Genomic DNA, 131,154 nt, shown 5'->3' with positions numbered 1-131,154 from the left:
CTGTCCCCATAGCAAGCTGCTTGCTGTGGGGGCACTTGGCAGGAGGGAGGGGCCAGAAGCCGCGGCGAGGGAACCCGAGAAGAGGAGGATCTGGGCTGCTCTGTATAAAACCACTGCACAGAGCAGGTGAGTATGACATGTTATTTTTAAAAGAAAAAAAAAAAAACCAAAGACTTTAATGTCACTTTAACCACTTCCCAACAGGCCTATAGCAGAATGACGGCCGGGCGGTGGTTGCGTTATCCTGACTGGACGTCATATGACATCAGGCAGGATGAGTCGCGGGGGCGCGCAGTGTGGCGATCGATGGTGTGGTGTGTCACTCTGACACACTGCAACTCCAATCAGGGTAAAGAGACTCTGACGTAGGCTCTTTACCATGTGATCAGCTGTGACCAATCACAGCGTGTAACCAGGAAAGTGACTGTAAACGACTTTCCTCCGTTCACGCTGACAGAAGAGCCAATCAGCGGCTCTACTGTCAGAGGGGTGTCTGAGCTGATAATCAGCGCTTTGATTATAAGCTCAGCTCCCATCAGAGGTGTCACCACAGCTGCCAGTCAGTGCCCATGTCAGATGCCAATCAGTGCCCATCATGAGTGCCACCTATCAGTGCCCATCAAGTTTATATATTAGTGTCTCATCAGTGTCTGTCAGTGAAGGAGAAAACAAAATTATAACAACAAAGAAAAAATGTTTTTTCCCCAAAATTTTGGTCTTTTTTAGTTTGTTTAGCAAAAAAAAAAAACCCAGCGGTGATCAAAAGAAAGCTCTATTTGTGGGAATAAAATGATAAAAATTTAGTTTGGGTACAGTGTTGCATGACCACGTAATTGTCATTCAAAGTGCGACAGCGCTGAAAGCTTAAAATTGGTCTGGGCAGAAAGGGAGGGGTGGGGGGTGGGGGGGTTTAGTGCCCGGTATTGAATTGGTTAAGGAACCTTTAATATTGGCACATGTTTTGAACCTGCTGAGAAAAAAGAAGAGACCAAGCAGGGGAGAGATTTGTTCACTTTGGTTTTCTTTTCATTTTATCCTTTATTGCTTGTGAATTGTGTGCAACTCACGAAACCTCACTCTTCATGATCTGAAATGCAGTAAAATCATTCATTACTTTTATCACTCAATAAAATAAATCATCTGTATAATAGAAGAGCCCCCATTTCTGTGTGGAGGAGGGATAAAAACGAAAACTCAATTAAAACCTGTCTGTCTTTTCATTTATGATTTCATTCATAAAAAAGTCATTTCTAGCTCCCTGGAGCCCAGTCTGCAACTCACTGGTACTGGTTGTGCACCCCTAGGACCCCAGCAGTCCTTGGGGTCCAGTCTCTGACCATCTCCCATAGCGCATGGCGCAGTCTCTGACCATCTGCCGTAGCATGCCCGCCATCTCGGACCATCTTCCGTAACATGCCCGCAGTCTCTGACCATCTCCCGTAACATGCCCGCAGTCTCTGACCATCTCCCGAAGCATGCCCGCAGTCTCTGACCATCTCCCGTAACATGCCCGCAGTCTCTGACCATCTCCCGTAACATGCCCGCAGTCTCTGACCATCTCCCGTAGCATGCCCGCAGTCTCTGACCATCTCCCGTAGCATGCCCGCAGTCTCTGACCATCTCCCGTAACATGCCCGCAGTCTCTGACCATCTCCCGTAACATGCCCGCAGTCTCTGACCGTCTCCCGAAGCATGCCCGCAGTCTCTGACCATCTTCCGAAGCATGCCCGCAGTCTCTGACCATCTCCCGAAGCATGCCCGCAGTCTCTGACCATCTCCCGAAGCATGCCCGCAGTCTCTGACCATCTCCCGAAGCATGCCCGCAGTCTCTGACCATCTCCCGAAGCATGCCCGCAGTCTCTGACCATCTCCCGAAGCATGCCCGCAGTCTCTGACCATCTCCCGAAGCATGCCCGCAGTCTCTGACCATCTCCCGTAACATGCCCGCAGTCTCTGACCATCTCCCGTAACATGCCCGCAGTCTCTGACCATCTCACGAAGCATGCCCGCAGTCTCTGACCATCTCCCGAAGCATGCCTGCAGTCTCTGACCATCTCCCGAAGCATGCCCGCAGTCTCTGAGCAGTAACCAACGTATCGCCTGCATATCTCAAATCCTCCATGGTAAGTGAACATTTTCTGCCAGACAATCTGATCCCCTCAGCTTGATGTGATATCAATCTGACCATCTGTACATCTTCCAAACACTATGCATGGTGAAGGGCCACCTGACTATATAAAAATGTAATCGATTTTTAGGTAGGCCCCAACACTAAGTAAAGGTTGGTATGATGCTCACTCAAAGCATTTGTTACCCCAACACTTCATATTCCTGATATGTGCCTGCTGTACGAGAAAGTATCCTGTTCTCTCTGTATTGCTTCCTTTGTGTGAAATCCCTGGTGTTCCTGCCAGTCCCTCTGCTTTCCCATTAAAAACTGACCACAGGTAGGTAGGCCACAACACTTTTATTCCTATTACAAGGAATGTAAACATCTCTTGTAATAGAAAAAAGAATGGCAGGCCCTCTTTATGGAGAGATCTGGGGTCAAAAAGACCCCAAATCTCTCCTTTACCTTTAAAGGCAAACAATCAAAAAAATTCTGACAATTTGCTTCATATAATTAAAAAAAAAAAAAAAGTTTTCTTCCACCCGGGACCTGGTGGCCGAGTATCATTGGCATTGCTCTGTAGTGTTCCCCTTCACCCCCTGATATATAAAAGGTTGTCGTCAGGAGCCTAACGTAGGGGTTGAGGAGCTGGGCCAGCACAGAGAATAACATTAGATCCTAGGAGAGGCAAGGGATATGACGTGTAAGGGGGCCATGTTAGGGAACTGACTCTTCCTGGAGTAGTATGTGCAGCACAGCGGCTCAGTGGTTAGCACATCTGCCTTGCAGCACTGGGGTCCGTAGTTCACATCCCCGTTCCCCCCCCCCGCACTCCACAGACAGGCTTGTTGGTTAATTGTCCCCGGTATGAGATTCTACAGAGAGTGTACAAGATGGCGGCCTCCCCTCCAACCTGATGATCGCTCTGAGCCGCAAGCAGAGAAGATCTGTAGAGAGATCCATTCACACCAAGAAGAGTCACCCAGCAAGTTCAACGTCACATCACCTAAGAGGAGAAATGGCTTTATGGAAAGGAAAAACTGAAAATAAAACCTAAAAAATCCATGTGATCAGGTGGTGACAGGGTCTCTTTATGTTCTGTATACAGTGGGGGGGAAGGGTTAGAAGTTGTATGGGGGAGGTAATGCTATCTGGGGCCCCATTGAGATTTCCCCTCCCTTCTGTCCTTGGAGTTTTCCCTAATGTCAGAGCATGAGCGGGGGTCACTAGCACAGGAAGTGAGTGCAAACCTCCCCAATGGGGACACCTGACAGATGATCTGACTCCTCCACACTCCATACATTACAGTGGAGGAGAGGTTGGGGTCAGAGATCATACAATGGGAACTCTGTGATTCCTATCAGTCTGCAGGATTCTTCCTCCTGTGTGTAGAAGAAGCCGGTGTAAGCCCTGAACCTGGGAGAGGACCTGGGGACAACCTGTCCTCCATGGGGAACTAATAGTCCCAGCACACCCTGGCTGCTGCTTGTAGTCCCCCCATGGCCATAAAGCCTTCCTCAGTCCAGGGCAGGACAGTGTCCCCTCTCCCCATCCTCCACCGCCTCCTCTCACCTCCACACCACACAGACCGCATCTTTTCTCCTGTCTATAGGCAGGGGACATACTGGAATGACAGAATGGAATGCCCATAGACTTTAACAGGGAGATGGAATGCCCATAGAGAGTAATGGAACAAAGTGGAATGCCCATAGAGAATAATTGAAAAAAAAAAATTAAATTTGTGACAGACTCTTTAGACATATCAATTTTTTTGTTTAAAACCTACTTTTAAATATCAGTGGCCATATTTAATATTGAGATTAGGTGGGATTATTGTTTTTTTATGGCATGACAGAAGGGGATGCCCATAGAGTATAATGGGAAGTAAAATCTAAACAGATTTGCAGGCAAATCTGAGAGACATAGCAATTCCACCTTTCCCACAGCTGTTCCTCAAGTAGAATAGCAGATTGTAAGATTGAGATTATTTGGGATTACAGCTGTTTTCTATGGCATGACAAATAATAGAAAGGAATGTCCATAGAGTATAATGGGAAGCAAGATGTGACCTGGAGTCAGAACCATTGGTCATATCAGACCAATCTTTAGCAGGCATACTCTCTATGTTCAGTGGTGATGTCCAAATTTGACATTTAGCAGGATTATTATTGTTTTCTATGGAATGACAAACATATGACAGAATGGAATGCCCATAGAGTATAATGGGAAGTAAAATATAAACTCATTTGCAGGCAAATCTGAGAGACATAGCAATTTATCCTTTACCACAGCTGTTCCTCAAGTAGAGTAGCAGATTGTAAGATTGAGATTATTTGGGATTACAGCTGTTTTCTATGGAATGACAGATAAATAATAGAAAGGAATGCCCATAGAGTATAATGGGAAGCAAGATGTGACCTGGAGTCAGAACCATTGCTCATATCAGATCAATCTTTAGCAGACATACTCTCTATGTTCAGTGGTGATGTCCAAATTTCACATTAAGTGGGAATATTATTGTTTTCTATGGAATGACAAACATATGACAGAATGGAATGCCCATAGAGTATAATGGGAAGAAAAATATAAACTTGTTTGCAGGCAAATCTGAGAGACATAGCAATTTATCCTTTAATACAGCTGTTCTTCAAGTAGAGTATCAGATTATAAGATTGAGATTTTTTGGGATTACAGCTGTTTTCTATGGAACGACAGATAAATAATAGAAAGGAATGCCCATAGATTATAATGGGAAGCAAGATGTGATCTGGAGTCAGAACTATTGGTCATATCAGATCAATCTTTACCGGACATACTCTCTATGTTCAGCGGTGATGTCCAAATTTCACATTAAGTGGGAATATTATTGTTTTCTACGGAATTACAAACATATGACAGAATGGAATGCCCATAGAGTATAATGGGAAGCAAGATGTGACCTGGAGTCTGAACCATTGCTCATATTAGATCAATCTTTAGCAGACATGCTCTCTATGTTCAGTGGTGATGTCCAAATCTGACATTAAGCGGGATTATTATTGTTTTCTATGGAATGACAAACATATGACAGAATGGAATGCCCATAGAGTATAATGGGAAGAAAAATATAAACTTGTTTGCAGGCAAATCTGAGAGACATAGCAACTTCACCTTTCCCACAGGTGTTCCTCAAGTAGAGTAGCAGATTCTAAAATTGAGATTATTTGGGATTACAGTTGTTTTCTATGGAATGACAGATAAATGATAGAAAGGAATGGCCATAGACTATAATGGGAAGTAAGATGTGACCCGGAGTCACAACCATTCAACATATCAAATAAATCTTTAGCAGATATACTCTCCAAATTCAGTGGCAATATTTAAAATCAAGACAAATTGGGTTATAATTGTTTTCTAAGGAATGAAAGAAGGAAATGCCCATAAAGTATAATATATATCAACTCTTTTGCAGGCAAACCTGAAAGATATAGCTATTTAAAAGGGACATATATTCCATCTGAGACAACAGCCTCATTTAAAGGCTTTGCCTTTATTTAAGACAATTTTTTATACACGTGCTGCTTGATGAAGAACATGTTATGGTCGAAACTGTGCAGTTGCAGATCTCAGATTACCTGCAATGTATATGAATATTTCAATTAAAGAGAATATTGCAAAGATTGGGATTGCATCTTCAATTTTTTTGATGTGTTTTTTGCAAAATTGGGGAGGTCCCTATTGAATGCAATCTTAAAAGAAGTATTCTGGCTACACTGCATAAGTTTCACACCTTGATTTAACCCTTTAACAATCTCACTATTGCCAAATGATGGCTACAGCGTGGCTCGATAACTCAGGGAGGGCCTACTATGATGTCCTCCCAGAATCGCAGGCGCACACACAGGAGTATCCATGACCGGACCCGGCTCATCACGCCTGACAGCAGCCGTTTGTCACGTGATTGCTCCAACAAAAGACAGAGCAATCACTTGTAAACAAACTGGCGTCATGTCCGGTTTCTCTCTCCCCTCTCTGTACCGAGCGGCACAGTGTGAACGGAGAGGGGAGAGATCGGGTGCAGCAGTGCTGTGGGCTGGATCTTTAGTTCCTACAGCGCTGCTCTGTGCCCATTGCAGCATTCATCCACCCATCCATGCTCAGGCATCCCATCCACCCCCATCCATACTCAGCCATACCCAGCAATACCCAACCATACTCAGCCTTACTAAGCCATCCCATCCATATTCAGCCATACACAGCCCTAACCAGCCATACCCATTCATGCCCAGGCATCCACATTCATGGCTCAACCATGCTCAGTCATCCCTATCCACGGCTCATCCATCCCCATTCATGCTCATCCATGCCACATCAGTTCTTATCCATGCCACTACAGTGCCTCCCAAAAGTGTAATAGGTAGTCAAATTAGATTTGAAATGTATGCCCCTAGAACACCTGACAGTGCTCCCTGCATGTTGGGCCTCTGTATGTGGCCAGGCTGTGGAAAAGTCTCCCACATGTGGTATCGCCATACTCAGGAGGAGTAGGAGAATCTGTGGTGTTATTTTTGCTATGTACATGCTATGTGTTAGAAATATTGTATAAACGGACAACTTTGTTAAAATAAATTTAAAACATGCGTTTTCATGTTCTTTCCAAATTTAAAAAAAAAAATGACATGTTCAAAATTATGCCTCCTAGAACATACTTATTATGCCTCCTAGAACATACTTTGGGGTGTTTTCTTTCAAAATTGGGGTTATTTTTGGTGCATTTCCATTGTCCTGGTGCTCCAGGGCCTTTAAAAGTGCAAGAGGTAGTCAGGAAATTATGAGTAATTTATGCTCCTATAATGCCTAAAGGTGCTCCCTGCATGTTGGGCCTCTGTATGTGGTCACGCTGTGTAAAAGTCTCACACATGTGGTATCATCATACTCAGAAAGAGTAGCAGAATGTATTTTGGTGTGTGATTTGTGGTATGCATATGCTGTGTTTGATAAATAACATGCTAACAATGTAATTTTGTGAAAAAAGAACTGAAAAAAAAAAAAAAAAAACTTGATTTTACAAAGAATTTTGGGAAAAATTTACAACGTCTAAAAACTCACCATGCCTTTTACTAAATATCTTGGACTGTCTATTTTCCAAAAATGGGCCATTTGGGGGGTATTGGTACTGTCTTGGCTTGTTAGGTTCTCAAGAAATGAGTAAGGCCATCAGTACATTAGGTGTGATAAATTTTTAGAGATTGATACCATAGCTTGTGTACTCCATAACTTTCACACAGAACTAATTAAATACACCGATTAGGTTTATTTTTACCAAAGATATGCAGCAGTATAAATTTGTGCCAAAATTTATGAAGAAAAATTGCTATCAAAATTTTATAACAGAAACAAAAAAAATAACTTTTTTTAATGACGTGGGTGGTCCCCCTAAATTCCATACCAGACCCTTATCCGAGCACGCAACCTGGCAGGCCACAGGAAAAGAGGGGGGGACGAGAGAACGCCTCCCCCCCCTGAACCCTACCAGGCCACATGCCCTCAACATTGGGAGGGTGCTTTGGGGTATGGAATTTAGGGGGACCCCCCACGTCTTTTTTTTTTTTTTATTTTGGCTGGGGTTCCCCTTAATATCCATACCAGACCTGAAGGACCTGGTATGGAATTTAGGGGGACCCCCCACGTCATTTTTTTTTTTTTAATTTTGGTTCGGGGTTCCCCTGTGGGGAATTCCCATGCCGTTTTTATCAATGAACTTCTATGTGTATTGTCGGACCGGCAATGCATTAATAGCCGCGAGTAGTTTTAAATTACTTTTTTTCCTTTGAAATGTCATTTTGCTGTCAGACTGTTCTACACACGGGAAACATGCGCCCCTTTACAGGCATACTATAGACACCCCCAGGTACGAAATTTAAAGGGATATTACACTTTTATTGTTTCACTTTAAGCATTATTAAAATCACTGCTCCCAAAAAAAGTCAGTTTTTAAAACTTTTTTTTGCATTGATCCATGTCCCCAAACACTTTTTATGACAATACCATGCATATAAGCCTTTAAAATTAGCACTTTTGATTTCTCCCATAGACTTTTAAAGGGTGTTCCGTGGCATTCGAATTTGCCGCGAACACCCCAAATTGTTTGCTGTTCGGCGAACTTGCGAACAGCCGATGTTCGAGTCGAACATGAGAGTATGTCTGCTAAAGATTGATCTGATATGACCAATGGTTCTGACTCCATGTCACATCTTGCTTCCCATTATACTCTATGGGCATTCCTTTCTGTCATATGTTTGTCATTCCGTAGAAAACAGCGGTAATCCCAAATAATCTCAATCTTATAATCTGCTACTCTACTTGAAGAACAGCTGTGGTAAAGGATAAATTGCTATGTCTCTCAGATTTTCCTGCAAATGAGTTTAGATTTTACTTCCCATTATACTCCATGAGCATTCCCTTCTGTCATATGTTGGTCATTACATAGAAAACAATAATAATCCCGATTCATCTCAATTTTGAACATCATCACTGAACATAGAGAGTATGTCTGCTAAAGATTGATCTGATATGACCAATAGTTCTGACTCCAGGTCACATCTTGCTTCCCATTATAATCTATGGGCATTCCTTTCTATTATTTATCTGTCATTCCATAGAAAACAGCTGTAATCCCAAAAAATCTCAATCTTATAATCTGATACTCTACTTGAAGAACAGCTGTATTAAAGGATAAATTGCTATGTCTCTCAGATTTGCCTGCAAATGAGTTTAGATTTTACTTCCCATTATACTCTATGGGCATTCCTTTCTATTATTTATCTGTCATTCCATAGAAAACAGCTGTAATCCCAAATAATCTCAATCTTACAATCTGCTACTCTACTTGAAGAACAGCTGTGAGAAAGGTGGAATTGCTATGTCTCTCAGATTTGCCTGCAAATGAGTTTAGATTTTACTTCCCATTATACTCTATTCCCTTCTGTCATACACCTGTGTTATGCCATAAAAAACAACAATAATCCCACCTAATCTCAATATTAAACATGGCCACTGATGTTTAAAAGTAGGTTTTAAAAAAAGACATTGATGATATGTCTAAAGAGTCTGTCAGAAATATAATTCGTAAAAAACGTATTTCTCTGGACATTTCCCGGGAAACAATAAACTCGGGAAAAGAGTCCAAATCCCGGGAAACCTGGGAAAGTTGGTAAGTATGCTCTACAGATCACAAGCTCACCTGTAATAGATAAAACAACACCCTGCCTTATGTCACCATCGGTCACGTAGGAATAACTGAAATGTCGTTTGAATAAAAAAAAAAAGGTAAACCATGTTTTGTAAGGTAACAAGGCAAAGCACCGCCTCCACAATGGCCACCAGCCCCCAAGAAAATATGACTTGTTTTAGCATGCTGCTGGTGTGAAGGAGCCCTAAATGTAGTTCAGCCGCCCCCTCCCTCAGCCCCTTTTTATGGCAGATTGAAGGTGACAACCCTGGTGGAATGTGATGAAAACACATACAGGATCTTCTGAGGTAGAAATCTGAACTCCAGGTAGTTAAAGACACAGATTACTGCCCCTCTTTATTCTTTGTTTCCTCCTTTTATTTTAACCCAGTAACTCAGCTCACAGTTTTCAATTAACTACCACGGCGATGTGAGCGTCATGGTAGTTCTTTTATTTTCCCGGTCAGCATTTATCGGCTTCCTCATACGAGGTACAAGCAAGTCTATACACTGACAGGTCTGCAGGAGACCTGCATGGCATCAGCGACTTGCTGATCTCTGGCGCAGTGCTTTACAGGTCCCAGCAACATAAATTAATAAATGCACATTTTTTTATCTGCAAAAAATGTGCATTTATTATTTTTTGTGAAAAGGTTAACTTATCCTTTAAGAGTGGAACTAAAGGCAAAGATGCCTTAGTTCCATAAGTCTGGTACCTGCAAAGGTCTCGATGGCACCAGTATCTTCTCACTGACTTTTTTTGAGGGCCAGTCTTTTGCCGTCTTGATTGGCCAGTGCAGGAAGACGTCACTCCTGTGAATGCGCAGGAGTGCAGTCATCCCAGAACACAGACAGTGTGCCAAAATGTAGACTGAGCTGAGCATGTGCAGCTCGGTGTACATTCTACAGGGGATGGAGAACAGGCAGGTAAGTATTTTATTCCAGAAAACATTGCAGGGACGTATGTAGAGGGAGAGGCATTTCGACTTACCTGTAAATTCCATATATTGGAACACAGTAAAGGACAGACACAAAACTGAATCATTTACTAAACGCAAATAGAATGTGCCTTTTGCAAGTGCTGTTGCTCCACAATTTTGTAAATGAGATGATGCTTCACTGTGTAAAGAATACCAAAACGCATGCAAGGAAAATAAAGCATTTTTGCTTGCAAGTGATTGGATGATGGAAGACAGCAGAACTTCCCCTCATTTACTAAGCTCTAATAACAGCAACTGCACTTGCAAAGTGCACAGTCTATTTGCCTTTAGTAAATCAACCCCAAAGTATTTATAGACTCTGGGTTATAGGCGTCTACAGTCAGGTGATTGGACACTGGCAAAGCTATGCTGGGCATGTCCCCCCTGAGCACATTCCTATAATGCCACCCCACAATGAGTTTTTTTTTTTTTTTTAGAAAGTGATGCAGAGGAACCAAGAAATAGAAGAGAGGGTGGCCTGCATTCTGTTCTCTAATGCCCTGTACACACGATAGGATTTTCCGATGGAAAATGTGTGATAGGACCTTGTCGGAAATTCTGACCGTGTGTAGGCTCCATCACACATTTTCCATAGGAATTTCCGACACACAAAGTTTGAGAGCTTGCTATAAAACTTTCTGACAACAAAATCCATTGTCGGAAATTCCGATCGTGTGTACACAAATCCGACGCGTGCCACGCATGCACAGAATAAATTAAGAAACGAAAGTTATTGGCTACTGCCCCGTTTATAGTCCCGACGTACGTGTTTTACGTCACCGCGTTCAGAACGATCGGATTTTCCGACAACTTTGTGTGACCGTGTGTATGCAAGACAAGTTTGAGCCAACATCCGTCGGAAAAAATCCATGGATTTTGTTGTCGGAATGTCCGATCAATGTCCGACCGTGTGTACAGGGCATAAGATATGGAATTGACAGGTGAGTCAAAAGTCTTCTTATCTTAATCAGAGTACAGGACATAGGCCCAGTATCCATAGACCTTGGGATGTCACCAACCAATGAATAGAGGGGTTGGCAACAACAAAGCAAACAGAACTGTGCCCGCAGACCAAACAAAACCATTAAGAGTCAAGAGTGTAGCTGAAAAGAACCCTGAGGCCAAAGGCTGCATACACAGAGGCCTGGACTTCTACCTGGAATAACCAGGAGAAAGCATGGCCAGGAGATAAGGTGGCAGTCTTACAAAGTTGGCAACAGATGCTTGATGTCAGAAACTCCAAATGATCTGGTGGAGTGAACATATAGGGGTATTGGTTAGCAAGTTAGAAAGGCCAAAAACTGTCCCTTAAGACAGCGATCCCCAACCTTTTTGGCACCAGGGACCAGTTTCGTGGGCAGTCAACTTTTCCAAGGACCAAGGGTGAGGGTGCTGGAGGGGTTTAAAGCAGTCATATAACAGTGCCCCTTTACATTACAGTGCCCCTAGCAATCACAGCCCCCCCCCCACCACCACCACCACCTATCCTCACTCACTGCCTCAGTCAATGCCATTCCTCAGGCCATGCCCTCTGACTTGTTTCGCCCCACCCAAAGGGGCATAATCATAGGGGTCACCCCTGTAATTAAGCCCAGGTGGGTGGGGTGAAACATGTCAGAGGGTATGGCCTGAGGAGCGGCATTAACTGAGGCTTTCACATGTACACATCTATACTAGGATAAGGCGAGCAGTGGTTTTAAGTTTAAATGTTCTCTATATGAAATCATATAATAAATGTGGGTTTGGGCACTGTGGTTTTAGTTGCTGGCAGGATCACTAGATGGAAAAAAAGAGTTAAAAAAAAAGAAACCAGCCATCACATCTCAAGAGCAATAAGCTGCATTATATATTTTTTTGTTTTTATGGTTTAGATGTGCTTTTAAAGGATACGTTCACCTTTTGGGAACATGTTCCACCTACAGTACATCTATTGCCGGTGGGTGGCAGCTTCTGGCCAAGCAATGTACTGATATGTCGCTCAGCACATGTGCGATCCTGTGACTGCTGTGTCTACTGTGTCCACCTGATCACTGTGCTCAGTACTCGGCCGCTGTATCATGTGACCGCTATGACCAATCATAGTAATGACATGTAAGCAAAACTGTCATGAATGACTTTTATTCACCACAGCTTTCTTACAGTTGTGATTGGCCAACTGCTATCACGTGGTACCATATGATTAGCTGTAGCCAATCACATCATCACAATAGTAAGCAAGCTGTCACGAATGAAAGTTAAAACTATTGCTTATAACAGTGCTAATTTATTTATTTATTTAACATATTGTAAGTATCCCTGATCACCGCGACCCCAGTCATATGGTGCTGTACTGTGTGGGGGAAACAAATTATTATTATTATTTATTTTATTTTTTTAACTTAATTTTCCAAAAAATTGTGACAATAAATTACAACTTCAAAAAATTCACCATTCTTTATATCGGAAGGAAGACATCAAAGTTACTAGGTTAGGCAGTGATGGGGTGCTTTAGATAAATGATCGTCATCTCCAGAAGAAGTTATTGGTGGTATATTTTTACAGCTCAACATCTACTGGCCAGATCACCAGGTGAAAACAGATTGAGGGGGTGGGGGGACTAAAAAAGAGAACTAATGCAACCACCACATCTAATGATTGACAAGATGCAATATGTTACATTTTTGGTATTGGGTTTAATACCGCTTTTATATTCGCAGACTTTTTAAATAACCTCTAACTTCCTAACACCTCTACAGCTTCACAATCTATTGTGGCTTTAGACGCACACACGGTTTTCGATTCCATTGAATGGCCCTACTTTTATAGTGTTTTGCGCAAATTCAGCTTTGGAGATAACATTATAACATCGATCCGAGTTTTATACACCCCATTGGAAGCATTTCTAATCCCTTTTCTATTCAAAAGGATAACTATACAGAGATGCCCGCTATCTCCCATTCTCTTTGCCTTAGCGGTGGAACCATTGGCAAACACATACTCCGTGAATATCTGATCCTCTCCACCCCCCCACCCCACCCCCGGCTGGGAAAATTGGCTGCCATGAAACCGGTCCCTGGTGGCAAAAAGGTTGGGGACCGCAATATATTCTTGAGTCAGTCCCTCTATCTCTCCCCCCCCCCCCCCCCAAAAAAAAACATTATCGCAGATGTATCTGCTGCATAGATACTACTATATTCCACAGAAGTTATTTAGGTTAGGTACACACCCAGATGACACTTGTCCCTGATGTGGAGGCTCACTCGGCACCCTCATCCATATGATGTGGCGGTGTCCCAAACTGCATAAGTATTGGGAAGTGATTCTCCATTCTCTGAATTCTGTTTTTATGTTATCCAATGCAGTGTTTCTCAACTCCAGTCCTCAAGGTGCCCCAAGAGGTAATGTTTTCAGGATTTCTCTCAGATGAAACGGCTGTGGTAATTACTAAGGTAGTGAAACTGATCAAATCACCTGTTCAAAATAATGGGAAGCCTGAAAACATGACCTGTTGGGGCGCCTTGAGGAGTGGAGTTGAGAAACAATGATCTAATGCACTAGATGCATTGTTTTGCTTATTAGGTTATATGGATGAAGAGCTTATTCCACCTAATACACAGATCCCGTTGCTTTGTTGCCCCTTCCAAGCTAGAAAACTTACTGCGCAGAGATAGCGCCACTCTTGCCCACTCCAATTGGATCCAGACTAATACCATTTTGAAGGAAAAATGTATACTAAGTGAGGATGTCCAAAAAAATTTGATAGGCTCTGGGAGCCCTGGTTGGGCACTCTGGGTCTGGGATGCCGAACACTTGTAATGGACGGGTTACAAAGGTAATCTAGGCAATTCATATATTATATACTGCTATGGTACCAATGGTTGGAGTTTAAGGTCCATCCTTTCTGCTAGGACCAATTATTTAACAAACATTGGAAAATTTTGAGACATAATAGGGTTCTTGGCCCTATGTTATCTTCAGGAAAGCTAGTACCTTGAAAGATTTTGTTGCTCCTAATGTTGTTGAACCACCTTCAAAAGTAACTTTGGAGGTTGAAAACACTTTTTTTCGTTGAAGGTGCAATATGTGTAAGTATTGGGAAAAACAGCACCAGAACCAAGAGTTTAATTTCTTGCTCCACCAAATCTGTGGTCTATCTCCTGCAGCACCCGTGTGGTCTTCAGTACGTTGGGAGGAACACGCAGGCTCTGCAGGTTAGGATTAATGTACATTTTGCAAACATCACGAAGGCGTCATACTGTAGATAGTTTCATTCCCCACTGGAGGGGTTACCACTGTGTGAGGGGGATTTTGCATCTTGAAACCTGCTAGATTTATTTACTAAAAACATAGTCCTTATGGACTAAATATAGAGTGGGACCTCAACTGCATTATAAATAATAGCTGATTTATTTGGTTATGTAATCTTTCCTGTGTTATAAGGACGTCTCATTTGCCATCCCAATGATTTAACTTGTTTTTATAATAAAATAAAATGTATGTTTTTTTTTTTTGTTTTTTTTTTACATTTTGAGGAGCAATCTTATTTAAATCCACAAGATGGCGGTTGTAATATTTCCATTGCATTGTCTTTGCAGAGGAATTTTTAATTAGATTTACCATCCACTTATGAGTAGGGGAGTCTGTTTTTAGCTTTTGATTCTGCTTTTGCTCCAATGATGTTCATTGCCAATGAAACATGTTGAGTGGGGCTTAACTGGTGATATCATCACGCCCACCGACTGCCGGAAGCGTATCCACTTTGTGAGTACCTGTCAATTTTTGAATAAAGGCTTTGCATTTGGTGGTTTTTGGCTCCATGCACACTAGCGTTTTTTTGCTCCTAGAAGCTGTTATTAGCATTTTTTTCTGCTCCCAGAAGCTAAAATAGTGTTATCCTATGTTTCCATGCACACTACTTTTGGCTATTAGCGATTTTTGAGCTTCAGCGTCTAGGAGCAGAAAAAAGTTTTGAAATGCTAAAATATAATGTATGTGCAAGGATCAGATAACTGTCTGAAAGCTTTATCTCTATACATCTCAGTATCAGGGACAACAATTATGCAGCCCTTGTCTGAATTCCTAATAATTTATGAATCATAACATAAATTTAAAGACTAAGTTCACAATTTTTTTCTAAATGACAGCTTTCCTACGTACAATAAACCATTAATGTACCTCTGTTGCAGAAAAGAAAAAGCTTTCTCTATATTCTAGGACAGACTTACCTCAGCCTCCAGTTTGCTGTATGGAAAACTCCTCCAATACCTCTTGCTATCCGGGTTGGGAAAACCATTAGGCTCGGTTCACACTGGAACAGGAGGATATTTGAAGGAGGATATCGTTGTTATGGCAGCAGCTAGCTTCCATAACCCCGGTATCCCCCATCTTCAGCAGGTGGGCCCCTACAAGATAAAAGTGGTCCCTGCGGCGGATCCGCCAGGAGATCACCTTTATCGGCGGCGGGAGAGGGCCATCCGCCACTTATCGGAGCCGTCGGCAGCGGTGGAGGCGATCGCGTCCTGTCACTAGCTGGATATGGAGCCGAGTGAGGGGAAGATGGCCCCCACCCGTCTCCGTACAATTGCTGGGCGGAAGCGACATCAAAAAGTCACTTCCGCCCACAGCTCTTAAAGGGCCATTTTTTTTAAAATAATTTTTTCAAATTTTTTTTTTTTTTTATTGCATTTTAGTGTAAATATGAGATCTGAGGTCTTTTAGACCCCAGATCTCATATTTAAGAGGTCCTGTCATGCTATTTTCTATTAGAATGAATATTTATACATTCCTTGTAATAGGAATAAAAGTGACACATTTTTCTTTTTTTTTAAAAGTGTAAAAATAAAAAAATAAAAGGTAAAATAAACAAAAAATGTTTTAAAAGCGCCTCGTCCCGACAAGCTTGTGTGCAGAAGCAAATGCATATATGAGTAGTGCCCGCATATAAAAAAACGCACATGTGAGGTATCGCCACGATCAGCAGAGCGAGAGCGATAATTCTAGCCCTAGACCTCCTCTGTAACCTAAAACATGCAACCTGTAGAATTTTTTAAACGTCGCCTATGAAGATTTTGAAGGGTAAAAAAGTTTGTCGCCATTCCACGAGCGGGCGCAATTTTGAAGTGTGACATGTTGGGTATCAATTTACTCGGCATAACATTACATTTCACAATATAAAAAAAAAATTGGGCTAACTTTACTGTCGTCTTATTTTTTAATTCAAATAAGTGTATTTCTTCCAAAAAAAAGTGCGCTCGTAAGACCGCTGCGCAAATACAGTGTGACAGAAAGTATTGCAACGACCACCATTTTATTCTCTAGGGTGTTAGAAAAAAAATGTATAATGTTTGGGGGTTCTAAGTAATTTTCTAGCAAAAAAAAATAAAATTTTAACTTGTAAACAACAAATCTCAGAAAGAGGTTCGGTCCTTAAGTGGTTAAGGTCCACAGACCTCAAGTTTACACAAGCATGCCCTGAAATTGCCACAAAATCGCACAACTTTGAAGTGGCAGTAGTGTGAAAAGGGCCTATAGTGTAACCCCACTTTTGTTGAGGAAAAACATTCCCCTCTGGGTGATCTATGCACATTACAAGGATTATAACAACTTTTGTTGCAGATTCCTACCTTTTGTTATTCTGAAGACATCCCTGTGTGTGTGTCTGTACTGAGTGGATATAATGGGAGTGGTTTCATAATTATCCATCAGCTGTGGCAGCCACAGAGCACTAATGAGGAAATCTGCTGGGCCTGCATCCCTTTAGAGGTGTTCCTATTGAAAGTATCTCTCCAAAAATGAAATTTTGGCTGCAGGGGATGCCTGAAAAATGACATCTTAGTGCAGACTTCTGGTAAAATTGGTGAGCCAATCACACAAGCAGGAAATGATGTTTCTGGGATGTGGTCAGTACACATTCTGTGTACATAACTCCAGGTAGCAATATTGCAATGCAGTTTCAAAAAATTACAGTTGCTGCAGCTTGAAAAGGAAAGGTAATTTTTAATAACATTTAATTACAATATGACTTGTGTCACAATTATATGCGCTAAATTATTTTTTTCTTTATTTGCTATTTTTTTTTGCCCCAGGAAAGTGGAGTTACCCTTTAAAGGGATTGTACAGTGTATTGCCTCCTTTATACACCTAAAATGAACTAGTCCCCTGTATCACCCCATTGCTCAAGTATGTCACCGCTTTGCTTATATTACAGTTTAATAGACTGCAACTTTCAATGCCATTCATTTGAAGTTAAGCGATATTTTTCAGAGGGTGACATGCGGGTATGCCCCTACCACAATGTTTCATTTAAAGGGACATGGCTGATTTCACTACCACACCAGGATAGGAATCCAAGTGAATACATTTCAAACATAGCCCCAGTTTACACAGTAATAGTCAAATGTGTTACCTGTTCATGACGCTGGCATCGCCCATTGCATTGGGCATACTTCCAAAGGGGTCTTCAGGGACTGGGTTCTTTTTTGATGGACCTGGACCTGTATAGCGCACTGCAGCTAACTCAATGTGGTGTACACAGGATCCAGTGCCCGAAGTAACATTGCAGACTGTCCCCACAACTTGGGGTATGGGTACGGCACCCAAGGTTTTACAGAGGTTGCACCGATCCAGATAAACTTCTTCTGCAGACGGGTTGATTATTATTTTCTTAAAAAAATTCTTCAAAGTAGTGAAGCTGGTTTCCCTGGGAAGGGTTAGAGATCCATCACCTACAGATACTAGCAACAAAAAAAAAACTGAGGACGCACATGATGAGATGGGGTTATAGGGGAGTGTGTCCTCAGAAGTTTGCCAGTTTCCAGTTACCTGAACGTACAAAGCTATAACTCATAGGGTATGAATAAGTTGCCTGTGTCCTGTACTGTACAATTAAGATAATTTTGTTTGCTTTTAACATTCAATTTTGGGCTGAATGCACATTCCCAAACAAAAACTATATACACCAGGGGTAGGCAACCTGGGGCCCTCCAGCTGTTGCAGAACTACAAGTCCCATCATGCCTCTGGGAGTAATTGTAACTGCCAGCCTTGCAATGCTTCATGGGAAATGTAGTTTGACAACAGCTGGAGGGCCCCAGGTTGCCTACCCCTGATATACACTGTTAGAGATTTGTTCCGTTGAGCAAAAAATTTCCAACCCGCTCCTTCAAGTTTTCTTGTCACTATGGTTGAAAATGAACATCAATTTAATGGTCTGAAAATCAAATGAACATTCTTAAAATTAAAAATTTCAACTGAAATTCTGCTAATGTATAGCCAGCTTTACTGCAAGCTAAATTGAAACGTCAAACAATGTTATTATATTTCTTGGTTCCCTGTTCAGCTTAAATGGGCCTGCTTCCTATGTAATGGAGATGAAGAGAGGATGAAGGGTTTGGAGTCCAAATCAAGAAAGCCCCTTGATTATCTTTCTATGATGGCAGTGCTGCTCCTCCATAGATACAGTACATAATAGTGAGTGTTGTCACCCTAGGAGAGAAAGTGTTGCAGGCATAATCACAAGCTGAAAATAAAGGGTGAAAAAGGAAACAAATGCAACCATCACACCTAAAGACCAATAGGCTGCAATTTATTTACTTTTTGTTTTTCGATTTAGAAGTACAGCGCATCCGGAAAGTATTCACAGCGCTTCACTTTTTGTTATGTTACAGCCTTATTCCAAAATGGATTAAATTAATTACTTTCCTTAAAATTTTAAAAACAATTCCCCATAATTACAATGTGAAAGAAATTTGTTCGAAATCTTTGCAAATAAAAATATATATATATCCCATGTACATAAGTATTCACACCCTTTGCTCAATACTTTGTTGAAGCACCTTTGGCACCAATTACAGCCTCGAGTCATTTTGAGTATGATGCTACAAGCTTGGCACACCATACGTTTTTTTTCTTTTTAATAAATTTGCAAAGATTTCAAACAAACAAACTTCTTTCACGTTGTCATTATGGGGTATTGTTTGTAGATTTTTGAGGAAAATAATAAAATTTAATACATTTTGGAATAAGACTAACATAACAAAATGTGGGAAAAGTGAAGCGCTGTGAATACTTTCCGGATGCACCGTAGGTAAAAAAAAAAAAAAAGAAAAAAGGAAAAAAAAAAAAAAACCATTACAAGGAAAGTTATTTATACTTAATGCAAAGTATCCCTTTGTAGGCTGTCTTAGTGGAAATCTACTGCCCCTTCCCATATTAACAGTCCTGGACCTGTGACAGGCTTTCATTTAAAGTGCTGACTATTCTTGCCCTTTCCACCCCCCTCCTACACTGTACCATAGCTTCCTATGAATAAAAAGTGATCTATGAATAGAGAATGGATTGATGCATGAAAGATCTGCTTCCGAAAATGGTAAGCATAATCGGCATTCTTGAGGAGTACTGGAAGATTATGGTGCAGGCTATGGGAGGGAGGCAGAGGTCTTTGGATTTCCAAAATGATAGTTGGCTCCTGCACAAGGGACACTTTGCATTGTGTGTAGGTAACATCCCTTGTGCTTTTTTTTCCATTTTTACCTAAACTTTTAAATCAAAAAACAAAATTAAATATATTGCAGCTTTAGGCAATTTGGCTTTCTCTGCAGTGTTGAACCTTCCTACTGGAGCATCGTCCTATCTAAATTCAATTGAACAACATCCCAGCAGTGGAACGCATCAATCAACAAATAGAAACCCGAAGTCTTGACTCAGCAAAAGAGGTAGCCGTGTACATTCTAGCAATAGATAATTGGATTTAATCTGCTGGCAAAACCTGGACCTGGGGTAATGGTCCCTCGCCTGCTTCACAGGATCGAGATTGAGGGCATTCCAGTGATCCTCATTACTTTGGTCTAGCCCAGACAAATGTGGTAAGATTATCTCAATGGGCTCTGCTGGATTGTCAGGATCTTCTCTCTCATAGCCTGGTTTGCAACCCTGCTTCATGGTCACGGACTTTAACAGCATGGCTGTTGGCCTCTTATTCTTTCAAGACCTTTGTACATGGAGGTCTCCCATGTAGCTTCACCTACTGAAATCAAAGCGTCAGAATGACATTCAGGGAGCTAGCACTTAAAAAAAAAAAAAAAAAGTACAGTAACTAACGTAATTAGAAAGGTTTAGAGAGATTTAACGTGCATGCTCACAGGGTGACACTGTGGACACACAGGTACTAATGTGCCAACGTCCCGATATAGATTGAAAAAAGCTAATAGAAAAAACTATTTGCAGAGATGGACTTTATAGGCGCACACATATAGGATAAAAATTGGATTTTTAATTGGATAAGGTTAAGATCGTATTTTACAAAACATAAAACAAAAACACATCATAATGATATATGATGTCAGGGACTAAAATAACACCTCCAAACATTATATTCTAATCCAGTAGGATGAAATTAGAAATAACCAATAGGAGCATCCAAAAGGAATAAGGTGCATGGAGTGGCTGAGTCGCAATATGGGGTCACAAGACAGTTGTTCGCACTACGTTGCGAGAATTTTTCAAAGTAATATATTTTATATAGGGTCATGTATGAATGAGACAAATAGAGAACCCCCAATATTAAGATCATAAACTTCAATAGCTGAACAGGCCTCACACTAACAGTAGTTATTAACCATAGTGACCAGGATTTGTAGTTGAAAACGCAATAGTGATAGGGGGTAAACTATCACAGCAGTCTAAACTGGCAATAAGAGCTATAAGCTCATCCAGTAAGACAGGCTGTCCAAAGGTTGAAGGAGGATCTAAAACCCAAAGGGGCACTGCCTTTAGTAACCAGTATATAATAAAGTGTAGAGGAGGACAGAGCCATACGTAGAGTCCCGTAAGGAGAGGAGAGCCTGAGCACCTTATTCCTTTTGGATGCTGCTATTGGTTATTTCTAATTTCATCCTACTGGATTAGAATATAATATTTGGAGGTGTTATTTGAGTCCCTGGGGTCATATATCATTATGATGTGTTTTTGTTTTATGTTTTGTAAAATATGATTTTAACCTTATCCAATTAAAAATCCAATTGTTATCCTATATGTGTGTGCCTATAAAGTCCATCTCTGCAAATATTTTTTTTTATTAGTTTTTTTTTTCCAACTAATGTAATGAGTACATTAATACAGTAATGAATGGCAACCTCCATTAATCTATCATGCTGTGTCCCTTTAATGTTGGCTGGTGGCTGATGCTTTTAAACATAACCCCAACAAGATGGAAAGAGGCAAGAATCCCCAGATCCATGAAGTAGTTAAGTACAACAATAATACAATTATTTCCAGTATAATTAAGATAAGATGATCTGACAAACTTCCCAGTTCAATGGTATTCTCAATTTTATTACAAATGAAGAAACCAATTATGAAATAATTAAAATTTGCAGCTCAGAATTTTTTTCATAATAAAAAAAAAAAAATCTCTTTACACTTCATGGGACAAAGAATTTAGATAAAATGGCCTTTTTGTTGGTACCAAAAAATAAGACAAGACTTCAGATTTAAAAGTTCTTTTGGCACCTACATCAGACCCAAATAATAAAAGACTTGTAAAAAAATTACATTCTTTTTTTTTTTTCTTTTAATCCTCTTTTGGTAACTAAAATATATACATTTATAGAGAGCTCAAAGCAGCCTGTTTATGAACAGAGAAAATAAGGAACTTAATTTCAATAAAAAAGCTCTCTTTTGTTTAATATTTTCCCATAATAGAACATAAAGGTCCCCTCAAAATGGGGCAATGAAATAAAAGAAATTAGCATCACTCATAGGAATGATTTCAGTAAAACTAAAGCCGATGTATTTACAAATAATACAAATTAAAAGTTCTCACTCCCCATGAGGCTGGTAGTAACCTCGGGTCTAGTCAGGCGAAGATATTATTTAACAAAATCCAAAATATCGAGGGGGAAAAATGCCTTCATGTCACTTCTTTTGCTGGATGTAGTTGGAGTTTAGGTGCGGGTGCCCCTGTGATAAGACTGAGAACTGCGGTCCATTCTGGATCAACGAGGCACCTGAAAAATAAAAACAAAAAGATGTGGTCAAGACTTTCCTTTCCTGAATTGCCCCCCCCCACCCCAGAGGTTGGAGGAATGATCACTGTTGCTATTTTGTCTATAACGGGGTAGGCAACCTTCATCTTTTGTAAAACTACAAATTCCATGAGGCACTGAAAGAATCTGACAGCCACAGGCATGACGGAATTACCAATTTTGCACCAGCTAGAGTGCTGATGTTGCCTACCCCTGGCCTACACCAACTCTAGGTTTTCTTTTTGGATAGCATGTGGAAAGGTTAGAGCCTCTTTCTGACTTTTATTGCTATATGTTTTCCCATTTGGCCCTCGCTTTCTGTGTCTGACATGTGGTAAGAGGGACAAAAACCAGGAACAGACATCATTGGTGCAGACGCATGAGGGTCGCTGAGATTTCAGTGCCAGTTTACATGAGATGTGGGTCAGGCGGGTGCTAAGACTTACATGAACACCGCTTACTTCAAGGACAAGTGAGACAAATGAAAGCCTACATGATGCACTTAACATGCTCCTAGTTGCTCTATGCAAGAGGTGTCAGGAAACAAGCACCTTCTTCAATGTCTGGCTTATCACTTACAGCAGGGATCCAAACTACGGCCCTCCAGCTGTTGCAGAACTATACACCTCATGAGGCATTGTAAAACTCTCACATTCACGGACATGACTAGGTATGATGGGAATTGTAGTTCCTGAACAACTAGAGGGCCAAAGTTTGGAGACCGCTGACTTAAAGCATTGATCAGTTTACAGAGCTCAATAGCTCAACCTGAAAATGAAACGTCTCTTCTGCCTACCTGCTTGCTCTAAGGGCTGCATAGGAAATTTCAATCAGAGACAAAGGGGTTTATTTACTAAAGCTGGAGAGTGCAAAATCAGGCTCACTTCTGCATAGAAACCAATCAGCTTCCAGGTTTTATTGCCAAAGGTTATTATAGCTGAGGTTAGAAGCTGATTGGTTTCAATGCAGAAGTGAGTCTGATTTTGCACTATCCAGCTTTAGTAAATAAACACCAAAGAGACTGACAGCAAACTGCTTGTGCCCCGCTTGTGGTAGGTCGGCTCGTACAGGCACTGTAATGTACCTGTACGCTGTGGCTTTCTTCTGGATCTGCGCACGAATCCGGAAGCTTGAGGTGCCATTCGCTGCAGCACAAGCCAATCGGTTTATGGCTGGGACCCCCTGATCAGCTGAGCGAATGAAAAAAAAGAGCCCTGTGTTGGTAAACAACACAGGGCTCTCTACAGGCAGCGACAATGTACCGGTTTGTTTTCCCTGCAAAGCATGGATTAAAAATCGGCATATTGCTTAGTAAAATCAGCACATTACATATAGTGAACATTGTTAGGCACACATTTTACCCCTTGATCGCCCTAGATGTTAACCCCTTCAGAGCCAGTGTCATTAGTACAGTGTCAGTGTATATTATTTGCACTCATCACTGTATTAGTGTCCCTGGTGAGGTCAGTGAGAGTTTGATCCATCCCCCAGCATCAGTTAGTGCCAGATTGGCCACAGCACTATCATAGTCCCACTATAATCACTGTCATTACTAGCATAAAAAATAAAAAAATCCAGTATCTATAGCATAGTTTGTAGACGCTATAATGTTTGCACAAACCAATATATATACACCGATTGGGATTTTGTTTTTAACCAAAGATGTAGCAGAATACATTTTGGCCTAAATTTATTAATCTTATTTTTTTATTGGATATGTTTTATAGCAGACCCAGTGGTGATCAAAACACCACCAAAAGAAAGCTCTATTTGTTTATAAAAATATTATATAAATTTAGTTGGGGTACACCATTGCAAGACTGCACAATTACCAGTTAAAGTAGTGCAGAGCTGAATAGCAAAAAATGGCCTGGTCATGAAAGGGGTAAAACCTTCCAGAGCTGAAGTGGTTACAAAAAAAGAAAATGTTTGTGTAAGGTTCAGAATTAGCATTACCTGGAGGAAAATAGTTCTTGGAATGAAAGCCAGCAGGTGCCTGCTGCAAGAAGTTCTGGGGTAAGCTGTAAGACCATGGTCCAGGAATCAGAGGGTAGCGAGAGGGATTGCCACGGTCCCAGTGATGAGGTTTACCAAACTGGCCTTGAAATCCCTGCTCTATTGAGGAGAAATATCAGAAGATTAGAAATGATAATATACAGTACAAGGCCCCAATGGCTTGCAGGGTAGCTTGTGCAAAGACTCCAACTGCAGTTTGCTGATCAGTGCACTGATCCATGCTTTATCACCTGAGCTGAGGAGGATTGTTGGATTTAGTGAATGAGAGCACTGAGGAGGATTGCTTGAGCCCTGGGAGAGTCTAGCTGGCCCAATGGAGTATGACTTATTTAGCTTAGGGTGCAAACTTTGTGATGAGTGTCAATCCATAATGTGAGCGAGTGCCCAAAATGGGATTTCTCACTAAATTTAATCACAATTTTGTGGATTGTATCACAATTTCACTTAGGGGCTTTTATATAAAAGCTTGCTACGCAGCGATTTTGGATTATAAACCGATAATGAAAAATGTGTGCCGCTCAGGCTACCAGGGAAAGCAATCCTGTGTCCACCACTGTGAGTGCAGGCCAGGGAAGCAGCACATCTCAGGTCTAAACAACTGTTGAGCAAAGGATGGATCCCATGAAGCCGCACATCAATGCAGACCCACTAGTATTGGAATGAATGGCAGTCTCAGCCTGTCTCCCAGGCCATGCCACAGCGTGTTTCATTGCATTGATGTGCGGCTTCATGGGATTTTGGATTATAATTATACACATGCATGTACGTTGCACAGTTTTGATTTACGTTCATTTGGTTTGATTTGTTTTTTGGTACATGAATCAGCGCAGCATATTTCTATACACAATAAAGCCCAATTGAAGTTTGACACCTTTTATTTTCTTTATAGTCCTGCAATGCTGTATGCAATAACTTAACGTGTTACTAAACCCAGGACTCTGCATTTACTATATCTGGTCTCCCACTGTACACAGAACATGGAAATGCAATTATTATATTATAGTAAATATAAACTGCTAAATACCTTTTTTATCAGCAGTACATAGCAGTCTTATGACTTCTATTAGTTCCTGCTTATAGCTCGTAGGAGGTGCAAAGAGTTGTCCTATCTGGATTCAGGACCCCTGGCCCTCTGTCTGGACAGTGCTGATTGACCCTGTACTGATCACATGCACTCTCCAAAAAAAAAAAAAAACTCTCTAGCAATACACACCAAACTGAGCATGTGCAGCCTGACTTCGGACTTGTTCTAGGGTCAGTGGAAGAAGAGGAGGATCTGTGCATACCAGATCAAACAGATTTATGGAGGAAGCTAAAACTTCGAGTTGCCAAGGGACAGCCAAGAAACCTTAAGGATTTAGAGAATTTCTGTAAAGAAGAGTGGACCAAAATCCCTCCTGAGATGTGTGCAAACCTGGTAACCAACTACAAGAAACGTCTCACCTCTGTGCAGTGGTGTATTTTGGTTTTGTGCTGACCTAGGCAAGACTAAAAAGACACATACACGTATTATGATGTATATATATATATATATATATATATATATATATATATATATATATATATATTTATATATTATCTTAAGACCCTAATAGTCAGTCTCTCTATGTGTCATTTTATCTTCAGTCCCTCCTGAGCCGCCATCAGTCAGTCCCTCCATCCTCTATGTGTCCTCAAATGCCCTCAATCCTCTATGTGCCTACCATCACCCCTACCGGATTCCCTGCAATAGGAGAGGTAGGGTGATATCTGTGCACCGAGGGGGGCGATCACCGGCTCCCAGGGTTGCCCGTGTCCGCCCTCCGTTCCATAGGCAGAGATCCATGCATCCTCAGTCTTCCCCCTTCTGAGTCCGACGTCACGGATCCTCCAGCCTGTGCCGCCCTCCTGGAAAATGACGCCCAAGGCAAATGCCTTGTTTGCCTCGCGGCAGATACGCCCCTGCCTCAGTACTTGAAGGGGGAAACCCTTGTTGGCAAGCACAAAGTCATGTTTTGCTTGGGATCAAATACTTATTTTACTCACTGAACTGCAACTCAATTTATAAAATTTGTATCATGTGTTTTCTGGATTTTTAGTTGATATTCTGTTTCTATCATTTAAAATACACTTAAGATAAAACATTATAGACCCTTCATTACTTTATAAGTGGGCAAAACTTATATAATCTGCAAGGGATCAAATAAATATTTTTCCCACTGTATTTATTAATGCTAGCAGCATGAGGATTACAAATAATCAATGTTGAGTTGGAGAGTGAAGTTCCACTTTAAAACATCATTATGCAACTACTATAACCAGAAAAATGGAGGACTGACAAAAACTAAGATTGTTAGTACAATGTATATGACCTACCAACTATTTATATGACTTCAACTGGGCTTTGTGTTTTAAAAATACACCAAAACACTTTCATCCACAGGACATGGATCTGGACCCTATATATGACTGTGGGTACTAAGATTCTGACTATAATAACAATGCTCTCAGTCATGAGACATGCTCATCTTTTGTATAATGATGATTTACCTGTTCCGCCCACGTTTCCATTGCTGACCAATGAAGTGGGATTTTGGGAATTGTGCCGGTGTCCATCGTGAATAGAGGTCGGAACACCCACAGACCTGGCAGCAGGCTGAGCAAAGATGATGCTGGGATCATTCAGACTAACAGCACTCTGACTGGAGGTTGAGGTGTTGCTATTGCCAGATCGTGTTGGAAAGGGGACACCACTAGAGTGAGGAGGGTTCCCAGAAGTGCGGATGATCTGACCATGGATGGGCCAGTTGTTGTTGTGAATAGGAATCTGAGGAGGTAAAGGGAGAAGCCCGAGACTGTGCAGAGGAGAGAAGTGAGTAGGAGGAGAGTGTGGAAAGTTAAACATTGGCCGTTGAACCTGATGAGCATTTGATGCTTGAGACGCTTGCTGTTGTAGTTTTGTCTGCTGGGGCTGAGACTGGTTTATGGAGTTCTGTTGAAATGGTTGAGGAGAATAAGATGAATGATGGGATTCCGACTGCAAAAAGGAAGACACAACACAAAATTAGAAATACAATTTTCATCCCAGAGGTGACCTGAAGACAGTTAAAATGGACCTAGTCTCACATACATATCGGTGTGATGCTGCAGCTGTCCCCATTCAGCTCTAAGCCAGAGAACTAAGTGATCACATGACCACTGATCGCTCAGTTCTTGATTCTCCTCATAGCCGAGAGCGGTGACAGTCAGCGCTTTCCGCTCTGCACCCCCAGCACTCACCGGAGCGCCAGGTATTAGATAAGGCAGGCGCGGCTGGGTTTGGCTCTCAGCCATGGACTGAGCCAGAGCCAGCTGTCAATCAGGCAGCTGGGTGGAGCCTGACAATATGGTTGGGATCCTTCCAGAGCCATGCCTGATTCTGGGTCACAGGAGAACAAAAGTGCACTCCTAAAAGAAAACTAAGTTCAGATGCCCTTATGATTAAAGTATAACTAAAGGCAAAACTTTTTTTTGGTTGTGGATAGAGTGGAGAGGGATTCGAACACATGTCAGTTTTCATTGTTGTCTGTGGCCCCTGTTAAGGAGGTTCATCCTCTCTATTTGTCCTACTTACCATTATCATTGAAAGTGAAAGTAAAATAAAGAACCCTAATTTGGGGTTGTCCCCAGAAAAGTAATACAGTAGAGGAGAAATCTTCCAAAAGTGACAATAGTTCTGGTGACTTGGGGGTCCCCAAGGATTTCACTTAAGCAGGGATTTCCTCTCACTTCCTGTTTGGCTATGGGACAAGAAGTAAAGGGAAATCTCTGCAATGGGGCACAGATGGCAAAAATATACTATCAGGGGTTATAACCCTCCTTTACTCTATCTAAAATTAAAAACATTTTTGCCTATAGTTCTACTTTAAGAGCTACAGCACTGGTTTATAATGGAATACAGAATACTTTATTAATCTGGGAAATTGTTACCTAGTTCTACTTTAAATAATAACTGGCTTAGTCCTAAAGAGAAAAGCAGATTAAAGCATCATCCAAGGTCGGCATTTCCCAGTGTCTGCGCAGCTCCAAACTGTATTCCCAAGGTCATGACACAGATCAGCCTCTGCTGCAGACTTGCTACAAAGTTAAAAAGATGCAGTCTGAATGCTGGGGGGGTGAGAAAACAGTAAAGTAAATATTTCCTTCTGCCAGCCGCAGACTGATGTCATCATTTCAACCTAGGCAAAGCAACTCTTTGAAGCACAAGGAACACACAGCAGCTTGACTTAGCATCAAAGTTTAGGGTTAACCGCCCACCCTTCTTTGCCCCTCCAGACAGGTACTACATAATAGCAGAAAATTCCTAGCTAACCTAACAGCCATGCCACTTATTCTCCAAAATAGACTTTTACACTCACCGATTCTGAAGCTTGCCTTGTGCGCGTTGGACGCTCCAGCTGTTGTAAAGGGGCCATTACTTGCGGAGACATGATGCGGCTTAGGATCTGAGAAGCTAAAAAAAAAAAAGACAAAAACAGCTGAATCAACAAAATTGGCACTATATTAAAAGCCAATTCTACCCGAATATCTTTAGCCTTTGCAGAAGTGTTAGAAAGTTGAAGTGCATGCAGGCTTTGCATACCCCTAGGAGATGCCAGTGGTAAGATACCCCAAACCAGAATTGACTTTTTTCACCCAACTGTAATGGCCATACCAAAGTCAATGTTCTCCAGCTTCCTCAATTGACTCTCCATAATGTGGAGCGGATAAATGGGGAGTCCAATCGTGAACAGGTGACAATATTATGGCATTACCGGGGGCTCAGAGACACAAACTGCTGTGGAAAAATATTGACAGTATTTTCCAGTACTATGTGCTGACTTTTGGAATGTCTCCAGTTCCCAACCACCCCTGTAGCATGTCTGCACTCTGTGACCATGTCCTGTAAATGAAAATAGGGGTCCCTTTCTTGAGGCAAATGGGGAGTAATCCGGTGTATAATGGTAAAATATGAAAGATGGTGTTTTACACCAAGTACATAGATGCCTAACACGCTTTAAAATTGTGCATGGTCGTGGATTGGCGACAAACTAAGGTACTTAAAAATCTCCATAGGAGATGTTTTCAAATTTTTTACAGATTACCTGTTTAGAGTTACATAGGAGGTCTAGTGCTAGAATTATTGCTCACATTCTAACATGCGTGGCGATACCTCACATGTGGTGCTAGCACAGTTTATGTATGCGTTTGTTTCTGTGTGTGAGCACGGATAAATGAGGGTGCTTTAAACTTTTTTTTTTCTGTCCCTTTAATATTTTTTTTATCACTTTTATTGCTATTACAAGATAGGATATAAACATCCCTTGTAATAGAAAGAAGGATGACAGGTCCTCTTTACAGAGAGCTCTTGGCTGAAAAAAGACCCCAAATTTGTCCTTTACAAGCAAAAGATAAAAAAAAATTAAATATATAGTTTACTTCCGCCCTAGACGGGAGTGATGTCATGGCGGTGCTTCGGTCCTCCAAGGCCATAGAGGCAATCGGAGATATCTGGTCTCTGTGACCAGTCGGCCACACTGATCGCTCCCTGGGTGCTCCGGTAAAAACGGTGAACCACGGTTGGAAAAAAAGCCTGAGAAAACAGCCTGTTTTCATGAGAAAGCCAGCCGCCGACTGAAAGAAAAAATATCAGTCTTATGGCTGACAGCTTCACCCATAACCCCGGTAAACCACTTGCAAACCGCAACGTATATAATCGTATTGCGGTCAGCAAGGGCCAATTCACACTATGTGCGGTGACAGACGTATTACTGCACGGTAAACAATTGTTTCCTATGTGTCCCATTAACACTTATGCCTAATGCATTTTAATGCGGCACACTGGCCTAAATTGCATTGCAATGTCAGGCAGCAAATTACACTGACGGGCATCGCAGTGATAGAGGTGTAGGTTTTGTACACTTCAAATAAAGCTTGTACAAATAAAAAAGGGCTGGTGCTGTGCGCTGAATCATGAACCACACTGCCCCCTAGCCAGCTGGCAACGTAGAGCGGCTGGAGTGTTGAGTTGTTCCAGGTGCTCTGTGATCATGTGTGAATTGGCCCTAAAAACACATTGACCCAGACCCTATCAAGTCTTGATTTAGCCATTTCATCTTTATTTATTCTCCATTCGGAAGGAGTTTTACTGTCACTGTAATAGCCAATCACAGCAATCATGTGATCTTAAAGCGGACCTTCAGTCATTTTTTCAACTTTCCACCTATTAAATCTTCTGCCCTTGTTGTTTTAACTTTTGATAGTAAAACATTTTTTTTCTGCCAGTTAATACCTTATGCCAGTGTTTCTCAACTCCAGTCCTCAAGGCGCCCCAACAGGTCATGTTTTCAGGATTTCCCTCAGATGAAACGGCTGTGGTAATTACTAAGGCAGTGAAACTGATCAAATCACCTGTGCAAAATAATGGAAAGCCTGAAAACATGACCTGTTGGGGCGCCTTGAGGACTGGAGTTGAGAAACACTGCCTTATGCAGCCGACTTAATGTTTCATGTCTGGTAAAAAGCCTAGGTTTATGACATCATGCACAGCTCTCACTCTCACAAGAGTTTGCCAGGAAGGGAGGGGGGGATGAGTCATAAGAGGTCCAATAAGAGCTGCAGGGCTGGAGGTGTGCCTCTGTCTGTGTAATCCCAGGAAGTGAACAGGCAGCAGCTTCAGCTGCCCACAGTTAAAATGGCTGCAGCCAGACTCAGTGGAGGGAGATTTCTGCAGCATATTTGGCAAGTACAGAATCATAGTACATATAAAATAATATGTGAAGTGGTTAAAGGAAAGCTTCAGAATGGCAAAGATGTTTTTTATTACAAATTATGTGAGCAGACTGCAGTTCCTCTTTAAGTCAGTCCTCCCAGCAACCATTTATCAGTGCAAAACCAAGAGTCGGCAGTGACAACTCGGTCTTCACACTGACTGCACTCCCAGCACAAATGTCAGAATAAGGCCAACCTCTGTGATGCTGCATATATGTGCGATACAAGCATCAATGCATTTTTATATATCCGATTCTTATGAACGGAGAAATTATTACATTCTCATGATATTCAATACAGTACTCATTAGTTATGTTAGAAATGTAACTTATAAACGGTTTGTTGTTAAAGCAGAACTCCAGGCAAACCGCTTTATATAGAGGTGAAATCACTCTGCTCTCTCCTTCGCAATACTTCACAAGTATTAGGTTTTTAGAAAATTACTTAGAATGCTGTTCTTCTGTCTGGCAGTGTTGTTTTCAGGACAGTCCCTGCGTACATGTCCGACATCGCCACATGTGAAGCACCTCTTCTCTCTCAGTTCCCTCTCCTCCTCCTTAATGTCCTTGTCATCATCCTTCTCATTTTCTTTCTTTTTTATCCTAAGAACAGAATACAGAAACTTACCATGCATAAATAAAAAAAAGCATTTGTATTGCACATTGTGGGGAAGGTCATGCGACCCTATGAGCAAACTCACAGGTACGGTCCCCAATCAAATAAGTACAGAGAAATGAGCTTAGTGACCTAAAAAGCATATTGCATTTAGCGTAGAAGCTTGGAAATTCTCAGTGTCACTTACAATACAGTTATTGTTATTCCAAGTCTACACTTGCCTTTTTACTACCCCTAAACTGCTCCATCTTAGGGTGCAAAGGCAGCAGCTGGGAGTATACACAAACCACAAAGCATCACGGCCACGTTAAGAAATAGACCCCCTGTCACACTCAGGAGCCACAACTGCCTACTGAACGCAACCCATTCAAGTGAATGGGGCCACGCTGCAACCGTGTGCTTTGTAGAGTGGCATTTAGGGAGTTAAACCACCTCACCATCTGTCAAACACCTCTGAAAAGCTATCCAAACTTGGATCTTTTTTCAGAGGAGCAGCATTCCGTGCAGCTGGTGTAAGCAAGCCTCTACTGACAGCTCCCTGTGGCAAGCAAGGGCAGCGAGATATGGGTAGCAGTCTATGCAGGCACTCACCAAAGTGATGGATGGGGCATCCTTACAGCCGCCTAGAGTACAGAAGTGGCAGTATTCTGGCAGGTCCACATGGAAAGGCCCACAATGCCCTGCCAAGATACCGCCACTTCTCCAATGTTGGGTGGCTGTAGGGACATGGCATCCACAACTCTACTGATTGCCTGTACAGACTGCTAACTTTTCTACCCCACAGCCTCTGCTGGTCACAGGGACCTGTTAGTAACCATCTTTCTGCAAGAAGCTCCTCCACACATTTTTCAATACCTGCATTGTAAGCGATCCTGAGACTTTCTGTGCTTACATGCTATATGCAATACCCTTTTTTCAGGTCGCTGTACTGTTACATATTTCTCTGAAACTTACGATGAATACAAACTCACGTAACATTGTTCCCCACTTGTGAAAGTGGCCCACTTATACAAACCAATGTTTATACAAACCATAAGGAACACAGGATTGTTGCCAAGAGCAACCACTCACAGTTGGATCCGATTGATTCCCATGTTGTACACAAACAGATATCGCGCTGGCAGATCAAAAAATAGCAACTCACAAAAAACTTTCAGACAAACGGTATACAAATATAAACAGCTAGATTACCGTGCTAAAGAGAACCAGTGATGAGCAAAAGAAGTGTATCTTAAAACATAAATGTGAAAATTAAAAAGAAAAAAGTAATAGTCCCAAATAAGTCCAAACCAGTGAGAGTTAAGATGGGAAGAGATCTTTCCAATCCGAAGTTCTCAACACCCAAGTGTACATCCACCTAAGACAAATAGGACTCTTACCAGAACATGTGGTCCCTTTGTATAGAAAGAGTCATGAAGGCTTTATGAATTAATATTCCATTTGTAGAAGGACCAGCATCGCCACCAAAATTCCACATATAATCACCAGGATCTTCCATCTAGTATCATGAGATGTTCCACCGGAATATACAAAAGAACCACCGGGGAGACCCACATAGTGTAAAACTGTACAGGTAGTTTATTGATAAATATACAAGCCATTCACTATTAAAAACAACAAGCGCTTAAACAATAATGTAGCAATCCCAGATTCCGATCAGACAGCTTCCTGAGTACAACGAGCCTTGTGACATCTCAAGTGTAAGCTCCACCCTACACATTTTGTCACATCTGACGTCATCGGGGGTAAGCTTATTGTTTAAGTACTATATTAAATGGTAACGCTATTTTAGACACTCAGGATGCCAATCCTATGCAAGTTGATACAGAGCCCACACTTAAATACAGTATTCAATCATTTAAAAATCATTTAAAAAAATCTTTATACCTCCTTCGCTTAGGACAGTCCTTCATGTAATGTCCAATCTTTCCACACACTCGACAGCATCTGTCATTGGGAGCCAGCTCCCCATCTGTTAGGACTTTGGAATCAAAGAAATATTCCTGTGGGCAAAATCATTTATTGAGTATTAAAAAAAAAAAAGTACCACAATATTTGTATAGTCAGAGAGTACCAACTTTGGTCTGAAAAAGAACAGGAAACAGTATAGTAGATAAAAAGCTGCACAGAATTAGTATTTTTACAAAAATTATGAAGATTCTAGTGTCCTTGTCCCAGCATTGTCTTGCTGGTATTTTTCTGATGACAACATCACAGGGCACAAATAGGATGGACCCACAGGCAGAAAGGTGGTTGGAGAGATGTTCAGCAGAGAAGCAGAAGGAAAGCTCAGGCAGAGGGGGTGCCTGGCACGGCAGGGAGAACCTGCATGCAGTGCCCCAGATCCCATTTCTGACCCCCATCTATTGCCAGCAGAAATGACATGATGACATTACCCAACTAGCCCTGCAGAGGCAGTCGGGAGGAGAGTGGAAATGGGGACAATGCATGACAGAGGACACTTTTTTTTTTAATTAATGCTATGCAGCACTGTGGCACCAGGGGATAAAATGAAGACTCGTGGGACAAATATGAGGATATTTAAATGGGTAACTAGAATTGCATTGTCCCTAAAGTTCAGATTTAACCACTTGTCTCAAATTGACATACCTGTACGTCCTTGAGTTTCAGCTGCAGTCATGACCCCAGTATCAATCTTTATTCAGTGGGCTCCTCCCGCCACCTTCTCAGGCACTCCCATCCCAGTTTGTTTACCATAGAGATGACCGAGGACCGGAACTTCCCTGATCATCTCTATGGTCTAAGAAACTGGAAGCAACAAGTATTTTGTCACTTCCAGTTTCGGTCTAATGTAAACAGGCCACTGCCGGCCTGTGAAAGCATTTGATCAAACCAATCTTGGGTTGATCAGTTGCTTTTAAGGGCAGAAGAGATCTGGGGTCTAACAGACCCCAGATGTGTCAGTAAAGAGGGCCTGTCACTGCCCATGCTATCACAAGGGATGTTGTTCATCCCTTGTGATAGCAATAAAAGTCATACAAAAAATAAAGAGAGTGTAAAAATAAAAGATTTAAAATAAAAAATAAAATAAGCCCCTGTCCCTCTGTGCTAGCGCGTAAAGGCGAATGCATACATAGGTTGTGCACACTTATCTAAACGGTGCAAACACATGTGTGGTAACACCACAAACCTTATAGCGAGAGCACAAACGTTCTAGTTCCAGACCTCCTGTACAACTCTAAACTTGTAACCTGTAAAGGCTTTTAAAGCGCCGCCTACGGAGAATTTTAGGTATTTTAATTTGTCGCCATTCTACAAGCGTGTGCAGTTTTAAAGTGTGACATGTTAGGTATCTATTTACTCAGAATAACTTTATCTTTTATATTTTACCAAACATCCGGGTATTATATTGCGTTTTTGTGCATTAAAATTCATTAAATGTGTATTTTTTCCCAAAAAATTGCGTTTGTAAAACCGCTGTGCAAATACTGTGCAACATAAAAAATTGCTACACCCACTATTTTATTCTCCGGAGCCTCTGCTTAAAAAATATATATAATGTTTGGGGCTTCTAAGTAGTTTTCTAGCCAAAAAAAGCTGATATTTACATTTATGTAAGTAGTGTCAGAATAGGCTTGGGAAGCAAGTGGTTAAAGCAGCTACAACTATTCACAATGACTCAAGGCAATAAACCACTCTTTTGCAGTGATCTGACATGCATCACTTACATGATTAAAACATTTCGGACATAAAGAATAAAATTAAATTAATCCATACCGCTTCAAGCCCAGGCAATGGGTAGAATGGGGTCCCAAACAGCTTCCTTCCATTAATAAATGCCTTCATTATAAAATTAGTCACTAAGAAAAAGAAAGGGATTAAAAAAAAAAAACTTGTATAACAGGGAGTTTTCATGCACAAGTCAATCATCTCATACAAACAAAGGAGAAAAGGGATTTTACAGCAATTACAAAAGTCCTATTTTCCATATAATTCATTGAGGGACACAGGAATGTCTGAACATTCAGGATGTCTAAAAAGTCCAGCTGAGGGGTGGGCAACACACTAACAGACACTAGTGACCCCAAAAAGAAGAACAAAGAACTACATGCAGTTCAAGTGGCTGCCTGTAAAACTTTACAAAAACTGACAGAGAAGGCTGAAATGTCTACCTTGTAGAATTTAGAGAATATATAGACAGAAGAACAGGTGGCACCCTTACAAATCTGCAACAAATTCTGATGTTGAAAGTCCAGGAAGTGCTAAAAGCAATAGTGGCGTGAGCGAACACTATGCTTAAAGTTTTACTAAACCCACAACAGTAAAATCAGTCTGTATATGCAGTAAAGCATTCTCGCTACTCTCACTGTGGAATCTAAAGGGTTAATTCTCTGCATTTCGTATAAACACTGTTTGATCCTGTTTTCTATGATCCTTCCCTTCTTCCACAGTCCCCAATCTATCTGCTGATAGAACAGAGCCTTGGGGACACTCTGCACATGCTTAGTTTGGTGTGTATTGCAATAGAGTTTTTTTTCTTGGGAGAGTACATGTGATCAGCACAGGGCCAATCAGCACTGTCCAGACAGAGGGTCAGGGGTCTTGCAGCCTCATAAGACAATCAGGCGAAAATGAAAACTCCTCCTAAAGCTTTAACCAGTGCTCTGCTGGACACTGATAGAAGTCACAAGACTGCTCTAACTGCTGAAGAGAAAAGGTATTTAACAGTTTATATTTACTAAAATAAACTGTGTACTGTGGAAGACCAGATATTGTGAATGCAGGGACCTTGGTTTAGTAACGCTTTAAGACAATAAAGGTTGAACAATTGTCTGACAAATCCATCTAAAAAAATAAGAATCCAGGGCACCCCTCCTGAGCCTGTTTTGACAAAGAGAGAGTGTCATGATTGAGGAAAGAGGTTACTAGAAGAAAAGTTCAGGTTAGAAACTGAAGAAAAGACATCCATCTCCCAAGGACACTATAAAAAAACAGAAGCATGCTGGTGATGGTAGGGGTTATGGGCTGGTCTATAGTTTTTAGTTTACCAATATTCAGTCCTCACATTGGTGGCAGCATAACTTGAATGTTAAAATATACTGTGTCCCCCAATGGACAAGAGGGAAAAATGTGTGATCATAAAGGGAGCAAATAATACATGTGGATAAAAATATTGCATGCATAAAGCTTTTGTGGTGTAGTGGATAGCACTCTCGCCTTGCAGTAAAAAGGGTCGCTGGTTCGAATGCCATCCATGACACTACCTGCCTGGAGGTTGCATGTTCTCCCTGTGCCTGCGTGGGTTTCCTCCGGGTACTCCGGTTTCCTCCCACACTCCAAAGACATGCTGGTAGGTTAATTGGCTTCTGTCTAAAATTGGCCCTAGCATGTGAATGTGAGTTAGGGACCTTGGATTGTGGGCTCCTTGAGGGTAGGGATCGATGTGATTGTGCGATGTATGTGTGCTGCATAAATTGATGTCGCTATATGGGTAACTTAAATAAATAATAATATAATAGATGCGCATCTTAATGAGACGCAATGTACAGGGATAGGGACAATTGTAGACATGCACACTCACTCAGGTTGAACTGGTGTCTTTATTTAACCTTACTATGTAACCCGTAACGGTCAAGCAACAATTATTAAATAAGAGCAGAAAACCACAGCAGGAATTTATACAGATGACAACATACATACTTTTTCTAGATACTCCAGCTCCAAGATTATGGTTGAGGTCAAAGGGATCTGGAAGAGTAAGAAAGGCAGAGAAGTTATTCTGGTGCTCAGGATATGCTATAATCAGTTCCCTATTATAGCACACATGTCACTAATGAATACAGGTAAGCACAGTTACACGCACCTTCTATAGCGATGCATTTTGACGTCCACTGCTTTTCAAATGTGGTTAGCAACTTTTTCTGCCTGATACTGATAACATATTCCTTAAAATCAAATTCTTCTGTGTAGAACCTAAGAAATCCGAGCCAAAGTTCTCCCATGGACTCCATATTCTTTCCCAAGTATGGAAACCGGATTCTCTGTAAGACAACATACTCCAATATAAAAGTAGAATTACAAATAAAACTATTATTTTAAGCCTTAATAGAATCAAAACGGATCAGAACCTGTCAGATTACGATAAGGAAGGACCCAGCAATTTCCTGTCTGACTGTGTCCCAATTAGAGAGAATTCCATTCACAACAATGGGCACATAGTAACAGAAACCTCACAAATGGTGTAAAGAAGCCTCTCTCAACAAGAGTTCCTCCAAAGGTTGTTATGGGGGTTCCTTGAGCAATCAGAAATGTTTTCCTCCCAGATAAGTAACCTCCGATACCAATGACCTTTTTTTTGCCATGTGTAACAGGGAGATTCTTCCCATCGGCCACAAGTGTAATGAGCTTTCTTTCCAGTGACCATGAAAGTAACGTATACTGAGATGTAGATATAGTAATTTTTACTAGGGGTTTCCTGAGACTGAAAGGTTATTTCAAGGGTTCCTTTGTGTTAAAAAGTTTAAGGAAGGCTGGTCCAAAGTTTCTTCCAAAATATGCTGCTGTGCCCCTCACTGGAGTGATCTAAATACATTCATAAAATATGCCTGTGTACGGTCTCATTTATCCAAGTCATAGCATAACTAGATTTGTTCTGTAATGTTGAAGACATGTTGTAACGTTTCCAAGCAATTTCTCCAGTTCTAATAAATGTCAGATACGTCCGTATTTATATCTGCACAGGTAGCACAGACACTTCAATCAAATCACCATGAAATAGATAATGAATGTCCAAGAAAAAGGATGAGAGGTGTGAAAAATGTAACCACCCTGTTCTAGTTACATAGTCCAATCTCTGGTGTCAGGAAGTCTGCAAAGGTGTTAAAAGGGGAGTCCAGCCTGGGCTCATTTGTCTGGGCTTCTCCTATGGGTCACAGGAGTGCAATTCGTTTTGCACTCCTGTGACCCATTTGCAGCAGAGAGCGGTCTGAAGTCCGCTCTCTGCTGACATCACTGGAATCAGTCCAGGCAGCGTGTCATCCCAACTCTAGGAGTCTGGATCCGCAAGGTGCCTGGACTGATGGCCGTCTCAGCCTCTCAGCGAGCCGCTGAGACAGCCGCTACCCACCCCTCCACAGCTTAGCGCTCCAATGAGTGTGGAAGATCAGAGCAGGAGAGCTGCTTATTGACAGGCAGCATCTCTCCACTTGGGAGGTGAGAGGATCGGTTTTTAATCGCTCAGTTCTCAGTTCAGAGACGCCGGGGGGACAGATGCAGCATCGGACCGATGCTGCATCCACCTAGATAAGTATGAATGGCCAATAAAAAAAAAAAACACAACACATACCTCTCTTTCAATTATTCAATTTATAAGGCTAAAGATGTGAATGGTGAAATCATCTGACAATATATGTGGAAGACAGATGGAGAGATTCAAAACCATCTGTCTTTTACATACAATGCCATTTTAGCATTCCATTAATAAAAATAAGATAACTGCTGATGGGTCACTACAGCTTTTTAGTGAAATCCGCACCTATGCTGAAAAGCCTAGCAAGATCTGGCTGCTCAATATATTTAACAGAACAACTCTATTGCGCTATAAATTAACTAGACAATTTAGATAATATCTAAAACTTCACTTAATTCTTTATTTAAATGCAGTACTCACCAGTTCCTCTATGTTATCAAAGAAGAAAGCGTTCCAGCCATCCACCATCCTCCGAGGAATAACTTGCCCATCATAAATCTACATATTAAAGAAACAGAACTGTTCAGGGCAAGCTTTCCATGAGGACTGCATGTGGTATAACCAATAAAATATTTATTCTGAGTGATGAATTTGAGGAATTGCTGACCCATGGAATATTGTTTAGGGCCCCTATGCTTTTGCTTCAGGATCAGTGTACCGTTGGCACCATTTAGAACCTTTTTATTTTTTTTATTTAATTTCACTGTCCTCCAGCCTAGTTTAGTTTGAGAGCTTTCGGAATGTTCCTCAACTAGAACATGTAGACTGAGCTAGAGGATGATGGAAACCATCAGCAGGGACCTCTGATGGAAAAACGTAGAGAATATGGACATGGATGTGAATCAATTTACCCTCCCAAGCTCATACTTAAAGTAATCCTGTAACAAAACCATAATGCTGAATATAGTTAGCAGGCAAACTCAAATGCCACATTGTCAGATGCCATATTTACAAATCTTGGTGATAGCTCCATCTCACAACACAGTGCTTCTCTTTGCAGCAATCTTTACCAATCCTGAGCATAGTAACCTGATGGCATAGGGCAGTGTTTCTCAATTCCAGTCCACAAGGCGCACCAACAGGTCATGTTTTCAGGATTTCCCTCAGAAGAAATGGCTGTGATAATTACTAAGGCAGTGAAACTGATCAAATCACCAGTGCAAAATAATGGATAGCCTGAAAACATGACCTGTTGGTGCGCTTTGAGGACTGGAGTTGAGAAACACTGGCATAGGGTCTTTAAGGGGCTAAAACTGTACATCAGGAAGGTGCCTATGCAGTTAAGATTAAAGTGAAAGAATTATCTCCATTAAGAGTATTGCATTATCTAAAGAAACAAAAAGAAAAAGAAATTGCCGACATCTGATATTTATTATACTTCTCTTTTAGACTGCATTCACACCTCAGATTTGCCACGATTCTGCCCACGATTGCAAAGCGGCGAGGTGTGAATGACAGAATGCACATTTGAGATGCCATTTATTTGGCACCTAAAATCGCAGTGCGGTTCTGGCGCGACGGTCACGCAATAAATCACGCTGCAATTGCGGCAACCTGCATTGCAGGAAGCATGTTGCCCAAAAGTAGCTCCAGATTTATCCCCCGACAATCATGGCAGAACCGCACCGCAATTTTAGGTGCCATTCAAATGAATGGCATCTCAAATGTGCATTCTGCGATTTGTCATTCACACCTCACCGCTTTGAAATCACGGGCAGATTCTACAGTCTAATGCCCTGTACACACGGTCGGACATTCCGACAACAAAATCCTAGGATTTTTTCCGACGGATGTTGGCTCAAACTTGTCTTGCATACACACGGTCACACAAAGTTGTCGTAAAATCCGATCATTCTGAACGCGGTGACGTAAAACATGTACGTCAGGACTATAAACGGGGCAGTAGCCAATAGCTTTCATCTCTTTATTTATTCTGAGCATGCGTGGCACTTTGTGCATCGGATTTGTGTACACACGATCAGAAATTCCGACGATGGATTTTGTTGTCGGAAAATTTTATAGCCTGCTCTCAAACTTTGTGTGTCGGAAAATCCGATGGAAAATGTGTGATGGAGCCCACACACGGTCGGAATTTCCGTCAACAAGGTCCTATCACACATTTTCCGTCGGAAAATCCAACCGTGTGTACGGGGCATTAGAGGTAGCAGGCATTCTACTGTGAATTATTTACAGAGAATGTATATCTTTACTACCCCAATTAGCTGGATATGGAGTCCTACCAGCATGCATTTGTATCTGTAACCCCAACGGTTGGGGCAACTGTAAGGGGGGTGGAAGGATTCTTTTTGGGGGAAAACTTGATGACATGTGAACCATGTCAGAACATTGATAAAAATGTACCCGATTAAAAAAATTTTTATCTCTTTGTTGTCCTACCTCTTGTAGCACCGGTATGACAGGAGGGTTTCTCTGTTGTAAGAAATACAAAACCATCAGGATGTAGGCGTATGAAGACAGACTTCCTCTCGACGCATCACCAATATCACAGCGCTGATAAAATAAACACAATGATTAATAATATCATCTATATCTATCAGAATCCGTTCCTATTATAGTGGAAAATATACACGCTACCCATTTTTGTATGTGGCTGATCTAAGCAAGTTAGGCTGTAAAGAGTTTGGTGTCACAGTACTGAAAATTAGGTAGGCCTGTCACAGCCTAACGTTTTGGTAGTATAATCAAGCAGTATGGGTTCATTAGGACTATTGTGGTACTGGGTTCAAAAGGAAGCGGTGCATTTGTTAAATAGTTTTCTTACAAGCTTTTTTCCTTCATGTGAAGCAGCACCTATGATTTTATTATGACAGATATTGTATAATTGTAAGATACTTTTTATTGTGATCACCAAGCAATAGATGACTGCTGCAGAAGGGTACTGGATCATCTAATCCATAAGTTTTTTTAACAGAAACAGGAGTTACTTGGCTCCATAACTTGCTGGCTCCTAGGAGTCTGGTGGGTAACTAAATCCTTTCACTAAAACGTTAGTCTTTTTTATTTAGATAAACACACAAAAAGCTTGACGTAAATAATCACCCTATGTTATTTTTTTCATATGTTTTAAATGCATAATTTGTAATGATACACGTATATGAGGTTCTTTTTCCTACTTTTCCACAATATACATTCTACCACTTAGTGTAACCAATTTACAAATCCCTATATTTATTACAGTAACAAAAACATAGAAATGCATGCAAAACAGGAATGTGAAAGTCACTGCGAAAATAAGTTTTAAGGCAAAGTCTGCAATAAAAGAGTAAATATTTCCTCACTAGAAAAAAAAAAAAAAAAAAATCACTAAAACTATAATTTTAACGTGACAACATTAAAGATGACGTCTAATGCCCTGTACACATGATCGGACATTCCGCCAACAAAACCGCAGATTTTTGTTCGAAGGATGTTGGCTCAAACTTGTCTTGCATACACACAGTCACATAAATGTTGGCCAACAATTACGAACGTGGGAACGTTGTTACGTACGAGACATACGACGAGCCGAGATAAAGGAAGTTCAATAGCCAGTGCGGCTCCTTCTGCTTGATTCCGAGCATGCGTGGACTTTTGTGCGCCGGACTTGTATACACATGAAATTCCGACAAAGTTTTGTTGGCATAAAATTTGAGAACTTGCTAGCCAACATTTGTTGGCGGAAAGTCCGACAACAAATGTTCGATGGAGCATACACAGGGTCGGACTTTCAGCCAACAAGCTCATATCCAACATTTGTTGTCGGAAAATCCAATCGTGTGTATGGGGCAAGAGTTGGCCGACATGTTGGAAACAATGCACTATCTATCACAGCAGTTTTAAAAGGAAAACTGTCACTTTATAGATTGATCCCTTTAATTGTGATCCCTGCCACAGGTGGATAACAGTATATGGGGAGTAAATTTCCTAACTGAGCAAAGTGACAGATTCTCAGCAGAATGTTGGGAGACATTTGTCGGTTCAAAAAAAAAAAAAAAAACGCCCGACATTCTGCCTGTGTGTATGTCAGTCTGTCTGACAGAAGCCGGACGTTTGGTCGGCTTCTCTCAGACGTGCATGCTGTAAAACCAGCAGCCGACCGACTCCCGATCAGCGTGATCAGCCAATGGCGAAAAACACTGATCGGAGTGTTCTGGTGGGGGGCCGTTCTCCTGTCAGAACACAACTGTTCAGCGGGGGAGATCGCTGAACTAACCTCATATGGTTAGTACAGTGGCTCCGACCGCAGCTGACAGTTTATTTTCGCTTAACCTGCGGGATTGAACAAAAAAAAAAACAACTTAGTGTGTACCCAGCTTAAGTACCTCGGTAGAATGATGATAATGGTTTATCTACTCTGCCTCTACTAGCTAATGTATAGATCTCTGTATTTAAAGTGATACTAAAGTCTCATTTTTTTTTAGCTAAACAATACCTCCTCTGTGCAGTGATTTTGCACAGAGCAGCCCAGATCCTCCCCTTTTCGGTGCTCCTGGCCCCTCCCTCCTGTTGAGTGCCCCCACAGCAAGCAGCTTGCTATGGGGTCACCCGAGCCGAGTTGCTGCTCTGTGTGTCCAGTCAGACACGGAGCCGCGGTCCAGCCCCAGTCCCTCTCTCCCTCCTCATTGACTGACTGACTTTGATTGACAGCAGCGGGAGCCAATGGTGCCGCACTGCTGTCTCAGCCAATGAGGATGGGAGACCCGGGCAGCCGAGACACTCCTGCAACATCGCTGGACCTAGGTAAGTATTAAAGTGGCTGAGGGAGGCTGCTGCACACAGGTTTTTTTATCTTAAATGTATAGAATGCATTAATATAAAAAACCCTCTGCTTTTACAATCACTTTAACCACTTGCTTAATGGGCACTTAAACCCCCTTCCTGCCCAGACCAATTTTCAGCTTTCAGCGTTGTCACACTTTGAAAGACAATTGCGCGGTCATGCAACACTGTACCCAAATTACATTTTTATAATTTTTTTTCACACAGAGTTTTCTTTTGGTGGTATTTAATTGCTGCTGGGTTTTTTATTCTTTGCTAAATAAAACAAAAAAGTTTTGAAATTTTTGAAAAAAAAGCAAAACTGTTTCATAGTCTGTTATAAAATTTTGAAAACAGGTAATTTTTCTCCTTCACTGATGTGCGCTGATGAGGCTTCACTGATGGGCACTGATAAGGTGGCATTAATGGGCACTGATGAGGCGGCACTGGTGGTTGGCACTGATAAGAGGCACTGATAATCACTGAAGGGTGGCACTGATGGGTACTGGTAGGTGACACTGATAGGCAGCACTGATCTGTGGCACAGATGGGCATTGATGGGTGGCACTGTGGGCACCGGTAAGTGGCACTGGTGGGTATTGATAGGTGGCACAGTGGGTACTGGCAGCTGACACTGATGAGCACAGAAAATGCAGCCGCGGCTTTCTGTGTGAGGGACCGATGTCCCTCTGACAGAAGCTGGTGATCTGCTTTTTTTTCCCTCACGCTGACAGTGTGAGGAAAAAGAAAAAATTACCGAGCTTGTGTTTACATCATGTGATCAGCCGTCATTGGCTGACAGCTGATCACGTGGTAAGGGGCCAGAATCGACCCCTTAGTTGGATCTGTGATCAGCCGAGTCTCATAGACACGGTGATCACAGAGCACGCCGCCCGTGACCCGCAAGGACGCAAAGAGAGTGCTTGCTTGGGAGGACGTCCATGGACGCCCTCCCGGCAATTAAGGCCCGTGCTGTAGCCGTCTTTCGGCTATAGCACAGGCGGCAAGTAGTTGATGCAATAACATAAATATGGAGAGTAACCTTATAAAAAGTTACATGAAAAACTTTTTTTAGGTAAACAATGTAAAGGCAATTCAAAAAAAGTGCTCCCTAAATATGTGCTATAATTTCCCTTATATAGTGTGTGCAGATAATGTGTTTTCGTATGCAATTAAAAGTAGTTGTCATTGCCATATGTATCAAAAAGAATATGTTACTATGACAAAATACAGATTAATTTTATATTTGTGGAAAATGCATAACATTTCATAAACTAGAGCTTTTCAGTTTGTTGATAAAGCATATGAATTACCTTGGCAAAGAACTTTACAGCATATCCCAGGTATTTTACCCGAGGGTCGATGGCCGCGTATGTTGCCAGCATCCTGGTGTTGTGCTGAGCCTAAACAGAACAGACAATTAGTTTCAGCATAGAAACAGCAGCTTCACTTTTAAACTAACCTCTCATAAGAGATTTATGGGGGGTGTTATGGCTGACCTCCTTAGTTGCCTGGTTATTATGCTGACCTGCTAGCTTAAGCACTTTAGGAGTCGCTGACCCTGACAATTCTAAAGATCAGGGACAATGAGAAAAAAGTCCCGATCTGCATGCTTTTATTGGGTTGGTGACTCAGTGTATGAATGTTATTACAGCCAGGCAACTAGCTTTTTCAGTCAGCAATGATAAGCAGACTAAGCAGACTAATCGGATTCATTCATGTTTCTTTCATGTTTCCTTTACTTCTATTATAGTGCATAGAAAGTAATTTTTTTGGACAGAGATGGGGCAGTTAGGCAGGCCATTCACTGTGTAAATTTCTTTCCTGCAACCACGGGTTACAGGAAAGAAATTTGCAAGATTCCCCCCATCATAAGGCAGTGTTGACAGGGGAATCAGCAATTGTTTTCTCCTGGTGGGGGGCGTGGGAAGCCACCCCCACCAGGAGAAGACAGATTATATTGCAAGAGAATCCAGCAGGCTGTTTGTAGCCAAGTGGATCTATCAATCAACTTGGTACATTGAACCTGTAAATTTTCTGTCCCCTCAAACTTACTCAACATACAGCTGGCAACAAAAGTTTACACCCCTAAGTGAAAACGTTCAAATTGGGCCCAAAGTGTCAATATTTTGTGTGGCCACCATTATTTTCCAGCACTGCCTTAATTAGCCCTCTTGGGCATGGAGTTCACCAGAGCTTCACAGGTTGCCACTGGAGTCCTCTTCCACTCCTCCATGATGACATCACAGAGCTGGTGGATGTTAGAGATCTTGCGCTCCTCCACCTTCCGTTTGAGGATGCCCCACAGATGCTCAATAGGGTTTAGGTCTGGAGACATGCTTGGCCAGTCTATCACCTTTACCCTTTTTGAGCAAGGCAGTGGTCATCTTGGAGGTGTGTTTGGGGTTATGTTGGAATACTGTCCTGCGGCCCAGTCTCTGAAGGGAGGGGATCATGCTCTGCTTCAGTATGTAACAGTACATGTTGGCATTCATGGTTTCCTCAATGAACTGTAAAGCCCCGTACACACGATCAGACAACAAAACCATGGAATTTTGTTCGAAGGGTGTTCCAACTTGTCTTGCACACACACAGTCACACAAATGGTGGCCAACAATTACGAATGTAGTGACCTACAAGACGTACGGCGAGCCGTTAAAAAGGAAGTTCAATAGTCATGTGATATCTATTACAAACGGTAGTTTTACAAGACCGAGCGCTTCCGGCTCGTCCTTGATTCCGAGCATGTGTGTTTGTACTTTTGACTTTTGTCCGACGGACCTGATCGTGTACACACAATCGGAAAGTCCGACAACACACATTTTTATGCTAGCCAACATTTGTTGGCGGAAAGTCTGACAACAATTGTCTGATGGAGCATACACGCGTCGGACTTTCCACCAACAAGCTCACATCCAACATTTCCCGTCGGAAAATCTTATCATGTGTACGTGGCATTACTCCCCAGTGCCGGCAGCACTCATGCAGCCCCAGACCATGACACTCCCACCACCATGCTTGACTGTAGGCAAGACACACTTGTCATTCTACTCCTCACCTGGTTGCCACCACACACGCTTGACACCATCTAAACCAAATAAGTTTATTTTGGTCTCATCAGACCACAGGACTTGGTTTCAGTAATCCATGTCCTTAGTCTGCTTATCTTCAGCAAACTGTTTGCGGGCTTTCTTGTGCATCATCTTTAGAAGAGGCTTTCTTCTGGGACAACAGCCACGCAGACCAATTTGATGCACTGTGCGGCGTATGGTCTGAGCACTGACAGGCTGACCCCCTCACCCCTTCAACCTCTGCAGCAATGCTGGCAGCATTCATACGTCTATTTCCCAAAGACAACCTCTGGATATGACGCTGAGCACGTGCACTCAACTTCTTTGGTCAACCACGGCGAGGCCTGTTCTGAATGGAACCTGTCCTGTTAAACCGCTGTATGGTTTTGGCCACCGTGCTGCAGCTCAGTTTCAGGGTCTTGGCAATCTTCTTATAGCCTAGGCCATCTTTATGTAGAGCAACAATTCTTTTTTTCAGATCCTCAGAGAGCTCTTTGTCATGAGGTGCCATGTTGAACTTTCAGTGACCAGTATGAGAGAGTGAGAGTGATAACACCAAATTTAACACACCTGCTCCCCATTCACACCCGAGACCTTGTAACACTAACAAGTCACATGACACCAGGGAGGGAAAATGACTAATTGGGCCCAATTTGGACATTTTCACTTAGGGGTGTACTTTTGTTGCCAGCAGTTTAGACATTAATGGCTGTGTGAGTTATTTTGAGGGGACAGCAAATTTACACTGTTATACAAGCTGTACACTCACTACTTTATATTGTAGCAAAGTGTCTATATATATATATATATACACACACATATACACACACACACACACACCACAACAGCCATTCAGAATCCGAGACATGAAGTGTTCTCACTTACCAGAGTATTGTACAGGCTTATGTCTCCCTCTACACAGCACTCTCGGTGCTCAAACTTCACAATGGGGACCTTGGCTGTTGTTATTGGCAAAATGTTCCTTAAGCCTGAACAAACATTAATTAGATGCTATTAATATTCTGACAGAGTAAGAAAAAAGTTATAAAAAAAGAAAAAAAAAAAAAAAAAAAACTTCTCATACATTACCTGGATGTCTTTTAAGAACTTTTGCCAAGCCTTCAATTATTTCCTTACAGTTTAGTTTCTAAAAGAAAAAAAAAATAACCTTTTTCTAAGGAAAATTTGTAATATCACAAATCATACGTTATGTCATACAAAGGCAAAGAAATAGACTAAAGCAAATAAGCAGCTTTTAAATTTAACCATTTTTTTTCCCCCGTACACTTTCATTGCTGTCACAAGGAATGTAAACATCCCTGTGATAGCAATAGGCAGTGACAGGTACCCTTTATGGCGAGATCTGGGGTCTATAAGATCAGTGTTTTTGAACGTTTCTGATTTTCTAGAAATGGCGCCGTTGACATCGGGGTAAACCGAAAGTGAGGTCATGTCATCGCTTCCAGGTTACCATAGCAAAGAGCCGGTCAAAGTTGATTTAATGGCTGATGTACCAGGTTATATGCTCATCTTGTTCACACAGCAAGCATCTAACACAGGAAGCCTGCATCCAAGTCTGGCATCACCACTCAAGATGTCCGTGCCCAATATAGACCCTGTAGATGGAAAGGTAAACTAACTCTATATTGTCCCCACCTCCTTGATTCCCACTGCACTTACCTCCATGGATGATTAGGTTTTACTGCCAAAACAGCAAGTGCAGTGGTCTAGGGATTTGAAAGCTGTGATCTTCTCCTTCTTTCCTTAGGAATGCTGGGATGGATCAGAGTGATTCTGATTGGTCAAAGTGGTTACTTGCCAGTGCTGACCAATTAGAATTGCTCTGCTCCATCCCAGCATCCCTAAGGAAAGAAGGGCAGAAGACCACAGCTTTCAAATCCCCGGACTGCTGCACGGGTAATGAAAGCTAATCATCCATAGAGGTAAATAGGACAAACTGCAATAACTATAGATATTTTAAGCAGAACACATGTAAAAACTTACCTCGGCATTCTCGTGGCCTTCAAGGGTCATGCAGATGTCAAGGTCACTGTCACGAAATCCAAATCCATTCTTAGAGGAGCCAAATAAGCACAGCCTGGCATTACCTATTGGGAACATTCAACTGACAAGTCAGTTTACTTCTTTTACAATATCTGCTGCTGTCTATAATGGTGCAATACTTTTACCTTTCTGTAGCCCTGAGATTATTCTGGGTACTGGTCCCAACAAGGACAGAGCTGCAAGCAGAGCAAGTACCTACCCGGATCAGTGGCTTTACCTTTACGCAGACCCCACCCAACACTGCAGCTTTGTCCCTGCACCAATACCCAGAGGAAGACAGTGTTACAGGAAGGTGGAAAATGCACTATTAATTTTAATAAGTTCAATTTAGACAACAGAAGAAATGTATATAATTATACTTAATATGAGGGTTTAGAACTGTTTAAAAAGCACATACAGATCTTGATATAGAGATGCAATATAATAAAATAATTTAATGGCAGGTTATTGACAAAGCTGAATAATGTTTAAAATTATGGCACAAAAATCTACCCTCATTACTTTCAAAGTTTTTGGTGTGTTTTTTGTTTGGTTTAACATTTAACAACCAGTGTCCTACAGAAAGCAAACAAACCATCAAGTATGAAACCACATCAAAAATACGTTGCAAAAACACACCAAAAAACACATGAAGCAGCACATGCACAGGTGTGAACCTAGCCTTAAAGTGGATGTAAACCCCATTTTTTTTTTTAATTAAGGCTTGCACCTAGTACAGTATAGGATTTCATGTCATCTGTGCCCAGTCTTGCCACAAAGAGTTAATCCAGTTCTGAGCAATCCTCTTATCTTTTTTCAGTGAGATAAAAATGGACAGAGGACAGACAGAGAGATAGGAGTCTGTTTCTCCCCCTTGCTGTGAGTGACAGGTGATTTACACATCTCATGCAGGAGCCTGAGAGAGGCATTCTGTGTACTTCAGATCCCCTTCCTCCTTTCTTCTCCAGCTCTCCCAGGATTGGCTGCTCCACACCTCAGCATGAATGGGCATGCTGAAGTTATGTGGTGACATTTCTGGGTTTTGACTGGATGCCAGTGATCATAGCAGAAGTTCAGTGTAAGGAAAACATAGGAGAAAATGCATGTTGACAAGGGGAGTGTCTACTGACATCACAACTCCACCAACCGAGCTCCGGACAATAGACCCACCCACAGAATCTGCAGTTTTTCAGGTCTCATAACAGACAGAGGGGAGACATTTGACAGGTAAAGATACATGCAGGAGGCATGTATATCCTAATAGATAACCACTATGGCAGTAGTTTAGAAAGGATGAGAGTGGGTTTACATCCACTTTAAGCTCTACAAGTCTGGTTTCCGGCTCCTCTCTACTATGTTTTCTGGGATGTAGAGCCTTAGCAGATGTCCCTTGGTGAGCTGTTACTGCAGAGAAGTGAACAACCTCATTTCTACTGTCATAGGACTCACTAATGTCTGCAACCCTGTAATCTGTCTTTTTGTGGTGTTATAAGGTGTACTTTTGTTTAAATATGCCAAGATCCTGTTACAGATCTTGTACTTTTACACTAAAAAGCTAAATTCTGCTTATTTCACTTTCCTACAGTGGCGGAATGGACCTGTCTGATTAACTCTGTCCTCACTCTTCATTAACCCATTTATGAGTTGAAAAGCAAGCTATTAATATCTGGACCCTTTTGCCAACTGGCCTAAATTGATTAATGATAGTCTTCGTTTGTACAAGATTAAGCCCTGTACACACAGGCCAAATGTCAAAAGACATTGGCCAGTTCAAAAAAAAAAAAAAAAAAAAAGAACGTCCGACATTCGGCCCATGTGTATGCCACCCTGTCCGACAGAAGGCTGGCTTCTGTCGGGCAAGCATACTGGAAAACCAACAGCCGACCGACTTCAATGATGGAGAGCGTCGATTGAGGTGTTCTGGCGGGGAGCACAGCAGGGGAGATCGCTATACTAACTTTGCATAGTTAGTACAGCGGCTCCGTCTGGAGCTGAGTTTTTTTTTTTTGTTCAACCCAGCTTGAACTCAGAAAGAAGCCTGCTTTCTTTGATAAAATTTGGGGTAAATGGGTGTCTAGCCCAATTACACTGGCATTTCTTTATCCAGGATATTAGTATTCGCTTTGTGAGGTTTTATTCTGCACTGTAGCACTATTTCTTCCCTGTTTTGCAGCATCTTGTGTTGTTTTCTTTTTAGCTTTATTGATATTGATGTGTGGTTTTGTACAATTTTCTTTTTTTTTTTTACAAACTCAATAAAAACATATCTTAACCACTTCAGCCCCGGAAGAATTTACCCCCTTCCTAACCAGAGCACTTTTTGCGATTCGGCATGGCGTCGCTTTAACTGACAATTGCACGGTCGTGCGACCTTGTACCCAAACAAAATTGATGTCCTTTTTTTCCCACAAATAGAGCTTTCTTTTGGTGGTATTTGATCGCCTCTGCAGTTTTTATTTTTTGCACTATAAACAAAAACAGATCGTCAATTTTGAAAAAAACGCATTATTTTTTACTTTTTTCTATAATAAATATCCCCCAAAAATATATAAAAAAACTATTTTTTCTTTCAGTTTAGGCCGATATGTATTCTTCTACATATTTTTGGTAAAAAAAAAAAAAAAAAATCACAATAAGCGTATATTAATTGGTTTGTGCAAAAGTTATAGCGTCTACAAAATAGGGGCTATAATTATAGCATTTTTATTTATTTATTTTTCTAGTAATGGTGGCGAGTACAGAATCACAGTATATATAAAATAATATGCAAAGTTGTTGGAGGGAAGCTTCAGAATGACAAAGATGTTTTTATTACAAATTATGTGAGCAGACTGCAGTTCCTTTTTAATTTTTGACTAAATTTCTACTTTAATCTTAAGACAAAAACACTACTGTTATATCAGGCCCTTTTTAGGCCAGGCCATGATCACATTAAAGGTTGCAGAGAAATCGTGTCATCTCCTACATATTGTTATTGGAGGTTTCTGACTTCCAGAAAGCTGGATTTATCACAATTATATTGGGGCAGCACAATTTTATCACTAAGCTTCTTAATGGCAGCAACAGTTGGGTGGAATGGAGTTCGGACACGGAAATCTGACACCTTAACCCAGCCATGTTTAGAGCGGTCAGCCTTAAAATGTTGCAGTCCAAGGGAATGAACAACAAGGCCTTTTTATATCCTATGCTTTCCTATTCATAGTCTGCGCCCGAGTTCTACCATGCACAAATGGGATGGTCGGGATGGGCTCAGGCATGTTCGGATCGTAGTCCCAACCCACCTGAGCAATCCCACCAGAAAGCCCTCATTGCACACCGTCAATCATAGGCAGTGAGATATTTCCTGGCCCATATCGGCACATACACACGCAGCCTATGATTGGCGGTGTCCAGTGACAGCTTCCTGGCGGGATTGCTCAGGTGGGTTGGGACTACGATCCAAACATGCCTGAGCCCATCCCTAATCAAAACCATACTCACCATTGAATTCTTTGCGGATGAACCTTTCCAGGTAAATAAGGATCTGCTCCCGATTATGCTGCTCAACAGGACTCGGAGACAGTTCATCTACAAGAAATAATAGAGCAGAGGCAAAAATTCAACACTGCAACTTAAGCATCTTTCGCTTGCGTTCCAAATTAAGTTACAACTTGTACCCTATTTTAAAATGGAGAACTTTTACCAAAGAGAAGATACTCCAAGATGCCTGCCCATGCTTTGATTTCACTGTGTTGTGCATTACTTTAATTAACTTCCCCGCTAAGCCTGCTAGCCAATACTTCACTGTCCAATCACAGTTCCCCTACTGGCCACTGAGGCAGTTTCACTTGACGGTGGGATGGCAATTAGCAAAGATCGAGCTAGCCATACAGGTTTTGTTTTCTCTTATTCAGTTTGTGGGTTAAATTAGAGAAAATGAGTTAATTCCCCCATCCACACTATACAGCATGGATGGAGAAATCTCCAATACTGGCTGTTGTATTGAGGCACCTGTAGCACCGACAGGGCCACTAATGACTTGAATTAAATGTTTGGATGTGAGGTCAGCAGCCCCAGCATACTCAGAGCTGTCACTCAAGTCACATTCTATATTATCCCCCTTTACTCCCCCTAGCAGCTACATTACCCTCTTCTACTGACAGTAAAAAAAAAAAAAAATTGCATTTTTCTGCTTTAAAATTTAGTACAGGTTAACTGAATGCTACCAAACTACAACAGCACTTTATGTCTAGAAAATGTTTTACCTATACAAGTTGTTATAAATATTTCCGGTAGCATGATTTACTCTGGGTGCCATATAGGTATAGGTTACAGAACGCTGGACTGCTATGACCATCATCTTCGAAATTCAGCACCTACATTCAGTATATTGTGCAATCTATCTTAGGGCAGAGACTGGCATGACATATCGGAATAATCACCCTATTCTAGGGACACTTGAATTAACATTTCTATAATATTCTGTCATCTCTACCTTATGGTTGAACTAGAGCCCAGTAAGGCTGTAACAAACAGCACCCTACCATAGCACCTCTTGCAGACTCTGTCCAGTATGTCCCGGAATATGGGGTTCATAGGGGGAAGGGGCTTCAGATCGATCTTTTTGAAATCTTCAGGACAGTCATCCTTGGAGTGTCCATCACGTTTGCAGATGCTGCAGACTATGGTGGGAGGCTATGAAGATAGAAAGGCCTTGTTTAAAAATTATCTGTAACATTTGCAATATCTTATCAGTCAGGCTAATTTAATTTCTTTATTTTAGGCCTCATGCACACGAGACGCTGGTGCAAACTCTGCTGAACACGTTTTTAAAAGCTGAAACTGGCATTTAGAAACGCCCGTTTTGCCGCGTTTAGCTGCGTTTTACCGCGTTTGTGTCTAGAAGCGTCTGCAGAGCAGAGAATGACATTTTCCGACCTGACTTTGCACACCAAATTTGGGGTTCCTAGCACCAAGTGGCCCCAAGATATGGGGCCCCAAATTCAGGTCGGAAAATGTCATTCTCTGCTGCAGAAAAGTGCTTGACATTTTCCGACCCGAATTTGGGGCCCCATATCTCGGAACCCTAAATTTGGTGTGCAAACACAGTGGACCTAGCACTACAACATATCCATATTTGGAGTTCCTAGCACCACGTGGCCCTGAAGTCGGGTCGCAAAATGTCAAGCACTTTTCTGCAGCAGAGAATGACATTTTGTGACCCGATTTTGGGGCCCTATATCTCAGGGCCACTTGGTGCTAGGAACCCCAAATTTGGATATGTTATTGCGCTAGGTCCACTGTGTTTGCACATCAAATTTGGGGTTCCTAGCACTAAGTGGCCCCAAGATATGGGTTGCAAAGTCGGGTTGCAAAATGTTCCTTTAAAAACACTTAACGCAAACGCGGCTAAACGCGGGTACCGGCGTTTAGCCGCGTTTGGCGTCTGAAACGTGGAAAACGTTTGCGTCTGAACCCATTTTTTTGCTTCTGGAAAAACGAGGTTAAACGCAACTGCCTAAAAACACCAAAAAACGAGACTGTGTACATGGACACATAGGATAACATTGAATGGGTTCAGGGGCAGTTGAAAAAAGTGTCCAACTGCCCCTGAACGCGCGTTTAACAGCGTCTCGTGTGCATGAGGCCTTAGAACCACATTAGTAGACTTATATCTCTTTTACCAAAGCCACCTTCTTACTGCTACAAAAACTTTAAAGCTGAACTCCAAGGAAAGGATATAAATATTCCCCTGAGTGGGGGTCCCCCCCCCTGTACTGTGGTAAATGCTTGTTTTTGCCTAGGGTACCAGTTCAGAGCACATTTACTGATCTTATCCCTCGTTCTCCCAGGCTACTCATTCTTTACAACTGCTCCCAAACAACTTCTCTCTGGTGCACTGGCTGGTGATTTGTAGCGATTGCATTATCATATACATTGCAGGACCACCAGTCCAGCACTGGAAATAAAGATGCCGAGGTCCCGACCACAAGCCTGAGTGTCAGAGAGAGAAGATATATGCCGGTTGTCAGGAGAGTAAAGGATGAGATAAGTGCGTTTTACTGGTAATGGTAAAGAAAGTGTTTGACCCTTCCAGTGCAAGAGGAGCCCCACTGCAAGGGTAGTTCTTTCATTTTTTTCATTCACAACTAGGCTTTTAAAACTGAATTTCTAGAATTTTAAAACAGACTCTTTATATATTATAACTGTGAAAGCTAAAATATTTTAGAATATAAAACACCCCCCTCTTCTCATCCCCGTAATGTAAGGGGAGCTACCCTCTAAGGTCCAAGTCACAGGGGAGGGACTCAGGCAGAGCTGACACCACTTTTTGAAATTTCAGTGCAGCAGAGGCAGTGTTGTCAGCTGTGTACAGGAAGTTAGTAGCTCACTTGATTTCTGTCAGGAAATGGGTAATTTTCTGCTGATTTGTACCAAATATAGGCTCTATTTTTGCTCAGACATGCACTTGAGTACAGTATTCGATAAAGCTTCTCACCAAATTCTGCCTCAGATGAGGTCTTCTGCAGTCCATGGTGGGACTGCTAAATTAACAAAAGGAATTTTACATGCATCTGTGCTGCACTGCAGTGTTTTGGGTTTGATGTCCCAGCAGTTAGATTTTACAAACAGAGACCTTGATTCCTGTACATGTAGGGAAGATTAAAGGAGAAATATGACCAAAAGTTATTTTTGTTGGACTTCTCCTGTAGGTCACAGGAATGCAGTTCATTCTGCACTCCTGTGATCCATTTTCAGCTGACAGCGGGATAAACTTAGCTGACGGGTGACGCCACTTAGCCGGTCCGGATGCCCGGACCGGCAACCTAGCTCAGCCTCTCAGCGATCCATTCAGAGCCTGAGCCAGCCGCTTCCACCCCTCCACAGCCCAGCGCTCCAGTGCTGGAAGGGCAGGGCAGAGAGTGGTGGCCAACAGTCACCGCTCTCTGCTCAGAGCAGAGCGCAGAACTGAGCGATCAGCAATGTTTAATTGGTCAGTTCTCACTACACTGCCGACGGGGGACAGATGTAGCAGCGGCGCTTTGCCGGCGGTTCAGGGGTGCTGCCCATTGATTTCAATGGGCAGGGGCGCTTTGGGACCGCTCCTACAGCGCTGCAAAGAAGCTGCTTGCAGGACTTTTTGTGACGCCCTTCCAGCACAGTGCCCCGGTGTGAAAACACTCAGGCTTTCACTAGGATTGCAGCTGGGGCTTTTTTCAGGTGCTATTTTTAGCGCTAAAGCACCTGAAAAATGCCTCCAGTGTGAAAGGGGTCTAAGTGATCATCCAGTTTTATACAACAGTACCCCAGGAGCCCCTTAACCAAAGGTGCTCTGATATGTTAATCTCAGCATAGCAGTAGGGCCAACCATCACATTGAAAGGGCAATATGAAGTCACAGATGGTGGTGGTGGGGGGGGACGCTAGATGAAGTTAAGAATTGCAACTGATAACCCCAGGTTTCGATGCTCCTGGGGTATACTACAACAAAGCTGGTGTACTTGATTTGTCTGCGTTTGCACCTGCAATTTTTTAAAGGTGGTGACGGTGTCGCTTTAATGCAACATGCGTCAAACACACTGCAATGGACCCAACTGCTGTGAATGGGCTCTTAGCCTGGAGAAAAGGGACCAAAACAGACAAACAGCATTTGGTTAGTGCAATGCTACATACAATAATGAGTCAATTAACTCTATCAGCTGCTGTGATTAAACAACTTGTCCATAATGGTTAGCTTGTGAAAAGTAGCACCCTTTTACTCTTACCTTCCCAGAAGTCAATATAAGCTTATCAAAAACATAATACAGCTCATCCTCACTAAGGCTTCCTTCATTCTTCATGTCATGGTGCGAGGTAGCAGAGGTGCAGCTGTCAGAGCAGGATTTGTCCAGAGAACAGACTGCTTCTGACGCACAAGTTACTTCAGTAGTATCATGTAAATCCTCAATAGTTGTAGAATTTTGTCCATTACAGTTTTTGCTCCCTTTAACCTCCAAGAGTGCAGATGTCTGATCTGTCTCTGAAAAAGGAAGTATATCTAGTTCACAAGAATCTGGAGAAGAGGTAGAATGAACTGCCTCTTCGCCATCTATACACAGTCTTTGTATGGCCTCAGCGACCTTGTCTAATTCGCACCCCTCTGTCTCTGACCCTCCAATGCAGCTTTCTGCTGCCTCTTCATCCTGGTCTATGCCCATTTCCCCTTCGGGGAGGTTGCCGTTAGCAACTTGATCTCCGGGTGTAGATATCTCCTGGCTGGTGTTCTTTTCATCATCCACTTTGGACTTGTTCTCTTTGCTTTGTGGACAGGCAAAATATCTGTAAGCTCCTCGGAACCTCTCTAGAATATACTCGTACACCATCTGGCTGTTAAGGCTCCTTGCAACATTCCTCTTCAGTGCAAAAGGATCTGGGAAAAAAAAAAAAAATTAAAGGGTCAGCCCACCCAACGTGATTCAGTTATAGGAGGAGACCGCTGGACTCTGACACCTGTTGGTTTACTATATCTCTCTGTCCTATGTACAGGATATACTGTTAAATAAAGAAAGCTGCGCTATTTTTCTAAAAGGACCAAGCTGCAACTCAAGGCGTTGTACGACGCCAAACAGAAATAGAAAAAAGATGAAGCTGCGCTAAGAATTCATGGTAAAGAACAAACCAATGAAATTGGGCCAATGCGTTTACCAATAGCAAACGGTAAAAGCAGGATATACTGTGTATGAAGAGAAAATATAATTTCCTGTACCATATAAGAAAATACACTAAAATGTTCTATCATGGCAAGTTACTTTAGTCCTGGCATGTTTAAAGTTAACCTGCCTATTTTTAAATAAAATGTGTGACCTACCAGGAGCCAAGAACAAGGTGATCTGTACTTATAGTATATAAAACAAAAAAAAAAAGTGCATATCCAGGGAGCATTAAGGCTGTACAATTAACCCAGACTCCTAAAGTAAATCCAGATAAACCCTGCTACCTGAAGGTAAGGCCCATCTACCCTCCAAAATTCAACTATTTAATGAAAACATCTGGTGACCAATACGGACAATTCCACTGAATTAAAGGGACGGCTTACCCTTGTGGGCAGGGTCTATCCCCAAAAATGGGGAAATTGGCCTCTCTAGTAATAAAGTGGCAAACAGGTAGCTTTAAGCTAATTTGCAAAGATGATAAAGCCCATTTAGACTATGCTGATGGCAAAGGTTTCCCTTAGTAAATTCCCCTTGATTATAACTAACTTTTTTAAATTGTGTACATGCAGAACCTTGAAAACAAGATTCAGGGTTCAATAGTCAGAATCCATCTCTTGATTAGTTTTCCAACTTGCTAGATCAGTTTCTTGTCAGTTAAGACAGGCATTTGGAAAGTAGTGTAATGGTGAAGGGTTCTGCCAATTCAATTGGAAAATTAGCAATGTACCAAAGAATGATTTACTCCTGTTTCCAAAGATATATTCATTACAGTAACAGAATAGCTGCACTATTTAAATCTTACCTTCGATGGCTAGTCGTCTCTTTGGCCAATTCTTGGTCTCTCTACTTAGAAGACCTTGTACTCGCACACTAATCACATACTCTTCAATTGCAAACTCCAGCGTGTAAAATCTCAGCAATTCCAGCCATAGCTGCCCAAGGGATACATCATGGGGCTGCTCAAGCACCAAGCGGCACTGTAAACAGAAGATCAGGTTGCTGTAAGGTTATATGAACAGAATCTTTAATACCTTAAAAAGTTAAACTAATCATTTACTAGGAGCTCCAAGACGCTATATTATTCATATAGTGACATCCAATTAAATTCCAAGCACGGCATATTTTTTCCATAATTACATTGGTCCAGCCTGGACGTAAATATGTAAATACATCGTACCTGACCAATGACCCTGGAAGCTGAAAATCCCTGAAGTAAATACTGCTACTCTAGAGATCGCAACTTGTTTCCAGTTTACGTGCTGAGTAGCTGGCCTGATGTATCGTGAATACAGGAGGTCAGCCGTTCAGCACAGGCTCCATTCAGAGAATGGTTTGCATTTTCTGAATGAATGCAATGTGTTCTCTGATTGGATGAGGTGGAAAGTGTGACATCACCGCCTCACCGCTCCACCTCGTCCAATCAGAGAATGCTTTGCGTTCATTTTAAAAAAAGTCTTCTTGAACACAAACTTAAACTTAAAACCACAATGTCCTACCACCTAGGGTACTATGGTAAAATGGAGATCTCAATTCCTGTGCAAAGGGGTAAAGCCCACAAAGAGAGAAACAATTCCTTTCTGCTTAGTGTTTTCTTTATCTTAGGCACAATGCTTGAACAGTATGCTGTGTCCATCGGCGTGGTATGGGAAATGCCTTCTTTAAAGCCAAAGTAAAGACCCATAAATAGATATGCACTATATTCATAGCTTTATCTCCCTTCTCCAGTTACACCAGGGTATTTAATCTTGACTTTGCAGTCTAATAAGCACGAGAAAAGCCCTGATGTGGTCAGCAATTCACACAGACCTGATCACACATGCCTCCTCCCTTTCTCTACAATACCAGTCTGTGTAAAGACAGTTTAATGCGTGCTGCTGTTACTCAGCTCTGCCAGCATAGGCCACTTCCGTTTAAGGGCAGGAAGCAGCAGTTTCCCGAAGAAGAAAGGTTATTTTAAAACATTTCCAAACAAAAATCAGTCAGAAATCATAAAAATGCAGGGCTATGTGTCTACAAAAAGATACAAATATGTGAGATGTCAATTAGGTTACAACTGTTTATGGCACAGAATTTTAAACAAAAGTTATTTTGGTCCCAATCAGCATAGCCCAAGCCTAAATTGCTTTTTTTGGATGTTTTTTATAGACTTCTATTAAACAGTGTAGAGCAGATGGAGGGAAAGTACTGAAGGAGGTGGAGGACAAGTTCTAAAGAGGACACAAATCTGATGTACTGGGGGTATGATTTGCAAAGCAGGTATCCCAGATGTCATGTTAACCCAACAGACACACTTACATAGGATAACATAATTTACAATAGCATCCTTACGTAAATTCTCTTTTCCTAGAAGTCAAGGGACTCACCTTTCCCATCTTCCCTTTGTTTTTCCTGCTCTCTGCTTCTGATGCAGCTGCTCTCCTGTGGTTTTGCTCAGTTCTACCCCTCCCATCCATTCCTGAAGAGTTCTTGTTATCATTGCTGGCTGGCCGGTATTCCCATTCCACATATACGTCTTCAGAAATGCCCTTTAGATGGTAATCGTCCAACCTCTTAGATTCAAAGCCTTGTATCTATTGCCCAAGAGGGTATTAAATAAAATAAAAAAAAAAAATATTATACAGCTGTGCAAATGACACATTAAACAGCACAGAATTAAAGCTAAAGCACAAAATAATTTTCTAGAGCCATTTATAAATAGAACCCATTAACCATTTTGATTTGCTTTGTGGCACTGGGAGCTAAACTACAATGTAATCCAGTTGATCTACTAAAGCAGACACTCAAAATATTTAAAAAAAAAAATAATTTTAATGAACAGGTTCATCAATATAGGTTATACAGAGGCAGGGTTGTTGTTAAAAATCATGGGGCCCCAATACAGCCTACCTGACAGCCCCCGGATGAAAGTGACTGAGGACATAGATCTATCAGTCCCTTTCTCTACACAGATGAATGAATAGGAAGCGCTCTGAGGCTTCCTGCTCATTCACAAACTGAAGTATAGTGTGCAGAGTTTACTATGCTGCAGTTATGAATGGACACAGGAGTGATTGGTACCGATCGCTCACTGTGTTCATTTGGGAAAAGAAGGTGCCAGTAAAGGACCCTGCCGGCGAGAGAAGAATACTGGCAGCGCTGCAGGGGAAAAGGGGTACACAGGGGGGCCCAGACAGCAGATGGAAGGGGCGCATGTGCTAGAACCAATCCCCTTTGCAGTGCAGCCGGAGAGAGGGAGAGGAGGAGAAGCTGGCAGGGCTGCAATGGGAGACAGAAGAGGATCGGTGTCTGCAATAAGACAGTAAAGTGGCCCTCCCGCTCAGTAGGCGCCTGGGCCCCCTTTTGAATTGATGGGGCATGGGTCCAGTACAGGAGGGCTGGCTGTACTGCCTTATCAGCAGCCCTGTACAGAGGCAAGAGAGACATTGGAATGAAACAAATACATACATGCATTGATAAGTAAAGAATGCATTATTTTTTTTTTTTATACAGAAATATTACGAATTGTACATTGAAACAAATACCTTTCAATAAAAGCAAGATACTTCAGCTATTTTGTTTCAGTCATTATTGTTCAGGGAGGGCATAACATGCATACAAGTGCTATTTTGTAGACGGTATCAAGGACAGAAACATCATGAAAAAGTCTGATGTTCATAGAAATGAATACTACTGACCCACTCTCCCAGGATTTTATCAAACTTAGCAGACACCCCCAGGCATAAGTTATCCTGTAAAGGGGCAACTTTAACTGGTCATTTCCAGGCTTAATTGCCTATGGAGTCAGTGGATGTCCAATTTAACAATATAATTTCCCTTGCTTATAAGGGGAGTAAATGTAGAAAAAAAAAATTGTTGGAAGTGCTAAAATCCAGGTCACAAAAGATACCAAAAAGGCACCATTCTAGACCTATATGTTGGGTTGCTACAATTCTGTGAATTAAATTCAGTGATATGTGACCAGAAGGGTCTGATTTTGTCATGGCATATACCAAAAGTAAAAAATCTCCATCCGTTTTTTGGCATTTACGACAGAAAGACTCAGAATAAATTTAATGTGGTTGTCCTGCTTAGGTTTGCCATTGCATTACAACGGCTGACCTATGAAGCACAACTGTACCTACACATGCTTAAAGTGGTTGGAAAGGCAGAAGGTTTTCTATCCAAATGCATTCTACGCGTTAAGATAAAAAACCTTCTGTGTGCAGCACCCCCTCTCAGCCCCCCTAATACTTACCTGAGCCCCATCTCGTTACAGCAACGTCCACAAGTGCCTCGGCCGTACGGGACTCTGCCTCCTGATTGGCTGAGACACAACAGTGGCGCCACTGGCTCCCACTGTTGTCAATCAAACTTAGTCAGTGAGGAGAGAGAGGGGATGGAGCTGAACCGCGGCTCCATGTCTGAATGGATACATGGAGCTCAGCTCGGGTGCCCCCATAGCAAGCTGCCTGCTTTGCGGGCACTTAACAGGAGGGAGGGGACAGGAGCTCCAGCCAGGGACCCAAGAAGAGGAGGATTGGGGCTGCTCTGTGCAAAACCACTACACAGAGCAGGTAAATAGAACATGTTTGTTATTTTAATAGAAAAAAACCCCCAAGACTTTACAATCACTTTAAGACTTAAAGAAACCGATACTCATAAATACTGTTTTTAAATTGAAAGGTTTCTTAATTGTTATTGATTTTTCATTAGGTGGTCAGTTTAGATGTAAACAGAACCAGATCAGAGTTTCTTGGACTTTATATTGAGTATCCTATTAGCTTCTTACTATTATGACTTGAATTTCTGGGCTCAAAAAACATATTTGAATCACTATCCTGACAATGTCCTTATAGCACATGCCACATACTGCTGAAAAGTAACATACAGAAGCCCCCCACCCCCCAGTCCCACATCCTACCTTTAGCATGCCTGAAGAGCCTAAGCAAAAACTGACTTTTTGTACATTGGTATTTGCATAGGACTAGGCAACTCCCCTTACCTACAGTGCTTGGTTGGGCCTGGTGATAGGATGTGCAAGCACTAAGTGTTGGATTGGACAGGGCATTCACAAAATTTGCTGCAGCAATCCATAGGGGAGGCAGACACAGTAATGACAAGAAGTGGACCTAGAGAGTGTCTGCTATACAGATGTGGGCTTACATTGCCTTTTTTCAGCATTTAATAGGTGTAGTTTAAAGAAGAGCTCCAGCCCAAAATATTACATTGTTCTGGTAGCAAATTCACAAAGACTAAACCCCGTGCATTTCTATTTGCATGCAGTCTCGCCATCTGTTGACTACAGCAGTAAAGGGCTGCAAGAGACGAAAGGGAAACCCCAAAAGGAAATTTGCAGAGGCTGTAACTATATTAATATTAGTCTGTAGGGGCTGATGCTCAACATTCAATACAAGTATTGCAGGTTTAACAGCAGATGTACTAAACAAAATATAAAAGTACTGTGTACATCATTTATAAAAATATCAAAAGGAAGAGACAACAAGGAAAGATCCATTCTGACAGTGGCTTACCCAGGATCCCAGATATGCTGGAAGGATTGGTGGCTGTCTTTTTTGGAGGAAAAATACCACCATTAAGGCAAAAGAGTAAGAAGGGACCCCCCCTTCTGCTTGGCAGTCTATGTGACACAGCTGGAAAAGATAAACAAGATAAGCATTATTTAATTAGTTATTACCTCTAGCCCAGTCAGTCCCTTGTGTTGACCTTAAAGGCTAAAGCCGCGTACACACGACCGGACTTTTCGGCATCAAAGGTCAGACGGAATGAATCTGTCGGACAATTCGATCCTGTGTGGGCTTCATCGGACCTTTTCTATCGAAAAATCTGACGGACCTTAGAAATAGAACAAGTTTCAAATCTTTCCGAAGTACTCAATTCATTTCGAACAAACCGTTCGTCTGTATGCTAGTCCGACGGACCAAAAACAATGCAAGGGCAGCTATAGGATACTGGCTATTGAACTTCCTTTTCTAGTCCGGTCGTACGTCATCATGTTAGAAACGATCGGACTTTGGTGTGATCGTGTGTAGGCAAGTCCGTTTCGTTGGAACTCCGTCAGAACGTCCTTCGGAGTTCAGTCCCACGAGAAGTCCGCTCGTGTGTACATGGCATAAGGGTATTTAGGGTGTAATGCCGCATACATACGAGCAGACTTTACGGCAGACTTGGTCCGGCGGACTTTGACGGACGTTCCAACGGACTTTCTGAATGAACGGACTTGCCTACACACGATCAAACAAAGCCCAACGGATTCGTACGTGATGACGTACGACCGGACTAAAACAAGTAAGTTCATAACCAGTAGCCAATAGCTGCCCTAGCGTCGGTTTTTGTATGTCGGACTAGCATACAGACGAGCGGACTTTTCGACCGGACTCAAGTCCGTCGGAAAGATTTGAAATATGTTTCATTTCTAGGTCCGTCCAACTTTTGGGGAAAAAAAAGTCCGCTGGAGCCCACACACGGTCAAATTACTCGACGGACTCCGGTCCGCCGGACAAAGTCTGCCTGTAAAGTCCGCTCGTGTGTACGCGGCATTACATGTTACTATGGATCAATCCCAGCGCCCCCTAATCTTGCCCTTGTGACAGTGGGTGAAATACCCTTAGCCCAAACAGCTGTGTTATTCACAGGAATCTGTGAATAAATGAACTACAAGTCCCGTCTTCCACTGCGGCAGAAGACTTGAAGTTTTTCAGTGAACTTCCAGGGAGCTGATTAACACCTTTGTAATTCACTTGACAGTTTCTGTAGCTGGATAGCTGTGTGCCCGTACGGAGATACAGGTAGAGAGCTCTCAGCAGTGTCTGTAGAAGCTTGATCCACTGATCGCAATCGAAATGCTCCGCAGGCTCAAGTGTAAAAAAAAAAAAATAATAGCACATTTTTTGCCTGGAAAAGGTGAACTTATCCTTTAAAGGGAATCTATAGCATATTCAATGCATTTTAAAAACGGGTAATCAAGCAATCAGCTAGCTCTAAAGAACATTATCACAGTGTGTTAATGCTTTGAGAGGAAACAGGGTTCAGTGTCAGCATGCACCAACACTGCAGCCCGCAATTATTTTGGCAAAAGAATGGTGTGAAGCAGATACTATTTAGCTTACTGAAATCTTTGTACACAGGGCACACCATAAAGGAACAAGGTGATCAAATCCATTAAGATGGTCCTAATATTAAACTCGATGCAAAAGTTGTTCATTGCAAAAGCCAAGTGGACACTCTGTGCATGGGTGAAAAGATATTTAACCTCCACAAATGGAAAGGCTACAGTAAGGGCTCTCAACTTCCTGGCAAAAGAAAGCAAATGGCCAGGGAGGGGGATGTCTGAAAAGCTTGCAGAGTTTGTCAGGTATAAGTGCCGGTTCACACTGCTGCGCTGCGAATTTGTTCCGTTTTTTTGTCCTGTGTGAGGTGCGATTTTACTGCGAATTTACCACGATTTTTACACGATTTTATCGCGAATTTCAGGAGTTGGTCATAGCTGCAATTGATGTTCTAGCCAATGGAATCATAATGGAAAAAGAAAAAAGGTGTTAACTTCCTGTGTATTTCCTGGTTTTTGTGGAGAGTAGTGTGGTGGAATTCGCACATATCTGAACCAACAATGCGATTCCAGAACGATTTACATTGATGTCTATGGAGGCTAAATTCGCAACGGAGTAAACTCGCACAAGACCCTTTTTTTTAATCGCATCGCATTCGTAGGGGAATCGCAACGCATGTATGTGAACGACGGTCATTGAAAACAATGACTTTATGGATGACATACGAAATTAGAATGTTTTTGACGCATCACATTCGTTATGAAGTTGCATCAGTGTGAACCAGTACTAAAACTTGCCCAAAGAGGTCAATGGGACTGCAGTGCAATTGCTGTGGCACAGTGATCCCATTAAAAAAAAAAAACAGGCATTTAGGAGGTGGCAGGATTGCCTCCTGAAAGCCTGCAAGCCGCCCTTCTGCCACGCATCTAAACTTATCCTAAGAGCGGTCAAAATGTGCAATGATCTTTCAAAGGGACTGTCCGTAGTCAGCACTGTAGATGGCTTTAAAATAAAGCTGGATGTAATTTCTAAATGCAAAAAATATATATAGCTATTAATGTATAGTATATAAATAATACCAGTAGATTATTGATTCAGGCAGTATTGCATTTGAGGGTCAGGAAGGATTTTGTTTCCCATTTAAATCAAATTGGATCATGGTTTATAAGTATCTAATGCCTAATGGATCAGGCTCTGTGGATGTTGGGTTTTTACTGTATTTATTTTTTTCTTTTGTTTGAACTCGGTAGACTATAGTTCAAATTATTTGGGAAAAACAGTTTATTCATCATATAATAGCAAATACGACCCAAACAATGTTTACTTACCCTGGCCCAATAGCGGAACGCCATAACCAAGGTAATGAGAGTGGGCTCTAATCTGCCAACAGCTGCCAGTAATTCAGTGGTAAGGCACGCTGTGTCATTTCCAGCACTCACTTTGCATGTCAACCCGCTAGAAAAAAATGAACAATAGTTTATAAAAACACACAGCAGATAACATTCAGCAATATTAAAGCTAAACATGAGGTACACAAACATGAATTACATATATATATATATATATATATATATATATATATATATATATATATATATATATATATATATATGGGCTGTTTTACCTGCTAAAGGGTTTGTACAGTGCCTTGAAAAAGTATTCATACCCCTTGACACTTTCCACATTATGTAATTTTACAACCAAAAACGTAAATGTATTTTATTGGTATTCTATGTGATAGACCAACACAAAGTGGCACATAATTGTGAAGTGGAAGGAAAATGATAAATGGTTCTCAATTTTTTTTACAAATAAATATGTGAAAAGTGTGGCATGCATTTGTATTCAGCCCCCTTTACTCTGATACCCCTAACTAAAATCTAGTGGAACCAATTGCCCTCAGAAGTCACCTAATTAGTAAATAGAGTCCACCTGTGTGTCATTTAATCTCAGTATAAATACAGCTGTTCTGTGAAGCCCTCAGAGGTTTGTTAGAGAACCTTAGTGAACAAACAGCATCATGAAGGCCAAGGAACACACCAGACAGGTCAGGGATAAAGTTGTGGAGAAGTTTAAAGCAGGGTTAGGTTATAATAAAAAAAATATCCCAAGCTTTGAACATCTCACGGAGCACTGTTCAGCCCATTATCCGAAAATGGAAAGAGTATGGCACAACTGCAAACCAACCAAGACATGGCTGTCCACCTAAACTGACAGGCCGGGCAAGGAGAGCATTAATCAGAGAAGCAGCCAAGAGGTCCATGGTAACTCTGGAGGAGCTACAGAGATCCACAGCTCAGGTGTGAGAATCTGTCCACAGGACAACTATTAGTTGTGCACTCCACAAATGTGACCTTTATGGAATAGTGACAAGAAGAAAGTCATTGTTGAAAGAAAAACATAAGAAGTCCCGTTTGCAGTTTGCAAGAAGCCATGTGGGGGACACAGCAAACATGTGGAAGAAGGTGCTCTGCTCAGATGAGACCAAAAATGAACTTTTTGGTCTAAAAGCAAAATGCTATGTGTGGCTGAAAACTAACACTGCACATCACCCTGACCACACCATCCCCACCGTGAAACATGGTGGTGGTAGCATCATGTTGTGGGGATGCTTTTCTTCAGCAGGGACAGGGAAGCTGGTCAGAGTTGATGGAAAGAGGATGGAGCCAAATACAGGTCAATCTTAGAAGAAAACCCGTTACAGTCTGCAAAAGACTTGAGACTGGGGCGGAGGTTCACCTTCCAGCAGGACAACAACCCTAAACATACAGAAAAGCTACAATGGAATGGTTTAGATTAAAGCATATCCATGTGTTAGAATGGTCCAGTCAAATTCCAGACCTAAATCCAATTGAGAATTTGTGGCAAGACTTGAAAATCGCTGTTCACAGACGCTCTCCATCCAATCTGACAGAGCTTGAGCTATTTTGTGCTGCTACATAGCCCTGCCTGTCCGGAAAGGGGGCCTGATCTGCAGTTTCACTTTTACATGTAGGTCGCCTCCCCAAACAAAAACACCCTGTGAGTGGACAGTGAAAGGAGAAGCAATACACTGATGAGCTCATCTTTCTGTCACTCTGCTCTCTTCTCCTATTAGTATCCCCCTTTTATTGCAGCAAAAAACATATTGGCTCCTGTGTTACTACTTTTCCCCCCTGATCTGAGCTCTCCTGTACAGATTGTACAATACATTGCAAGAGGTTGATGCCACACAAATTCAGGTACTTCCAAAATGGCACTTGAAAAGTCCATTTAAAGATGCAATAATGATAGCAGAGCTGTATTCATTTGACTTTCCTATATTCACACTCAACAGCCCTGTTCCCTGTCACCTCACTTCGTCATTGGAGCCAGAGCGTTCTTCCCTGTATGACTTTCTGTCTATGGTGAACGGTGAGCCTTCCGAGGGTTATTAACCCCTCCTCTTCAGGAACAATTGGTTGTACCGTGTCTAAAAACCTTTCTTTTAAATTCCATTCATTTTAGTGTATAGTTTTAATAATTTTTTCTATATACACTACTGTTTACACTTTTACTTATAGCCCTATGGACATTGTTGGGCTCTAACCTATGTGAAATAAAGTGTGTTTTTAAAATTTAATCCAAGGTGTACATAAATTTATATGTGAATACACATATGGACATATCTTTTGACTTTTTTCCCCATAGAGCACTGCTTGTGTTTTCGTGTCTTTCCTATATGCATGTCCAGTTTTACTTAATCTCTTCACTTTAATTTCTCTAATCCATTTGAAAATCTGAAAATGGGTCGATTACCTTTTTGTACATTTAGTTAGGGCTGAGGAAATTAACGATTAATTCCTTGATTAATCGTTAATTTTTTTGATTGATCAAAATTTTTTTGGTCGGTAGGCTGCCTGCCCTGGGGCTGCTTTGGGCCAAGCTGTGGCTGCAGCGCAGCGCTCCGCTCTCTCCTCCTCCACTATATGTCATACACAGTCTGCGGGCATCTCCCGCTGTGCGTCTCCGAGCTGAGTGTGAAAACTTTGGCCGCGCTGTGAGAAAAGTCCCGCCCTCCTCCTAGATCAGCTCGTGTGATAGACGCAGTGTTCTGTCTATCACACGAGCTGATCTAGGAGGAGGACGGGACTTTTCTCACAGTGCGGCCAAAGTTTTCACACTCAGCTCCAAGACACACAGCGGGAGATGCCCGCAGACTGTGTAATCCAGGCACTGACTACAGTGAGGCCGCGATTATGGGCACGGTGAGACTGCATTATGGGCACAGCGGGGCTGCCATTATAGGCACAGCGAGACTGCCATTATGGGCACGGTGAGACAGCATTATGGGCACGGTGTGGCTGCAATTATAGGCACGGCGAGGCTGCGATTATGGGCACGGTGAGGCTGCGATTATGGGCACGGCGAGGCCGCGATTATGGGCAACGTAAGTCTGAGATTACGGGCACGGTGAGACTGCATTATGGGCATGGTAAGGCTGCGATTATGGGCACGGTGAGACTGCATTATGGGCACGGTAAGGCTGCGATTATGGGCAGGGTGAGACTGCATTATGGGCACGGTAAGGCTGCGATTATGGACACAGTGAGCCTGCGATTATGGGCACAGTAAGGCTGAGATTATGACATGTGACATCCTAGCCATGCCCCGCTATGTCATAACAACGGTGCTAAATCAGCTAAAAGTAGTTGGATCTGTACGTGCGTTATAATTAATCGAAATTAGTCGATTAATCGATTTTAAAAAAATTGATTAATCGAACACGAAAATTTTAATCAGTAACAGCCCTACATTTAGTATAATATTTAGTCCATAATGATAAAGCATTTTAAGCCTTAGGACATTCTTAACTCGTATGTAAAAAAACTAGTTATATTACTAAACACATTTTTACTGGGTATCTATATATTGTTTATTAGAGGAGTTCCATTGGGGAGATCTCCCTTCACTTCCTGTTCCAAAGACTCTACAGTGGCTAAAAAAAAGTTTCCACTAAAACTAATACTTACCAAACCTATATGTTTCTTCAGATCTTGGAGAGTCTATTTGGTACATAGTATTTTAAACACCTGGAGAAAGGCTATCTAGCAGCTACATACATCTAAGGAAAATCCTGGGAGACATATACTAAAATGGAGGAGTCTGGCTGACTGATGCACAAGGAACTAGGAAGTGCTGTGGAGAAAATAGGACATGGAAAACGCCGTACGCCGGGACTGCAGACCGGAATACAGGTGACCATTTCACCCCTTCACACCAGCACAGCTTAATGCGGTTTTTAAATATATTTAATGTGAGTGTAACGTGATGAGTTTTTAGTTGCCATTAAATCTTTTTAAACAGAATTACACTATTGCACGCCTCTATTATTCCCTGTATGAATATGAGGTGATCTTTGCAATTACCAGACGGAATTGTGGCTTTATTGATCAGCGTTCATACCAGAAGGTGGAAAGAATATGGGATCTGTGCTTACCATTAACCAGCCACTATATGGATGATGATCATCTAAGCTGTTACCATTTAGTACAGGCTTGTTTTTAAAGCCCTTAAGGTGAGGGCACACCTGAAGGGGGAAAGTGCACATTGCATGAAGACACCATTTGTTGCACTTTTTTCTTGCTTCTCAATATTGAGGACTGTGTATATACACACTGAGGACTTGCACTTTATTCATCTACTATTGAGCACTTGCACTATAAAAGGGGATATTTTACTTAATAGCTTATTATCTTTTTATTTATTATCATTTTTAGAGGTTTAGTATATTGCATAATTTTTAGCGCCGCACATTGGGTATATATGTTCAAATATTAAAAACTATGCACTAAAAAGTACGTATATACCTTTAGCCTAGGTTCATATATGTGCCATGTGGGAACCAGCACGATTACATTGCCGTTTCTGGCATCGCATCTCTCTCGCAGGCAGTTCACACTGCCCTCTGCGAACCGATGCAGTTGTCAATACAATGGTAATGACATCCCCAGATCGGTTCACAGATTGCAGTGCGAACTGTAAACTTGCACATGAATCAGATAGCATGGATAAGAACACCCATGCAATCCGATTCTAGTGCGGGGAAAAAAAAGTACCTGCACTATTTTCGTGCGAATCCAATGAATCCAGCCATACAGCTTTCAGGCCACTTCCCTGTGTGTATAATTTATATATATATATACATATATATACACATACACACACAGTCTCTTATCCTTTTATACATATATCTTTTATTAGGGCTGTTTTGGCTAACATTGATCCACATGTCTTAGGTTACATTTAAGGAGCTAAAGCCCCTGTGTCCGCCCCACAGACATTTGATGCCACTAATGTTCCGCCACGTGCTGCTGTAAGTGCTATAGGGCCATGTTGATTAAGTATTGAACTTACAAAACATTTGCGAACACATTGTGAAAATAATGATGTTTATACTCATTTGTATTCATGTTATACTATGCAGAATATGATAGTCAACCTATGGGTCTTGAAGAAGCTATGCAATTCAGCAAAACGTGTTGACCCATGGAGGATTGAGCTACCTGTACACCTCAAGCTTATATAATGTAAGTATATTAGAAGTTGTTAGAAGGTTATTGTATCATATCACAGTACAATCTTTTGATGTTTTTATACTATTGTGTATTTTTTTTACATTTCTTTTGAATTTTAAAACTGTTGAAAATAAAATTATATTTTTTTATCCTAATAGTTTCTGTATCATGTCATGCCATTAAAGTCCAGTACTAGCAGGGTAGAGCCCTGCAACCCCCTTTCTTTTTTCTAAAAGTTTCTACAAAATTTTCCTCTTAAGCCATTGTACACACAGACTGAAAATCGTCTGAAATCAGTCTGTTCACCAGGAACTGGAAGACTTTCAGCCCATGTGTACAGCTTTCAGTTCGACAGAAGCTGGTCTCACGACTGGCTTCTGCCAATGGGGCATGCTGGATTAGCCAGCATTGGAGCCATATCCAATCAGCTCATGCAGCCAATGACTGCGAGCACTGTTCAGTGTGTTCTGGTGGGGGGGGGGGGGGGGGGCAGAATATAATAGCACAGGGGGGAGATCGCCACACTAACATCGATCTCTCTGGGGGGTTTTTCGTTCAGCCTGCCGGGTTTAAATTAAAAAAAATAAAAAAATTCCCTTCCTTCCTTAGTGACAACTGTAAATTGTTGGCTTTATCATCACTTACACTGATAATAGTCACCATGTCAAAAGTGATTCTCCCCAGCAGAGACACAAACAGAAATGAAAACCTTCCTCCCCAAGCTATAGTATTCTTGAATCACTGATCCAAAAAACATATGCAGATCAGCACAGCCTTTACTTGCTATACCAGGTAAGAAAATCAAAGTACTGAAGCCAGAGACAGCCACATGGCAAACATATTAAGAAAGGGAGGCCAGCAATGGCAGCCCTCTTGTTCCTTTTAGTATAGATTTCTATACAACAAAATACTCTCTGTTATTATAAAAGAATTGATAAAGGTATCTTACCTATTTTCATCCTTGCAAAATACAACAGGAATCTTTGCATGGAAATCAGACTCAACATCAATATATCGAGCTGGAGAACAGGAAGGAGGATGAAGGGGGGAGAAGAAAGAGAATTAGCCATCAAAACCGATTAAAATCTCTTAGTGCTTCCTAGTGTAAAGTGAACCAGTACTTTGCCTAGACTGGGAAAAGTAACAGAAAGGCTGCAAAGCAGGTACCTCTACATGCCATACTTACCTTTAGCACACTCCCTGCTGCGAGTTTCCATCAAAATTCCTACACAACAAGTATTAAAGAAGAAGTATAAGAAAGAAAAAAAATACACATACATAGTGTATTCATCTCTATGGCTGCAACATCGCTGTGATGCTGCAGCTGTCCCCGCCGGCTCTAAGACAGAGAACTGATCGATCACGAGACCGCTCAACACTCAGCTCTCAGTATTCCCTGAGCTGGGAAAAGTGATTGTCAGTCATCGCTCTTCACTCTGCCCCTCCAGCGGTCACTGAAGGCTGAGCCAGCTGGCGATAAGGCATCTTAGTGGATCCCGACAATAAAGTCAGGATCCTTCCAGAGCCTACAGTCAGGATCCTTCCAGATCCTGCAATGGCTCCATGATGTCAGCCGATGTCCGTGATGCGCTCTGAGCACTGAATTGTGGGCACTGAATTGTGGGAGGCATATTATATGTGTCCAATACTGAAGAGGCTTCCTGGGACTACTGCAGAGGTTCAAAGCAGCAGGAAGTGTGGTAAAGGTAAAGGAAGGCACTTCATTGTTTCTGGTGTGCAGTGTACCTCTTACTTAATATGGCCAAAGTGCAGAAGTACTTTGAGATACTTTAAAATATCAACTCATGCCAATGTTTATCTTCTTTCTTAGGTATGTTCATTTAAGTTTCATTTTTTTTAGCTAATCCTTCCACTAGCTACAGCAAGATGATTTTCTTTAACTAGAATCAGTTTGCTTATATGTGTTTGCAATTAGCCAATAAACCGTAATTAGTAGCACATACAGAATTTGGTAAAATGCAAACAATTAACAAAACAATGTAATAAAAAAAAAAATAATAATAAGTGTTTAGAACAAAATAAATGATAACGACTTACAGCTGTTCTTCAGAATCTCAAGAGCCTGGATTAAAACATCTGGCTGGTTCATCTAAAACAGATACAAGAATATTATACAATGTTCTGGAATGACATACAAAGTATATCATATTTAAAATAGTTACAAAAATGGTGGTTTTACCATTGCTCATGTCTATTACAGATATTCTCCATAATGGGGACACAGTACAGATGTATGAACAACAGATATTCCTGGCAGAAAATAAAACGTGAGAATGGGCTGTATAACAAGTGCTATACTTTTCTGCCAGGAATATCTGATGTTCATACATCAGTACTGTATTTGTACATTTGCATATACACACACAAAATTCTAGCTTTTTTCAATCAGAAAAAGGTGACGTATGAGTGTATTTGCGTGAACATTCTGAACAGCAATGCAGATTTTTAACAATTTTTTTTCACTGCTCTATATGAAGCAAGTTTACACACCGTTTACAGGCCCAATAAAAACAATGAGCTGCATTAAGAAAATGCATGAATGCCTATAAACGTGGCATTTTTAGGTGTCCCATGTACTAGAGGTGTAAAAAAAACCTTGAAAGAGGCTTTTCCCTACCAGATTCAAACCTGACAAAAGAAAAGTTGCCAGTGAGATAACAGGCTGCCTCCCTTGAATCATTGGTCTGTTCCACACAGTTAATGCTTCATATGTGTATGTGTGACAGGTACACTTTAAAATAATCTTATATGATTCAGAAGATTGTCTTTCGCTATACATACCTTTGGAGGAAACTTTATGTCTATATTAATGTCACTTGCTTTAAATGCAAATCTGGTCAGTGATGATCCATACATTCTCAGGGAACATTCTAAAAGTAGAACATAAAATTTGATTTTTCATTACTTTAGAAGCGGATAACAAGAAGGTAACATGTATGTGAAATGTTCATAAAATGTAACCACTTTAAAGTGAACTTCTGCTTTGTCCATGAAGGGAAAGGTGTCACTTTATTGCCCCCTCCCCAGCAACACATACCTGCCATCTATTCGATTAGGTTCCACGCCGTTCAGAAACTGGGAACATGGGGAAGTCCTGTGTAACCTAATATTGTTGGGAGTGTTGGACCCGGGCTGTGGATTCCTGTTCTGACAGCACTGATTGGCCCAGGTCTATCACATGGAACATGCTCCTCCATACCTGGAAGTACAGGTTACTTCCTACAGCTCCCCACACTGAACTGTGCAGCAGGACAGGAAAAGTTTCACTCACTGCCTGTCATGGGGGGGGGGCTCTTATTGCGATCTTACTAAGGGTGGCTAGGGTATTGAAAGGTTAGCGGTTCTAACCCTTCAACACCCTAGCCAAAATTCAAAAATTTTGAGATGAGTGGCAGTGCTGGTGGGGGGTGGGATCAGTGGCAGTGCTGGGGGGAGTTCTGATCAGCCAACTTAGGTGCTCTTGATCAAGGTCATCTGCTGATCTGAGAACTGTAGTGGGGACTTTTATTAGCAACTATAATCACAGGTAGTGTTACTCACTGTGTCTCCAGCTTCACTGTGTCTCATAGCAGTGACACCTATGCCGAAGTTAGGAGATAGGATCTCCTCCAGCTACTCCCATTTCACATTCTTCATCAGTCAGCTGACCTCTAGTCTCCATGCTGTGAACTGAATGGGCGGCTGCAAAGAGGCTGAGTGAGCGGCCACAAAAAGGCTGGGAGAGCAGCGTGGACTTCAGGAACAACCCAGAATTCGGTGACCCCTGGCAAATTGTCATTCAACCCCCGAGGTGGTCCCGACCCCCAGGTTGAGAACCACTGGTCTATGGAAAACTCTGACAATTTTTGCAGCCTATGCTGTGGATGTTCAATAAAAAGTCATAGCTTAGAGACAGCCATCACAGAGGTGAAGGCTATAATAAGATCTAAGTGAACTTTTGCATATCCTGGTCTACAGAGTATAGAATCCACCACATACAAATACGTCATACTTGGCAATCTCCAACCAACTCTGGCTGAAACAGAAGGACCTATGAGAGTACATTTACCTATTTGACAGTCAGTTTCTGTTACTTATATTGTACTAAAATTACTTGATTACAAAATACAGTATACAGCTTAGGGCCTTAACAAAAGCAATGTCTACAGCAGGCTTTGTAAAGCATATTTCATATTCCAATCTCAGAATGCTTTAACACTACTGAATCCTGCTATTTGTTTAAAATGAGACACTCGGCACTCCCATTAAAATTTGTGTTTAACATCCTCAAACTGGAACCAAATATTCTTTCAAGGCATCAACAAAGCTGCTTGAAGCCTGGTGAATTCTTTGCAAATGCTTTGCATATTACCATTAAACCCTATACTCTTAGGCAGGCCATACATGGGGTCGAATTTCGAAAGAATTTTCTTTCGAAAATCCTATCTAAGAATTTTCGCTTGAATTTCGCACCATTAGCGGGCTGCAGCAACAGCCGATTTTCTGTGCGGCCATCGAATTTGAGTAATCGGGCATGTTGGAAATTTTTTGAAAAACGAATGATTTTCTAATCAATAATGTGATAATCGTGCGAGAAATGTCATCGAAATAGAAATGCACATGTGCAAGAAACGAAAATTCCTGAAAAGAAGATTCCCAGCCATTCTTTTCTGTAGCAACAGGAGGTGAAATTGAAGGCTTGGTTGGTCGAATTTCAACACCAATGGTGGCACCATCAGATCACAAAAACGCACAAAATTTCTGATTTTCAAAAAAAAATTCTTTCGAAATTCTACCATGTATGGCCAGCCTTAAGCCTAGTACGCACCACTAGGTCAGAGCCGCTGTACTAACAATCTGATCTCGCCTGCTGTTCTATTGAACTCCCCCCCACCAGAACACTCCGGTCTATGCTCTCAGACATTGGTCGAGATCGCTGATTGGGAACCGGCCGGCTGCTGGTTTTCCAGCTTCCCCATCCGGCTTCTGTCTGACCGGCTGCCATACATTCAGCCCATGTGTACTAGGCTTTGTACTTGTAGCCTGTATGAACAAGACCTTAATCCTGAGCTAGGAGTGACTATTCTGAATTCTGCCATGCATTGATCAAGAAATCTACATTGTATACATTGTGTATAAAGCCTCCTCAAAACCCACTGGGGTGGAGATGTGATCTGTCAATATATTCTGCAATGCCAGCTTTGTTTTGTAATCAGCCCTGCAAACAGGTTTTAGCCCCTCAATCTGATCTTTTGTCTGGGAATCTTCTATACCCTGGAATAGATTTCCATGAAAATAAGATTCATTTAAATGTAAAAGCTAGTCAAATCCAAATTAAAATGTATATACATATATCAGGAAGGACTAGAAGGTTTGTGTGAAAAGAATACCTAAATTAAATAAACATGTCTTCATGTTAAATCAGATTACAAACTGAGTAGCTGTTACTGCTACTGAACTACAGAAACGACAGCAATGTTTTACCTACTCAAGAAATGAACCAGACATTTCAAATGTGATAATGGTCAACTTATCCAACCTATTAAAAGGAGAAGTACAGCCAAAGATTGTTTAATAAAAAGGGAGGGTTTAACTGGGGCTAGTAATAAAGCAGCCCATAGATGGATCAGTTTTGTTGTTTAACCAGTGAGCTGAATGAAAAAAAGTGACATGATTCCACTATCGACACATTCAATGTGGATGGGGGGAATCCTCCCCGCTGGGCTATTGTATTCTGAAAGCAAGGAGGCTTCCCCACCGTCTGTCAGAATACAATGATCAGTAATGCCGGCTATAGCTAAACGAGCAGGGAAAATCTGATGGGGTTGATCAGCACACTTTATCCTAGATTTGTATTGTTTAATCCTTCCCCAGATAGTTACTCCCCCCACATCAGAACTTTTATTAAAAACCAAGCAGAACAACACATAATTCTTATGCCCCGTGCACACAAGCGGATTTTCCGTCGGGAAAAAAACATGGATGGTTTTTCTGACGGAATTGCGCTCAAGCTTGCCTTGCATACACACGGTCACACAAAAGTTCTCTGAACTTTCGACCGTCAAGAACACGGTGACGTACAACACTACGCCGAGCCGAGAAAATGAAGTTCAATGCTTCAGAGGATGCGCCTAATTGTTTTTGAGCATGTGTAGGAATTTTGCGCATCAGAATTTGTAGACAATCGCATTTTAGGATAGGAACTTTTCCCAACTGAAAAATAGAGAACATGCCCTCAATATTTTGCTGGCTGGAATTTTGCCAGCAAAAGACCGATGGAGCATAGACACGGTCGCATTTTCTGACAAAAAGCTCTCATCAGGGTTTTGCTAGCAGAATTTACGTTCGTTTGTACGTGGCATTACTGTATGTATAGGTAAATAAATGCCTGTGCCTAAGGCCACTCACCACTCTTGATAGCACCAGCTGTCAGCACTGCTGTCTAAACCTGCCTAAAGCCAGCCATAGATGGAGCGATTTTCTTTCCTGCAACCCACTGATTCCCCCATCATTAACACAGATGGGGGGAATCCCTCCCACTGAGCCAATGTATTCTCCCGGCTGGAGGGGCCATCCCTGCCAGGAGAACACAGTGATCACTGCTATTGGCTGCTGGCAATAATTGCATTTAGAATCCAACAGGCTGGTTGTACCCAAGTTTAATGATCAGTCAGCTTGGGCACATTCAGCCTGCCCATACATGGGTTAAATCTCGGCTGGTCCCTGCTGAACCAGCCAAGATTTGAGCAGTCTATGGCTGGCTTTAGGCCCAAAAAAAGCCTCAGTATATCCTTTCTGCACCTTCCCTACATAGTAAAGGTGGACATCCTGTAACTCAAAACAGACAACAGACAACAATAATTCAAAAATACTTGCAATGGCACCATTTCCACAATCCCCATAACATTTTAACAAGAAACCTACCAGGCAGTTTAATCTGGATAATTTTCTCCATCTCGCTCACAATTTCCTGCCTGCACAGAAAGTCCTCCTGAGATATCCCATGTTCCTTTGCTACATTTGCCAAAGTGACTCCCAAGGCAGCTATCTGGGCCGCTGAAGGAGGCGGAAGAGCTCGCAGTTCATTCTCTTCCTGCTTTTCCTAAACAGCAAAACATATAAAAAAAAAAGTAATTATCACACAATAAAATAACTGACACACACATTGGAGATCAAAATTCATATAGTGCATAAACTATGGGTAACAAGAAGAACCAACTCTATTCTAAAAAACGTACAATTCTAGAACAACTGCTACTGGTAAACTCTAGAGCAAAGTTTTACAATATTTTGCAGGAAATAAACTTGCAAAGAGAATATCAACCCTTCTAAAGCGAAGCTCACATTGTAAAAAAACATAAAAGCTAATACATTAAAGTACAGGAAGTCCCCAAGTTACGAACATCCGAATTGCGAACGACTCCTGCGAGCACATTCGACGGACCCTTTGCGACGGCGGGCACATTCGACGAAACATCGGAAAATTACTTATCTGCCGTTCTGCCAATGCTGTTCCGACTTACGAACATATTCGACTTAAGAACAAACCTACAGTGCCCGTTCGTAACTCGGGGACTGCCTGTATATGCTTAGACAGGACGTTTTTTCCTTTAATTTTTTTTTTTTTTGGATTTGGAAAGGTTAAGTTTATTTTTTTCTGTCTGGGTGCTGTTAAGATTTGTTCTTGCTTCCTGTGCTGGAGATTCACAAGTAAAGCTGGCCATAGATAGATTGAAATTTAGCAAGCTCATCAGGGACCAGTAAAATTTCGATCCATCTATTGCCATGGCCACTCCCGTTCGAGAGGAGTGGATTTAATGATCCACTCCTCTCAAACCGAACAGTTGGTATATTTTCAACCCCAGTGGGTTGAATGAAAAAAAAAAAAAAACTGAAGAGTTCGTGAGGAGCTTGCTGTACTAACTATCTGATGTTAGTACATCAATCTCCCCACTGAGCTATTGTGTTCTGACAGGGGGACTGTCGTACGCCCATCAGATGCTCGTTTTCCAGCATGCCCATTCGACAGAAGCTGGCTTCTGTTGGACAGGCTGGTTCACACACAGGCCGAATGTCAGCCGGATTCTGTTGGTCATTACCAGCTGATATTCTGCCAGTGTCTACCAGGCTCAAGTTCATGCGCATGTGCACACATGGACACTCCCTGTGTACATTGAGAAGCTAAATTTACAGACAATCCTACCATTAGTATGTAAATGTAGAGTACAATTGCCTTTGTTGCCCAACAAAACACTTATCTTTTAGCAAACATAACACAGAAGACACTGCAAAGGTTGCAAAAACACAAAACATTTACCATGTGGTAATGCAATCACAGAACTAGAAATTGTAAATAATTAGTTAAAAAGATGTTTAGCAACTAAAAAAAAAAAAAAAAAACAAAACAAAAAAAAAAAAAACATACCCATAGTACAGAAACATAATAAAGATAAAAATCTGGATTGTATAAGCATCCATGCAGGCTGACCATTCATTCAGTCATTTAATACAATATGAGGTTATTTTTTAAAAATAACATCAACTGTAATATTTATCGTTCCAAAAATGTTTGCTGTTTGTTGCTACTATATTCAATTTCATGCTCAACGGACAGCCATTTTTCATCACTGTGAATGACTTCTGAAGCTAAAATGCTGGATTTTTCATTATTCAGTTTGCATCCACTCATGAACATCTGTATAAGTGTAATAGACCTACATCTTCTATGAAAGCATTAGTCCACCTGAGAAAATATAGAATATATATATATATATATATATATATATATATATATATATATATATATATATATATATATACATATACATATACATATACACACACACACATACATACACACACACACACACACATACATACATATATACACACACACACATATATACACACACACATACACACATACATACATACATACATATATACACACACACGCGACTACCTTAACTAACACAAACATCATAGGATTAGATGAAAACTGTTCATAGTAGAGATGGAATAATGATGGCCATAGACATGATGCGGACTTTATCCAAATAATTCAAGGGCCTCCGTGTTTCTGATGGACCAAAGACTGCAACATATAACCTGGGCAAACAAACTAAAACAAGACAGGCCTCAACCATTCCTGAACAGCTTTAGCGTTTTAAAAGGATAAACTTGATTTGATTGTAGCCGTATTAGTGCAATTGTGACAGAGAAAATTGAGTACTGTCTGTGATAAATTCTTCTTAAAAATTTGTGTATCAGTACTGCTGGGACCTTGAAGAAGGGGACATACCCCGAAAGCTTGTCCTGAAAAATTGTATGTTAGTGCAAATAAAAAAAGTATCACAGACAGTACTCAATTTTCAAAGAATAAACTAAAATTTAAGCAGAAAACACATAAAACACATAATGGCAAATGATCAGCATATATAGTCCCAGGAGGAAAAAAATATTACTTGCACCGCGAGCATAATCTTTTTCTCATCACACATTCTTCGGATCGGTTTTAAATGAAGGTTCATTCTTTCAGGTCTATGACCACCATTGGAGTAAATTCTAGAAACCACACCAGATCAATGGCTACTTACCAATTCCTTCACGACGAACAGCTGTTGTGCAGTATAATAGACACCAGTGACACACATACTGAAGCTCACTTAACACAAACAGGCTGCAAATCTACGTCTCGCAGATACAGACAGAAAAGCACCGGAGCTAACTTTACCAGGATATTCTTTTTGTGGCGTTTCTCCTTAATGTGCTTGTGAGCCCCCTGTACGTTCTCGATGTGTACGGAGCACAGCTTGCATAGATACTGGCAGTTGGAGAAGTCTGGAGATCTCTGAAAAGAAGTGTGAGAGGGTGGGGGCTGGTGAACATCCTGCACAATTACAATCACAAAAGATGCATTTCACATTAATTGTCTTACAGACGGGGTGATCAGTCTGTGGTCTGCACCTCCCACCTGCCCTTCGTGTGTGTCATCAGTCTAACGGTTGGAGATCACATGACCAGAGAATATGAAAAACGACTACTCAGGTAATATACAGAAGATGCTACTACAGTAAAACCTTGGATTGTGAGCATAATTTGTTCCAGAAGCATGCTTGTAATCCAAAGCACTTGTATATCAAAGCAAACTTCCCCATAAGAAATAATGGAAACTCAAATGAGTCGTTCCACAACCATTTATTCATAAGTCCTTCAGTTTATAGTCCATAAAAAAAGATTATAGCAATGTGATAGGTTGTGTAATAAAGTCTGGCTTAGATGAACACACTCTCTGCCTGCATTCACTTTCTTTTTTTCTTCCTTGAGCCCGGGTTCACACCTATGCGAATTAGAGGTGCGTTTCCGCACCTCTAATTCGCATAGCAGGAGAATGTGACTGGCTCCCTATGGAGCTGCGGTGCGCACTGCACAAAAACGCTGTGCGTCTTTGGCTGCGTTTCAGGGACGCACAGCGCTCCTGTGCGATCCGCAGCCCGTTGTGGTGTGAACCCGGGCTCATTTTCAGTTGATGATCCTGCCACTTCCTATTCTAGGGGAAAAACTACTGTGTCTATGGAGGAGCAGCGTTGTCACCCTAGAACATTAAGTGTGTTTAATGTAAGCCTCAAAGTGTATCAAAACCCAAGAACAAAAATGTAATACATTGCAGTGTGTTGGGGCTAAAGAAACCTCACCAGTTCCCAATAACATGCTCTAAAGTCCACAGAAGTGAACTGGGTAAGGTGGACAAGTGCAAAAGGCATAGAGGACAATTTACAAGCTCACTGGATTACTGACAAGATCAACAGATATTTCTGAACTTTAAAGGATCACTAAAGATACATTTTTTTTTTTTTTTAAATAACAAACATGTTATACTTACCTCCACTGTGCAGCTCATTTTGCATAAAGTGGCCCCGAACCTGGTCTTCTGGGTTCCCTCGGTGGCTGTCTCGGCTCCACCCCCCCCCCCCCCCCACAAAGACTCAACACTTTCATGCGAAAGTGTTGAGCGCTTGCGGGCGCGCTCCCGTGATACAGCCGGCGGCCATAGCCGCTCACTGTATCACTCAGCCCCGCCCCCTGGCGCACTGCGTCATTGAAAGTGATTGACAGCAGCGCGAGCCAATGGCCAGGCTGAGTGACGAAGAGTATGTCGGGGGCAAGCGCGGGACTTTCGAGGGGTCAGGTAAGTAAAAAACGGGGGGCTGGGGGGGCCGGTATTGTCAGATGTTTTTTCACCTTAATGCATAGAAAAAAACTTTTACCTTTACAACCCCTTCAAAGAGGGACTGCAGTCTGCGCACATAATTTGTACTAAAAACTTCTTCGCCATTCTGAAGCTTCCCTCCAACCGCTTTGCATATTATTTTATATATACTGCTATTCTGTACTTGCCAAATATGATGCAAAAATCTCCCTCCACTTAGTCTTGGCTGCAACCATTTTAACTGTGGGCAGCTGAAGCTGCTGCCTGTTCACTACCTGGATTTACACAGACACACAGAGGCACACTGCAGCACTCATTGGCCCTCTTATGACTCACCCCCCCACTCCCTTCCTGGTAAACTCTCAAGAGCGTGTGAGAGAGAGAGCTGTGCGTGATGTCATAAGCCTAGGCTTTTTTTCACCAGACAAGAAACAGGAAGTGGGCTGTATAAGGTATTTACTAGCAGAAAAAAAAAAAATTTACTATCCAAAGTTAAAACAAGAACAGAAGATTTAATAGATGAAAAGATGAAAAAATGACTTAAGTTCAACTTTAAGCATGTTTAAAGTGACAAAACATATGTATGTATTGAATATAATTTTGTGCCCAAACTGTCCATCCCAGTGCATGAAAAGCACATCCATCCCAGCGTGGTCAGTTGACTTCTTTGCATTGTACTTGGGAGCATAGCCTGCCTGTATGCCAATGGTCAGACTTCTACTGGCATGCTCTATGCACAGTTCTTCACTGGGAAGATCAGAGTACTGCGTTTTCTCTGCCTCCTGCTGTCATGCCACCCTGGAATCTCTACTCCTCCTCTTTTAAGCTTAGTACACATGATGAGATTATCAGACGAATAATCATCCGTTTTTGTTTTTTTTTGCATGCTAGTTTCCATATCGAAAATGAATAGGTTACTAAAGTACGAAAATTCTCGCCCGACAGGTTAAAAATTTGTAAGTGATGCATTGTAATTTATTTGTATTGTATTTTTGGGCGTAAGCTGTGCTGATTAAACGAAAATCCTACAGTCTGGTATGGTGCAAGAAAAATGTTCGTGTTTGTCCCTTTGGAAACTATAACGAAAGCTGTGTATGAACGATCAGATTATTGTACAATCGATACGAAAGCGGCATTTTTTGTACGATATTCGGATTGTGTGTATGGGTCTTAAAGCTGGTCATAAATAGATCGAAATTTGGCTGGTTCATCAGGATCCACCAGTGGGCAGGCTGGTTTTACAGAGATCGATCTCTCGATCAACTTCTGTACAACCAGCCTGTTGGAAAAATTGTGCTCGATCAGCGGCGCAGGCTATCACCAGGGGTGCCTATGAGTGTATTTTGACGGCGGGGGAAGCCTCCCCTCTGTCAGAATACAACAGCTCCATGGGAGGGATTCCTCCATCCATCTCAAATGTGTGGATGGGGGGAAATCAATTCATTTTCTTTTGTTCAATCCGCTGCTTGAATGAAATAAAATTAATCGTGTATGGCCTGCCTGAGGCTGGCCATAGAGATTTGAACCATGTATGAGCAGGCTGTACCAATGTGATCGATTAGGCGGGCAGAGACACGCAGCAGCGGCTGTTTTTTATCTTGATGTTCGTTTTTATCTGAATGTTTGTTTTCTTGTACCTTGATGCAAGTGCATCTTATTAAATCTTTTTTAAAAGTACTGTACGGTCTTCACTATATGCTGCCCTCTATTCCTTGGTGAGGTTATCCTCATGATTGGGAGAGACCCTTTTGATTGCTGGATGTCCTGGCCATTTGGGAGTATGTGAGCGGTGTCAGATGCAAGTTCTGCCATGTGATTGAGCCATATCATATAATGATATGAAGACCAGAGAGTGGAGCCTGGATCATTGCAGAGAGATTAATACATGCCTGCTTTTTACTGATTTCTGGTAAGGAGATTGGATTGACACATGGTGGGGTGTGCCCTCTCTTTACATACTGAAGATGGTGAAGGAATTCCATCTTTTCCTCTTCTGATAGACTGTTTACAAATTTGGATCAGCGCCGCATGTGGACTTTTATTTATGATTATTTGCTCATCGACAAATTGTACTGGCTGCTTATTTATAGGATGATGATCACTGCACAGTAGCACTGATACCTACCTGTCTTTATTAGGTACAACCAGCCTGCTGGATCTTTAATGTGTATCGCTAGCAGCTGCTTTAGCCCTCTGTTGGCTGAAAACGATTCAAAAGGAGCGCAAAACGAACTGCACTCCTGTAATCCATAGGAGAAGTAGCCAAAAAAGCTTTGTCTATACTTCTCCTTTAATTTTATGACTTTTTATGACTAAAGTTCCACTTTAATCAGAAGTAGCAGTGAAGCAAAACCTTTGTTTAGCACTGCAAATATAGGAGTTAAAGGTTATGTATAAACTGAGCAAATATGATTGTCTACATATAAATATACAATTATAGAAAAAGGCTTTTCAAATATTACCAAAATTGATGAGTGTTTGTAGTATGCTGATTAATTTAGCGTGCATTTAAGAAAAGCATTTTAAAAAGTTAGACGTTCCCTTAGGGCAAGTACAGCCATGGGGGGGGGGCTCATAAGTAGCAGCTTCAATCCACATCCCATGTCATATTACAATGAGTAGGTGGAGTTATTTAAACACCTTGTTTCCAACACTAAAAGACATTTGAAAAAGGTGTACAATCTTGTACTGATTGAGATGCAAAATCAATCCGATTACTACTACTAGGACTATTATGATAATTAGGTACTATTTGAGTTGAAACAAGTAGTCTATACTAGTGGTTCTCCACCCTGTCCTCAAGTAACCCCCCCCCCCCAATTTGGCCATGTTTTGGGAATTTCTCTTTAGATAAAATAGCTGTCCAAAATACCAAGCCATTGACTCTGAATTAAAGCACCTGTGCAAGATAAAAGGAAAACCTGCAAACATGGCCTGTTGGGGGTACTTGAGGACAGGGTTGAGAACCACTGGTCTATATGAACAGCTAAAAAAAGAACTTCAGAAAGGCCTATGCCTGAAAGTTTATGCCTAAACTCTCCCCTTAAATTTTTTTATGTAAATCCTAATGACTAAAATCTCATTTAAAAACATTCACTTTTTAAGCATATCTAAACAACAAAAAATGTAATATACCACAGCTTACCAGTCCTTATTCAATGTACAAGGGAAGATGACCACAATCCAGGTTGCAAAAGATGAAAACTTTATTCCATAAAATTCATAGTAGATATAAAAAAAAAAACATTCATGATACACTCCCGATACAGATGAACCGCAGCATGGTTGACACGTCTCACGAAAAAAAATTAGCTTAAATCGTAACCTTCAGGTTAATCAGGTTATGATTAAGCAAATTTTTTTGTGAAACGTGCCAACCATGTTGCGGTTCATCTGTATTGTGAGTGTATCATGAATATGTTTTTTTTATTCATCTACTATGAATTTTATGGAATAAAGTTTTCATCTTTTGCAATCTGGAGAGCGATCATCTTCTCCTTGTAAATTGGATTACTCGCCCAGACCACGGACTGGACCGCCACCCAGTCATTAGAAGAAACATTTCACCCGGAGAGGTGTGACCTCCTCTGCTTTTGTATGCTTCAACTCCGTTACCAGTCCTTACATTTGAAAGGTGCATTTGTTTTCTTTTATCAGGCGTCCTTCCCCTCTATTTTCCCTGGAAATCCTGTAAAGAGCACACTTCATGTTCTTGGGTGGCTACGCTTACTCACACCACTGTATCTATGGAGAGAGCCATGGTTGTCACCCAGGATTGGATTTCAAACACATCTTCCTCCCTTCATCTCTATTAAATAAATTGTAGTTTACATAATGAAGATAACGTGTTTTATGCTTCCAGTTCGGTTCACAGGAAGTGACAAGAACACTGCACTTCTGGCAATATCAACAAATGTTCCCTTTACTAGCTGAAAATGTAGCCGACACTTCTAAGGACTTGTAAGCTGCGTATTACAATCTTATTCCGGGGTTTAGATATCAAATTGAATTTCAATTTTTTTGTATTTTTAAATCTGCAGCTTTCATCTAAATTATACCTAGTGATCCTACCACGACGGTTGTTCTGCAGGTACTTCCTGTTATAGGGTGACAATGTTCTATGTCCGTCTACCAGTTGTGCCTTTATATTGTCTACCTGTCACACGGGCTTGCAATGGAGACTACAGGTGGCCATTTCAACATACAATATATAATGCTGACAATTTACACAGTGCTTTACATAAATTGTAGACACGTGCACTGCCGAAAAATTATTTTGTTTCATTTTTTTTTTTCCCCTGAAATATGAAATTCATAAAATTAAAAAATAAGAAAGAAAAATCCGAAAATTCGAAAGAACTAAAATTCTAAATAATAACTAACTAATAATAACTAAACTATTAAACTATAGGTATTGGAATTTCCTTTCAAATTTGGCTGTTAATGAACGTAACGAATACAAATTTATCTTAACCACTTACGGACCGCCTGCCATTGTTATACGTCGGTACTTTGAAGAAGAATAACGTTGTTGTGGCAGCAGCTAGCTACCATAACCCCGGTATCCTCTTCTTCAGCGGGCGGTCTGCTTTCAAATAAAAGTGGTCTCTGCTGCGGATTCGCCACAAGATCACTTTTATTGGTGGCGGGAGAGGGCCCCCCCCTCCCGCCGCACTCAGGTACCCTCCGCTGCTTACCGGAGCCGTTGGTAGCGGCGGAGGCGAGCGGGTCCTCTCCCTGGCTTGGTATGGAGACGAGTGAGGGGAAGATGGCCCCCGCCATCTTCCCCTAACTTTAATCAGAAGTAGTAGTGAAGCAAAACCTTTGTTTAGCACTGCAAATATAGGAGTTAAAGGTTATGTATAAACTGAGCAAATATGACTGTCTACATATAAATATACAATTATAGAAAAAGGCTTTTCAAATATTACCAAAATTGATGAGTGTTTGTAGTATGCTGATCAATTTAGCGTGCATTTAAGAAAAGCATTTTAAAAAGTTAGACGTTCCCTTAGGGCAAGTACAGCCTTGTGGGATTAGGCATGGGGGGGGGCTCATAATTAGCAGCTTCAATCCACATCCCATGTCATAATACAATGAGTAGGTGGAGTTATTTACACACCTTGTTTCCAACACTAAAAGACATTTGAAAAAGGTGTACAATCTTGTACTGATTGAGATGCAAAATCAATCCGATTACTACTACTAGGACTATTATGATAACTAGGTACTATTTGAGTTGAAACAAGTAGTCTATACTAGTGGTTCTCCACCCTGTCCTCAAGTAACCCCCCCCCCCCCCCCCCAATTTGGCCATGTTTTGGTAATTTCTCTTTAGATAAAATAGCTGTCCAAAATACCAAGCCATTGACTCTGAATTAAAGCAAAGCACCTGTGCAAGATAAAAGGAAAACCTGCAAACATGGCCTGTTGGGGGTACGTGAGGACAGGGTTGAGAATCACTGGTCTATATGCACAGCTAAAAAAAGAACTTCAGAAAGGCCTATGCCTGAAAGTTCATGCCCAAACTCTCCCCTTAAATTAATATGTAAATCCTAATGACTAAAATCTCATTTAAAAACATTAACTTTTTAAGCATATCTAAAAAACAAAAAATGTAATATACCGCAGCTTACCAGTCCTTATCCAATTTACAAGGGAAGATGATCGCTCTCCAGATTGCAAAAGATGAAAACTTTATTCCATAAAATTCATAGTAGATATAAAAAAAAAAACATATTCATGATACACTCCCGATACAGATGAACCACAGCATGGTTGACAGGTTTCACAAAACAAATTTGCTTAAATCGTAACCATCAGGTTATGATTAAGCACATTTTTTCGTGAAACGTGCCAACCATGTTGCGGTTCATCTGTATTGTGAGTGTATCATGAATATGTTTTTTTATTCATCTACTATGAATTTTATGGAATAAAGTTTTCATCTTTTGCAATCTGGAGTGCGATCATCTTCCCTTGTAAATTGGATTACTCGCCCAGACCACGGACTGGACCGCCACCCAGTCATTAGAAGAAACATTTCACCCGGAGAGTTGTGACCTCCTCTGCTTTTGTATGCTTCAACTCCGTTACCAGTCCTTACATTTGAAAGGTGCATTTGTTTTCTTTTTATCAGGCGTCCTTCCCCTCTATTTTCCCTGGAAATCCTGTAAAGAGCACACTTCATGTTCTTGGGTGGCTACGCTTGCTCACACCACTACTACTGTATCTATGGAGAGAGCCATGGTTGTCACCCAGGATTGAATTTTAAACACATCTTCCTCCCTTTATCTCTAATAAATAAATTGTAGTTTACATAATGAAGATAACGTGTTTTATGCTTCCAGTTCGGTTCACAGGAAGTGACAAGAACACTGCACTTCTGGCAATATCAACAAATGTTCCCTTTATTAGCTGAAAATGTAGCCGACACTTCTAAGGACTTGTAAGCTGCGTATTATATCTTATCCGGGGTTTAGATATCAAATTGAATTTCAAATTTTTTGTATTTTTAAATCTGCAGCTTTCATCTAAATTATACCTAGTGATCCTGCCATGACGGTTGTTCTGCAGGTACTTCCTGTTATAGGGTGACAATGTTCTATGTCCGTCTACCAGTTGTGCCTTTATATTGTCTACCTGTCACATGGGCACGCAATGGAGACTACAGGTGGCCATTTCAACATACAGTATATAATGCTGACAATTTACACAGTGCTTTACATATATTGTAGACATGTGCACTGCCGAAAAATTATTTTGTTTCATTCTTTTTTTTTTTTTCCCCGGAAATACAAACGTCGTAAAATTAGAAAATAAGAAAGGAAAATTTGAAAGAACTAAAATTCTAAATAATAACTATTAAATTATAGGTATTGGAATTTCCCTTCAAATTTGGCTGTTAATGAACGTAACGAATACAAATTTATCTTAACCACTTACGGACCGCCCGCCATCGTTATACGTCGGTACTTTGAAGAGGAATATCGTTGTGGCAGCAGCTAGCTACCATAACCCCGGTATCCTCTTCTTCAGCGGGCGGTCTGCTTTCAAATAAAAGTGGTCTCTGCTGTGGATTCGCCACAAGATCACTTTTATCGGTGGCGGGAGAGGCCCCCCCCCCCCCCGACGCACTCCGGTGCCCTCCGCTGCTTACCGGAGCCGTTGGTAGCGGCGGAGGCGATCGGGTCCTCTCCCTGGCTTGGTATGGAGACGAGTGAGGGGAAGATGGCCCCCACCCGTCTGCGGAAGCGACATCAAAACGTCACTTCCGCCCATAGCTCTTAAAGAGACATTTTTTATTTATTTTTTTTTTTTTAAATGACATTAACTTTTTTTTTTGGGTAATTATGAGATATTTTAGTGTAAATATGAGATATGAGGTCTTTTTGACCATAGATCTCATATTTAAGAGGTCCTGTCATGCTTTTTTTCTATTACAAGGGATGTTTATATTCCTTGTAATAGGAATAAAAGTAACACCATTTATTTATTTTTTTAAAAGAATAGTGGAAAAATAAAAGGTAAATTAAATAAAAAAATTTTTTTTTTTTTTTTAAACTCGCCCTGTCCCGCTGAGCTCATGTGCAGAAGCGAACGCATACGTGAGTTGCGCCCGCATATGAAAACAGTGTTCAAACCACACATGTGAGGTTTCGCCACGATCTTTAGAATGAGAGCAATAATTCTAGCCCTAGACCTCCTCTGTAATTCAAAACCTGCAACCTGTAGAATTTTTTAAATGTCGCCTATGGTGATTTTTAAGGGTAAAATTTGTTGCTATTCCACAAGCGGGGGAAATTTTGAAGCATGACACGTTGGGTATCAATTTACTCGGCGTAACATTATCTTTTACAATATATAAAAAAACTGGCTAACTTTACTGTTGTCTTATTTTTTAATTCAAAAGAGTGTATTTTTTCCAAAAAAGTGCGCTTGTAAGACCACTGCGCAAATACAGTTTGACAAAGTATTGCAACGACCGCCATTTTATTCTCTAGGGAGTTAGAAAAAAATATACATAAATGTTTGGGGGTTCCAAGTAATTTTCTAGCAAAATAAACTTTTTAACTTGTAAACACCAAATCTCAGAAAGAGGCTTGGTCCTTAAGTGGTTAAGTTACGAACTATCCGAAATAAAGAATGCCGCATCTAAACGAATGGAATGGAACGAAATTATAAATAATAATACCTTTTTATTATTATTTATTATTATTATTAATTTGTTACGTTCCATTTATTTAGATACAGCATTCGTTATTACGGATAATTCGTAACTTTGGATAAATTCGTATTCATTACGTTCACTAACAGCCAAATTTGAAAGGAAATTTCAATACCTACAATTTAATAGTTAGTAATAGTTAAGTTATTATTAGTTAGTTATTATTTCAGATTTTCAAATTTTTGGGTTTTTGAATTTTGGGATTTTCGTTCTTATTTTTGGATTTCCGAATGTATGAATTTTCGAATATTTGGAAAAATTCTGAAAATTTGAAAATTCAGATATTTCCGAATTAACAAATTTGTCTAAATTTGGTAAAAAACTAATTTGGAACTAAACGAATTGCACGTGTCTAATATATTGCACATTCACAGTCGGTGAATCATCAGTCCCTACCTCACACACATACATATACTAGGAACAATTAAGACACGAGCCAACCAGCATGTCTTTGGCGTGTGGGAAGAGTACCCAGAGCAAACCCTCACGTACAGGAAGAACATGAATACCCCATGTAGGTCGTGTCATGGATGGGATATGAACTGATGACCTGGATACTACAAGGCAGAAATGCTAAGCACAAGGCCAATAAGCATTTTTGCTCTTTGGGTTTAGATACACCATAAATGTAAGGGTTAAGCTGGCAATACATGGCTTGAATTTTGGATGATTCCTGCTGAATTTGCCAAAACTTTGAACCATGGGTGGTCCTGATGGCCAAACAGTGACTGCATCCTACCAGACGTAGTCACTATTGGGGTATTCAAGCAGCTGCAGGTGTTGCAGCTGCTTAAATACAATTGCCAAAAGTGAGGATTCTTCTATGTATGTTGTTTAGTGTGGATGGTGATATCCATTACATATCTCTCGTTCAGCCCTTGGTCTACACTTTCGGCAGGAAACATTCGCTGCGTTGTATATAAGCACACAGTGACCAAGGAACACAATATACCTTCTCTAGGCGATGAATATAGTCCCTCTCCAACCTCTCCTCTGCTTGTTTCAGGCCCAGTTCTTGGTCCGCTAACATGGACTCATCTGTGGGTACTGCGTCTTCTTGAACAGGCTCTGCATTGGGACTATTCTCTGCAGCTTTACCTGAACAAAGGGAAAAAAAAAACACAACAGAAGAGCATATTATAGAAGACAATCAAATACATGACGGGGGCTTTAGAGATGGATCTCAAAACTAACAGCCACCCACATAGATGGCACCACATACATCAATAAATAAGAATCTTTTATATCTTTCATAACTTCTATTTAGTACACAAAAACGTTTTATCATACACTATATTACCAAAAGTATTGGGACACCTGCCTTTGCACTCACGTGAAATTTATTGGGATCCCAGTCTGTGTCTGTAGGGTTCAATATTGAGTTGGCCCACCCTTTGCAGCTATAACAGCTTCAACTCTTCTGGGAAGGCTGTCCACAAGGTTTAGGAGTGTGTCTATGGGAATGTTTGACCATTCTTCCAGAAGCGCATTTGTGAGGTCAGGTCACTGATGTTGGAAGAGAAGGCCTGGCTGGCCGGGACTGCGGAGGATGGAGGTGGATCAAGAGCAACCGTGATAAAGGAGACCCCACTTTAAGGGGTAGGCACATGAGATCTAATATTAGGTCAAAAAAGGTGAGAGCATATGGAAGCTGGTGATGGGATAAACGCACGTGGTGATATGAATCTAAGTGAAGGAATATAAACGCACCAAGGATTGACATTCTTTTGGCATCTTTATTATTGTATAAATATAAGAACAATAACATAGAATTGCTATCATATGGCTATATTTGGGACTTTATTTGTTTATTTTTTTATTTCATTTATATTTGTGTGGTATATGCTGCATTATTATAGGACTATTAGAAAATTGCACATTATTCTTGTACTGCGCGACACTGTTAGGGGGTTTAATTATATATTCAGTACACTTGGGAACACAAGTAGTATCAGCAACAGTAGGGACACTAGTCTGTTTTTGTTACAAATAATCACAGATTGTAGAATTGATTCACTATATACATTGTTTTAAGCCCACAGGGGTCTCCAAACTATGGCCCTCCAGTTGTTCAGGAACTACAATTCCCATCATGCCTAGTCATGTCTGTGAATGTCAGTTTTTTTTACAATGCCTCATGAGACATGTAGTTCCGCAACAGCTGGAGGGCCGTAGTTTGGAGATCCCTGTGGGGATTCATTATTTATCACTAATCTCACTTTTAATAAATAACACTACACTTTCTGTTAGAGCCCTTTCACATTGAGCCGTGGGACGCATTAGAGATAAAGCGCCGCTAGTTTTATTGTTGTTTTAGAGGTGCTTTTCAGCCACTAGCAGGGCGCTTTGCAGGCACTTTGGCAGCAGTGCCTATTCATTTCAATGGGCAGGGGCGGTGGAGGAGCGGTGTATACGCCGCTCCTCCACTGCTCCAAAGATGCTGCTTGCAGGACTTTTTCTAACGTTCTGCAAACGCACCACCCCAGTGTGAAAGCACACAGACTTTCACAAAGGGGCTGCAGGGGAGGCGTTTTTCTGGCGCTATTTGTAGCCCTTTAGTGCCTGAAAAACGCCCCAGTGTGAAAGGGGTCTTAGACTAACATACAGTAGTAGCACCACACTCTCGCTTTAAGTATCTGTGCTAAAGTCTTGTGTTTTTATATTTTAATGGGTGTGTAGATTTCACTTTTAATTAAAAGGAGCAGAGGTGTCATACTTTGAATTATGAACCAAGATGCAATAGAATTGTGACAACAAACTTCTGCTGTGTACTCACATGGAGGTGGAGATGATGTCAGAGGAGAGGTCTCTTGATCTGAAATTGGCTCCGTTTGATGATCTGAAGGTACAATGTCTTCCTTGGTCTCCAGACAGCTTTCTAGGGAAACCTGCTTTTGAGAAATTAGATTCTGACTTTCAGGGGCTTCTCCAGCCTCTTTGGATTGTGGGCCACCTTGCTCTGACCCAGTGGTTCTTGGCTGACTGAAGTTCCCAGCTTGTGGCGAAGAGGACCTTTTAGATCTTGCATTACACGAGTTCTGATGGCCTTGCCCTTCATTTGTCGAGCCACTAGTGCAATTAACAGAGTTTTCTTTGCAGACCCTGGAGTCTGCGGCAGTCACGTCACATGATTCTGTCAGTTTCCCCTTCTTAACAATGATTGGAGAGCTGAGGTCCCCATCCCGACCCAGCTTACCATTCCCTCTATGTTTGTGCTTTTGGTTGTTTACTACTCGCGTGCCTCTGCCATCCCCACGGCCAGCACGTGCCAGTGGCTTCCTAGACTCATGGTTGGCTGGTTTGGTGACATCATCCATCATTCCAAGATTATCTTCAGACCATTGAAGAAGAGTTCCTCAAGTCACAGCAGCAGCTTCGAATACCTGCTGGACACAGCGTACCAGCCGACCTGTCTGTGAATGATAATTAACGTTTAAATTATTACACGATTCATCTCAAGTTCTTTTTATATTAACATTCAGTTTTAAACAAAATTTAACCATTTTTAATCTAATTTAACCATAGCACGTTACATAGCACTTTAAAAACAACTGAAGGAAAACTATAATTCCATATGGTTATTGATTATGTTACACCACTTCTCCATTGGTTGATGATAGACAGCCTCTCTTTATAGGAATGAATGGGATTTTTTAAGGAATGCACATAAAAAGCAGTCTGGTCAAGAGAGTTTGCAGCAGTGGTTGTGCAACTCCTTGTTATTTGCAGATAGTGGATCTAGGAAAAGCATGCAGAGGTCAATATAAGACTTTGTAAGGCCCCTTTCACACGGTCACCTCCGTTTGGCGGACGCCGCTTGCTCAGCGGGGGTTCGCTCGCTGATCCCCACTGAGCTGGCGGATGACAGATCCGTCTCCGCTCACTGTGCAGAATGGACACGGACAAAGTCCTGCTTCTCCTCTATGAGGAAATTGGGTGAAAACGAACCACCAGTCCATTTTCATTTGGTCGGGTCCACCAGACGGATGGAAAATGGGACCACCATCCGTCTGGATTTTGCAGCCAGGATTGGATCCGATAGCAGCGGATGTCAGCGGACATGTCACCGCTAATATCCGCCGATCCATAAGGGAGTGCGCAAGGTCCGATCAGGTCCATCTGAAAAACTGACAGGCGGACCTGATCGGAAAAGCCCGTGTGAAAGGGGCCAAAAGGGGGAAGGGGTGTAAGGTAAAAGGATAAGAAATCTAGTTTTGGATAGAGGGGTGAGTGATTAAAATGTCAAGACTTTATTGCTCACTGTAATCCACTGCAATGAAGACCCCTGATCTGTCGACAACCATCCAAAAGGGGAATTCCCCTCAAAGTGTAACTAGAGGCAAAACTAAGGCTGGCCAGACATGGAGCAAATTTGTTTCTTGTAACCACGAGGTACAGGAAAGAAATTACTAAAAAAAAAGTTTGTAATGAAACTGCGCCACCTATGTGCAAAATGATAAAGTGATTAACCACTGCCTTCAATTTTTTAGCTTGCTGCCAAAAACCAATCTTAAACGTCATACACTGAGGCGCTGGCTACATATTATGTTAAACGAAAAAAGAAAATAAAAACTGCGCTAAGGTCGATAAAAAACAATTGAACACATATACCCAATCCCAAAGATTACCAGTGGAATGATATGTGAAAAATTAGTACAGCAGCAATTCTCCTGCACAACACAGTAATCAAAAAATGGAAAAACATAGAATCGCGCTAAACATATGAAAATAATTTGCACAGAGTAAGTGTACTCTCATACACCAACCCGATAACTAAATGGTCATGTGTCCACATATGAGCACCATAAAGATAGTGAAAGAAAAACCTAAATGTCAAATTGACATGGTACCTGAAGAAAAAAAAAAAAAAAAATTATATTATATTATATTATATTATATATATATATATATATATATATATATATATATATGTGTATATATATATATATGTGTATATATATATATATTTTTTTTTTTTTATTTATTATATATATAGCCCAAAAGTAATTGCGTAACAAAGACAATGGGCCAAATAAATTAGTGTCCAAAAAGCCTATACAGCAGTTATATGAAGAACTAGTGCAAAAGTCCACCACCAATAAGTAGAGGGTTACTGCTTACCAGAAGCCCATGATCCCCCGCTATAGAGGATCAAGAGAAGCCTGTATAGAGAAAAACCCTGCAGGGCATATCAGATACATCTAATATCCTCGACAGGTTAGTGATGATGATTCGGTCTCCAGAGACACCGAACGGAACTCATGACACCTCAAATCTCCGAATTTCATTCCCAACTCATGGGTGGACGTGCATAGCCTTCTCCTCATGTGTTCAGACTAGTCAAATTATTTTCATATGTTTAGCGCGATTCTACATATTATGTTACCTAGAGTGTGAAAAAAATCATATTTTATATGTGTGTTTCCAATATGTGATTTTTTCACACTCTAGGTCAGTAATATGCAATTAGAGGACCTCCAGCTGTTGCAGAACTACAAGTCCCATGAGGCATAGCAAGACTCTGACAGCCACAAGCATGTCACCCAGAGGCATGATGGGACTTGTAGTTTTGCAACAGCTGGAGGACTGCTAATTGCATATCCCTGCTCTAGGTAATATAAAGCCTCGTACACATGATCTGACTTTATACAAACTTTTCCGTGGATTTCTGTACAAAGGGCGTTGGCCATGAACTTGTTAAGCATACACACGGCAGGACTTTTTAGGCAACAAACACAAATGTAGTGATGTTTCAACGTACTGACGACGCTTCAAAAGAGGACGTTCAATTCTCCAGCGCCACCCTTTGGTCAACTTCTGTATTGTTGTCTGATCTTTTGCATTGGTTCTGAGCATTCGTGTTTGTACTTTGTACTAAAGTCCGATGGTTTTGTGTACACACGATCGGACTTGGCGACGTTGGACTTTTGTTGCTGCCAAGTTTGTCTGTTTGCACAGCCAACATTCGTCCGATGAAAACAGAAAAAATTTGTACGATGGAGCGTACACACGGTCGGATGTTGCCTTAAAACAGGTAATTTGCATGTTTGTTGTCAAAAAGTCCGATCGTGTGTGTGTGGGCCTTAATATGTAGCCTGGGCCTCAAAATATGACGTTTAGGAAAGAAATTAGCTTGATTACCCCCATCAACACAGACAGACTTGTCCAGGACAGAATCCGGAGGAGATGGAAAAGAAGCCTGCTTGTGCCTACTTTGTTTAGCTATCATGGCTGAAAGTTTTTCCATAAACTCAGACATAGACATGAGTGACTGAATCTCCACCACCCAATCATAGAACATGATGCATCGTGGGAAAATAAAACAAACTCTCTGAATGGTGAACAGGGCAGAAGTTGGCGGGCAAACGAGCAGAACAGCTTTTAAAGTGTTACTAAGCCCACAACAGTAAAATCAGTCTGTACATGCAGTAAAGCATGCTTGTTATATTCACTGTGGAACCTAAGGGGTTAATCATCTGTATTGTATAAAAAGACTGTTTAATCCTGTCTTCTCTGATCATCTCCTTCCACTGTCTACAAAAAATAACCTGCTATTCACAGAGGCCAGGGGACAGGCTGCACATGCTCAGTATGGGTTGTATCGCTAGAGTTTTTATTTTGGGAGAGTGCATGTGATCGGCACCAGGCCATAAAGAGGGTCAGGGGTCATGCAGCCTCATAGGACAGTCAGAGGAGAATGAAAACTCCTCCTACAATCTTTAACCCATGTTACCAAGTCACAAGACTGCTATATACTGCTGATGAGAAAAGGTATTTAGCAGTTTATATTTACTAAAATAATTTCACTTCCATGTTCTGTAGGGCTGCAACGGATCGTCACGATCCGTGATCCGTACGGGTCGATCCGCGGAGCGCTCTGCGGCCTCGGCCATAGGAAAGGCCACGGCTTCGGCCTAGCTCCGGAGTGGCGGCCATCTTGGTACACCCGGCGGCGGCCGCTGTCTCGTCAGGAAGTGACGTTTCGTCGCCGTCATCTTGCTACACCCCACACTCCTGCACAGTACTGTAATAAGAGAGTGAGAAGGGGGCAAGCGGACATCTTGTTACACCCGCCGGAGTTTTAGATTTAACAGCTATTTTCAACACAAAAAGGAGCTTATATGCATAAATACAGCATTTGTAGATCAGACGGACTGTTTAGATGTTAAATTTTAAAAAGCAGCAGCAAACCTGCCTCTGATTTTCACATTTAACATTAAATATGAAAATCAGAGGTGTTCTGTCACATACAAATACTGTATTTATGCATATAAGCTCCTTTTTGTGTTGAAAATAGCTGTTAAATCTAAAACTCCAGTGGGTGTAACAAGATTTGTATCCGTTATTCTAATCCGAGGATCGATCTGATCCGTGAGTTTTTTGATCCGTTGCACCCCTAATGTTCTGTGTACTGTGGGAGACCAGATATAGTGAATGCAGGGTCCTGGGTTTAGCAACACTTTAACTCTTATGCCCCGTACACACGAGCGGAAATTCCGCCAGCAAAAGTCCGATGTGAGCTTTTGGTCCGAAAATGCGACCGTGTGTATGCTCCATCGGACTTTTGCTGGCGTAATTCCAGCCAGCAATAGATTGAGAGCATGTTCTCAATTTTTTGGTCGGAAAAAGTTCCGATCAGAAATTTCGATCGTCTGTACCAATTCCGACGTAGTGTTGTACATCTGCACGTTCTTGACGGTCGAAAGTTCAGCGAACTTTTGTGTGGCCGTGTGTATGCAAGGCAAGCTTGAGCGGAATTCCGTCGGAAAAAACATCAAAGATTTTTCCGACGGAAGTTCCGCTTGTGTGTACGCGGCATTACAGTGCCAAAGATAGCCGCTGAGGACAACAGAAGGCTATGAAGGAGACACTGAATGGAAGAGTTTAACAAGCAGCAGCCTGCAAGTAATGCGACATGCACCACTACACATAACAAATGTGTAGCCCCCCAAAAAAACGAAACTTCAGCTTTAAAGCCTTTTAAAGCCAAGGTGTGCGAAGTCTTATAGTTTGTTTGCTTCAGAAGGTAGCCAGAGCCCGAGCACAAAAGCCTGCCCCCTGCCAAGTGTATTGTAAAGAACCCTTGCTCTCTGTGTGGAAAGCAATGTTTTCCTTGCAAGGGTCCAACACACCCCTTGATTAATCAGACCTAAATCTCTGCAATAAACATATCTTATGCTTTTGGCTGCTTGATGAACTCTAACTCAACAGAGGGTATCTTGGACTTCTGCTGAGAGACCACTGCTTACAGACAGATAGTGCATGGGGCTCCAGAGGTTAGCTGTCTGGGGAAGGCACAGGTATGCCATTCAGGCCTGCTGCCAGCAGCCTGTCAAAGTCTATGAGAGTATGACAGCTGCTGTGGATGGATGGGGCTGGGCGGTGCACTTATCAATACTTCCGTTTGTGGCAGTAAAGTGTCCACGGATGAATGACCGGAACTCAGATTTCTTGTGTCCCGGGCATTCGTCTGTGGGCAAATACTGCCCTGAACAGAAGTGCAGCAGCTTTCAGGCTCTCATAGAGTTTGACAGGCTGCAGACAGCTGGGCTCGACAGCACACCAGCACCCTCCGCCCATGGCTAAACACCCATAATGCACTGGGGTCTAAGGCCCCTTTCACACGGGCGTTCCGTCTGTCCAATTTTCATCCTTTTGTTGATGGATGAAAAACGGACAACAATGCATTCCTATGGGCAAACAGATATAAATGGAAGTTGTCTGTTTACATTTGTTTTTTGTCTGCTTTCATTCAGGTCCGTTTTCCTAACCCCTTAGTGACTGAGGATAAAACAAAAGTTAAAGTGGAGTTCCACCCAAAAGTGGAACTTCCACTCATCAGATTCCTCCCCCCCTCCGATGACACAGTTGGCACCTTTCAGGGGGGAGGGGGGTACAGATACCTGTATATTACAGGTATCTGTACCCACTTCCGGTGTCTTGCCGAATAAGTTCCCTCGGCGGATAAGTTCCCCCCTGTACTGCGCAGGCGCAGCGCCTGCGCAGTACGAACTCCTGACAGCCGCCGGAGATAGCCGAAGCTCAAGATCGACAATCAGCTGTACACGGCGCCTGCGCTCTGGGTCCAGGTTCCTTCCCTACCATCCAAGTGGATCTAGAGGGGGAATCTAAAAGAGCCGAGCGAAGCGAGGCCGTGCCCGAAGCGTGGCGAGCGAAGCGAGCCCGCGAGGGGCCCTCTTTCAGCCGCCGTGTACAGCTGATTTTCAGCTATTCCGCTTCGGCTATTTCCGCCGGATCCTAATGCGCAGGCCCAGCGCCTGTGCAGTAGAGGGGTGAACTTATCAGCTGAGCGGAACTTTCTCGGCAGAACACGGCATAGATAGCCGCAGAATCTGCGGTTATTTACGCCACTTCCTGCTCCCTCCCCGCTGCCTGCTGGGAAACACACGGGTCCCAGAGACAGCAGGGACCATCCGTATTGCGCTGCACGACTCGCGCATGCACAGTAGGGAACCGGGAAGTGAAGCCGCACGGCTTCACTTCCTGATTCCCTTACCGAAGATGGAGGCGGCAGCACCCGAGGACGGAGAGACGGTTCGGCCTCGGGTGCGGACATCGCGGGCGCCCTGGACAGGTAAGTGTCCATGTTTTAAAAGTCAGCAGCTGCAGTATTTGTAAAAAAATTTTTCGGCAGAGCTCCGCTTTAATGCCTGAACAAAATTTTATAACTTGGGTTAGTAAATCTGTACATATCACCACAACTACTTTGTGTATCCAGGTGAATTATACCTTTTTTTTCCCAGGACAAATTGGGCTTTCTTCTGGTGCTAAATAGTAACGGATATCTCTTGAGGCCTGGTTCACACCTATGCATTTTTTTTTGTGTGTTTTCAGTTTTGCAGAAACACACTACAGTCCATTTAACATGGTTTCCTATATGTCACGTTCACATCTCTGCTTTTTATGGAAAGGGCCAGGGACTTTTTTCTGGTTTTTGGTTCCATAGACTTCAATGGATCAAAAACGTGTACTGAAAAATGCAAAATGCACCCAGAATATGCAAACTGCAACCTGCATAGGTGTGACCCAGGCCTCATTGTTTCTATTATCAAAGGAAAACTGGCCCATAATATTAAAAAAAACAAAAAAGCATTTTTGATTTTTTATTTAGCTGTATATTTGTATTACCATAATTTACCACCAAAGAATAACCCCAAATAAATTCTCCCACTTCTGACAATCGCAGCGATACCACTTATGTGTATGTTAGCTGCGGTTTGTACCTGTTGTATTATCCAGAAGCAATGGTGCGCCTTTTGCCTTTTTTTTTAATTCTACTGTAAACATACTGACATGGATACTAATAAACAAAAATTTTTAAAAAATCCTGACAAAAATACGACACTGACCTTTGACCCCAACACTAACCCTGATCTATTTTTTTCTTTATTATTTTAAATTTACACACTTTTTTTTTTATTTACAGCTTCATCTCCTGTAAGGGGAGGAAGATACAACGCATCTTCCTCTCCATTCAGAAAAGAAAGTAAACACAGGGGCGGGCTCACAGTGACTGCTCAATGTAACAGCCAATCAGAGGCTATCACAGCGGTCAGGTGACCCAGAAGTGGGAGTCCCGAGCCCCAATCATTGGTGAGAGCCCAGTCTCTGTACCGGAAGCGAGCTGTGCGGTGCTCTCAGCACAAAGAGAGGAACACATATATATGACCCAACAGAAAAAAAGCCCAATCCAGTGAGACCAAAATGTATGCATAATCGTCAGCGTGAAGGGGTTAAATGGAAAAATTCTGCATCAGATGACACCCGCATGAGAGGGGACGAAGGGTTTGAACCATCGAGTTTATGTCAAATTCTCTATACCAAAGGCCATTTCTTTTACACATTTCAGTTACATAAAAAAAAAAAAAAAAAAAGGGAAATCAAAATTCAAGGCATTTTAGATGATCAAGTTGGGCTTTAGGAATTATTAATTCCATCTTTAGGACCCTTTCACGCCGAACGCAGTTGGCTGTAGTTGCAGATGCATTTTGAACTGGATTACATAAACGGATCAGAAGCAAATTGCATAGATGTGAACCAAGTCTTAGTATCATTCTCTTTAGCCCTGGTGCACACTGATGCGGTGTGGGATTTGTACCAATTCCTGTGCGTTTCCAGCACCGCATCACAATCACACTCCATTCATGCGAACCGCTGCGGGTGTCAATGTTAACTCAAAGCAACCCCAAAAACGGTTGGCAAAACACAGTGCGATTGGCAGAATTGGATCACATAAGTGTGAACACCCATGCAATTTGATTCCAGTGCAGCAAAAAAAAAAAAAAAAAAAAAAATGCACCTTTTTCGCACAGGTGTGATCTGAGCCATACAAAATTAATGGGCCCAAATTGCACTGCAAAGAATCGCATGTGATCTGAACAGGAATGCTGTGCACTGTCCGAATCACAAGCCGTTCCAAACACCACACCAGTGTGACCCCAGGCTTAGGTGCCTGACCGCTGCACTGCCGTGTCTAAGTGTCGGTTCACACATATGCGATAACAGGCATTGCATGCGATTCGCACTGCATTGCTGTCCAGATCACATGCGATGTCTGTGCGATGTGATTTTCAGCCACACAAACTGTATGGCTGAAATCGAATCGCATTCGCACCACAATGGTGCAGGACCCTTTTTTTGGTCCACACTGGAATCGGATCGCATGGGTGTTCACCAGGGTGGATATAAATCAATGATTTAAAAAAAAAAAAAAAAAAAAATCTTTTTTTTTGCTTTAAATCAATTTTTTGGATTTTTATCAAATTTATTTTAATAAAATGCTTTTGAAGTAAAAATCTGTCTAAAGATAGTTTTCTATTCAAGATACCTTAAAAGGGGTTGTAAACCCTTGTTTTTTTTTTTTTGTTTTTTTTAAATAACAAACATGCCATACTTACCTCCACTGTGCAGTTCGTTTTGCACAGAGTGACCCCGATCCTCCTCTTCTGGGGTCCCACAGCGGCGCTGGTGGGTCCTCCCCGCATTGAGGGTCCGAGAAGCGCTCTTCTTGGAGGACACCCGTGCGGGCGTGTTCCCGAGTCTCACATCTGTGTCCATTCACACAGAATGCAGGACTCAGCCCCGCTCCCCAGCATTGGATTTGGAGCCAATGGCTGCGCTGCTATCAATCTATCCAATCAGGACACAAGACGCGAGCTACAGATGGTGTGCTCGTTCCCGGCCGGAGGATGACAGCAGAAGATGACCTGGGTAAGTAATTGGGGGGGGGGTCTGCAGCACTAAAAGTTTTTTCACCTTAATGCATTCTTTGCCATGAGAGTTTACAACCCCTTTAATAATTAAGTTTATTCAGCGTGAAATGGAGCTTAGTTATGTAGCATGAGGCTGTATATTCTGCAATATTTACATTTTTGGTAAACTCATTCAATGAATCCAAGCTATGCAAGCTGAGATAACATGCACTGCATTGATGCATTCACACAATTTCACAGTAATCATGAGATAAACCAAAGTTCAGGAATATTCCTTTATCCCATTGTTTTGCAAATCTATGTACACTACAAACTGTATGATTGAATCGGTTCTGATATCGCTGTTACTGACCTGACAGCTTATTATTCAAAATAGGAAACCTTCGTTTTGTTTGCAAATATTAAAGATTCTAACTACCAGCAAGAATAAGTCCTTACAATTAAAGAGCACCTATCATTTCAGATCCATCATTGTTGCGCCTGTTAGCGGCATCCACCCTCCTGCTACCGCCACGTGCCTCACCTTGTTGTGTCACTGCTGCATCACCAGCCGTCCCACTAAAATGAATGGGACTGTCGGTGAGTCAACAGCGAGTCAGAGGAGGAGCCTGTCAGGGCTGGGCTCAGCCCTTCCTTCTCAGAGCTGGCCGCTCAGCTGTCGGCTAATTGCCAGCTCCTATCTCTCCACAATTACTCAGCTGTTGATGATTTCCTGCTCGTCAGTCCTGCCTACTTAAGCCGTCCAGTCCAGATAATCTCTGCCTTTGCCAACATCACAGTGACATTCTCCTGCGTTCCTGTTTAAAGACTTGCTTTGCGGACATCCCTTCTGGCACCAGAACCCCCTTGCTGATCCACTACATTGATCCCCGACTTCTGGCTTGGCTGACTATCCGTTCCGGTTACTGAACTTTGGCTATGTTTGTTCTTTTTACTTTTATCATTAAAACAGGATTCCGGCCAGGATATTTTTTTTTAAAAGTCAGCAGCTACAAACACTGTAGCTGCTGACTTTAAATAAGTACTTACCTGTCCTAGGTGCCCACGATGTCGGCCGCCAAAGGCCGACCCGTCCCTCGGCTCTCAGGTCCCGGCACCGCCATCCTAAGTAAGGGAAACAGGCAGTGGAGCCTTGCGGCTTCACTGCCAGTTTCCTACAGCGCACGCGCACGCACGAGCGGCGCGGCGCTCTGTGAATGGCCCTGTGGTTTTCTGAGAACACACACAGTTCCCAGAAGCCAACGGGGGCGCTCACCAAGGAGCAGAACACGCTGCGGACTAGGAAGAGGCAGATTAGGAAGACTGCCTAGCAACAAGGGTTCAGGCAAGTTTAAAAACTTTCTTTTTTTTTCCAAATGTTTTTTTTTTTAATTATTTTATGATTTTTCATGCAATTTTTTATTTTAGGGTGGCCCTCCACTTTAAACAAGTGTGATTTAACTGTACTTCTTTCTCGGTCTGATTTCATGGTTTCTGACAGAGCTGTTGCGGGACAGAGATGACAGTTGCTCTTTAAAAATTATGATTTAAATCAAGCCTTTTTACTAGTGATTTAAATCAAATCCACCCTGGTGTTCACACCCATGCGATCCGATTTTGCACCATTTAACAGTTCGCACTGCGATATGCGAACTGATCTGGGGGGAGTTATTAACTTTCTATTGACACCCGCAGTGGTTCGCAGTGTGAACCACCGGCGGGTGACATGCAGTGCGGGAAGAGGCGCTGCAATCGCGCCTAAGGCTCGATTCACACTTGAACCAGCGCAATTACAGTGCGGGTTCCCGCATCGCACCTGAATCGCCGGTGCCCTCTGCGAACCGCTGTGGGTGTCAATACAAAAAGGTAATAGCACCTCAAAATCAGTTCGAAGATCGCAGTGTGAACTGTGAAATGGTGCAGGAATCGGGTCGCATAGGTGTGAACACCCATGCGATCTGATTCCAGTGTGGACCAAAAAAATGATCCTGCACCAATTTTGGTGCGAATGTGATGAGAATTCATCCATACATTCTGTATGGCTGAATTTGCATCGCAATGTGATCCGCACAGCAATATGGTGCGAATCACATTGTCTGACACTGCACAAGTCTGAACCCAGCCAGTCCTAATCACACAGGTGCATTACTCTGCTTGAATACAACACAGCAATATGATCAAAACACTGCTACAAACTGAACCAGCCATTTTTGCCAAGACTACATTATACGGCCCCCTCTACACAAACACAGCAACAGACTGCTCATTCATCCTCTTCAATAACCCCCATACCACAGCCACAAGTGAAAGCAACACACAACCACCATAAGGCCTGTGCAAAGGCGGAACAGCTGGCGGCAGAAGCACAGCTCTGCGTCTTCTAGTCATATATCAGACCTGCAGATCGGGTAATATATCCAATGTTCAAAGATTGCTTGAAAGATTACCCATCAAAGCAGCTCCAAGCCCAATCACTATACTCTCATAGGTTTTAACATGTTCATGTGTTTTTGTGTTTTTTTGTGTTTTTTTTTTTTAAACCCATATAAATACAGTATGCAGTCTTCATTAAAAATTATTTCCAGTGATCCTGTTAGAAGGGATCTTGTTTCAGGCAGTTTTTGGTTAGGCCCCTTTCACACTTGTGCGACATTGGACTGCAAAGTCGCATGACAAGTTGTACCCTACGATTTCCATATCTGTGTGACTTCAAGTCGCACCGACTTCAAAGTAGTCCCTGTACTACTTTAGTCCGACTTTGATGCTAGTTGAGGTCCATAGACCACCAGTTTACAAAGGCATTCCCTGAAACTGCGGCAAAGTCACGGTAGCATGAAAGGGGCCTTACAGAGTGACAACAAATGTTGTCATAGGTGTGCACAGCTTATTGCAACAGGGTGGGTACCCCAAAGCTCAAACATATTTGCATATATGTGTGTGTATATATATATATATATACACACTGGGAGGTGTCAGCAGAGAAATGGAGGGTGTCAGTAGGGCAGAGATTGGTGTCAGCAAGGCAGTGGATAGTGTCAGTAGTTTTTATTTTTGTTTATTTTTTTATTTAGGAGCCTCATTAGGGGGCTTTGGTGAAATATCAGAGGTCTAAACAGGGGGTATCTGCGCTACACAGGGTGGGCCCAGGCACACCTGGCACACCCTGTGCGCACGCCAATGTATGTTGTGAACCTTTCACATGAACTCCTGAAGAAGACTACCAGAGGTCATGCTGATACACATAATAGTCATAATCCAACGTTCTATCAGGAAGCCAGACAAAAGCAATGATTTGCAGATGACACTTGAGCCTCTAGCCTGGAAGTTGCTGGAGGAGATTAGCAAAATAGAGATGCAAAAGAGGATGAAATAGAGAAATGTTTTATTTTTTTATATATATATAAATACAAAGGAGACAAAAAAAGAAGCATTGCAAATGTTAAAAAAAAAAAAAAATAAATAAAATTATATCTATATCTATCTATCTATCTATATACACACACATACACATAAACAGTGGGAACAGAAAGTATTCAGACCCCCTTACATTTTTCACTATTTGTTATATTGCAGCCATTTGCTAAAATCATTTAGGTTCATGTTTTTTCCTCATTAATGTACACACAGCACCCCATATTGACAGAAAAACACAGAATTGTTGACATTTTTGCAGATTTATTAAAAAAGAAAAACTGAAATATCACATGGTCCTAAGTATTCAGACCCTTTGCTGTGACACTCATATATTTAACTCAGGTGTTGTCCATTTCTTCTGATCATCCTTGAGATGGTTCTACACCTTCATTTGAGTCCAGCTGTGTTTGATTATACTGATTGGACTTGATTAGGAAAGCCACACACCTGTCTATATAAGACCTTACAGCTCACAGTGCATGTCAGAGCAAATGAGAATCATGAGGTCAAAGGAACTGCCTGAAGAGCTCAGAGACAGAATTGTGGCAAGGTACAGATCTGGCCAAGGTTACAAAAAAATTTCTGCTGCACTTAAGGTTCCTAAGAGCACAGTGGCCTCCATAATCCTTAAATGGAAGACGTTTGGGACGACCAGAACCCTTCCTAGAGCTGGGCGTCCGGCCAAACTGAGCTATCGGGGGAGAAGAGCCTTGGTGAGAGGGTAAAGAAGAACCCAAAGATCACTGTGGCTGAGCTCCAGAGATGCAGTTGGGAGATGGGAGAAAGTTGTAGAAAGTCAACCATCACTGCAGCCCTCCACTAGTCGGGACTTTATGGCAGAGTGGCCCGACGGAAGCCTCTCCTCAGTGCAAGACACATGAAAGCCTGCATGGAGTTTGCTAAGAAACACCTGAAGGACTCCAAGGTGGTGAGAAAAGATTCTTTAGTCTAATGAACCCAAGAAAGAACTTTTTGGCCTTTAATTCTAAGCGGTATGTGTGGAGAAAACCAGGCACTGCTCATCACCTGTCCAATACAGTCCCAACAGTGAAGCATGGTGGTGGCTGCATCATGCTGTGGGGGTGTTTCTCAGCTGCAGGGACAGGACGACTGGTTGTAATTGAGGAAAAGATGAATGCGTCCAAGTACAGGGATATCCTGGACGAAAACCTCAAGAGTGCTCAGGACCTCAGACTGGGCCGAAGGTTTACCTTCCAACAAGACAATGACCCTAAGCACACAGCTAAAATAACGAAGGAGTGGCTTCACAACAACTCAGTGACTGTTCTTGAATGGCCCAGCCAGAGCCCTGACTTAAACCCAATTGAGCATCTCTGGAGAGACCTAAAATGTCTGTCCACCAACGTTTACCAACCAACCTGACAGAACTGGAGAGGATCTGCAAGGAGGAATGGCAGAGAATCCCCAAATCCAGATGTGAAAAACTTGTTGCATCTTTCCTAAAAAGACTCATGGCTGTATTAGGTCAAAAGGGTGCTTCTACTAAATACTGAGCAAAGGGGAACCATCTCAAGGATGATCAGAAGAAATGGACGGCACCTGAGTTAAATATATGAGTGTCACAGCAAAGGGTCTGAATACTTAGGACCATGTGATATTTCAGTTTTTCTTTTTTAATAAATCTGCAAAAATGTCAACAATTCTGTGTTTTTCTGTCAATATGGGGTGCTGTGTGTACAGTAATTAGGAAAAAAAAATGAACTTAAATGATTTTAGCAAATAGCTGCAATATAACAAAGAGTGAAAAATTTAAGGGGGTCTGAATACTTTCCGTCCCCACTGTAGGGGGAAAAAATAAAAATCTATTTTCTATAGAGATGGTTCACATCTCCACTCCAAAATGCCAGAACGAATGCCTGAATCTCAAAAAAGTTCTGGAGCTTTTTTTGGAGTTCAATTCGGACAGATACGAGCGTTTTTCTACTTTTTACATTGGTGACCTTTTGACCTGTACAAAATCGCGCAACTTTCTGCCTGAAAACAATACGCTCAGGTGTGAATGCAGCCTTAAGCATAAATGCTGCCTGGTTTTCTTGTAAGCGGCAGATATTTATTTTAAAGTTTATGGCTACCCACAGACTACAGTGGCAGAAGTGACTGGTAACTTAAAGTGATTGTAAAAGCTATTTTTTTTTTTGTTTTTTTTTTTTAATAACATGTCATACTTACCTCCACTGTGCAGCTCATTTTGCACAGTGGCCCTGATCCTCGTCTTCTGGGGTCCCCCGGCGGCTCTTACGGCTCCTCCCCACATCAGATAACCCCCTAGGAGATGCGCTCTCCCAGGGGGGTTACCTTGCAGGCGCTCTCCTGAGTCCAGCATTCGGCGTCCATAGACACAAATGCTGGACTTGGCCCCGCCCCCCGCATCACTGGATTTAATTGATAGCAGCGGGGGGGGGGGGGCAATGGCTGCGCTGCTATCAGCCAATCAAGAGCCGGGACCCCGTGTAGAGAGGGACAGCGCATCTACGCCGAGGCAAATACAGGGCTCAGGTAAGTAAAACGGGGGGGGGGCTGGGGGGCCGGTGACTGTAAGAAGTTTTTTTACCTTAACCACTTCCGGACCGCCGCACGTCGATGTACATCCCCTACTTTGAGGACGGATATCGTTGCTATGGTATCCCCATGTTCGGCCAGCGGTCTGGTACAAGATAAAAGAGGTCTCTGCGGTGGATTCGCCACAAGATCACTTTTATCGGCAGAGGGAGAGGGCCCCCCTCCCGCCGCGATCTGGTGCCCTCCGCCGCTTACCGGAGCCGTCGGCAGCGGCGAAGGCGATCAGATCCTTCCTGCGGCTGTGCATGGAGACGAGTGAGGGGAAGATGGCCTCCACCCGTCTCCATGACACTGCAGGGCGGAAGCGACATCTAAACGTCACTTCCGCCCATAGCTCTTAAAAGGACCATTTTATTTTTTTCATTTTTTTAAATGACAAAATGTATTTATTTTTATTTTATTGCATTTTAGTGTAAATATGAGATCTGAGGTCTTTTTGACCCCAGATCTCATATTTAAGAGGTCCTGTCATGCTTTTTTTCTATTACAAGGGATGTTTACATTCCTTGTAATAGGAATAAAAGTGACACATTAAAAAAAAAAAAAAAAAAAAAAAAAAACAGTGTAAAAATAAAAAAATAAAAAAGGTAAAATAAATCAAAAAAAAAAAAATTTTAAACACGCCCCGTCCCGCCGAGCTCGCTTGCAGAAGTGAAGGCATACGTGAGTAGCACCCGCATATAAAAACGGTGTTCAAACCACACATGTGAGATATCGCCGCGATCGGTAGAGCGAGAGCAATAATTCTAGCCCCAGACCTCCTCTGTAGCTCAAAACATGCAACCGCTAGAATTTTTTAAATGTTGCCTATGGAGGTTTTTAAGGGTAAAAGTTTGGTCGCCATTCCACGAGCGGGCGCAATTTTGAAGCGTGACATGTTGGGTATCAATTTACTTGGCGTAACATTATCTTTCACAATATAAAAAAAAATTGGGCTAACTTTACTGTTGTCTTATTTTTTAATTCAAAAAAGTGTATTTAAAAAAAAAAAAAAAGTGCACTTGTAAGACCGCTGCGCAAATACGGTGTGACATAAAGTATTGCAATGACCACCATTTTATTCTCTAGAGTGTTAGGAAAAAAAAAATGTATAATGTTTGGGGGTTCTAAGTAATTTTCTATAAAAAAAAAAAAACAAAAAAAAAACCTGTTTTTAACTTGTAAACACCAAATCTCAAAAAGAGGCCCTTTCTTAAAGCGGTTAATGCATAGGATGCATTAAAGTGAAAAAACACAAACCTTTACAACCCCTTCAAACAGTTGTTACAAATGCACACGCTTGTTTCACCCACACGACCCTGGCCTCCAATTCAGACAAAATCACCCAGACCCCAAAATGATTAATGAGGGGGTGCCACCAATTCTAGTATATAGCCCACTAAATACTAAATACAATAGATAGATCATGAGATTATATATATTTTATTTCACACACAGATAATAAAATAATAAATATAAAATTGGTGCTTTCGCAAAAAAAAAAAAAAAAAATTAAAAAAAGTAGTGATAGGTATAGTACCCACTCAAAAGGCTTCCACGGATGAACAAGGAGGACAATGCAGTAACTTTTTTACACCAATAAAGTTACTAGATCATCCTCCATGTTCCTTTGAGCACCTACTACTGTTGATATCTATCTATCTATATTTATTTATTACACACATACACAAACAGAATATATACACATTATGTATATTCTATTCTCTCACTGCACACTAATACAAAAACATTTCTGGTATAAACATAAAAAAACAAAAAAGTAAGCAAAAGATAAAATACATTATTTATGCAACAGATACCAGCGCCATTGCTAAATACTATTCTTAAAAAAAAAAAAAAAATTAAAATTCACAGCAATAACATACCAGCTCTGGTCTCTAGGCCTACATGTACAGACTTCTAATTTTCCAGCAGCTGCAGCTCAAACGTTCTGCACGACTGATGACATGGTGTCACATATACAACTACTATCAGCTGGTAACACCCCATGTGACAGAAATGAAACTCAGCTCTGAGCTGCAGATGAAATGGAACCCAGGCTGCTTCCTGAAACTTTATTTTTACACTCTTATCTTGTCTTGATAGTCTGTACTGCGAATGCTGCATAACATGCAATACACAATCCTGCCCACAGCCAGGCAAACTGAGCGCCAAAGTCAGATCTGTCTGCCGAAAGAATTGATATGGTTTTATCAGAAAGAAAATGAGGGATCGTCTGCAAAAGGAAAAAAAAAAGTCTTTATTTCAGTTTTGAAGATTTTTCCTCACCTTCCTAATTGGGGTACGGGTACCCGTTATCAACACGGGACTAAGGGAGGGTAACCTCTCTAACGAACCCCCGGATAGCAGTACACGCCTGACAGGGGTTTAAAGCTGCTGATTCCTGTAGCCGTTTCAGCCACTTGTGAGGACATGACGTCATCCACAGGTAATAGTTGGCTGGGCGAACAGCCACGGATAGCTGCGGCCACAGTTGATATGTCATTGAAGATTACAGCAGCACTCAATATTCAGAGCTGCTCACAGGTGGCTGAAAGAGCAGCAGGAATCAGCAGATTCCTCCCGCTGTCATTTGCACCAGTGCTAGCCATCCGTGCCAATGTAGCCTGATCTTTTCTAGCTCTTCATAAAACTAAAAAATAGTTTTGGCTGGAAATACACTTTAACCACTTCAGCCTCGGAAGGATTTATCCACTTCCTGACCAGGCCATTTTTTTTTTGCGATACGGCACTGTGTTGATTTAACTGACAATTGCGCGGGCGTGCGACTTGGTACCCAAGCGAAATTGATGTCCTTTTTTTTTCCCCCCTCACAAAGAGAGCTTTCTTCTGGTGGTATTTGATCACCTCTGCGGTTTTTGATTTGGCGCTATAAAACAAAAAAGTCCGACAATTTTGAAAAATAAATAATTTTTTTTATGCTGTAAACATCCAAAAAAAAAAAGTAAAAAAAAAACTAAATTTCTTCCTCAGTTTAGGCCAATATATATCCTTCTACATATTTTTGGTCAAAAAAATCCCAATTAACATATATTGATTGGTTTGCACAAAAGTCATTGCGTCTACAAAATAGGGGATAGATTTATGGCTCTTTTTATTATTATTATTTATTTTTTTACTAATAATGTCGGTGAGCTGCGATTTTTAGCAGGACTGCAACATTGCGGCGGACAGATCAGACACTTTTGACACTGTTTTGGGACTATTCACATTTATACAGCGATCATTATATGCACTAAGGTGAAAAACCTTCTGCGCTGCAGCTGCCCCTCCAGAGCCCCCCCCCCTTTTCTAACCTGAACCCGATCGTTCCAGTGACGAGCATGAGCCCAGCAGCTCCCGCCCCTGTCTCGGGTCCTCATTGGCTCCTGCAGCTGTCAATCAAATTCAGTGACACAGGGGGTGGGGCCGAGTCTTGTTATCTGTGTCAATGAACATAGCAGCAGGACTCAGGAGCACGCCCGCATGGGTGCCCCCATGGAAAGCATCTCTCCGTGGGGGCACTCGAAGAGGAGCCAAGCGCGCCAGGACAACCCAGAAAAGGAGGATCGGGGCCGTTCTGTGCAAAACCCTTGCACAGAGCAGGCAAGTATAACATGTTTATTATTTAAAAAAAAAAAATTAAAAAAAATGAACCTTTACAATCACTTTAAGTTATAATGTACTAGTATGCATTGCATACTAGTACATTATGACAGACTTAGCTACAAACAGAGCCCTCCGGTACTGCACTGTCACGGATTTGCCTGGTCCCTGGCGGCTTCCATCTATGCCCAGTGGTCCATCTAGGGCAGGCCCTTCGAGTCTGGTATGGATTTTGAAGGGAACCCCCATGCCAAAATTAAAAAAATTAAATAAAGTGTGCATTTCCTCCAATCAGCTGTCACACAGTGTACGCTGACCTTGATTTGTGCACTGGTCCAAATCATTTGGTGGAGGGGAAATTATGGTGTAGGGTTGTTTGGCTTGGCCCCTTATGGGACATACACACGGTCGGACTTTTTGGCTACAAAAGTCCGACAGCCCGTCCGACAGACTTTCGACGGACTTTTGGCGGACTTTCTAACGTCCGGACTTGCCTACACACGATCACACCAAAGTCCCACGGATTCGTACGTGATGACGTACACCAGACTAAAATAAGGAAGTTGATAGCCAGTAGCCAATAGCTGCCCTAGCGTCGGTTTTTATCCGTCGGACTAGCATACAGACGAGCAGATTTCTGGGTCCGGCGGAGTTACGACGTAAAGATTTGAAGCAAGTTCCAAATCTAAAGTCCGTCAGATTTGCGACTGGAAAAGTCCGCTGAAAGTCCGGGGAAGCCCACACACGATCGGATTGTCCGTCGGACTTTTGTAGCCGAAAAGTCCGACCGTGTGTACGCCCCATTAGTTCCAGTGAAGGGAACGCTTTTTCTTTTTCAAATATGGTTTTATTGAGAGTTTTGAACAAAAAAGAAAGAAATACCATGAAGGTATAATACAACAGTGGTCTTCTTCAACATTCTGACAAATATAACAATTATATATTTTTTCCATAAAGTGTTCCTTATCTGCAGAGAAGCTAATCTATTACATCACATAGCCTCATCTAATTTGTGAACCTATCTTTACGATCTGTAAATATATCAACAGCCGTGCAGTATTACTACACAACATGAATAACATATTCCACATAGTTGTTTACCTCTGCATAGTTCCAACCTGACTGGTGTGAATGGAAAATCATCTATTACTTGAGTATTAGACCACTGATTGAGAAAAAAAAAGAAATACATAAAACATATAGACAGAATAGAGGGGGTAAGGGGAGGGGGGGGTACAAGTTTGACGCGAGTGTGGTGGACCGAGCCAGGATCCTGTCCTGCAACAAAGCCCCATTAAAAGGGACTCTCAAGAATTTAAGAAAGTTTGTCCTTCATCTGAAAAAATGTACATGTTCCAAGATAACCAATTTTTAGAATGTTTGTCTTGTTTGTGTTGGGCAGTGAGTACTAGGTCTTCCATCTTTTTAATTTCCTCAACTCTGTGCAGCCACATCCCCACTGTGGGGGGTGCATTTTGTTTCCGTCGTAAATTTTTTAACGATGGTCTCAACCGGTATCCAAAAATTCTGTAATAGTGGGCAAGTCCAAAAAATATGCAGGAGTGTCCCTTTGTCAGTACCGCACCTCCATCTATCAGAAGTGTTAGGGAAAAATTTGTGTAGTAGTTGAGGCGTGTAGTACCACCTAGTCAGAATTTTATAATTTGTCTCCTGAATTTTTGTACAGATGGATGATTTCAGTGTAAAATGAAGTATGTTTTGTGTTTGTGCTGCTGTAAAATTACATTGTAGATCCTGTTCCCATTTCCGTAAAAACAGCAAGTCTGGTTGTTCCATTGGTGAATTGAGTAGTAAGTATGTCTTGGAGAGCACCTGAGACAATGTACCTTCCCCTCTACAATATTCTTCTAGGGTCGTCATGTCACGCTTAAATCGCGTAGGTTCTGGTACTGAATGAAGGAAATGGTGCAACTGGATCGCTTTCCAAAATGACAATTGAAAACCCCCATTACCGTTCGTCAGGGACTGAATTGAAATCCAGTGGTCTCCTTCTACATAATGTACTGCGTGGTCTTTACCTGCTTTCCAAAGCATCTCATATTCTAAGTAGTCTAGTCCTGGTTTGAACGCTGGATTGCCCAAAATGGGAAATAAAGGGGACTGTTTGGATGTCAGCGAAGTGGTTTTGAGTATACTTGAGCCCACGGACAGCGTGGCACCTATGATCGGGTGTGAAGCCATGTCCCATGTGCCATGGGGGAGTCGATCGTAGCACCAGACAGCCCCTTTCAAGGGGACATTAACCTGGTGGTTCTCTACTTGGACCCATAGTTTGGATTTGTCATGTCTGTTCCAGTCAATGATCCTCCCTAAATGAACTGCTTGATAATAGTGTTTTGCATCAGGGAGGGCAAGACCCCCATAGTGTTTTGGCAGAGTCATGTAACGTCTTTTTAGTCTGGGTTTCGAATGTGACCACATACTTGATTTGATTGTAGCCGTATTAGTGCAATTGTGACAGAGACAATTGGAGTACTGTCCATGATACTCTTTTTATTTGCACTAACATACAATTTTTCAGGACAAGCTTTCGGGGTATGTCCCCTTCTTCAAGGTCCAAGCAGTACCGATTCACAAATTTTTAAGCAGCATGTTAAAGAAAGAAAAAAAAAAAAAAAAAAAAAAAGGGGAAAGCCAAACACATACAAATCAATGGTAATAAAGATAGCAGCAGAGTTAGTGAGATAAGACAGAGGGAGAGAGAGCTATAGAATGCAGGGGGGGATACTAGTCACAGAGGGGTCGTAAAACTTTAGCATAATGTGTAAGGAAACCAATATCTAAATTCAGGCCGTTATCAAAAAGAAGTTTCATTCTTAGTTCAAACGTTTTCCTTTCCTGGATAGTTCTGAAATTCCCTTTAAGAACTAAAACATTGAGGTCTTCTATAGTGTGGTCCGGCTGTGAGAAATGATGTCCCACAGGTGTGCATAAACTGTCTTCTTTATGTTCTTTGATGGTATGTCTGTGCAAATTCATCCTCGCTTGCAACTTCTGTCCTGTTTCACCAACATAAGATCCTTTGCTGCACCTTTTGCATTGGATGATGTACACATTACTGGAGGTATAGCTGTAAGATCCCATGATATTGAAGGTCCCATTTGTGTGTGTAACACTTTTGGATAGTTTGATCTGGCTGCATAGTTTGCAGCGTTTTTTATTGCAGGGTTTGCTTCCATTATTTGTGACTTCATAATCAGAGTGAAGTTTCCTGCTGATTAGTTTGTGTCTGAGGTTGGGTGGTTCTCTGAAAGCCAATAATTTGTGACCACACAAATTTTATAAATAGGGAATGTATTAGTTTAAAGTAGCTGGTAGGTATCTTTATTGGCAAGGCTTGGAATAGGTATAGAAATTTTGGGAGAATGCACATTTTGATAAAATTGCATCTCCCAAACCATGAGTGCAGACCCTTGCCCCACTCCTCAAGCAGCTCTTTAGCTTTGCATAGGATTGGAGGGAAGTTCAGTTTAAATGTGCGTTTCAAGTCTCTAGGTATATTAGTGCCTAAATAGGTAAAGTGACTGTCTGACCATTTAAAATTGAATTTGGTCTTTAGAGAGGATAGCTGTTCTGTCGACATATTGATACCCATTGCTGTTGATTTGTCAAAATTAATCTTTAGATTAGATATGTTCCCATATCTCTGAAATTCTTTAAGTAGATTTGGGAGAGATATGATCGGGTTGGTTAAGGAAAATAGAAGATCATCAGCATATGCAGATATCTTATATTGCTTGTGATCTATAATAATCCCTGAAATATCTGGATTTCTGCGTATCGTGTTTAGAAAGGGTTCAAGTACCAGGGCAAAGAGGAGGGGTGACAATGGGCACCCTTGTCTGGTACCATTAGAAATGTTGAAGGGATCAGACAAGATTCCATTGGCTTTGACCCTAGCTGTTGGTATAGAATAAACATTGGAGATCCACTGTAACATGTGGCTACCTAGTCCGATGTGTTTAAGAACTGCTGTCATGAATTCCCAACTCACCCGGTCGAATGCTTTCTCAGCATCTGTGCTGAGAAAGGTACATGGCGCTTTAGCCATGTTGGCTCTATGTATCAGGTTGAGTACTTTTGTAGTGTTGTCCCTAGCCTCACGCGTAGGGACAAAACCCACCTGGTCTAAATGTATCAGGCCTGTCATATGTTGGGATAATCTATTTGCTAAGACTTTGGTGAGGAGTTTGAGATCTATATTTAAGAGAGATATAGGCCTGTAGCTACCACAGGCAGAGGGATCCTTCTCTTCTTTAGGTATGAGGGAGATGTGAGCGCTTAAGGTGTCTCTCTGTAGGTGGCCCCCCTCTGTAAGATTGGTAAAGAGTTTCAACATATGTGGGCCTAGAATCGGTAGGAGTGTCTGGTAATATTGTAGGGTCAGTCCGTCCGGGCCAGGAGCTTTACCCGGTTTCATATTCTTAAGCACGCATTGCAGTTCTACCATTGTGATGGGTTCTTCTAGTGCAGCTGCGTCTTCTTCTGATATTTTAGGAATTTTAGATAGGGTAAGATAATCCCCTATTGCAGAATTAATTGGCAATTGGGATAAAATATTAGGAACAAAGAATACGGAGGAGAGATGGGTTTGCTTTAAGAGCATATTAAATAAGGGCATTAGCCAATGTATCCCATTGGGTAATAAATTTAAAAGAGCGAACAAAAATCCTGGATGGCTTAACTCCAATGTAAAAATGCATATAAAAGCAAAGGAGAAGGCCTTCAAAAAATACAAGGTTGAGGGATCATCCTCAGCATTCAGACTTTATAAAGAATGCAATAAGAAATGTAAGGGTGCAATTAGGACGGCTAAGATAGAACATGAAAGACACATAGCGGAGGAGAGCAAAAAAAATCCCAAGAAATTCTTTAAGTATGTAAACAGTAAAAAAGGGAGGACAGACCATATTGGCCCCATAAAGAACAAGGAAGGACATCTGGTTACAAAGGATGGGGAGATGGCAAAGGTATTGAATTTATTCTTCTCCTCAGTCTTCACGAGTGAATCGGGGGGCTTCAGTAACCAAAACTGCAGTGTTTATCCTCATGACACAACACAGGAAGCACCTCCATGGTTAACAGAGGACGGAATTAAAATTAGACTTGAGAAACTTAACATTAATAAATCACCGGGACCAGATGGCTTGCATCCGAGGGTACTTAGGGAACTCAGTCAGGTGATTGCCAGACCGTTGTTCCTAATTTTTACAGGCAGTCTATTGCCTGGAATGGTACCAGCTGATTGGAGAAAAGCCAATGTAGCACCAATATTTAAAAAGGGCCCAAAAAACATCCCTGGGAATTACAGACCAGTTAGCCTAACATCAATAGTATGTAAAATCTTGGAGGAGATGATAAGGGACTATATACAAGATTTTAGTAATAAGAACGATATCATTAGCAGTAATCAGCATGGATTCATGAAGAATCGTTCTTGCCAAACCAATCTATTAACCTTCTATGATGAGGTGAGTTGCCATCTAGATAAAGGAAGGCCCGTAGATGTGGTGTATCTGGATTTTGCAAAAGCATTTGACACAGTTCCCCATAAACGTTTACTGTACAAAATAGGGGCCGTTGGCATGGACCATAGGGTGAGTACCTGGATTGAAAACTGGCTACAAGGGCGTGTTCAGAGGGTGGTGATAAATGGGGAGTACTCAGAATGGTCAGGGGTGGGTAGTGGGGTTCCCCAGGGTTCTGTGCTGAGACCAATCCTATTTAAATTGTTTATAAACGATCTGGAGGATGGGATAAACAATTCAATCTCTGTATTTGCAGACGATACTAAGCTAAGCAGGGCAATAACTTCTCCGCAGGATGTGGAAACCTTGCAAAAAGACCTGAACAAATTAATGGGGTGGGCGACTACATGGCAAATGAGGTTCAATGTAGAAAAATGTAAAATAATGCATTTGGGTGGCAAAAATATGAATGCAATCTATACACTGGGGGGAGAAGCTCTGGGGGAATCTAGGATGGAAAAGGACCTGGGGGTCCTAGTAGATGATAGGCTCAGCAATGGCATGCAATGCCAAGCTGCTGCCAATAAGGCAAACAGAATATTGGCATGTATTAAAAGGGGGATCAACTCCAGAGATAAAACGATAATTCTCCCGCTCTACAAGACTCTGGTCCGGCCTGGAGTATGGAGTATGCTGTCCAGTTCTGGGCACCAGTCCTCAGGAAGGATGTACTGGAAATGGAGCGAGTACAAAGAAGGGCAACAAAGCTAATAAAGGGTCTGGAGGATCTTAGTTATGAGGAAAGGTTGTGAGCGTTGAACTTATTCTCTCTGGAGAAGAGACGCTTGAGAGGGGATATGATTTCAATTTACAAATACTGTACTGGTGACCCCACAATAGGGATAAAACTTTTTCGCAGAAGAGAGTTTAATAAGACTCGGGGCCACTCATTACAATTAGAAGAAAAGAGGTTTAACCTTAAACTACGTAGAGGGTTCTTTACTGTAAGAGCGGTAAGGATGTGGAATTCCCTTCCACAGGCGGTGGTCTCAGCGGGGAGCATTGATAGCTTCAAGAAACTATTAGATAATCACCTGAATGACCGCAACATACAGGGATATGTAATGTAATACTGACACATAATCACACACATAGGTTGGACTTGATGGACGTGTGTCTTTTTTCAACCTCACCTACAATGTAACTATGTAACTATGTAATTTGTGTGGGTAACGTCTTTTTCTGCCCTCATGGGGAGATGATTTGAGGAATATATGCGCGTAGTTTATGTTGTCTAACTGCTCTCGCAAGAAGTTTTCCACATTTATTCCCCGATTCATATGTGAGCTTCCTACATGATTGTAGTGCTGCTTTTGCCCGATAGTGTAATATATCAACCGTCTGTCTACGTAAAGTAAGGAGTTCTGTTTTTATTGTTAGGGTCGGGTTTCTTTTATGCGTTTTTTCTAGATCATGAGTTTTCTGTAAAAGGAGCAACAACTGTTTTTCCCGTTCCCTTTTGATTTGTGTGCCGTGCTTAATCAGGATCCCTCTAATCACAGACTTATGGGCTTCCCAAAGTATCCCAGGATCACAATTCTCAATGTTATTCGTCAGGAAGTATTGTTTAAGCTCTTTTGTGACGTCAGCCAGTACTGTGGGATTCTGCAGTAAACTTTCATTCAGTCGCCAAAATCTCGTTTTAGTCGTCGCCATCTGTGAAAGAGAGTAGCGCAAGGTGATAGGTGCGTGGTCAGACCAGGTGATGGTACCTACTATGTCCACTCTCTCCACCGCCTCTAGTTGAAAAGTCGATGCGGGAGTATGATTTGTGTGGTGGTGAGAAGAACGTATAGTCCCTCTCCCCTGTATGTAGAAGTCTCCACACGTCTATCAATCTGGCCTCATGTAGTGCCCGAGTGATGCGTTTGTGTACACCTCCCCGCAGTGAGGAGGATCCAGTTGGTGTCGACCGTTGGGCTCAAGCGAACATTAAAATCGCCGCCTAGAATCAGCTGTCCTTCAGCAAAAGGTCAGCAGATCGTTCAATGTTTTGGATATGAAAATATCCTGTCTGTCATTTGGAGCGTAGACCGTCGCTAAAGTCACTAATACATCACCTATCAGTCCTTTAAGAAACACATACCTCATGAAGGGAACTCTTAAGGCATCATCATACCAAGACATTTTGGATAATTTCATGCTCCCAACTTTGTGGGAACAGTTTGGGGATGGCCCCTTCCTGTTCCAACATTACTGCGCACCAGTCAGTGCTTGTGGACGGCCTTCCCAGAGGAGTTGAAGCTGTTATAGCTGCATAGGGTGGGCCAACTCAATATTGAACCCTATGGACTAAGACTGGGATGCCATTAAAGTTCACGTGTGTGTAAAGGCAGGCGGCCCAATACTTTTGGTAATATAGTGTATTTTCTATTTATTCAATAAATGGAGTTTACTACACTATATTGGTGTTTTCTTTCTTTGATGGCAGGCTTAATCCGGAATATTGTCTGGTGTTGATATTGAGCAAGGGGAGTTCTGAATGAGAGTTTATTCGCATCTAGGGTTGCACCGATACTAGTGTCGGTATCGGTGCCGATACCAAGTATCGGTACTCCTGCAAATGCACCGATACCTGAAACCGATACGTTCAGGCTCAGTTCTTTGAGCTGTCAGTGGGTCTCCCCTGTTGACAGCTAAAGTGTTAAAGAAGTCTGGTAATTGGAGCTGTGGAAAAAAAAAAAAAAAAAAAAGCAGCAGGACAAGGGTTATTAACAATATTGCTCAGCCACTGAAACACTAAACTAAAAAGAAACATTGTTTCTTTTTGTATCTGTTTCTTCATTTGCAGATCAAAAGGGATGAACAAAGTTCCTCTGTTTAACCCCTTATTAACCCTTAATTTACTCTAATCAGCCTTAATTAACTCCCTATTCTCCTCCATTTAATTATTTTCCTGCGTTTTTTTTTTTTCACGCCTATTTTATAAAACGATAAACAATTAAAACTTTTTTTTTTTTTTTTTTTTTTTATTTACTTAGTGAATATTTTTGTACATATGTATTAACAAACATATATTTACACATTTCACATTGAAAAAGCACAAAATTAAAAACAGAAATCAATGTATTTCATTTGTAAATAACTTTTCAATGCTTTGTACCATTGCTGACAGCTGAAGTGAAAACAAAACAGTTGCGGTAGGTATCGGTAATTGGTATCGGCGAGTACTAAAAAAGTATCGGTACTTGTAGCAAAAAAAAAAAAAAAAGGTATCTTATAAAGCCTGTTTGCCTTTCCTGGATAAAGTTAGGCATTGTAATCTGGTGAGTGAGGTGTGCTCACGGGTGGAGGGAAAGCACAATTGGATCTGTTTTCAATCAAGTGGATAGATCATGGTATCTCAACTAAGGTTCCTACAGAGGTTGCTAGGGGTTCCTTGAGCAAAGAATAATTTCCGACTCTCAGATAAGTTCCCACTGACACCAATGATCTTTTTACCCATCTGTAAGGAGGTAATCCTTTCCAATGTCCACAAGTGTAAGAAGCATTCTTCCCATTGACCATCACACAAATGTATCATGAGTTATAGATATAGTCATTTTTAGCAGGGGTTCCCTGAGACCAGAAAGTTATTTCAAGGGCTCCTCTGGGCTAAAAAGGTTGAGAAAGACTGGCATCTTTATAGTGGCCAACAGTCATTGTCAGAAACCATGAATCAGACTGAGACAGAAGTACAGTTATATCACACTTGTTTAATAATAATAATAATAATAATAATAATAATAATAAAAAAAAAGGTAAACAGAGTAAATGTAGTCAAAACATAGCCAGAGTTCAGGAACCAGAACGGATAGTCAGACAAGCCAAAACATCAGGGAGCCAGAGAGGAGCATAGTAGAACAGCAAGCAGGATCTGGAGCCAGAAGGGATGTCAGCCAAGCAAGTCTTTAACAGGAACACAGGAGAGCGTCTCTAGAGATGTTACCAAGGTGAAGGAAGAGATCATCTGGACTGGACAGCTTAAGTAGGCAGGACTGACGAGCAGGATATCATCAATAAGCGAGTCACTGTGGAGAGATAGGAGCTGGCAATTAGCCGACAGCTGAGCGGCCAGCTTTGAGAAAGAAGGGCTGAGCCCAGCCCTGACAATCATTCTTTACTACTGAAAATTCATTATTTAATTTTGTGTCGACACCAATGTGCATTCCACATTGTATCTATTTATTTGAAACTATCTTTGGATCCTTCACGCATTGGTTAATATTAGGGTAGCTCAGCACTGGGTCTGATCTATGATGTGTTTGTATACCCTGTTGTGCTGTCTTTCTGACTGATTATTCACTTAATTTCATATGGGGCCCTTTGGTGATGTCAGGGGCCGCACTTGAGGGCCGCACTTGAGGGCCGCACTTGAGGGCCCCCCCCCCATGTTGAGAAAATAGACCACCACTGCCTTAACCCCGGCAACAGGTTAAAAGTCCCTCACATAGAGTGTTAGTATATGAAGTATTAGTCGGCAGGATGCTGTGTTGGGACATTTGGGACCACTCAAATTATTTTTTTCTATAGATTATTGATTAGGACATGATCGGACATATCCAGCTGTCTGCAGGGCTCACTTTAGCTCAGCGGTCCTCAGGTTTGCTATTTGGTGATACCAAACAATCAGGTGTCACCAAATGACCTGGAATTTCCAACCCATACACACAATGTATCCAACCTTATCCCAGCTCAACTGCTGCATTCAAGATTCAGAAAGTGGAGAGTTGGAGACCAATGTTTAGGTTGGGGCCTTCATCTCCCAAACCATAAGTCCACACTGTATAAAGCCGGCCATTTGGTGTACTCCTCATAAATAAATCCTTTTATTGGCTACATATAAAATGATACAGCATCAAAAATGCAAAGTGTTTCGGCTTATACAGCCTTCCTCATAGCACACAAAAACATGAAAAAAATTCTGACATATATACTTCCAACCCACTCAACTGGGGCAGGATTCCATCAATTAAAAGTAATTAAGAGCAAGAAATGACAATAAACCCCGCAGGATGGATAAGAACAAACTGAAAAAATAAAATACAAAACAATGGACACACATCCTAAAACATATTGCCAAATGAAGTTCCATAAATATAATTATATCAGTATTTTGAGAACAACATTGTGTCCATTCTATTATTCAATCCGTGTGGTATCCTTGTGCTGAGTGTGTATATCCAACACGCATCTCATTGGAGCAGAATGTGGTGTCTGTCACCCGGGCACCTCCCCGTACACACAATGTAAACACAGGACCCCAACCCAAGAGTATAAACACCCCCCCCCTCATACACAATGCCAACATGTGACTCAGCCATGCCAGAACCCCCCCCCCCCCCCCCCAAAATATGAACACCTACACAATGTAACCACGGGACCCCAGCCATGTCAGCAGCCTCCCAGAGTATAAGTCAACTCACCCCCCTATATGCAATGTAAACACAGGACCCCAACCATGTCACCCCCCCCCCCAATACACAATGTAAAAACAGGACCCCAGCTATGTTATCCCCCCCCCAATACACAATGTAAACACAGGACCCCAGCCATGTCACCCCCCCCATACACAATGTAAACACAGGACCCCAGCCATGTCATCACTCCCCCCCCCATACACAATGTAAACACAGGACCCCAGCTATGTTATCCCCCCCCCATACACAATGTAAACACAGGACCCCAACCATGTCATCACCCCCCCCCCCATGCACAATGTAAACACAGGTACCCAGCCATGTTATCACCCCCCCCCCCCATACACAATGTAAACACAGGACCCCAACCATGACATCACCCCCCCCATACACAATGTAAACACAGGACCCCAGCCATGTCATCACCCCCTCCCCCCCATACACAATGTAAACACAGGACCCCAGCCATGTCACCCCCCCCCCCCCAATACACAATGTAAACACAGGACCCCAGCCATTTTACCCCCCCCCCTCATACACAATGTAAACACAGGACCCCAACCATTTCATCACCCCCCATACACAATGTAAACACAGGACCCCAGCCATGTCACCCCCCCCCCCCCCCAATACACAATGTAAACACAGGACCCCAGTCATGTCACCCCCCTACACAATGTAAACACAGGACCCCAGCCATGTCACCCCCCCCATACACAATGTAAACACAGGACCCCAGCCATGTCATCACCCCCCCCCATACACAATGTAAACACAGGACCCCAGCTATGTTACCCCCCCATACACAATGTAAACACAGGACCCCAGCCATGTCATCACCCCCCCCATACACAATGTAAACAAAGGACCCCAGCCATGTCATCACCCCCCCCCATACACAAAGTAAACACAGGACCCCAGCCATGTCATCACCCCCCCCCATACACAATGTAAACACAGGACCCCAGCCATGTCATCACCCCCCCCCCATACACAATGTAAACACAGGACCCCAGCCATGTCACCCCCCCCATACACAATGTAAACACAGGACCCCAGCCATGTCACCCCCCCAATACACAATGTAAACACAGGACCCCAGCTATGTTATCCCCCCATACACAATGTAAACACAGGTACCCATCCATGTCATCAACCCCTCCCTCCATACACAATGTAAACACAGGACCCCAGCCATGTCACCCCCCCCCCCCCATACACAATGTAAACACAGGACCCCAGCCATGTTATCCCCCCCCCATACACAATGTAAACACAGGACCCCAACCATGACATCACCCCCCCCCCCCATACACAATGTAAACACAGGACCCCAGCCATGTCATCACCCCCCATACACAATGTAAACACAGGACCCCAGCCATGTCACCCCCCCCCAATACACAATGTAAACACAGGACCCCAGCCATGTCACCCCCCCCCAATACACAATGTAAACACAGGACCCCAGCCATGTCACCCCCCCCCAATACACAATGTAAACACAGGACCCCAGCCATGTCACCCCCCCCATACACAATGTAAACACAGGACCCCAGCCATGTTATCCCCCCCCCCCCCATACACAATGTAAACACAGGACCCCAACCATGACATCACCCCCCCCATACACAATGTAAACACAGGACCCCAGCCATGTCATCACCCCCCATACACAATGTAAACACAGGACCCCAGCCATGTCACCCCCCCCAATACACAATGTAAACACAGGACCCCAGCCATGTCAACCCCCCCCCAATACACAATGTAAACACAGGACCCCAGCCATGTCAACCCCCCCCCAATACACAATGTAAACACAGGACCCCAGCCATGTCACCCCCCCAATACACAATGTAAACACAGAACCCCAGCCATTGTTTCCCCCCCCCATACACAATGTAAACACAGGACCCCAACCATGTCATCACCCCCCCCCCCCATACACAATGTAAACACAGGACCCCAGCCATGTCATCACCCCCTCCCTCCATACACAATGTAAACAAAAGGACCCCAACCATGAGCTCACCCCCCCAACACAATGTAAACAAAGGACCCCAACCATGTCCTCACCCCCACCCCCCACCCCCCATACACAATGTAAACACAGGACCCCAGCCATGTCCTCACCCCCCCCCCCCATACACAATGTAAACACAGGACCCCAGCCATGACAACACCCCCCCCATTCACAATGTAAACACAGGACCCCAGCCATGTCACCCCCCCCCCCCCCCATACACAATGTAAACACAGGACCCCAGCCATGTCACCCCCCCATACACAATGTAAACACAGGACCCCAACCATGTCTCCCTCCCCCCCCCCCCAATACGCAATGTAAACACAGGACCCCAGCCATGTCCCCCTCCCCAATACACAATGTAAACACAGGACCCCAACCATGACAACACCCCCCCCCATACACAATGTAAACACAGGACCCCAGCCATGTCACCCCCCCATACACAATGTAAACACAGGACCCCAGCCATGCCCCCCCCCCCCCAATACACAATGTAAACACAGGACCCCAGCCATGTCCCCCCCATACACAATGTAAACACAGGACCCCAGCCATGTCACCCCCCCCATACACAATGTAAACACAGGACCCCAGCCATGTCACCCCCCCCATACACAATGTAAACACAGGACCCCAGCCATGTCACCCCCCCCATACACAATGTAAACACAGGACCCCAGCCATGCCCCCCCCCCAATACACAATGTAAACACAGGACCCCATCCATGTCCCCCCCCCCAATACACAGTGTAAACACAGGACCCCAGCCATGTCCCCCCCATACACAATGTAAACACAGGACCCCAGCCATGCCCCCCCCCCCAATACACAATGTAAACACAGGACCCCAGCCATGTTATCCCCCCCCCCATACACAATGTAAACACAGGACCCCAGCCATGTCACCCCCCCATGTTACCCCCCCCATACACAATGTAAAACACATGACCCCAGCCATGTCACCCCCCCAATACACAATGTAAACACAGGACCCCAGCCATGTTATTCCCCCCCCAATACACAATGTAAACACAGGACCCCAACCATGTTATTCCCCCCCCCCCCATACACAATGTAAACACAGGACCCCAACCATGTCACCCCCCCAATACACAATGTAAACACAGGACCCCAGCCATGTTATCCCCCCCTCCATACACAATGTAAACACAGGACCCCAACCATGTCATCTTCCCCTTTGCAGAGTATGGACACCCCCATACACAGAATGTAAACACAGGACACATCTATGTCATCTCCCTCCATACACAATGTAAACACCAAGACATCTCCACCCCCCCTGCAGAGTATGAACACAGACCCGCTGTAGCAGTACCAGTCTGAGGCTCCCGGGGCATGCTGGGACTTGTAGTCCCCCAGCTGTACACAGAGGGACTCCCTAGGCAGACACACCTCCAAGGCCCCTCCTCCTCCTCCGCCCTCCCCCCGATCGGCGGGGGTCACACTTACCAGAGGCCCCGGCTCTGCAGGCCCCGGCTAGAGCGCAAAGGACTCTACGACTCCGACGGCCGCCGCTCTAGGTGGACGCCATGTTCGGCTGCTCCAGCTGTGCAGGCCCCGTACAGACCCTTCACACCGCCGCCATGTCCAGCGCGCAGTGCATTGTGGGCCGGGGGAGGGACCGGGACTGTCACTGACAACACAGGAGGTGGGGGGTTGACAGGGACTGAGGGGGTGAAGGGGGGCAGGGCTGTACACATGGGTCCCTGCTCAGGTAACAACCCCCTGGAGCTGGCCAGATGAGCCATACAAATATCTGAATCACACCCCTCTGTCACTGGAGGGAAAACGCCCCAATAAGAACCTTCAACTGGAGCCCCGCCCCCAAACATTGCCCCTCCACTGTATGCAAATCACGACTTTTAGTAAAGTCAGCTCTGAGGACATTGCTGTCTCTGCTGTACTGTTACAGCGCTGGGGGTGTTCTAGCATCTTGGAAGTATCCTGGGTGTTGGGGGGTCCGCCGTGCCCTGCCATAGCTCCCAACTGTCCCTGATTTGGAGCAATGTCCCTCTGTCCCTTATTCCTCCTCATTTGACCCCCATTTTGGTCTGATCTATATAAATGTATATAAAATGCACTTTTTATCTATCAAAAAGTGTTTTCCAGCGCTAAACCTTTCATCTGATTTCTAAATTGCTGCATTTTTTAATTTCATTCTTGTGGGTTTAACCAATCTTGTTTTTTTTTTGTTTTTTTTTGTACAATTCTCCTTTAAGGGGGCGTGGCAGGGGGTGTGTTCTATGCCTGCTTACGTTTGCTGATAGGTGTCCCTCATTCCCATCTCAAAAAGTTGGGCGGTATGTCTGCAGAGACACATTCTAATGGACAACGAGAAAGAAAAAGAAAGAGAAAAGGGGCGCACCAGCCATGTGCATTATCTTTTTGTAAAAGTATTTATTGAATAAAATGATAAAACTAGCAGCATGTGGTTCTATGATGAGCGAAACCTTCCAGAGGTCGTGGAGGAGCTTAGCTGGTAGTGATGCTTGTGTGTAGTCGGTGCAAATTTCCACAACCTTTGGAAGGTTTCGCTCATCATAGAACCACATGCTGCTAGTCGGTGCAATTTTCATATTGCGCCTTGTTCCACAACCGCTTGTGAGTAATTCCTTTTATCATTTTATTCAATAAATACTTTTACAAAAAGATAATGCACATGGCTGGTGCGCCCCTTTTCTCTTTCTTTTTCGTTGTCTATTAGGATTCCCCATCCTTGAGGGCAGCAAGGCCTGTGCCGTCGTATTACCTGTCTGGTCATCCACTTGTGCGCAGGAGTCATTTCTTTTTCTACACATTCCAATGGTCCTGGTACTAGAAGTCCCCAGTTTTGTTTTCCTCTGTTTGCTTCCATATAATGTATGTACAGTATAATGTAGCTGCACATAATAGGTTTTTACCTTCAACACCAGGCACTTTTACCCCCCTCCTGCCCAGGCCAATTTTCAGCGCTCTTATGCCCCGTACACACGGTCGGATTTTCCGATGGAAAATGTCCGATCGGAGCGTGTCGTCGGAAATTCCGACCGTGTGTAGGCTCCATCGGACATTTTCCATCGGATTTTCCGACACACAAAGTTTGAGAGCAGGCTATAAAATTTTCCGACAACAAAATCCGTTGTCGGAAATTCCGATCGTGTGTACACAAATCCGACGGACAACGTGCCACGCATGCTCAGAATAAATAAAGAGCTGAAAGCTATTGGCCACTGCCCCGTTTATAGTCCCGACATACGTGTTTTACGTCACCGCGTTCAGAACGATCGGATTTTCCGACAACTTTGTGTGACCGTGTGTATGCAAGACAAGTTCGAGCCAACATCCGTCGAAAAAAATCCTAGGAATTTGTTTTCGGAATGTCCAAACAAAGTCCGACCGTGTGTACGGGGCATTACAGTTTGAATGACAATTGCGCGATCATGCAACACTGTACCCATATGACATTTTTATCATTTTCTTCCCACAAATAGAGCTTTCTTTTGCTGGTATTTAATTACCGCTGTGTTTTTAATTTTTTGCTAAAAAAAAAAAAAAAAAAAAAAAAAACAGCATAAAAAAAAAAAAAGTTTTTCTTAGTTTCTATAAGTACATTTTGTAATTAAAGCAAAGTTCCACCAAAAAGTGGAACTTCCGCTTATGTCTCCCCCCTTCCTCTGCCACATTTGGCACCTTTGGGGGGGGGGGGGGAGCGGGTACTTCAGATGGTCGACCCCCTCCTCCTTCCCCTGCCAGTAAGAGAGCCCAGCGCAGTAGGGATCTGGCTGTGAAGCCGCAAGGCTACACTGCTGGGTTCCTTTACCGGCAATAGTGGTGGCAGCACCCGACAGTCGATAGAAACATTGGCTGCAATGACGACATCGCTGGATTCCAGGACAGGTAAGTGTCCATGTATTAAAAGTCAGCAGCTACAGTATGTATTTAATTTTTGGAGGGGGAGGCCAGAACAGCACTTTAACCACCAGACATCCGCGCTATGGCCGAAAGACAGCCACAGCGCGGACCTGAATTCCCGGGAGGCTGTCATATGACGGCCTCCCCTGTGCACGCTCCCTGAGCGCGCCCTGCGCTGTGATCACTGAGTCACTGAGACTCGGCTGATCACCGATCCGTGTAAGGGGCCGGTCTTGGCCCCTTACCATGTGATCAGCTGTCAGCCAATGACAGCTGATCACATGATGTAAACAAAAGATCGGTAATCGTTTTTTTTTTTTTTACTCACGCTGACAGCACGAGTAGAAAAAAAAGCAGATCACCGGCTCAGATGTCAGGGACATCAGTCCCAACGTGGAAGAGGCACATCTGCCTCATCAGTGCCACCTAAAAGTGCCACCTAACAGTGCCCACAGTGCCACCTAACAGTGCCCACAAGTGCCACCTAACAGTGCCCACAAGTGCCACCTATCAGTGCCCACAAGTGCCACCTATCAATGCCCACAAGTACCACCTATCAATGCCCACCTGTAGTGCCAATCGTTGCCACCTGCCAGTGCTGCCCATCACTGCCACCCATCAGTGCCCATCACTGCCACCCATCAGTGCCCATCACTGCCGCCTATCAGTGCCCATCAATGAAGGAGAAAAATTACCCGTTTTAAATTTTTTATAACAAAATATAAAAAAATAAAAAAAATTTTTTTTTTTTAATTCAGTTTTTTAAATTTTTTTAACAAAAAGTAAAAACTGCAGAGGTGATCAAATACCACCAAAAGAAAGCTCTATTTGTGCTGAAAAAATTATAAAAATCTAATTTGGGTACAGTGTTGTATGACCGCGCAATTGTCATTCAAAGTGCGTCAGTGCTGAAAGCTGAAAATTGGTCTGGATAGGAGGGGGGTTTAAGTGCCCTGTAAGCAAGTGGTTAAGTAATTTTTCTTCTTTGCTGATGAGGCACTGATGAGGCAGCACTAATATGCCGCACTGATAGGTGGCACTGATATGCAGCACTGATGGGTGGCACTGATAGGCAGCACTGATGGGCATTGATTGGTGTCACTGATGGGCATTGATTGGTGTCACTGATGGGCATTGATTGGTGTCAATGATGGGCACTGATTGGTGTCACTGATGGGCATTGATTGGTGTCACTGATGGGCACTGATTGGTGTCACTGATGGGCACTTCTGGGGCTACATTGATAACCAGGGCACTGATTATCTGTACAGTCTCTGCTGCAAGGAGATGCCGCTGATTGGCTCTCATCGCCTCACACTCTGTCAATGTAAGGCGAGGAGAGCCGAAAAAAACATGGACACAGCCAATCACATGGTTAAAGAGCCGCGTCATCGGCTCTTTACCAAGATAAGCGTCCTAGGAACACAGCGCCATTGCCGTGCTGCGTGCCACCGCAGGTGCCCAAGAGCGGTGACACTGGGGCAAAGTCATATGATGGCGCCCCAGAATGAGAGGGGATCCCGCCCGCTGTCATTTTACTCTACGGCAGGCGGTAGTTAAAGGTTGTAATTAAAAACACAGTGGCTAAGTGGTTAGCACTTCCACGTAGTAGTACTGGGGTTGTCGGTTTGAATCCCAACCTGCACTATCTGCATGGAGTTTGCATGTTCTCCCTGTGCCTGTGTGGGTTTCCTCCGGGTATTTCAGTTTCATCCCACACTCCAAAGACATGCTGGTAGGGTATTTGGCTCCTGTCTAAATTGGCCCATGAATGTGCGTTAGGGACGTTAGATTGTAAGCTCCTTGAGTGCAGGGACTGATGTGAATGTACAATATAAACTCACCGGCCACTTTATTAGGTACACCTTGCTAGTACTGGGTTGGACACCCTTTTGCCTTTAGAACTGCCTTAATTCTTCATGGCACTGTGTTGGAAACATTCCTCAGAGATTGTGGTCCATAGTGACATGATAGCATCACCCAGTTGCTGTAGATTTGTC

At 42.3% G+C, this 131,154-nt stretch overlaps 1 protein-coding gene across 2 annotated transcripts; it reads right to left on the bottom strand.

Moving 5' to 3' along the window:
- Positions 1-21,626: 21,626 nt before the first annotated feature.
- On the bottom strand, positions 21,627-126,904 carry TUT4 (terminal uridylyl transferase 4). Of its 2 annotated transcripts, none has more exons than XM_073593525.1 (30): positions 126,713-126,904; positions 93,248-93,884; positions 91,424-91,569; positions 80,769-80,885; positions 77,960-78,137; positions 73,838-73,926; positions 73,094-73,145; positions 71,985-72,054; positions 65,828-65,954; positions 62,964-63,083; positions 59,817-60,023; positions 58,256-58,430; positions 56,527-57,170; positions 53,306-53,456; positions 52,263-52,349; positions 48,744-48,847; positions 47,829-47,886; positions 47,625-47,728; positions 44,982-45,071; positions 41,308-41,421; positions 39,331-39,408; positions 37,525-37,702; positions 37,362-37,409; positions 35,439-35,521; positions 33,588-33,703; positions 31,530-31,687; positions 28,694-28,788; positions 26,847-27,333; positions 24,258-24,416; positions 21,627-22,283 (listed from the first exon to the last, which is right to left on the bottom strand). In XM_073593525.1, the coding sequence occupies exons 2-30, from the start codon at positions 93,789-93,791 to the stop codon at positions 22,192-22,194; spliced, it is 4,671 nt and encodes a 1,556-aa protein (XP_073449626.1). In that variant the 5' UTR covers positions 93,792-93,884; positions 126,713-126,904; the 3' UTR covers positions 21,627-22,191. The 2 variants fall into 2 exon arrangements, with proteins under 2 accessions (XP_073449626.1, XP_073449627.1); XM_073593526.1 differs by lacking the exon at positions 126,713-126,904 and adding an exon at positions 110,543-110,653.
- Positions 126,905-131,154: the final 4,250 nt, after the last annotated feature.

The sequence above is a fragment of the Aquarana catesbeiana genome, linkage group LG07 (assembly GCF_042186555.1).
Source record: "Aquarana catesbeiana isolate 2022-GZ linkage group LG07, ASM4218655v1, whole genome shotgun sequence".
In the NCBI taxonomy this organism is placed as follows: domain Eukaryota; kingdom Metazoa; phylum Chordata; class Amphibia; order Anura; family Ranidae; genus Aquarana; species Aquarana catesbeiana.
Note: the sequence above shows the minus strand (reverse complement) of the source record. Positions and strands in the feature narration are given on the sequence as shown.

Bases quoted from the DNA above. Each gene is read 5' to 3' on its own strand.
- TUT4 (XM_073593525.1), bottom strand. From the start codon at position 93,791: ATGATGGATGATGTCACCAAACCAGCCAACCATGAGTCTAGGAAGCCA. The intron at 39,409-41,307 runs GTAGGACAACAA...TTTAATATGTAG, and splicing joins TCATACCGGTGCTACAAGAG to ATTTATGATGGGCAAGTTAT. The intron at 37,410-37,524 runs GTGCGTGTAACT...TTACTCTTCCAG, and splicing joins AAAATGCATCGCTATAGAAG to ATCCCTTTGACCTCAACCAT.